At 46.3% G+C, this 144,179-nt stretch overlaps 1 protein-coding gene, 1 long non-coding RNA gene and 1 pseudogene across 2 annotated transcripts; 1 reads left to right on the top strand and 2 right to left on the bottom strand.

Annotated features, from left to right (window-relative positions):
• Positions 1-30,204: 30,204 nt before the first annotated feature.
• On the bottom strand, positions 30,205-57,543 carry LOC146195957 (uncharacterized). Its single transcript, XM_084596888.1, has 2 exons — positions 57,476-57,543; positions 30,205-31,312 (listed from the first exon to the last, which is right to left on the bottom strand). The coding sequence occupies exons 1-2, from the start codon at positions 57,541-57,543 to the stop codon at positions 30,205-30,207; spliced, it is 1,176 nt and encodes a 391-aa protein (XP_084453014.1).
• Positions 57,471-83,697, top strand: LOC146195955 (uncharacterized). The gene is made up of 3 exons (XR_014705609.1): positions 57,471-57,701; positions 82,379-82,514; positions 83,256-83,697. It is a non-coding gene; the product is annotated as an uncharacterized LOC146195955 (long non-coding RNA).
• Positions 58,839-61,318, bottom strand: LOC146195956 (uncharacterized; annotated as a pseudogene).
• Positions 83,698-144,179: the final 60,482 nt, after the last annotated feature.

The raw sequence follows: 144,179 nt of genomic DNA, 5'->3' as shown, positions 1-144,179 counted from the left end.
ATAAGTAGCAAAAATTTTATCCATGGACTGCACTTTGTTTGTTGCATAATGCAACACCTGCAATACAAAGATAAGCTTCGAAATCGGGAAGACATTGCAAACTTGTGCTCGTGCAAATAGCTCCCTACTCATCCATGCTTGGGTTTGTCGCCTAACTGATGAGATCTGAGAATCCCAGTCAGGCCAACTATTGCAATATTGATGCAGAGGAACCCCCAAAACTCTTTCTTCGAGGTCCCACCTGATGCCGGCAAAAATAATTAGGATTTGTAGGAACGCTCGTCATAATTCCGCTTGTCTATCGTGAGGATGATAGCGGGATTCCGCGAGTGACAGATATACTGTGATTGGAGTGCAATTTGAAAGCATCAAAGGCTAAAATAGTTAAGTCACTCAGTTAGGGTAACGTCAAGGATGTGTCGTTACCCATCTGCCGGGACCGAAGCATCGCAGGGTGGCGCTGCGGGCGCCAGTGAACAGCGCCCTCTCCGGCCAACGCCATGTAATCGGTCGGGCAGAGCGAATAGCTCGCCTGTAGACTTTCGTGTCTTTGCAGCCCCTGCACGCGGGAGCAACTCGCTTTGCGCGCACTCGCGTTCTTTGTCGCTCGCGTTGTTGAAAGCTGCTTGCGCGCGCGCGCACCCTGACCGCAGTCTACTCGCTTTGCGCGCGCTTGCATTTCCATGCTGAAAGCTGTCTTGCGCGCGCGCGCTTCTGCTTCTACTTTTCAAACTCGCGCTTGAACGAAGTGGTGTTTGAAGCGAGTGTGCAGCAATGTACACGCTTCGATGTGGTTTAAGAAAATAGGCGACAGCGGTGGCTCTTTTCAGAGCACAAATGTCAAAAAGGGAGAGCTGTTAGCCATGTGCATTCTGTTGAGCAGATTATAGAAAAGCTGTTATCGTGAAGGCTAAGTGTGCGTCGTAGGTCAGTGACCACATCGCGTACCACGTGGGATTTGAGGCAAGTATTTAATTTTTATTATACCCATTTCATTAATGCCCAGATTGTAAGGCGCATGCAACCATTCCATGCGCTGTTTGCTTTAATTTCTGAAGAGCTTGCAGATGTAATCTAGTTGGTGCCTATGAACTTAACAAAGATACGTGGGTTCGTTCGCATCTTAGGCGCGCTTTTCGTATGCCGATAAGTTAATTTTGATGCCGATTGTCGTGCAATTGCATACTCAGAACATTTTATACGTAGCTTCCACCTGAATAGAATGTGCATTCACATGTATACGAAGAAATATCGACCCTTTTGCTGCAAACGAAATATTTTCGCGCTTTAATTTTCGTGAATCGCATTCAGCTCCTAATAACTGGTCCCGCAATTGATCGAGTAATTTCAATTCCACAGAGTAAATGAGACAGTTCTGGACAATATCTAGAAAAAAAATTTTTTCGCTGCGTGGTTATTCATTTTTTCTATAGCTTTTATTGTTTTATTCAATCACTCGCCCCGCCGCGGTGGCTCACGCGTTTGGGACTCATGGCGACGCGGGTTTGATCCCGGCCGTCGCTCGCTGGAAGCGAACTGCAAGGAGGTCTTTAGTAATACACGTTCCCGTTCAATAACCACGGAAGGGAGGGGGGGGGGGGGTGAAATTTTCACAAGTCTCCAATACAGATCCCCTTGTAGCCTTGTCGCGCTGAGGTGTACGTTTAACACTACAGACTAAACGAACATGTTGACTCAGTTGTATCCATGCTTACAGGTCATTTTATATATCCTGCCTTGGAGCTTCAGTGTCTGCTTTCTAAAGAAGAAACAATTTGCGTCTGAGCATGAGTTGCGAGGCAGCATATCCTTGTTCTCTTTTGTTAGTTTTGCTCCTTATGTCGTGGGTTCGAAATGAACCAAACGGCCCGTCTCTGTTATGTGACATGTTTCTTTGCAGCTGGCATGGACATGCCCTGAAAAGTGCCGGCTTGCGATTTCCCGTGCTGAGCGTATCTGCAAGGCAGGAATTCAGGGGCGCTGCAAGCATGTTGCTGCTGTGTGCTGTTTCATAAACTCCCACGAAGATGAGTCCTGCACAAGCCAGGCGCAACAGGAGCAAACCCAGCGGCAAAAGTCCGAAGCCCTCTTTAGAGAGCATCTGGGCCTTAATGAAATGGGTATAATAAAAATGAAATACTTGCTTCAAATCCCACGTCGTACACATCATGTGGTCGCTGACCTGCGACACACACTTAGCCTTCACGATAACAGCGTTTTCTACAATCTGCTCAACAGAATGCACATGGCTGACTAACAGCTCTCCATTTTGGACGTAATTGCGCTGCGAAAATAGCCACCGCTGTAGGCTATTTTCTGAAAACCCTATAGAAGCGTGTACATTGCTGCACACTCGCTTCAAACACCACTTCGTCCAAGCGCGAGTTTAAAAAGTAGAAGCAGGAGCGCGCGCGCGAGCGCAATACAGCTTTCTTTCAGCACGGAATAAATGAATGAAAACTTTATTTCCACCGAAAAGGTGCCATTCATCTCCCGCCCCCGGCCAGGAGGGCCCCGCAGGCTGAGGTCAGGTGAGGTTACAAGCACTCTTCACGGCCTCAGCCTCCAGGCGGGTCGCGTGCCGCTGAACGGTGGGATCTCCGCTCCGCAGCCAAACCTCCCAGGCTTCTCTACTATCAATGTTAATGCCGACGCCTGGGGAATCGGCGCATTGCCATATTATATGATCTAGCGTGCCTTTTTGTCCGCAATTTTTACATTTAGAATCTTCTTCCTCCCCGGTCTGTGTTAAAAAAACCCAGACAGGGCAGATGTAGTTATCGGCTTGTAATGGCCTCCAGATGCGTGCTTCATTGTTAGTGAGAGACCGATCTGGGGGAGGGTATACTTCTCGATCTAATTTGTAAGATTCTGTGATCTCATTGTATGTGATAGCGCAATCTTTAATTCCCTTGCATTCGGGCTGTTCTACCGCTGCCCGGTGGTAGAGATCTCGGGCCAGCAGGTGCGCAGCTTCGTTGCCAGGGGCAGATTCGTGTGCTGGTATCCATATGATGGATATGGTTCTAGTAATGGGATTTGTGAGAAGAATCTTTTTGGCCTCCTCTGAGATCCGTCCTTTTGCAAAATTCCAGACAGCCGTTTTGCTGTCGCTGATTATAGTTTTGGCCTGTGTACCAGTGCATGCGAGCGCTATTGCGACCTCTTCAGCTGTGCTAATGTCACGGGTGCGTGTTGAGGCCGCAATTTTAGGTGCACCTTCTCCATTTACTACTGCCGAGACAGCTGCTCTATGTCGTTCGCATGATGCGTCTACATAAGCAATTTCATCGACTGCTTTGCGTTTCATTCTTTTAGCGATGGCTTTGGCTCTGTGTTCTCTGCGTTCTTTGTTGTAGTCTGGGTGCATGTTTCGAGGCAAGGGTGGTACCAGTATGTGTTCCCTTATGTTGGGTGGGATAGATGTTTTCGTCTGTGGGCCTCTGTCTGATTGGAGTCCGACCCAGTCTAGGATGGCTCTGTCTGTCTCCGTCTGAATTAGTCTTTCCAGTTGAGAGATTCTGACAGCTTCAGTGAGCTCTTGCCATGTATTATGAATTACCATTTTCTCCAGCTTCTCTGTTGATGTGGAGACAGGGAGGCCTAGTACGCGTTTGACGCATTTTCGAATTATGACGTCGATTTTTTCACGTTCTGTCTTTTTGAGATTGAGAAAAGGTGTGGCATAACATATGCGACTGATGATGTAGGCCTTTGTCATTTTGAGTAGACTACGTTCCTTGAGACCGTGTCCTCTAAGCACTACTCTTCTGAATATGCCCGTAACTTGGGCTGCGTAGTTCTCCAATTTTTTGATGGTGTTTGTGTTCTGCCCTCTTGCTTGGAGGATCATTCCTAGGATTCTAATTTCCTCTACTTGTGAAACCGGGTAGTTTTCAACATTTATCTTTATGTCTGCTTTATTCTTCTTATATTTGGGGTTGTAGATGAATAGTTCTGACTTTTGTGGCGAGCAGGATAGACCGCGTTCCGCAGCGTACTCAACCGCCTTATTTGCGGCAGCCCGGAGTTTGTTCTCTATTTCTGCGTCGCTACCTTTATTTATCCAGAGATTTATGTCATGTGCGTACATGATAAATTTTAAGTCCGGTATTTGCTTTAGTTATGCTGGTAGCCCCTCATAGCAATGTTAAATAGAAAGGGAGACAAGATAGCCTTGTGGCGTTCCCTTGCTACCCGATTTGGCGCTTTGAAAGCTCATGGTGACCTCTCTGTTAGTGAGAAAATCTTTGATATAGTTATAGGTTCTGATTCCAACCCCAACTTCTTGGAGACCTTCGAGCACTGCCTTATGCTTGACATTGTCGAAGGCTTTGGTTAGGTCAAGTCCGAGAATAGTCTTTGTATCTGAAGATTCATGTGTTATGGTATCGTATCCAAGTCTGAGCATCACGTCCTGTGTGCTTAGCCCCGGCCCGAAGCCCACCATTTCGTGTGGCCAGAGGTTCTCTTGCTCCACGTATTTGGTAAGTCTCGTCTGAATAACGCGTTCCATTAGCTTTCCCACGAACGAGGTCAGTGATATGGGTCTTAGGTTTTCTAGTTTTGGCGGCTTCCCCGGTTTGGGTGTGAGGACTATACTGGCATTTTTCCATGCCTGCGGTAGTTGTCCAGTCTCCCATACCTTATTCATATATCCTGTCAGGGCTGTGATTGAATCGTCGTCTAGATTTCTGATAATAGTGTTCGTGATACTGTCAGGTCCGGGGGTTGATCTTGTCTTTAATCCAATGATTTCAGCTCGGACTTCAGCCTTGGTGATGGGGGCGTCTAAGTCTAGGTTAGGTTTCCCCTCATATGCTGGTAACGTTTTGGTCTCCGTTTGTCCAATGTAGATTTCGATTAATTTACTCATCAATTGTTCGTCCGAGCCTTCGAAGGCATGCTTAACTTTAGTTTGATTTACGTTGGCTTGTGCTTTAGATTTTTCCGGATCGAGCATGTGTCGTAGAATGTTCCATGTTTTGGAGAGCCGGAATCCAAGCGCGCGCAAAGCGAGTAGACTGCGGTCAGGGGGCGCGCAAGCAGCTTTCAACAACGCGAGCGACAGAGAACGCGAGCTGCTTCCGCATGCAGAAACCGCTAAGACACGAAAGTCTACAGGCGAGCTGTTGCGACAGCCCGCAACACAATTGACAATACATTTCCCACATTTCGAGCATCGCGGAATCACTCCAGCCATGTTTTAAACTCAGCTGTGACACCTGTTTGCATGCCTGCGAAGCCACGGCGGCGGGCCGGCGCGAGTGACGCAATAACGCGAGCAGCACACGAAGCCGCCAGAACGCCAGAACACATTCGGTCAAGCGCCGCGCCCAACCAATGTTTCAGAATTTTGCCGCTTGCGGAGGAGCGCGCGCTGCAGTCGCGCAGCCAAACTTGCGAGGCACCCTAATGAGGACCAGCGGGAACAAGTGCACTCCAATGCCGCCGCGCGGCGCTTCTTGCCTTCCGCGAGTGACAGATGCTGCGCCTTTCCTGTAAGCGATCGAATTATATAACAAAGGTGAACTTAGACGCACTCGACATGGAAGCCAAGGAGAGTTTAGCTGATGCCGAACGGTGCAGAAGACTGGAGAAATTAGCTTCTGACCGCGAGGTAGTCACGTGCTTTTCGCTACATATATTCAGGCATAGCAGAGCTAAGCCATCTTTTTTTTCTCGAGGGCGGGGGGAGGGGGGGGGGTTGTGAAATTGTATATGTGCTGTGCTATCAACCCTTTGTGTGGAAAGCTCAAACTTTCAACTAAGTACCGCCTAGACAGGATGCAGCGAAATAGCTTGTTGGATATTTGGTTTAAATTTCCACGCCGCCGCCGACTAAAACCCTAAAATCCCTTAATAATACGAAAGTAGCGACTTCCTGTAAACTTTGCCGCCGCTCCGCGTACCCTCGCAGATCCTCTTCTCTCAACTCTCCCATCGGCGCTCTTCTGAAAGGAGATTGGCTCCGCGGGCCGTCGCCGGGAAAAGCGCGCGAAAAGTTTGCTCTTTTTGTGTTTTCATTTTTAGCGGGCGCCATTTTTTAGGCAGCCGCCGTTGCTGGGAGCGAGCTTCTTAGCATTTCGCGCTTGAACTTCGCGCTATTCGCGTTGTTTTAGTGCAGCGCTATGCCGAGTTGTTGCGTATTTAATTGCACAAGCTGTCGTGAAAAAAAGGCTTCATTCTTTTCGCTATTCCGAGCGGCAAGAAGGACACCATTCGAATAAAAAAGTGGTTCAACAACATCAGCCGCAAGAACGTCAACCCGACGAAGACTAGTCATCTCTGCTGCCTCTGCGATGTACTGTGCATTTGTTCCAAGCGACATGAAACTGCTTGCAAGCGCATCACAAAGCTGATAAACTCACTTAATTCACTGATCATTTTGCGCCTTTATGCGCGTTATTGTTTTGACTTCATCGTTCCGCTCAACGTGCTATATAATAGCGACTGCTGATGCATACAATGCGCATACATTAGCCGCTTTAATTTCTGAACTGAAGTTCTCGCTTTTCAACGGTAACGCGTGCAATGAGGGAGGTTGTTAATTAATAGGCTTATGTCGCAGGAGCGTGTAGAGGACTCTTCCGCAGAACTTGTCCACAGAGTGTATATATATCCGCACATCAAAATTTTGTCTCTTTAGACCTTCGAAATTAGACCTCGTCCTAATCTGGTGAAAGTTGGTGTCCAACCTAATTGGAATATGGCGAATTTACTGGTTACGTCCAAATTTCCGTGCCCCCCCCCCCCCTCAGAATGTAACCCCAGGAATCCCTTAAATTTGACCTCATCCAAAGGTGGCAAAATTGGTGACCAACCTCATTTCTGCATGGCGAATTCAGCGGTTACCTCCTAACCGAGGTGGCTCATTGCCAAAATTTAGTTCTCTGGACCCCCAAAGTTTGACCTCGTCCGAATTTGATCGAAATTGGTGTGCAAACCAATTTGCGTATGGCGAATTGAGTGCCGACCTCCAAACCTAGCTGCCCTATTTCCAAAATTTAGCTCTCTGGACCCCCGAAATTTGACATCGTCCGAATTTGACCAAAATTGGTGTCCGACCTATTTGAGTATGCAGAATTCAGTGGTAATCTCCAAATTTAGGAGGGTCACCCCTGAAATTAGGCTCTCTGAATCCCGAAAATTTGACCTGGTCCGAGTCTGACCAGAAATTGGTGTCTATAACCTAATTTGGGTATGGCCAACTCAGTCTTGACTTCCAAATTTAGGTGGGTTTCCTTAATTATTTGCCTAGTTAACAGGCGTCATGTCCATTTTCGTAGCGTGGAGACACCGTCGGCCGTGGACCCGAGAGGTCTAGTGTGTACAAAGAAAATAATGCTGTTTGGTTTTGAGTTGATATAGGAGTATTTTGTATGTGCGCACCCTGTCGCAGTTATCAATAAAAGGCCTGTACTTCTTCCACATTTTGCCACTAAGAGTTGAAAGCGTTTTGGGTCGCGTTTCTTTTAGTCTAGTCAAAACGAAAGAGAAAAATATTGATCATACTAAAATAGGGTTGACAGCAATGTGGATGAACTTCCGACAAGGTCAAGCATCGATGGTCGACAGGCCAAATTTTGGGTACGGACGACACTTCCCTCGGACGACAGGAAATCGGTGCCCTGATCTTGGCTCTCGATTTCAGCTCGACTTCACTTGAAGGCCACCGACAGCAGGAGCTAGATCCAGAAACAGAACAGAAAAAAAAGTTGATATTCGATCGTTTTCAAGTAGCCGCGAAAATTCTTAACTACGAAAACAATTAAGCAGCTGCATGGGCACTGCGTGGTATCAAACTCAGTCTAAACCTTATTGAGAAATTTTAGGATGACCATCGAAGCATTTGTTCCAGCCTGTTGCTAGCAACTATCGCATTAATGAAACTCCGCTCGTTAACAACTGCATAAACTTTACTTCCGCTGAAATTAGTTTTAGGTGAATCTACATTTAACTGAGCATAGGTATGCAGAGAATATTCAGGAATGTTCAAATATATAGTAAATATTATGCTTAATATATTGTTAAGGTTTATTTCAGAGTGGTTCTGCACCTTAGCCTGATGTGCTACCAACAAATGGTGAGCTTCCTCTTCTTCCACCTCCATTCCGGAGAGCCTCTTTTTGCACTTCCTTGTTTTCTTCTGTTCGCATGCCTGACATTTCCCCCTTCGCAAACGAAGCCCCTGGGCTGTCAGTCAGAGTCCCGAGCGAGAGTGGCAGCGCTTCATTCTTGCGACATGAACTACCTGTGTTTTCCGAGAGGGGCGACCTCGGGAACATTGGCGAGACACGATGTAGTTGAACTCATTGATGCGTTTGAGCACAATAAATGGGCCTGTGTAGTGCGACAACAGCTTCTGGGACAAACCACGCTTGCGGAGAGGTAGGAGACATCCCGATGCCCACTATCGTAGCGCTGCTTAGAGCAGTCCTGCGAAGCCAGAGTGCGTAATCGGGCGACCCGACGAGCCTCTTCAGTGCGGCAGAGGGTACTCGAAACAGAAGGCTCGGTGTCGAGAGAGAACGGCAAAATGGTGTCGAGAGAACGTCGAGGCGGACGGGCGTAGAGGAGGAAAAATGTACTAAAAGAAGTTGTCTCATGCTTCGAGGTGTCATATGCGTAAGTAATGAAAGAAAGTACGTCATCCCAGTTCTTGTGCCGCGAGTCAACATACATCGCAAGCATCGTCAGTGTCCGGTTTGTACGTTCAACGAGGCCATTTATCTGAAGATGGTACGGCGCGTAGAGTGACGCAATTGGCAAGTACAATAGCGCAGAAGCTGTTCCACATCTGCCGTAAACTGGCGGCCTCGGTCACTGATAATTACACGAGGAGGCCCATGACGGAGGACGACAGCGTGAAGAAGAAAGAACGAGACGTCAGCGGCGGTGGCGGAAGGGATGGCGGCAGTTTCACAGTAACGCGTGAGATGATCAACGCGCACGATGACCCAACGATTGCCTTTGGACGAGCGGGGAAACGGGCCTATGAGGTCAACACCCACTTGCTCATATGGTGTGGTCGGTGGTGTCACCAGATATAAGTGGCCCGGCGGAGAAGTCGTGGGGAGCTTGCACCGCTGGCACTGCACGCAGGAGTTCACGTAACGCTGAGTCGTTCGACGCATATTTGGAAAGTAGAAACGTTCCTTAATACGGGTAAGAGTCCTGCCAAACCCCAAGTGCCCAGCTGTAACGTCATCGTGCATAGTGTGTAGAAGAGAGGAGTAGAGACTAGCCGAACGACTAGCAGAAAGCGTGCACCGCCAGACGAGCGATTTTTTTCGATACCGCAAACCATCGCGAATGCAGAAATGGTTCGCAGATGCCGGATCACGAGCTTCTTCAAAAAGTGATACCAAGTCTTGATCTTTTCGTTGTTCTCGCTGGAAAGTGGCAAGATCCGGAAATTGTACGGAAACGGCGGCAAGATAGTCGTCAAAGTTGTCATCGCATAGGGTAGCTGTGAGAGGCAGCCGCGAGAGGCAGTCAACATCAGCGTGTTGGCGGCCACTTCTGTACGACACTGTAAAGTTGAACTCCTGAAAGCGTAATGCCCAGCGGGCCAACCGACCGCAGGGGTCGCTTAGATTCAGCAGCCAGCAAAGCGAATGATGATCGGTGATGACTGTAAAGGAACGTCCATAAAGGTACGAGCGAAACCGCTGTACGCCAAGAACGACGGCAAGGCACTCTTGCTCCGTCACGGTATAGTTGCGTTCAGACTTGCTAAGGGTGACTTGCGTAAGCGACAACGTGTTGGTTTCCGTCATGCCGTTGGATGAGCACAGCACCCACGCCGATGCCACTTGCGTCAGTGTGGAGTACAGTGGGAGCTGTCGGGCTGAAATGACTCAGTATGGGCCGCGAGGAAAGAAGAAACGTGAGCTGGCGAAACGCAGAATCAGACTCAGGAGTCCATTTGAAAGGAATATCTTTCTGCAAGAGGCATGTGAGGGGGTAGGCTACGTCAGAAAACTTAGGGATGAAGCGTCGAAAGTAAGAGCAAAGTCTCAGGAAGCTCCTGAGTTCTTTCACAGACTTGATTGGGCTCTGACGCAGCTGACAGCTTCAATCTTCTGTGGGTCAGGCCTAACACCATCTTTGTCAACCAAATGCCCAAGCACAACGATCTGGCGTTCACCGAAGCGGCACTTCTTAGAGTTTAGCTCGAGACCCGCGCTTTGTCCGTGCAGTTAAGAACCACAGCTAAACGGCTGTTATGCTCGGCGAAGGTCCTCCCAAAAATCACGTCATCTAGGTAACACATGAAAATTTGCCACTTCAGTCTACGCAAAAGAGTGTCCATAAATCTTTCAAAGGTAGCCGGAGCGTTGCATAGGCCGAAAGGCATCACGTTAAATTCATATAACCCATCGGGAGTCACGAATGCCGTCTTCTCCTTGTCTTTCGGATGCATCGGTATCTGCCAGTATCCGGACCGTGAATCAACAAATGAAAAGTAGGAAGCTGAATGGAGGCAGTCAATGGCATCATCAACACGCGGGAGCGGGTAAACATCCTTTATGGTGACAGTACTGAGGCGGCGATAGTCGACACAAAATCGCCAGGTGCCATCTTTCTTTTTCACGAGAATCACAGGGGCAGCCCATGGGCTAGATGGTTCCTGAATGATTCCTCTTTACATCATATCATGGACCTGTTTGTCAATTACCTTACGTTCTGAAAGTGAAACACAGTATGGTGTCTGTTTAATCGAGTGTGCAAATCCAGTGTCAATCATGTGATGGGTGCGGGAAGGCGGAATCGGTGGTGGCTGATTTCAAGCAAAGTCAAACACGTCCGCATGTTTCATAAGAACCTCCATCAATATTCGGCGGTCGTTGATGGGTAGCGATTCATTTATCATGGACTGAAACTGGGAATCAGCATGATCGGGACGTCTAGTTGAACGAGCAACGCCGTCATTGAACGCGGCGCGATGTGCATAGAAAGGCGTTCTTCAAAGTCTGCGAGTTTCAAACCACGCGGCAATACGGCAGGTTCATTGGTATGGTTGACAGTCCAAAGCGTGGCATGGCCCTCGTTCACTCGAACAACGCTACTGGGCACCAACACACTCTTTTTGTCACTGGAAAGGGAAGCGGGTTCCACAAGAGCGTCGAAGGCATTGAGGACCGCGCCCGAAGACACAACTGGGACGAAGATGGCGGACATCGCCGGAACGACGGTATCCTCGAAGACAGAAAACACTTGGACAGCCCGCGGCGATTCTTCTATGAGGGCTGATCGAAGGCTGGGGCTTATTGATATCTCACTAATGTTGAAGTCGAGAGTTGCGCCACACTGCTGTAAAAAGTGAACTCCTAGAATAACGTCGTGCGTAAATCGAGGGAGCACCGTAAATTCAGTTCTAAAACTCGTGTCCAGCCATAGCTACATTTACATAACAAATACCAAGCGGAACCAACGATTCTCCCCCTAGACCTCGAAATATGACAGTTATATCCCAACCAAACATAATTTTGAGGCCGAGACGGTTCCTAAAATCTAAGCTCATCACGGAAACTGTAGCACCCGTATCCACTAAGGCCATATCACAAGCACCATCCACTAACACTTCCAGGCGGCTCTTCAGCATAACGATCGGTAGAGGAATTGGCAATATCGATGACCTGGCGACCGCACCACCATCGGCCGCACACGCTAGTTTTTGAAATGTTCTTGACCCCTAAGGATGGCGCCTTTAATAGCGAAAACAGAATTGCGCCGGAAGTGCGTCATAGCACTGTGCAGCCAATAGCGCGATAGCGCGCTGTGCCGGGCATTTGGCGAAGGCGGTGGCGAAGAAGAACGGCGGGGCGAAGGCGAACGTCGGGAGCGGCGGGCAGGAGGAGTCAGGCTGCGATCAGAAACTGAGTCATTGCGTGGTGGTACGTAGCGGTAGGAGCCCGAAGGAGGGGGATAGGTCGGGTCACGGATTTCTGGACTCACGGTAGAACGACCATTTGACCATTGGCGCTGGTAGCGTGGCGCTGGTAGCGTGGTGCCGGGTTCCGGCGGCGGCAGAATCTGGATATGTGGCCATGCATACCACAGCGGTAACAGACGGGTGGTTCACGAGCACGGTCCAAATAATACTCCTCGGTAACAGGATCGAAGCGATCAGCAAAGTCCAGCCGCTGGGGTTGTTGCGGAGGAGGTGGCGCTCTGTAGTGGGAACGAGCTAGGGCAGCAGGGCCATATGAGTCGTTTCGGTGGTCACGGACGGGAGCAGGAGCGGTAGAACCCCAAGAAGAGCGCCGGATGGGAGCTGCCTGTAGGGAGGAGCTATTACAAGGGATTGCACTGCGGTTCACATCTTGATGGCGGGAGAGCTCATCACGGACAATTTGGCGAATCATGTCGGCCAAATGCGGTGGCTAATGTGAATGCTCTTGACGCTTGCAACAGTGGTCACGTTAGGCAGATGGCCGAATTTCGGGATTATGCGACGCAGCTTTAAAGTTTCGAACGTACGACAGTGCTTGATCACGGCCGTGGGAGAATCAAATTTTTTTTTTAATTAAAACGTTATATACGTCCACCGCGATGCCCTTTAAGCGGTGGCCAACTATGTATTCGTCAGACATGCTCGAATTCACCGCTTTGCAGAGTTTGAGGGCCTCTTCTATGTACATTGTGCATGTTTCACTAGGCCCTTGGGCTCGCTGGAATAAAGTCTGCTCAGCGCATTTCCGTTTTGCCGTGGTATCCCCGGAACAATTTCGAATCTCCTCTTCAAAACGATCCCAGCTCGTTAGGGTCGCTTCATTGTTCTCAAACCATGTGAGGGCTGTGGAGTCCAAGAAAAAAACATTTTCCAGCATTACAGTGGCATCCCAGCGATTGTACTTGTTCACCCGCTGGCAATTGGTGAGCCACTCGTCCACGTCTTCGCCAGCCTTGCTAGAAAAGATCTGCGGCTCTCACGGTAATTCTGCCATGCGGGTGCCACTGGACCTGGCTGCCGTGCGTCGCCGTCTTGGATCATTGTGGCGGTCAAAGGGGGAAGCCCAGCGAGTCGTCGGCTCAAACGAGGTAGAGAGGAATCCGTGGTGATCGTTGCAGCACCTTCCACCACACTCTTAAGGTTTATTTACAGAGTGGTTCATCTGCACCTTAGCCTCATGTTGTTCTCCTCTAATTTGATGGATGTGCTAACCAACAGATGGTGAGCTTCCTCTTCTTCCACCTCCATTCCGGAGAGCTTCTTTTTGCACTTCCTTCTCCTCCTCTGTGCGCATGCCTGACAATATTATGCCGTGCCGAGATACACGGTAATGAAAAGTCAGAAGGAATGTGAGGTGTATGCAGCAAGCGGGTTTTGTTTTATGCCACAAGAGCTCGCAATTTGCACTCTCATTGCGCGTACGAGATGCTAGTTTATGTGGCTCGCGGTATAGTCAAGCGAGTCGCATGTCTTACTCGTGTCTTTATTCGATAACAGAGCGTGGAAAAAGCGCAAACTTAAGAGCGCGCGCGCGTGCCAATTTCCCGGACGGCGAAGGAGCACTGCCCCAGATAGTGTGCCGTGTACAGCGCGCACAGCCGGCGGGCGAGGATATTCGAAGAGGAAAGTGCCGGAGTGGAGGAGAGTGTCGCTATTTTCAAATTATCGAGGGGCTTCGTGGCGCACACCTCTACCAAAGGCTCGTTCGAGCTTCGGGGTCTCAGAAGAGGCGCCTGGTTAAACTGGAGTTGCCATCGAGCGCTCGACCCCTCAATGACAGCTTTCTTTTTTTTTTTGCGAAAACACTACTACGCGCATTTTCAAGCCCTTCGCCTAACACGGCAGTGGACACATTTGACCTTAAGCGAAGTGACGTCATACCAGCTGCAGAGAAAAGAGGCCCCAGCTCGGCTCGTGGGAGAACATGGCAGGGGACAACGTGCCGCGCTTAGCGCGCCGCTCACCAGTGGCGCTGCTGTCGGTGTGACCACTAGCTTAGAACTGACCAATCTAAACTGGGAAAAGGCAGAAAAAAATATTCCTAAAAACACATCTACAGGAATAGAGGAATTCCGATCAAGCTGATTAATGAACTTGGTCCAAAAAGTAAGGAAACGTTGTTAAAAGCTCTGGAAACAGTCATAACGAATAAGCAAATTCTGGACAGCTGGCGGCAGAGTAAAATGAATTTGATTTATAAAGGGAAAGGAGAAAGGATGCGCATAAAATCCTACAGGCCGATTACCATAACATGTGTTATGTACAGGTTGGCCATGCAGGCAGTGAAATTAAAGGTGCAATCATGGGTAGAAAGTAATAAGATACTCGGAGAACTTCAGAACGGCTTTAGAAATGGTAGGCGCTTAGATGATAGCCTGTTCGTGCTTACCCAATGCATCGAAATATCTAGAGTGGAAAATAGACGTTTGTATTTGGCCTTCCTGGACATAAACGAGGCGTACGACAACATAAACAGGGAACTCCTGTGGAACACATTAAAAGAAGGTATCGGTTATGAGATAATAGAGTTCCTATTATCTCATACGGGGATAACACAGTGGAACTTACTTGGGAAGGGACAAGAAGTACGGAAGATGTCAAAGTATGCAAAGCATTAAGACAAGGCTGTCCTCTATCACCGCTGCTGTTCATGCTTTATATGATAAACCTGGAACGAAGGATACAAGACAGTAACCTAGGTTTTAACCTGTCATATAGATTAGGTGGAAAGGCGGTAGAGCAGCGCCTCCCCGGTTTGATGTATGCAGACAATATTGTGCTGCTAGCTGTGAGCCTGGAAGAATTGCAAACTCTAGTTGAGTATTGCGGAGACGAAGGGGACGCTCTAGGCTTCAGTTTTAGCGCAGTTAAGTCGGGTCTGATGATTTTTAACGGTTCAACTGTTCAGGGTCTTCAAATACAAGGCCATGAAATACCCAGAGTAGCAGAATACAAATATCTGGGGGTATGGGTAAACGAAGGATTGGCATACATTGGAAAGCATGAGCAATCACTTAAGGCCAAATGAATGCCGGGATAATGAAGCATAGGGCATTGTGGGGGTACAACATGTATGAGGTTTTGAGGGGTATTTGGAAAGGAATTATGGTGCCCGGACTTACTTTCGGAAATGCGGTTTTATGCCTAAAATCAGAGGTACAGTCGACATTAGAAATAAATCAGAGAGCCGTTGGACGATTAGCACTAGGTGCCCACGGCAAAACCATAAATGAGCCGGTACAGGGAGATATGGGCTGGGCATCTTTTGATATATGGGAAGTTCAGAGTAAAATATTATATGAAGAACGCCTGAGGAAATCGGACAGTAACAGATGGGCAGCTAAAGTATTTAAATACCTGTACTTAAAAAGCGTTGACTCACAATGGTGGAAAAGGGCTAGGAAACTAACTAGTAAGTATGCTAGTCACAAGGACGGAGAAATAAAGAGCATTAAGCAACATGTGAAAAACACAGAAGGTAAAAATTGGATAAATTCGATGGAGAAGAAACAGAGTGTGAAATTATACCGAAAGTGAAAAATGCAGATCAGGAAGGAAGTTTTCTTTGATAACTCAAGAGGCAGTGCCCTACTTTGTGAAGCTAGATCAGGGTGCCTTAGAACACGCAGCTACAAAAAGAAATTTGACAATGAAGATGATGCATGTGCTGCATGTGGTAACTCCAGTGAAACAATTGACCATATACTCGAATGTAATGGTATCCACCCGGAAGTTGATGCAGGCGCAGTAACTGTTCCTGAAGCTCTGGGGTTTAGAGATACCAGTGGCCGGGTGAATAAACCGGCGGTGGAAACTAGCAAAAAACGACTGGAAGATTGGTGGCTTAAAAGTAGAGAAGTGACATAATGTTAGTAATGTAGAAAAAAAATTTAAGAAATAGAATGATGGTTTAGTTAACCAATCTAAATCAATAAAGATATAGGGAGAAAAATGAGCATGATAGGTACTGCTACCACCCCGTTTCAAAGGGGACGCTCCTATATTCTATCCATCCATCCATCATACCAGGTGCAGAGAAGAGGGGCCCCAGCTCGGTCAACACTGGTGGTGTTGGCTCGGCTCGTCGGAGAACACGGCTAGGCTAGAACTTTTTGAGGTGTGCAAAGCAGCCACCGAAAGCTGCCCCCAAAATGCGCCAATGCCGCGTGGGGGCGCTGAAGACAGCGGCGCCGTCAGAGCGAGCGGCGTCTGCTCGAGTGTTTCTACGTGATATGGTTTGTCAATACGCGACCGGGCCGCAGAGACGACGACCACTTGGAGATTAGGCAGAGATTGGCCAAAGCTCAGAATTTGGGAAAGGTATCTGGAAACAGAATGTATAAATTTGAAAATACTGCTTTGACTTCAGTACACATAAGTACATTGTAGAGGAGTCAGATAACCTTGATGAACTCTGTGTGTTGATAAATTATCGTTGCGCAGCCGCTGAATTATTTCAAAGCATGAAAGAAAGGCGCCAATGTTCCCCTTTAATTGCCTTAAGTGCAACTGTCTCGCAAAGGTGACGGTGCGTGATCAATAGTAACTGGGCCACTCGATGTTGCAGGCCTGAAGAAGACGGACCTTAATCATAAATGTAAAGGACGACATCTTCATCTGGAGCCTGGCGCCACGATCTCATCGTGCGCACTGGCCAGGGGTGTAAATGCAGCAAGGAGGGCAGAGGTCCAGGCCGACAAAGTGATGTAGCGGCGGTCTTCGTACTGGTGCCAGGCGCGGACGACACCACTGAGATGGTCTTCCGCGACAGGGAGCGTCGTGGCTGGAGACCAGGCGGAACGCCGGGCATCAGTGTCGACAAGTTCGACCCAAGCTTCGGCGTCATCAGAGAAGTCATGGAACTCCGGAAGCGGTACCGATGGTACTGGGCATCCGGAGGACATCGAGACGGGGCCAAGTGCTGCAGCGAAAGTGTCCCCTAACAGTTTCTGAAATTCTTTACGGAAATATGTTACACTATTTGCAAGCATGTAATTACACGCTGTTGTATTTCATGGCAATGCCGCCATGCAGTTAAAAAATGCAATCAGAGAAAAAGCTATTGCAGCTCCAGCTGCTCGTCATGTGTGCACTAGCGCAAAGAGTGAACACATACTTTTTTTCTTTGATCAACAATGAGCAATTCAAAATTTTAGCAGTACTTGATTTCAGTCTTCAGTTTGTAGATTTCCAGAAAACCACTTTGATACTTTCATGCGTCATACAAGAAGCATGCAGTACATAGAAAAATGAAGATATAGTGTAGACTATGCTCAAAATTGAAGGAAATTTCTTTCGATGCCACATAAACGAGCTATCGCACCAAAAAAATATAGCATTGCTTCAATGGGACGTATTGCCAAGAAACACGGACTTGAGAAAATGAAGGTCATGTTGACTTTCATTATTCGGGTCCAGTTATTATGTAGACAAAATTTGCGAAGAATTAAAGTCTTGCTCGAGATCATTCATATCAGGATATCGATGAAATAATATTGAGAATACAGAGCATTCTATGTAGGTATACAAAAGTGCTATTTAGAGTAAGCACTATATGAAGAAAAAAGGAGGATGTGCAAAAAAAATTTATTGCAACATGCAGTAAGAGCTGTGCCGCTCAAGTACTGTGGGGCCCCACAGCCCCTTTTAGCGTTTCGAACCGCGCGCGCTTTTTTCTGTTTGTGTTGGTGTCCGCCCGGGCAGCGCGAGTACGCATGAGCGAGCTGCCCGGAACGGGGGCGGCATGTTATCGGCGCGAGACAGAGAGTAGATAAGCGCGTTGGAAGCAAGGCTTTTTTTTTTTCGCCGGGAGGCCGGCCACAGAAGGGCGGCGTGGCAGCGTCCCAAGCCGGCGGGATGTAGACGGACGACGGAGCGGAGTCCTGCGAGGCGAAGACGGAAGCGGCACCTTCAAGGAAGCCTTAGGAGTGTTAGCGTGAGTGCTGCCACGCGAGTAGCAATGTTTTTGTACCGTGATCAACGCTTTGGCCCTATTACTCGCCCATCGCGCCGCAGTGTGTTTTGTGTTGTCGCGGTGAAGCCCTGACCCTTGTTCCGTTTTATCCTCATAGTCCATTGTCGCGAACTTCGACGGCATGTTTCCAGCGCAGTTTTGACCAATGCTGTTTCTTTTCTATTTTATACTTTTCTGTTGATCCGGAATAAACCGGTGTTTTTAAGAAAGACTTGGTTTTCACTCGTCGGGCGAGACCATCGCTCGCGAAAGCGTATTCTAGAAGGCGGCCGGAGCCTCCATTTGGCGCCCAACGTGATTTCTACTCGAGCTTTGGCTTGCCCCGCGAGTGTACCAATTTGAGGTTCATGCAGTTTCGTGCGTAGCGATGTCGGACTTACCGGGTGCAAGCGCCCGGTTAACGGAGACAGTTCGGCCTCCCACACGGGCGGTTCCGAGCATGAGCACTCAGAAGACAGGAAAAGCAAACCGTCGGACATTTGTAGCGGAATTCTTGGCCTCCTGAACGAGCTACTGGAATCAAAGGCACATTTCAGAGAATTGGTAGGAAGCGAGGCAGTTTTGTTAACGCCCACTCCCTTGTATCGCGATAATCAGCTGCGGCTGAATTTGGCCGTGCCAAGGTTCTAAGGATACGCCGATAAGAAATCTGTGTGCGATTTTCTCGATGAAATCGACGATTATCAGATGGCAATGGCAATTTCGGACAGCGCTCTGGTCACGCGCGTGCTTCCCGTAGCTTTGGTAGGTTCCGCAGCAACCTGGAGGCGTAGACAGCGGCCGTTCGCAACAAAGCAGGATTTTATAGACCGTTTTCGAGAAGAGTTTTTGCCGCCTGACTATGACATCCGTATGAAAGACGAGCTTTGCACCAGGACGCAAGGCGAAAGCGAGGGTTTGCTAGAGTTTTTGCGCAGTTTTCAAGAGCTGCATGAGCGGGCAGATCCTGCAGTTCCGGAACCAGAGAAGGTGGCTCGTGCTATACATCGGTGCCATCCAAGGTACCAGCCATATCTCCGGCGTCGCCAGTTCGCGAACTTCGATGACATGGCTAGAGAAGCATCCCGCATCGAGGCATCTTTCCTGGCGGAGCTCCAGTACAAACCACCTCCCCCTGCAGAGACTTGCCTTGAGCCGTCCTGTGCGTGGCCTGGATCATCGGCAGCACGCAGCCTGGAGACGCCAGGCTGCCGTACGGAGGCTGGCGACTTGCACGGAGTCACAAGCCCTGATGCGTCTACTCAGGTGACGAGCCGATTTCATGGGGCGACAGGTCAGACGGGACCCCGTGTCTTCTTGCCATACGCAGGCGCTGGTACCCCTTGTGTGGCAGCAGTTGGGACACCCCACGTCAGAACGCGCAAATCCCGGAGATCTACAGCGGCTGCCGGCTACCAGTCACCATCGGGTGCAACGTGGACGTCACCATCGGGTGCAACGTGGACGTCACCATCGGGTGCAACGTGGACGTCACCATCGGGTGCAACGTGGACGTCACCATCGGGTGCAACGTGGACGTCACCATCGGGTGCAACGTGGACGTCACCATCGGGTGCAACGTGGACGTCACCATCGGGTGCAGCGTGGACGTCACCATCGGGTGCAGCGTGGACGTCACCATCGGGTGCAGCGTGGACGTCACCATCGGGTGCAGCGTGGACGTCACCACCGGGTGCAGCGTGGACGTCACCACCGGGTGCAGCGTGGGTGTCACCACCGGGTGCAGCGTGGGTGTCACCTACGGGTGCAGCGTGGACGTCACCACCGGGTGCAGCGTGGACGTCACCACCGGGTGCAGCGTGGACGTCACCTACGGGTGCAGCGTGGACGTCACCTACGGGTGCAGCGTGGACGTCACCTACGGGTGCAGCGTGGACGTCACCTACGGGTGCAGCGTGGACGTCACCTACGGGTGCAGCGTGGACGTCACCTACGGGTGCAGCGTGGACGTCACCTACGGGTGCAGCGTGGACGTCACCACCGGGTGCAGCGTGGACGTCACCACCGGGTGCAGCGTGGACGTCACCACCGGGTGCAGCGCGGACGTCACCACCGGGTGCAGCGCGGACGTCACCACCGGGTGCAGCGCGGACGTCACAACCGGGTGCAGCGCGGACGTCACCACCGGGTGCAACGCGGACGTCACCACCGGGTGCAACGCGGACGTCACCACCGGGTGCAACGCGGACGTCTCCTACCGGTGCAACGCGGACGTCTCCTACCGGTGCAACGCGGACGTCTCCTACCGGTGCAACGCGGACGTCTCCTACCGGTGCAACGCGGACGTCTCCTACCGGTGCAACGCGGACGTCTCCTACCGGTGCAACGCGGACGTCTCCTACCGGTGCAACGCGGACGTCTCCTACCGGTGCAACGCGGACGTCTCCTACCGGTGCAACGCGGACGTCTCCTACCGGTGTAACGCGGACGTCTCCTACCGGTGTAACGCGGACGTCTCCTACCGGTGCAACGCGGACGTCTCCTACCGGTGCAACGCGGACGTCTCCTACCGGTGCAACGCGGACGTCTCCTACCGGTGCAACGCGGACGTCTCCTACCGGTGCAACGCGGACGTCTCCTACCGGTGCAACGCGGACGTCTCCTACCGGTGCAACGCGGACGTCTCCTACCGGTGCAACGCGGACGTCTCCTACCGGTGCAACGCGGACGTCTCCTACCGGTGCAACGCGGACGTCTCCTACCGGTGCAACGCGGACGTCTCCTACCGGTGCAACGCGGACGTCTCCTACCGGTGCAACGCGGACGTCTCCTACCGGTGCAACGCGGACGTCTCCTACCGGTGCAACGCGGACGTCTCCTACCGGTGCAACGCGGACGTCTCCTACCGGTGCAACGCGGACGTCTCCTACCGGTGCAACGCGGACGTCTCCTACCGGTGCAACGCGGACGTCTCCTACCGGTGCAACGCGGACGTCTCCTACCGGTGCAACGCGGACGTCTCCTACCGGTGCAACGCGGACGTCTCCTACCGGTGCAACGCGGACGTCTCCTACCGGTGCAACGCGGACGTCTCCTACCGGTGCAACGCGGACGTCTCCTACCGGTGCAACGCGGACGTCTCCTACCGGTGCAACGCGGACGTCTCCTACCGGTGCAACGCGGACGTCTCCTACCGGTGCAACGCGGACGTCTCCTACCGGTGCAACGCGGACGTCTCCTACCGGTGCAACGCGGACGTCTCCTACCGGTGCAACGCGGACGTCTCCTACCGGTGCAACGCGGACGTCTCCTACCGGTGCAACGCGGACGTCTCCTACCGGTGCAACGCGGACGTCTCCTACCGGTGCAACGCGGACGTCTCCTACCGGTGCAACGCGGACGTCTCCTACCGGTGCAACGCGGACGTCTCCTACCGGTGCAACGCGGACGTCTCCTACCGGTGCAACGCGGACGTCTCCTACCGGTGCAACGCGGACGTCTCCTACCGGTGCAACGCGGACGTCTCCTACCGGTGCAACGCGGACGTCTCCTACCGGTGCAACGCGGACGTCTCCTACCGGTGCAACGCGGACGTCTCCTACCGGTGCAACGCGGACGTCTCCTACCGGTGCAACGCGGACGTCTCCTACCGGTGCAACGCGGACGTCTCCTACCGGTGCAACGCGGACGTCTCCTACCGGTGCAACGCGGACGTCTCCTACCGGTGCAACGCGGACGTCTCCTACCGGTGCAACGCGGACGTCTCCTACCGGTGCAACGCGGACGTCTCCTACCGGTGCAACGCGGACGTCTCCTACCGGTGCAACGCGGACGTCTCCTACCGGTGCAACGCGGACGTCTCCTACCGGTGCAACGCGGACGTCTCCTACCGGTGCAACGCGGACGTCTCCTACCGGTGCAACGCGGACGTCTCCTACCGGTGCAACGCGGACGTCTCCTACCGGTGCAACGCGGACGTCTCCTACCGGTGCAACGCGGACGTCTCCTACCGGTGCAACGCGGACGTCTCCTACCGGTGCAACGCGGACGTCTCCTACCGGTGCAACGCGGACGTCTCCTACCGGTGCAACGCGGACGTCTCCTACCGGTGCAACGCGGACGTCTCCTACCGGTGCAACGCGGACGTCTCCTACCGGTGCAACGCGGACGTCTCATACCGGTGCAACGCGGACGTCTCATACCGGTGCAACGCGAGCGTCTCATACCGGTGCAACGCGGACGTCTCATACCGGTGCAACGCGGACGTCTCCTACCGGTGCAACGCGGACGTCTCCTACCGGTGCAACGCGGACGTCTCTTACCGGTGCAACGCGGACGTCTCCTACCGGTGCAACGCGGACGTCTCCTACCGGTGCAACGCGGACGTCTCCTACCGGTGCAACGCGGACGTCTCCTACCGGTGCAACGCGGACGTCTCCTACCGGTGCAACGCGGACGTCTCCTACCGGTGCAACGCGGACGCCTCCTACCGGTGCAACGCGGACGTCTCCTACCGGTGCAACGCGGACGCCTCCTACCGGTGCAACGCGGACGTCTCCTACCGGTGCAACGCGGACGCCTCCTACCGGTGCAACGCGGACGCCTCCTACCGGTGCAACGCGGACGCCTCCTACCGGTGCAACGCGGACGCCTCCTACCGGTGCAACGCGGACGCCTCCTACCGGTGCAACGCGGACGCCTCCTACCGGTGCAACGCGGACGCCTCCTACCGGTGCAACGCGGACGCCTCCTACCGGTGCAACGCGGACGCCTCCTACCGGTGCAACGCGGACGCCTCCTACCGGTGCAACGCGGACGCCTCCTACCGGTGCAACGCGGACGCCTCCTACCGGTGCAACGCGGACGCCTCCTACCGGTGCAACGCGGACGCCTCCTACCGGTGCAACGCGGACGCCTCCTACCGGTGCAACGGTGTCGCCATCAGGTGAGAAGCGGGCGTCGCCCCCGGGCACAACTTGTCCTCCGATTCGCAGATCCAGGACAACACAGGGGAGGGTGTTTTGGTCATCGCACCATCCAGCGGCCAGGCCGCACAGACGTGGCCAACCACCGGGAGAGCTGATCCAGTCGCTACCTTTCCTGCCTGAATCGAACCAGGTGCCACAGACACAGGTGTCTTCGACACAGGTACCATTGTCACCACCTGCGCATGAGGCAGACCCCGAGAAGCCCTACAAACACTCGGTGAGTGCAGTCCCGTCAACTTCTTTTGAGGAAAGCCAACCAGACAAGACCCCGCTGGTCTTGGTCAAAATGGCCGGACTGGAGCTTACGGCCCTTTTAGACACAGGGTCTACAGTGTCAGTCTTCGGCGATCAGGTGAAAAATTCCTGCGAGACAAAATGTGTCCGGTTACGGAGTGTAAACACTAACCTTCGTATGGCGTCGACTCACATAGTACCCGCAACCTCAGCAGCCCGCCTAACAGTTGCTATAAATGGTCGAAAGATTAGACAGCGTTCCTTACACCTCCCCGGACTATCCTGGCCAGTCATACTAGGCCGTAACTTCATAGTGAAGGCAGGAATCGTGATAGATCTCAGTAAGGGAACCTACCGGTATGGCACCGGTACAGAAGCATTTCAGTTCAAGACTAAGATCGCTGAGCCACAGTCACAGTTGCTTGCCACGAACGGAAATTCGGCCAATATCACAGGCTGTGGTATTCTAACCGTTTTGATTTCCTTCACGGGGTCACCAGCGGAAAAAAGCAGAATCGAGACAATGCTCAGGCCCTTGGCAGCAATGTTCACGGAGGCTCCGGGGAAGGCCAACGTACTAACCCACAGGATTGACACCGGCGATGCTCGTCCTATCAGATTCAATACAAGGCCCTTGAGTGTCCACAAGCGAGCGCTGCTGGATGGGGCCATCGACGAAATGGTGGCTACCGGTGCGGTGACACCATCAAAAAGCCCCTGGGCGTTTCCTGTTGTTCTCGCGCCTAAGAAGGATGGAACAGCACGGTTGTGTGTCGATTATCGACGTCTGAATGCGGTGACAGTGCGAGACTCTTACCCTTTCCCGTCTGTTGACTCTGTCATGTACTACTTGGGTCAGCAAAATTTTTTACAACTCTTGACTGCAGTAGGGGATTTCTGCAAATCCCGATTGACCACTGCGACATTGAGAAAACGGCTTTCACTTGCCACCGGGGACTGTTCGAATTTGTGCGCTTGCCTTTCGGGTTGTGCAATTCACCTGCTACTTTTCAACAGGTGATGGATATTGTGCTCGGAGACGCTAAATTTAACTACGCTATGGCCTACATGGATGAGTAGTAGTGTTCTCAGAAAGCTTAGAAGAGCACCTCCGTCATCTAACGAATGTCCTTCAACGAATGCAGAAGGCGGGCATCACCATTAACCCCGGCAAGGTTCAGTTGGTGACAAGCACAATCAATCTTCTTGGGTTCATTGTGGAACAGAAGATGGTTTGATCCTGCGGTATATACCTGCTGCGGACACCGACAGTGGTGAGTCCGCATTTCGTGTGGTCGTTCCTAAGGGCCTACGTAAGCATTTTCTAGAGTATTTTTACGATACACGCCTCGCAGGTCACAGCGATGGCAAGAAAACATATGACAAATTCTGTCGCGTTGCAACATGGCCCCGCATGAGAAGGGATGTCCTGACATTCGTCCGCACTTGTCATACCTGCCAGACCGCGAAGCCAAGGGGAGGAAAACCACCGGGCCTCATGCAACCTGTAGAGAGCCGATACCCATGGGAAATTGTAGCTTGCGACATAATGGGTCCCTATCCCAGATCAGTGAAAGGGAATCGCTACTTGTTAGTAATTACTGATCATTTCTCGAAATGGGTAGAATTGTATCCCCTGAGTAGGCTAGACTCGAAAATAATTTGGGATAAGCTACTAGAAACATTCACTCGCTTTGGTTTCCCAGCTCAGCTTATCACTGATAATGCCACGTATTTCACCGGTAGGATATTCACTGCCACTTGCAAAGTTCTTGGCGTGCAGCACAAAAAGACTACGCCCTGCCATCCTCAAGCAAACATTACAGAGCGAGTGAATCGAAATCTCAAGACTATGATGGTGGCATTCACGGAGCGACACAAGGACTGGGACGCTCGAATCCAGGAGATGGCCTTCGCCACAAGAACCACGGTAAACCGGTCAACAGGTTTTACGCCAGCGGCCATTCTCCTTGGTCGTGAGCTCAGGTTCTCTATTGAGCATGCTCTGAATGGCTCTGATTTACCGGGTCTTAGCCATTCTAAATTCGCTCATGACCTTTCCAGCCGCTTGGCCGAGACTCTGAAGGAGGCAAGGGAAAACCTGGACCTTGCCCGCCTGGAACACTGTAACCAGTACAACAAGGGAAGGCGACTTTTGGAATTCACAGTCGGCGACAAAGTCCTTCGCCGCACGCACCCACTAAGTGATGCAGCAAAAGGGTTTGCTGCTTCTCTCGCTCCACGATGGACTGGCCCTTACACGAGAACAAAGCGCGCGTCTCGGCTTTCTTACTTTATTTGCCATGTGCAGGGTGATCGAGAAGCCGGACCAGTCAACGTGGCCGATCTCAGAGCTTACCACGGCCGTCCACTAGCCACATAGAACCACTTGACCTACCAGGCACTACGGCTACCCACGCTCGGCGGATACCTCCAAGCATGCGCCCCGCCAGCAGCAGTACCAGTTCCACCCTTATCCCGCGCTATTTTTGTTTTACACGTCGGGAGGTGTCCCGTCTTGAGAGGGGGGGAGTGTGGGGCCCCACAGCCCCTTTTAGCGTTTCGAACCGCGCGCGCTTTTTTCTGTTTGTGTTGGTGTCCGCCCGGGCAGCGCGAGTACGCATGAGCGAGCTGCCCGGAACGGGGGCGGCATGTTATCGGCGCGAGACAGAGGGTAGATAAGCGCGTTGGAAGCAAGGCCAAGGTCAATGTACAACTGGTCGCGCAACTTGGAAGAAAACGCGTGCAGCTGCCTACTGCCAGCGGCATCAACTCGATGATGAGGGCTCCTGCGAACTGTGAGGCAAATTACTAGCGCACAGAAAATAAGATCTGCCAGAACTCCAAAGAACTAGAAAGTAAACATAATATTCTCACTCAGGAATGAATGCAGTTTTTGTTTCTTGTGTAAGAAAAAACGTGTCACATTTTTAATAATATTTTAACTTGTTTCTAACGGCCTCTCTCGGCCACTTATTATCCGCTGCGTAGTCATAGAGAAAGAGATTGGTAAAGAGCGGTCACTCGGCGAAAACTGGCCCCAGGAAATGACGCGCGACTTTTTGCGCTGCCGCCGATTGATGGATGGCGGCACCAACGTGCGCATGCGCGGACGCGCGCGCGACGGCACTCGCTGCAGCGGTAACCCGCCGGAGCAGACAAGAAGTTGTCGAGGGGAGCGGTTGTGTGCTGGTGCCTCGCCGCGCTTGTGCGGCACAGACCTCTCGTGGGCTGCTGCGCGGAACGACAGCGGTTTGGAACGACGGCAAGGTGAGCAACGTTTTTCGCTTAACTACGCTGCATTTCAAGCAGTTTACGCTGACCATGCCGGCCGGTGCCAATAAGTTTCGCAGCTCGTGAACAGCCGCGCCAGCTGTTCAGGCGCAGTTCGTTACGCCGTAACTCTGGCGGTTCCCAACCACAGCGAGGTGTAATATGTTGTGTTCTCGGGAAACAGCTTCATTTCGAACAGTTTAGCTCGTAACGCTTGAGAAAGTGGCATGTGAAGGCATCAAGGCACGCCGTTGCGCCAAAATGGCGTGTTCGCCGGCCGGTGCGGCCATGGTGACGCAGTTTGCCGAACGGCTAGGTTTGCTAAGTGTCGCGTTTAGCAGAGCAACGGTAAAGTGAGAAACGTTTCATTCTTGACTTTCTTGTCAAACTACGCAGTATTTCAGGCAGTTTAGCTCAGTACGGTGGTCTGCGCTTCACAAAGTCGCACATGAAGGGCAGCCAGCAGGCATGACAAGGCGCTCGCCAATATGGCTCGCCGGCCGCGATGACATGTGACATGGCGCGAGGTTTTGCGAACGGCTAGTTTTGCGTGGTGTCGCGTTTAACAGGGCAACCGCAAGGTGAGAAATGTTGCATTTTGTAAAACTGCGAGGCATTTCGGGCAGTTTAGCTCTGCGCGGTGGTCTGCGCTTCACAAAGTCGCGTATGAAAGGCAAGCCAACATGGCGTGCTCGCCGGCCGCGGTTTTGCGAACGGCTAGTTTTGCGTGGTGTCGCGTTACATTTAACAGGACAACGTTAAAGTGAAAAATGTTTTATTATGCGGCAAGCTTCATTGCTTCAGCTGTTCAGTGCTCTTGAAGAATATTGTTAGTTTAGTGGCTGTTATTTCACGCTCTGTAGACATGCATTTTCAGATAGGTTCGGTTAGCCTGCATTTCCTGACCTCTACGTTGCAAGAGTAGCTTTTGTATCAATTTTACGAATGACAGCTTTTCTGTTCTGGATCATAACTGCTGCTCACCAAGTTTTCAGTACCCACCCACATGCACAGATGTGTGCGCGGTGCAGTGGCCTTACATTTCATTGCAACCTTTTGCATCATGTTCATTCCTTTTCCAACAGCACTGCATGGACTCACGGACTGCAGCCGAAGCACGGCAGATGCGACGAGTGAATGATGTGGCCTTTCCTCAAGCGTCAGTACTCCTCTCTGCCCTGGACAATACTAGTTACCCTTGCTAAGGTAGCCGCGACTGGGACTGTGTAGTTTATGTATAATGCCTGTTTTGTTATATATCATTTGCAATAATTCGGAAATCAGTTATGCTATTTTTTGTCTCTACCTAAGTGCTGTTTCTCACCTTGTGTATTTTTATTTTTCTGTATTATGCACATCGCCTAATGTGTGTCAAGTATTGTCAATGCATCCGTCTACATCTGTTGCATCTCGTGTTTTATATGCAGCAAAATAAATTCATTTCACGAAGCACTTGGCGTCTTTTCTGCACTACTGTTTTGCAAAGGCTGTGACGCAGCTGCGTTGGTGGGCAGTTTAGAGAACTGGGAATCTATTTTTCCTGTTGTTATGCCTGCTGAAAATAAATAGAAACACTAGCAGACCATTTAAAACCAAAATAATGCGCCAAAAGGGCAGGGAAGGGCGCAGCGCATGACTAGCATTCAAATCGCGCGCCCTTCAGCAAGACCGGATGTAGTTGCCGCCGGCCGCTTGGTGCACTACAGTCAAATGGGCCGTTGGGCCCTATGGGAGTGTCCGCTCTTTACCAATCTCTTTCTCTATGGCGTAGTTGCCCAAAGCTCAGACATGGCGGCTTTTTTCATCCGCGGAATGGGTGCGTCATCGGCCCCGGTTCAACGTTCATCGTTGCGCGCTGCGTACAGAGTGGGTTATCTGTAACAAACAGTCAGTATTTTATTATGCTGGTTGTGGTAGAGCTTTACAGCAAGGCGAAGACTCTGTGTGCTCGATGAGAGACTGATTGCCGCTGCATGTGCGCATTTCCGGACGATGGGACAATGCTGCGTCACAGCTCGGCGGTTCGGCTCGGCCTCCCAGGCATGTCGCAAAAGTGGTGGCTTAATTGTTTTACGGATACACGTCTGCATGAGCGGCGTATCGCTGCATGTTTTAATTGAACGGTGAAGGTGAGATTTTATTGCCCCCAAGATGCGTGTCGCATTGCTCAAAGCCTTCCGTTCTGCTCCCTTTGCTGCGTGTTTTGCTTACTGCGTCGTATTACCGCACCAACTTTCGCTGAACGTGCTTTAGCTGTTATTACAGTGATGTTCCTATTGTCAATGGGATCTTTCTCATGAACATGTTAAATGCTTAAGTTGTAAATTTGTAACCTCACATTGACTCCTCTCAGTGGCAAATGAAGCGCGAGTAAAATAATGGAATCATGAACAGGGCGAGATTTATTGGAGAAAAGCTATATCGTAGATATTTTGACTTCTCAGCCGCATTAACTTCTAAATACTAGTAATCCCAATTTGAATTGCTTACCTAAGCTCTTACAGGTTGGCGTTCTAGCGCTAGCGTTAGTTATTCCGTTCGTTTGTTTTTGTTGTTCTTTGACACTGATATGTACTTTGTTTGTTAGCAAGATTTTTTACCCTTTTAAAATCTCACCGCGTCTCGTTAGGAGACCTACGCTGAGGTCATTTTGTTATCACGAGGATTTCATGAAGACCGTGACGAATGAGCGGTGGTCGCTTTCCTACACTTAAAGATTTCATTGTCGTGAATCGTCCATGTAAGTAATCGTGAATTAATAAAGCCTGGCTTTCTATGCAGCACAGCTTCACTCATTTATGCCCTTAGTGAAATGCCTCAAGCCATGTGATTCTATCCATGTGCTTGCCGAAGCCCCAGAATGCGTTTACATGACGCGCGACGAAAGACTAGGCTAACGACGACGGAGGCAGAACGATGCTATGATAAGGTGGTTAAAGATGCCGTAACATTTCAGTTAACGTAAAACTTGACTGTAGAAATCCATGTCAAGTTGGCTCAACAGTTACGGTGTCCATTTTTCTGCCTTATCTGAGCATCGTTCTGCCTCCGTCGTCGTTGGCCTTGTTTTTCGTTTACAAGTAAAAAGACGATCAAATTCCCCGCCAAAATCACGTCCCTGTGACGTCACAAGCAACGTCACGTGTTTGTTGTGCCTCACAGTTCGCAGGGGGCGCTGGGAAACTAAAGCCTCGCTCAGAGTCGACACGCAGGCTTCTATGGGAGTTACGCTACCATTTGTTCTTCTACCATGGCAAGGCTTTTTTTTTTTTCGCCGGGAGGCCGGCCACAGAAGGGCGGCGTGGCAGCGTCCCAAGCCGGCGGGATGTACACGGACGACGGAGCGGAGTCCTGCGAGGCGAAGACGGAAGCGGCACCTTCAAGGAAGCCTTAGGAGTGTTAGCGTGAGTGCTGCCACGCGAGTAGCAATGTTTTTGTACCGTGATCAACGCTTTGGCCCTATTACTCGCCCATCGCGCCGCAGTGTGTTTTGTGTTGTCGCGGTGAAGCCCTGACTCTTGTTCCGTTTTATCCTCATAGTCCATTGTCGCGACCTTCGACGGCATGTTTCCAGCGCAGTTTTGACCAATGCTGTTTCTTTTCTATTTTATACTTTTCTGTTGATCCGGAATAAACCGGTGTTTTTAAGAAAGACTTGGTTTTCACTCGTCGGGCGAGACCATCGCTCGCGAACCCGTATTCTAGAAGGCGGCCGGAGCCTTCAGTACATAAATTTCTTTGGAACATTTTTATTGCAATGGCAGTTCTGAAACAGTCACAGTGCTCGCATTGCTTAGCATAAAAATGCTGCAGAGGTTTATGGCCCATCGCAATCATTTACACGTGACTTCTGGAAATATTTTGTGGCCAGCATTAACAAATAAAGAATGCAAAGGAAGTCGACTCCTACGGGACACTTGTTTCACGGCACAGGGTTTTACCCAATGGATTGAACAGCTTCTTGAATAGTATTGTACTCTATAGCGAACTACTCTTGTTCCTGGTAATAGATGTCTGTTATAGCCCTGCTCATACTCTTGAAGGCGCTCCTGATACCGCTCATCGTAAGGTGCCTGAAGTGTCACATCAGTCTCAGTGTCTTTTTCGGAACTACCGGCAGCAGCCGCTTTGACAGGGGATGTGCCGCCCTGCTGATGCTTGGCATGTTCACGCACAGCTAAAAGGAAGCCAACCACAAGGCCTATTGTGATGTTCAGTTCAGTGTTAACCTTTTCAATGCTCCATCCTCTTTGTTCGATTATGAAATCTCTGAGCACGGCCATGTTCCTCACTCGTTGAAAGTTTTTGCGAACATCGATAGTGATGGTCTTTATGGAGCCATCTTCCGAAGGGAATCTAGCCCGCTCCCTTTCCTCACTCACGTCCTGTACAACTTTCGCAGCGTAGCTAAACACCTTTTTGTTCTCTCTAAGCACAGCCTGGACATCGTGAATAAAGATTTCTTTGCGTTCCGTGTCATGGGTGAGGCAGAAGTCCAATAGCGAGGACATGTGGTGCACAGCACCAGGCAAGCAGGCTATGAACGCGGCACTGCTTTCGTCGCGGACATTTCTCACGTGAATATGCAGTTGCTCCAAAGACTTGTTTGTCTTGCACATATCTTCGAAGAAAAGAGGAGCGGGAGATTTCAGGCAGCAGCCGCTCATTTCAAGGGAGCGAATGGAAACGCTGTCGGCCAGACCTTTGAAGAGAAGAATGGATGTGATCTCGGAGCAAGAGTCGCCGAGTGACACGGAAAGATTTACAAGGGTTGTGCTCATGAATGTCAGCACGGCGAGACCTAGCACTCCCACATCCGGTATTTCATAATACCTCGATTCGATAGAGACTGACTTGAGCGGTTTCCGTGCAGCGTGGTACGGAAGTATCGCCAGCAGGTGGCCGAACTCCTTTAGCTGGTCCTGGCAATCCTCGTCAGCACTGAGAGGAATAACAAAGCTCACTTCTCTGAAAGTGATCTCGCGGCGAACCGCTGATAAAAGGCACAAAATTTCCTCAGGAAAGTGATGTTTGACAACTCTGAAAGGGGCCGTTGGGTTTTGCTCAAAGCGGGCTGCCTTATAAAGGAGCTTCGCACTGATGTTGTCTACTATGGCCTTTGTGACAGGTAAATGAAGCGTGGGCTCACATTCGGAGATCAAGCCGACGTTGAGCAGTTGGAGGTGTTTGTTTTGCTGAAGACCTTCCAATATGATAAGATCTCTGCAACCCAGGTTCTCACCCCTAAGGTGAAGCTTTCAGAAACGGTTGTTTGCGAGCACTTTTCGAGGTGGGGTCGGAGATAGCACAAGTGACACTTTTTCCGTTGCTTCTCAGTCCTCGAGTTAAGGTGCAGATTCCGTTCTTTGTGCACGTAGTGTTCACGAACTTTAGAACGTCCAGGGCTGCTTCTTCAACTAACAATAACACGCCCGTTTCAAACTCCGCAGCCTGCATGTCAAGAGAGATGACTAGGCGCCTCAGAACACCCTTCGTTCCGGTTATTTCCCTCAAAGCTAAAATTTCTATTTTGACTATCTTGTGAGTGACCCCAAGATCGGTGACGTGCTGGACTTCAGCAAGACGTTTGAAGAATGTCTCACATGGTGTCTCAACAGAGAAGCACAGTTTTTTTTAGTGAAGCGCGATTAAGCAGGTTCTCTATTTTTGCTTCTGTGTCTCCCGGTTGAGTAGGCGGTGGAGCAGAGATGACTTTCTCTTCCGCATGAGGCAGACAGGAGCCATTGTCCAGAATGTTGAAAAGGTATCTTGAAAAAAGAATGTATCAGTTTGAAAATACTGGTTAGACTTCAGTATACATAAGCACATGGTAAAGAAGTCAGCTAACCTTGATGAAATTATGTACTGATAAACGAGTTATCCTTGCGCAGCCGCGGAATTATTTCAGAAAGCATGAAAGAAAGGTGCCAATGCTTTTCACAATAAGTGCACTACTGCAACTATCTCGTGACGGTGGTAGTGTTAAAAACGTGATCCATAGTTTTGTATGCCGGCCACATCGTGATGCTCGAGGCGTCGGACTACAACAGTGCCCGGTGAACAATTTGGTGTTCATTTATGTGACTCTCTAGTGCTTGATCTGTGTTGTAAAGCATCTGTGTTATTGAATGCCTCTGTAGTTTATTTATTTATTTATTGAACCCTCAGGGCCGGAGGCATTAAAGAGGGGAGTGGTTACGAACTATAACATAGAAAAAATACAGAAACAAGAACAGTGAGTGTTACAAAATTTTTCTGCTATTCATGCAATGTTAGCTAAAGCGTTGCGGAAGTGTTGGTTATCAGTGATGTCAGTGATTTCAGCGGGAAGGTTGTTCCATTCGCGTGAAGTACGAGGCACGAAAGACTGAAATGCAGACACAGTGTTAAATGTTTCAATTCCAACCTTGTAGCGATGATCGGTGCGGTGTGATATGTAGTGGGGAGGAGAAATGAGCGCGTTTCGTAGAGCGGAATGATGGTACAGTTTATGAAAAAGACTGACGAATAATTTTTCGGCGGCATGCTAAAGGTTGTAAGGAGAGGAACGATTTCATGCTGGTTACGCTTGCACCACGGTTAAAGTTAGACAAAATAAAATGAGCGGCATTATTTTGGACCAATTCAAGTGAAGTAATTAATTTATCGTGATGGGGATCCCATATAGCAGCTGCATATTCCAGTTTAGAACGAATTAGTGTTCTGTAAAGCAATAATTTAAGAGATGACGGAGTTTTCATGAAGTTTCGGCGTACGTAGCCCAACATGCGGTTAGCGTTGTTAATAACGTACTCGATATGGTGTGACCAGGTGAGGTCTGCAGAAATGTGGACACCCAAGTATTTGTATGTAGTAACAGACTCTAGGAGTACGTTATTTAGGTAGTATCTGAAGGGGGTGTTAGTGTGTCGGGATACTCTCATAACTTTATATTTGCCAATGTTTAGGTCCATGCGCCAAGCGTTGCACCAAGAAGAAATGTTAGAAAGATCGCTCTGAAGAAGGTTAGCTTCGTCAGGGGATTTTATTTCACAAAAAACAACGCAATCGTCAGCGAACAGATGGATGTTAGATTGCACTTTGAAAGGAAGATCATTATGTAGATGAGAAACAAAAGCGGTCCAATAACTGAGCCTTGAGGCACTCCCGTATAAACATCACTGAAAGGTAAATTATAATTGTTAGCGCAAACAAACTGAGATCGGTTAAGAAGGAAGTATTCAATCCATTTAAGAATATTAGGATAAATGTTCAACTGATTTAGTTTAAAAAGTAATAAGCGGTGACATACCTTGTCGAATGCTTTAGAGAAATCAAGGAAAATGCAATCAGCCTGTGATGTTTTGTCTAAGATAACATGAAGTTTGTTAGTGAAGCAGGCAAGTTGCGTATCACATGAATATGATTTTCGGAAACCGTGTTGTGCGGGTGTGAAGAAGGAATTGGGCTCGAGAAAATTAACAAGGTGTGTGAATATTATGTGTTCCAGTAATTTGCAGCATGTGCTGGTAAGAGAGATGGGACGATAATTCGCAGGTGAGGTTCGACTGCCTGACTTGTGCAATGGAACAACCTTCCAGAGTTTCCATTGTATGGGCAATGTTGAGGTATCGAGTGATTGCTGAAAAATTCTGGTTAGTGTTTCAGAACAGCAGGGAAAGGTGTTTTTCAAAAACTTGGCATTAATACAGTCATAACCGGGAGATGAGTGAAATTTCAAATCGTTAATAAGTTTGGCAATACCTGATGTGTCGATGCGTATAGGAGGCATAGCTACATAACTGTATTGGTGAGTGGTAGGTAGATTCAAGTTTGAAGAATAAGAAAAAATTTCCGCAAAGGTTTCCTTAAGGATAGAAGCACATAAGTTGCTGGGAACGGAGTCCCCTGACTCATCTAACAAAGTCATAGAATCATCGGATGGTGGGTTAATAATGCGCCAGAATTTTTTAATGTTTGTTGATAGCATGGAAGGTAGAGTGGAAGAAATAAAATTTTGTTTTGCATCTTTTAGGGCTGTTACGTAGGCATTGGCCGCATCCTTATATGCCTCCAATGCACGTTGCTGATAGATAGTTTAGCAATGCGATAGCGGCGCTTTTTTCTATTAGATAAGCATTTGGTATGGACTGTGTACCAGGGGGCCTGCGAATTGGAAGTTATGGTTCGGGTAGGAATGTATTTGTCTGTTAGTTCGTGAATTCTTGTTGCGAACATATCCCAGTTGGCTTGAAGAGATCGATCACTGAAGTTAGTGAAGAAGACTTCCATAAATGCCGATAGTTCATTATTAATCGCATCGAAGTTAGCTCTGTTATAGTCATGTATGATCTTTTTCTTTTTGGTACCCTTGGGACTATTTGCTTTAATGACGAAGGTTAGCAAAGAGTGATCACTTAAACTGGGCAAGTAAGTAATGGCGGATGCAACGTCGGGGCATTTGGTTAAAATCAAATCCAAGGTATTAGCGGTATTAACAGATGTTCTTGTAGCTTGAGTAACTAATTGCGTAAGAGAAAAAAATTGAGCATAAATCTAGAAATTCACTGGCATCGGAAGAGAAGGGAAACAGAGAGGGTGGCTGGGAATTCCATTTTATGTTTGGAAAGTTGAAATCTCCAAGTAAAAGCAATGGAGCTGAAGGAAATCTGGAGCTTAGTATGTTAATTTCATCATGTAGGTCATTATTGAATGAGCGCTCAGCAGAAGGTGGACGATAACATACTCCGATTATAAATTTCTTATAGTCAAGAGTGACTGAAACCCAAACAGTTTACAAAACGCTATTAGTATGAACGCAAGATGATGGAATATTTTTCGATATTGCTAGGAGTACGCCCCCACCACGCCTGTTCGTTCGGTCACAACGATATATTGCAAACTGGTGAGCGTTAGGAAAGATTTCATTATCAGTGATCTGTGATGACAACCAAGTTTCAGTTAGTGCAATGATTTGTGCAGAACATGTGTCGATTGCCGAGGAAAGAGTTGTACGCTTACTTGAGATACTTCTGATGTTAGTGTACTGAACTGATACGCCAAATGATGATGTATGACCACTGCCCCTCACGCCCCCCTAGGATACAGTGTGCGGGGGTCAATCATAAGCGGATGTAACTCGATCGCCTCGTGGCGTGACTTCTTCGACCATGTCAGTAGCTCGGTTGTACAAGAATGATTTTTTGTTTAAAACTAATTTGTTGTAACGTAGACGAAACTTAGGTGACCCTGGTTGACTGTTGCCAAACTCGATAAGTTTTCTACGTGCCAACCGAGTGGAGGGCGAGAAATCTTCGCTTATTGTGACCTGGTGCTCCTGGAAGTCACTGCGATGCGACAGGATTAGTTCTCTGATTTTATAATTACTAAATTTTGCTATTATGGGTCTGTTTTTGTCAGGGGAAAGGGCACCTACACGGTGCGCACGCTGGATAGGGTTGTTGGGAAGTGGGTCAACGACTTTGCTTAGGAGGGTTGTGAGCGTGGTTTCTGTTTCTTCCCAGGTTTCTGCAGAATCAGGTAAGCCATGGAAAAGTAAATTATCCCATCGTGACCTGTCCTCAAACTCGTCCAGCCGCGACTGTAGCACTGAGTTACTGAGAAGTTAAGGTTTCAATCGGCTCCTGCATGCTTGCAAATTCGTGGCTATAATTGTCAAGGATCTTCGACTTTTCCTCTAACTCATTTAGGCGTTGCTGAACGTCAGTTATCTTTGTTTCGATAGTTTTTTGTCCAGCTTTAATAGATTTAACGTCAGACACCAGTTCGGCCTGCGTTTTCGAGCTCTGTAATGACCGCGTGTGTACGTCCTTCAGAAATCGAAAGAGAACAGACATTTGTTCAGCGGGGTTGTCGGGGAGGGATTCAATTTCTGAGAGGGATTCAGATTGGGTAGTAGGGCCAAGATTAGTTTCAATGTCGCCAGAGCGTAACAATAAAAGGGCACTAAAAAAGCATTCACACACTGTATCATATAGCACTTCGGGGCACGGGAAGAGCAATAAACATATGTCATCGTTTTTTCTGGCGTACAAAGAAAATGTACACACCTGCACCGGAGGAAAGCAGAACTTAGACGACATGATTCCTGCAGTGTTCCCGTGCCCACTCATGCCTAACGTTTGTTTTTCTGTGAACCTCTCGTCTGTGCAATTTTAGTGTTTGTGTACTCCTCTGTATCGGCTCTTGCTGTGTATAAAGTTTGTTTTGTTTGTTACTTCTGACTCCAACCCTTCCTCTGGCTTGAACCGGTGACAGCTGGGCACCAAACGGCCACCCCTTTCTGTCACTACAAGGTAGTTGCATTCCGGCTGAGCTTGCCACGCAGGTCGAGGACATCTCCTTTGCGACCATAACAGCTACCCCCACTCACTCTAAGGGTGTCTGGGAGTGTGCGCACCGTTAAGGGCGCATCGTTAATAATTCCTCTAATTATTAACGGCTGACAATTATTCTGGTGTCCGCGACGGGACGTTTGGTGCATCCAAGCTCAGAGGACGGAGAATGAGTTGGAAGAGTTTACGAAGAGGTCGTAAACTGTGTAGCAGCAGAGCGATAGCGAGAGGTTGTGCCGCGCGGAAGCGTTTAGGCGAGGTTCGCTAAGCAGACTTTAGGCTACACCCAAACGGTTCGCACTTCAGATATGAATCTGAAAGAGCTGATTGAGGCTGGCACCCAGTTGGGGTTTTCCGGTGCCGATCTGCGCAAATGGGTTAGCCAGAGAGAAAACGAGGAAAGAGAGAGAGCAGGAAAAGAACGAGATAGGGTTCGAAAGGAAGCCGAGGAAGAAAGAGAGCAGAAAAAGATCGAGAAAAGGCTCGAAAGGAAGCCGAGGAAGAAAGAGAGAGAGCAGAAAAAGAATGAGAGAGGGCCTGGTGAAAAGCCGAGGAAGAACGAGAGAGGGCTCGAAAGGAGCGAGAAGAGGAATTTCAGCGGGAAAAGGAATTACTTACTGTGAAACTTCAGCTCCAAAACTCAGGGAACAACAACGGTTTAGCTGAAGTGCATAGCCCCAGTGAAGGACATAGCAGCTAGCGGATCGACGCAAGTAAATTGATTCCGAAATACGACGACAGAAGAGACGATCTCGACGCGTTCCTCTTGCGCTTCGAAAGGATCGCCATAAATGCAAATTGGACAGCCAGTGAATGTGCTACCATCTTGAGCACTTGGCTTAGTGGCGAAGCATTAAGCGTATTGGAAGACTTCCTTCTGAGGATGCAGGCAGCTATAACAAGTTGAAGGCTGCATTACTTAAAATGTTTAGATTTACGACGGATGGGTTTTGTGAGAAGTTCAGGACTGGAAAACCTATGGACGGAGAAACTGCAACACAGTATGTTGCGCGATTGAGTCATTATTTTGACCGCTGGACTGAACTCTCAAAAAAATTAAATTAGAGTATGGCGCACTTCGAGAACTCCTAATTAAGGAACAATTCCTGGGCAGCTGTCACCCTGGTCTGTCGCTTTATTTAAAAGAAAGAAAAGCGCATACATTGGACGGAATGATGGATCTCGCAGCCCACTATTTTAGAGCCCAGGGAGGCGCAAATTTGAGCAAGATTGTACATTCTAAAACCCCTCGAAAGCCGGAATTCCGGCAGACACAACCTAGCATAAAGTCACCCCCGAGGTGCTGTCTCTGCGGACGACTAGGCCATTATGCACCTAACTGCCGCAAACTCGCAACCAACAATCCCTCCGCGTTTTGGAAATGTGAACAGAAGGGCCACAAAGCGATGTCGTGTCCCGACGCTGACAAGATAGCTCCGCAGGCGGCATGCGCGAGGGCTCTGTCAGAGTCGAAATGTCGCCTGGAGGAAGAAGATGCCGATGGCTTTCTTGAGTTGAAGAACGGCAATAAAGTCCGCGTGGTGCACGGCCCAGAGGAGGAGGAAGCAGATAAGGTTGTCAATCAAAAGAAGGGCAAGCAAATCCGGGTTGTGAACGCAGTTGTGCATGCGCAGTCTGGATCTGTGAGGGATCGGATGCCGGTTTCGAGAGGAAAGATAGGAAGAAAATCAGTTTCTGTGCTACGAGATATGCTAGCAAGGTGATGTTGAAAATCCTCCAAGGTAGGCTGCAGCAGTATGTGGATCGGGAGCTTCCGGACGTGCAAGCTGGGTTTCGCAAGGGCAGATGAACTAGAGACCAAATTGCCAACCTTCGCTGGATCATGGAAAAAGCAAGAGAGTTTCAGAAACCCATCTACTTCTGCTTTATTGATTATGCGAAAGCGTTTGACTGCGTAGATCACAGCAGATTGTGGCAAGCTCTCCAAGAGATGGGAGTTCCAATTCACCTCATCTGTCTCCTCAGGAACCTGTATGAAGGGCAAGAGGCCACAGTCAGAACTGGGCATGGTCTTACTGATTGGTTTCCGATCGAGAAAGGAGTGAGGCAAGGCTGCATACTGTCGCCCTGCCTATTTAACCTTATGCAGAGTGCATCATGAGGAAGGCCGGTCTGGACGAGTTTTCAGCTGGAGTGAAGATTGCTGGAAAACGTATCAACAACCTTATATATGCGGATGATACCACTTTAATGGCAGAAAATGAAGTGGAACTCAAGAGACTTCTGATGCGCGTACAAGAAGAGAGTGAGAAGTTTGGGCTTAAACTGAACATTAAAAAGACAAAGATCATGGCGTCTTGCCCTATCAAGTCCTGGAGCATCAATGGACAAGAAGTGGAAGCTGTGACAGATTTTCTGTTCTTGGGCTCTAAGATTACCTCGGAAGGAGACTGCAGCCATGAAATTAGGAGACGCCTGCTTCTGGGAAAGAAAGCAATGGTTAGCCTTGACCGCCTAGTAAAGAGCAGATACATTAGTCTGCCAACCAAGATCCGCATAACTCGTGCTATGGTCTTTCCAGTTTTGATATATGGATGCGAGAGTTGGACTGTGAAAAAGGCTGACCGCCGAAGAATTGACGCGTTTGAATTGTGGTGCTGGCGAAGACTCTTGAGAGTTCCTTGGACTGCCAGAAGGTCAAATCAGTCGATATTGTCGACCATAAACCATGACTGCTCATTGGAGGGTCAAATTCTTAAGTTAAAGCTCAGCTACTTTGGTCATTTGATGAGGAGAGAGGAGTCGCTGGAGAGATTTGATGTTGGGAAAGGTTGAGGGTCGCCGGAGAAGGGGTAGGCAGCGAACGCGATGGTTAGATGGCATCCTTGAGGCACTGCAGATGAAGTTATGTGATGTTAGGAAGATAGTGAGGGACCGGAAAGCGTGGCGTGATATGGTCCATAGGGTCACGAAGAGTCGGACACGACTGAACGACTGAACTGAACTGAACTGCTACGAGATACAGGTAGCAGTGCCGTAATCGTTAGACGAAGTTTGATTCAGGACAATGATCTGACTGGTGAGAAATGCCCTGTAAGGCTAATTGACGGCTCAATTCAGTTGCTACCTGAGGTAAAATTTGAAGAGCAAACGTAATATCATTCTGGAAAACTGATAGCATGGAACGCCCTATCTATGATATGGTGTTGGGCAATATCAAGGATGTAACATTTCCCGAGGATCCTGACAGAAGTTCCGCGCCTGTGCGCTGCAGTGAATCTAAAGAGAAAAAGGCAAGGCGAGGCAAGTAAGGCCCCGAGAAGCCGGAGGAAAAGCCCCGAGAAAAGAATAAAGAAAAGGAAACACCTCAGGAGGGAACTGAAAAGAAAGAGACGACACAGGAAATAAAGTCAGGAATGCCTAGGCCGTCGTTGATGCAGGTAGCCCATGTGGTTTTTCTGTTTATGGGGGCATTACTTAGAATATTTAACCTTCAGCGAAAGGAATATCGGTGCCTATGAAAGAGCACTACTACGGTGATTCTTTTTGTTGGTCTGTGCACGTTGACGCAGGTTCCCGTGTATCCGTCGGCGCTACTGGTTGTAGGGGCATTTATCGGCACACACTGGTTGTGTGATTTGCAAGGTGACTATCAGTCATGCCTTAAGAAATTCGCAGTAGCCCGATCTAGGAACATGGAAGCACTTCAAATGCGAGGGCCTAGAGTGAAGGCAGAATCCCTGGCGGACAGAGGCGTTTCACGCACTGATCGCAAGTTTGAATAACGCCCGGAAAAATGACTTAGGTTTGGACTGGAATCCACTTATGAGAAAACATGAAAACCTTGTATGTTATGTATATTGTACGCTGCCTCACGGTGCGTGTGGTATGAATCAAAGTGCAGTAACCTGTGCTTGAAACCTTTCATGATTGAAATTGTGTGACTCTGGTTGTAAGAGTGTGTCGCAGTGTTGGCGAGTAGCGGCCTATGTTGAATGTATCTGGAGTTAGTGTCATGTTTATAGTGGCATGTCACTTTGTTATGTGGTGGAAACTCAGTTGAGTTCTTGACGCTTACGTTGAACATCAATGTATGTGAGTGATGTGGACATTTGGCCGTGAAGTTTGTGAGCGCATGCATGTGCGCACGATGTTCGTGTGTATTGAGAATATTGTAGGACAATATTATTTAAGGGAGGAGCAGTGTCACGAAATCAGCGAACATTTTTACTAAGCCGGCGCGGCGCGAGGCCCGCTCGTCGCCGCATGGAAACTTCCACTATGTTCTAAAAAAACCTCCTTCTCCGCGCGAGAGAGCGCGTAGCTCTGTGCGCGTCGCCCTCTTTCTCATCACCCGACGATGACGGTGACTCACCAGTCTGGAATATGCAAGAGCTGTCCAGAAATTTCTACGGGTCCTAGCCAATGACGACGTGCGGCTCGACGGGAGAAAAAGGGAGCGCTCTAACCAGCGAAGCTAAGTGTGTGTACGCGCTAGCTTTGGCGCGTCTTAACAGACAGATGCTGCTCGCCCTATTTTTTGAGTCTGCGCCGCTTGTGTAGTCAGTCGGTGGTTGCGGCGTGTTCGCTAGTGCTTCGGCTGGACTCCCGGGGATCACCCGCTGCTGGCAACCCCACGGACCTGCGAGGGAGCGGCACTCGTTTTGTATGGCGGCCACATCGTGACTCTCGAGGCGTCGGACTGCAACAGTGCCCGGTGAACAATTTGGTGTTTGTTTATGTGACTCTCTCGTGTTTGATCTGTGTTGTAAAGCCTCTGTGTTATTGAATGCCTCTGTAGTTGCATGCTTAACGTTTGGTTTTCTGTGAACCTCTCGTCTGTGCAATTTTAGTGTTTGTGTATTCCTCTGTATCGTCTCTTGCTGTGTATAAAGTGTGTTTTGTTCGTTACTTCTGACTCCAACCCGTACTCTGGCTTGAACCAGCGAAAACTGGGCACCAAACGGCCACCCCCTTCTGTCACTACAAGGTCGTTGAATTCCGGCTGAGCTTGCCACGCAAGTCGAGGGCATCTTCTTTGCGACCGGAACAGCTTCTCCCACTCACTCTAAGGGTGTCTGGGAGTGTGCGCACCGTTAAGGGCGCATCGTTAATAATCCCTGTAAATAATTAACGGGTGAGAACTGGTAAGTAGCAATAGTCCTTGAATACCTTTTAAATAGCAGTGGTTTATTGTAGAATATAAATAAAAACAGAACAAAATTTAGTGGTGATTGTAGTAAATTGCCGTTTACCACCGAGCGGAAATGAGACCCAGAGATGGTAACGAATGGCGTTTTGATCGACATTCCGGCTATTGGTAGGGTTATAAAAATGGTACGAGTCGCACAACGTGGCATGTCTAGCTTGGGTGCTTGCTTTCTCGATGTTTGTAGGAAATTGCAGTGTATAAATAATCGAAGGTGCGTTTGTGTGTGTGTGTGTGAGAAAGAACTTTTATTGCCTAAAGAGTATGATCATTAAGGCATGTCTGCCTGGCGTGGCCCCCATGTGGGGGCGATGGTCTCGGCCCACGGGACAAGTGACAGCTGCGTCTCCTTGTCTGAATAAATTTTAACAAAAAATACTTGAATTTTTGTTAGAATTCATTCGTCTGTCGCGCTTTGTACCCTGAAGTAGGTGCAGTTGCGGCTTCTGCCGGGAAATTGCCACTCCACTTGATGATGTGTGCTGCCACGATATGACAGAAGTTGTCGCAGTTAAAGAACTGCATCAGGCAGCACGAGCATTTTGAGAACATATGTTGCCGCCCGGAAGTACTCAAGGGGATGTACTGGGAGACGGTGGTGGTAGAAACATTTCATTGTCATAAGGAACAAATAATGGGGCGAAGCCCCCTGCATGGCACTTGGGTGCTCCCTTACTGCATGGGAGACACCCTCATAAGGCAAAAGAAAGTCCTTGATGAGCAATCCTCCTCATAGCACTGGAAATGATCTTCCGTTGGTCTTGACTTGAGGTGCTCTTCATGAGAGACTCTGGACTCTGCTAAGTTCGGTGATGGGGGATGAGGAAAGGTGGGGCATGTAAAAAGGATATGTAGGAAGTGTCCTGGTTTGCCACAGAGTCTGCATGATGAGGAAAACTGGTCTGGGTATCTGGCATGCAGTAGTGTAGAGTATGGAGCAGTCCGAGTCTGCAAGCTTCGCCAGTGTACGTACGACCTGCGCTATGGTGAGAGAGGGGGCTGGGGGTGTATATTCCTTCGTTTGTCCCGGTAGTACGAGAGAATATCGCGGAAGGAGAGCAGGCGCTCCTCGGCCTGTAGAGGGGGCTCCATTACTCTAGCCCGGAAAGTAAGACCTCGGGCTAGGGAATTAACCTCCTCGTTGCCAGGGAGGCTAGCATCGTCCAGATGAGGGTTATGGGGTGCCGGGGATGCCAGAAGCGTAATATGTGAGCAGCGGTGCGTGATATATAGCCATTGGCATCATTTAGAATCGCAGATTTGGAGTCAGAGATAATTATTGTGGCAGATGTAGAGATGAGAGCAAGCGCAGTGGCTGCCTCCTCTGCCTCTGTGGTGAAATTGGTGATTATAGAGCTGGAAGTAAGCAGCTTTGCTTGATTGTCGGCTACAGCCAGGACCATACGGGAGCCTGACGTATATTCCGCTGCGTCCACGTAGACCACCTCTTGGTCGTCGCTATACTGCATGTGAAGGGCGTGAGCCCTGGCTATTCTGCGGCCCTGGTCTCGCTCAGGGTGCATGTTTTTAGGGATGGGAGGTATGATAAGGTTAGAGCGGAGGTCAGGAGAAAGGGGGGCACCGTCAATGGGGTGTGTAACTGGGCTAAGGTTTAAGTGGGTGAATAAAGTGCGGCCACCCGCCGAGTTGGACAGGCAGGATATTTGTGCCGTTAATATAGCCTCTCTAAGTTCCTCGAAAGTGTTGTGTGCACCACGTTTAAGGAGTCGGGCATTAGATGTGCTGGGGGAAGTCGTAGAGCCGTTTTCGTGCAACTTCGTAGGAGTGCAATCATCCGGTTTCTCTTCTTTTGTTTGAGGGGGGGGGTATGGGAGGGCATATGTGGCGCGGCTTATAACGTAAGCCTGGGTGAGGCGAATTGTGTTTCGCTCGTGTAAGCCTGCCCGGCGGTTGGCTATGCGGAGAATCAGTCGGGTGGTGTGCTGACATTGTGTATGGAGAGTCTTTATGACTTCTCCGTGTGCACCATGGGAGTGAAGAACTAGACCCAGTACACGGATTTTGGATACTAGTGGGATCGAATGGGTGTCTAGCTTGAGGGAAATAGGCGGACTGCCTGAATCGTATTGCTTGGGGCGGTAGAGAAAGAGTTCTGATTTTGAAGGGGAACAGGTTAGGCCACGTTTCCTTACATAGGTGTTGATGGTGTTTAGTGCCAATTGTAGGTGTTCCTCTATTTCGGCATCACTACCGCGGTTAGCCCAGACAGTGATGTCGTCGGCGTAGATGCTGAAATGAATGTCGGAGGTGTGTGCTAATTTTTAGGGTAGGGGAAGAAGTGCTGTGTTGAATAGTATAGGGGAGAGGACGGCGCCCTGGGGCCTACCTCGTGCACCTAGCATGATCTCCGGAAGGCAGTGGTCGCCAAAGGTAAGTGTGGCTGTGTGCTGGCTGAGGTAGTCTCAGACGTAATTATACAACCTGGCGCCGACTCCCAGGGTTGTAAGATTCTGAAGGATTACTGAATGTGCAACATTATCAAATGCTTTGGTCAGATCCACGCCTAGGATGGCGTTGGTGTCATAGGTTTGACAGTTGAGAATGTGATGTTTCAGCTGTAAGAAAACATCCTGTGTAGAAAGGCCAGGGCGAAATCCAAACATGCAGGTGGGCATGAGATTTTTGCCTTTTAGATATTGACAAATTCTGGTCTGGAGCACATGCTTCATTAGTTTCCCGACGGAAGAGGTGAGAGAAATTGGCCTAAGGTTTGAAATTAGCTGAGGTTTCCTAGGTTTCGGTATAAACACAACTTTGGCCTCTTTCCATTGCGGCGGGAGGGTTCCCCGTTGCCAGCACTCGTTAAAATATTCGCTAAGGGCGGCAATAGATTGGGAATCGATGTTCCGGAGTGCCTTATTATGTACTCCGCCTGGACCGGGGCTGAAGATGTGTTTAGCCTCTGAAGCTCAGCCTGCACCTCTGATACCGTGATGGGTTGGTCGAGGAAGTTGTTAGGGGGCCCTGAATAGTTGGGGTGTGTTATAGAAGGGTACTTGGGGAAGTAGTGATCTCGTAGTTCTTGGAGAAGTTCCAGTGGAGGTGTATCGCAAGTATGTATTAGTCTAGTGAGGTTGTCTCGTTGGGTAGCCCTAGACTTACTAGAGTCTATTAAGTGCCCAAAAAGGTTCCAAGTCTGAGATACACTCATATTTCCATCTAACTGGTTGCATAGCGATTCCCGATTCTGTCGTGAAAGAGTCGCTGCATGCGTCTCTATCTCTTTGTTAAGACAGGCTTGGCGGCGTCTAAGTGTCCGGTTCGAACGCTGCCGTTTACAGCGTCGTTCTAGGCCGCCTTTAGCCTTCCATAAATGTAGAAGGCGGGAGTCAACTGCGTCGCTTGGGCAGTCATCTGGCAGGCTTAGTGTTCCCGGAGACTGTGATGAGGTCCGATTGATTAGATTGGGTGAGACACTGATGAAGCGAGCCTGTTAGTTGAGCCGCCATGTATTATTACACAGGGGCAAACAGAGTGGTAACATTCGGCATGCCGATTACAAACACTACACTACCCTCCTTGGAGAAAGTTAAATGGATGTGCACACACTGTCACAGACCACTGTAGAAAGGTCTCTCACTGGCAAACAGTCACAAAGTCGGGTCTCAAAGTCAGACAGATGACGTGGAGGTTTTCTGTTTCTCTGTGGATAGCACCGTGTTGGAGAACTCTGGTGCAATGTAGGTGGTGTAGGTGGGTGCATTATAGGAGGTGCAGGCTGGTTCACTACAGGTGGTGGATATGTGATGTCATCGCGGTCGAGTGGTGTTGTGGCTGATGCTTGTTTGAGGCCAGATACATCCTTGAAAAAACTTGAGTTGCGCGTTATTACTCTTTTCCTCTCGATGCCTTGATTTGTGATTCATGAATTCCTACAATGATATAATGGTCTGGATCATAGTATGGAGTGAATTTGTCGCGTCTCTCTTGCTTGCACAGGACTCGTTGACCGATAGAAAAGCGATGTGGTTGAGTATGTCTTCGTGCGTCAGCACGATGTTTGTTGTATGCCCTTTTCTCGAGCGCGGTTGTTTTCAACCTTGTTAAGTCTTCATTGCGCGAAGGAGCTTCAGGGTAGCACGGCAGAAGATTCTTCATTGGTCTGCCAAACAGCAGTTCATATGGTGATCTTCCTGTTGTAAGGTGTTTGGAAGATCTGTATGACCTCAGAAAAGTGTCAAGCTCTACTTTAAAATCTGTGTTCTCAAGCTGACTTGTGAGAACATGCTTTTTCAATGTTCTCATGAACCGTTCAGCTTCATCATTAGCTTGAGACCACAAAGGTGTCGATGGTGTCGAAATCTTAACTGTTTCGAGAGTGCAGCAAACTCTCTGCTTTGAAATGGTGGTCCATTGCCAGTTTTTACCTGTGCAGGGATTCCGAACTGGCAAAACACTCGTCGCATCAAGGAAAGCACATTGTTCGCATTCGTGGAATGTGTGACTTGTACTACTGGGTATCGCGAGAAGTCATCTATTACCACCATAGCGTACCTTCCATCTGGGAACGGACAAGAAAAGTCAATCGAAACTTCCACGCAGGGACCATTGGGTGGTTCAGTGATGGCAAGTGGTTCTTGCTTTGCTTGGGGAACGACTGCTTGACATGGTAGGCAGCTTTTAATCAAAGTGTGTACTAGTTTGTCCATGCCTGGAAACTAAACTTTTTCTCTCAGCATTTGTTTTGTTTTGACAATCCCTTGATGATCGTTGTGGGCGAGCAGCACTGCTTGCGTGTGCAGGCTAGTGGGAAGAACTAGGCGCATTCCTCGAAGGACGATGTCCTCAGGTGTTGTTAGTTCAGTCTTTATGGAGGCAAATGGCTTCAGTTCAACTGAGACCCAGCTGCTAGGTGTGGGGTGCTGGATAGCACTGACAAGTAATTGTAGCTGCTGGTCTGCTTTAGTTTCTTCAGCAACGTCTTGAACTGAGAAGGCGTTTGGGATGGTGTGGCACTGGATGAAGTTAACGTACTCGTTGGGTACTTTGTCGATGCGTGCATTTATTTTCATCTCAGGAACCGGATGCCTGCAAAGGTAATCGGAAGGGTTGCTACTTCCTGCGGTGTGCTGTACATCAAACTTGTACTACTGAATGCGTAGAGCGAGGCGCTCAATGCGGGCAGATGGTGATGATCTTGGATTTCCCAGTATGCTCACTAAAGGCTTGTGATCAGTCAGCAAAATAAAGTGAATTCCACAAAGATAAAGGCGAAAGTGTTCCATTGCCCATACAGCTACGAGGATTTCACGTTCTATTTGGGAATAGCGACTTTCAACAGGTGTGAGCGTTCTACTTGCATAGGCTATCACTGCAATGTGTTCACTGACACGCTCTGTGAGGATAGCACTCAGTCCATGTGGACTTGCATCTGCTACCATTTATGTCGGCTTGGATGGGTCAAAGTAAGCAAGGGTGGTTGCATCAGACATGGCTTGCTTTAAGCTCTTAAAAGCATTCTGCTGTCGTTCTGTCCACTCCCATGCAAAGTTATTCAATGTCAGTTCACGTAATGGCTGTGTGAGGTCGGCTCGATTTCTCAGGAATCTGCCTGAATAGTTGATCATGCCTAGCAGGCTCTTTACTTCTTGCGGTGACTGGTGTGTTGATTTCTAGGAAGGCTGCTATCTTCTTGGGATCAGGACGAACGCTGTCAGCTGAGAAAATAAGTCCAAAGAAGTTCAATTCTCGTTAATGAAAGCGACACTTTTTTCCGTTGAGTGTCAGTCCAGCTTCTTGGAGTCGCTGCAGAACTGCTTTCAATGAAACGTCATGCCCCGTTTTTTTTTTGTACAAAAACAAGGATGTCGTCAATAACATTCAGGACATTGAGGATGCCATTGAGCACTTGACGGATGGTGTTTTGAAAGATTTCAGCCCCACTGCTGATGCCAAAGTTGAGACGTTTGTAGCGAAGCAAGCCAACGTGTGTCGAGAAAGTTGTGAGCTGCCTTGAAGAAGTGTCAAGTTTCAACTGGTGATATCCATTCTTCAGGTCAAGGTTGGAGAATACTGTTGCTCCATTTAAGGCAACAATGATGTCATCCACTGTCGGACACAAATGTCGTTCACGTTGAATGGCACTGTTCACAACACGCATGTCAATGCAGATGCGAATTTCATCAGGCTGATGTGGTTTGGGCACAGTAACCACAGGGGACACCCACGGTTCCTAGTTGGCGGTTGCTTTACTGGTTTCATCTTCTTTGGGTCTGGGCACGGAGAGATACTTTTGCAATGCGTCCATTGCTCAGTCAATTCCTTGATGTCCTTCGGAGTGCCACCTTCTGCTGGCGATATTGGCTTGGGGCTTTTCTTGAAGAGCGCGGAAACATTCTATAACGGTTACTTGGGGCAAAATATTGGCTGCTTTCGGCTCGTCGAACGTGGCTTAAAAGAATTTGGGGGGCTTTTCACCGGGGGCCTAACGGTAGGTGCGCGACTACAAGATAGCGTCGGCTCTTGCCGCACCTGGACTAGGAAAGCATGATGTCTCGGGAGGCGACTGACTGTCTACTTTGTCATGCCCCTTAGCTTTATTTGAGGGCATTTCTTGGCTCTCTTAAGAGAGCGGCCGAGGCATGTCGTCCTCTTCAGACATAGCTGTGGCTTCGCAATGAAGATAACCGTTGCTTCTCCGAGATGTGTGAACGGTTGACCCTTTCTCTCTGTGCTGTTGAAGGAATAACACGCAGGCACTGAGGAATAGCTGTGTAGTGGACCCTACCTGCCTCTGCATAAGATTACAGAATGCATGAATGCAGATATACTTGTCTACAGCGTACACGATAACGCTTCAATTATATATGCGATCGCAAAGTGCTTATCAATGCCTCATAAAATACTTCTCTTAGCAGGATTTTTCGCTACGTCAATTAGGTATATTGGAATATTGGAAGTTTGCGCAATGTGAAAATATACGATTTGTCCTACGGTCATAGTTGCCACTGTTTTTGAAACTGTTTTTTTTTTACTTCTTTAGGAAAGCAAATTCTCCGGCAGCAACATTAACGGCCCTGAAGATAAGCATCAACAGCGAGAGGTAGTGATATCAGTGGAGACAAAAATAAGTGTTCGAATAGTCACAAGACAATAAAAAGATAGAAAGTAGAACACCGCAAAACGAGAGATGTGGAGCGTAGCTTACAGGCAATGAGAGGTCATGGGGAAGGCAGGCCACGTGTTTCTTCGTACGTGCGATATAGTGCGGAAGCGTTTGTGCCTGCGATTTGTTCGATAGCCTGTTGCCGCTTACGTTGATGCTTATATTAGTGCGTGGGTCTTCGCCCCAGCCCCGGTTCAACTGCATTATGCTTTTTAACGAGCTACTGAGTTCTTGAGACAACTGTGCATTCATTATACGTGCCTTTACTTAGCTACAAAACTCGAAGTGTCGTTGAAGAGGACACACGGACGTGCCAAACATCCTTTTTCATTTGACACTAATTATTTCTCTACTAATAATTTTCCAACAGGCTCAGCCATTTGGACGGCTTAGGCTGAACTCTGAGAGAGTCTCTGAGAGTGTATCATCATATGTCACACTGTCAATGAAATGTTCATGCCTATAGTGAACGTTTCCATCGGCGTCATTGAACTGCATCTTTGTCCTCTAAAGACTGTGGCGACTTGAAACATTTATCAATTCACATGGCACATGACCCTAATGTCTTTCCGACTGCTAGATTCATTGTTGGCTATACCACTTTTTTGTTTGAGGAAATGGAAAATTATGTGTCGCAGAGGAGTGACAGCGTCCGGTCTCGCACGCCGGTGGCCGAGTTCGAGTCTCACATAGACCGCCATTTTTTGTTCTTATTTTCACTCTTTAATCAGTTTGTAAGGCACTTTCAGTAGGCAGCACGCATGGGTCAAGAAATGGTTTTGCCACAAAATATCTTGCATCGCTCATAATATGTTTATGGTGCAAATAAAGAATCGTAATCAGTTCCATTCCGATGACGTTGAGGAACGTCGAAAAGAGACACGCTGAAACTTTAAAGAATTGGTACCGGTATTGGTACCTGGGCGAAGAGAGGATAACCGATGGTCGCTTAGGGTAACAAACCGGATTCCAATGGAAGGAAAGCGTAGCAGGGGGAGGAAAAAAGTTCGGTGGGCGGATGAGGTTAAGAAGTTCGCAGGGGTCAAGTGGATGTAGCTAGCACAGAACCGGGCTAAGTGGAGAAATATGGGAGAGGCCTTCCTTCGCCCTTCAGTGGGTGTAGTCAGGCTTCTGCTGTTGATGAACTGTATTTATCCGTCCAATATAGGTGCTGGCTTGAAAACATCAGGCTTGGCACTAATCCAAGAAATACTTCAAATACGAGTGCTCTAAATGATTTTAGACATCACAACTATATTAATAATGAGCAAATGGAGCGGATTGCTGCCTCGAAACATATAACACGAGACGTGTGACGAATGCACACAGAAAAATTTTACGGTTTCAATTAGAGTAAAATATATTTTGATAGATAAAACGAGCCCAAAGTCACGCAGGACATGCCCGCATACTTAAATAACAATAAAACCAACAGAGCCGTAAGAGAAAAAGGAAACAAAAACCCTCAAACGGGAAGTGGAATGGGAAGTTTCTTTCAAAACTAAAAGGATGTAGGCATTGTCATAATCTCATAACCTGATGGAAACATTTTATTAAGCATGTGCGGTAAAATTGTTTCCATCCGAAAGGTTCAATCTATGGTCATCGTAATGGGCATGCTTATCGATATCCTAGGCTATGGCTAATTGCTCATAGGAAGGCTCTGAACTATATTAATTAGACTCATATTGTTTAGCGATATTGCACAGTACAGTGGAGCATTATGTTCTCCTGCATCGCAACGCGTTCAGTGTTGAATCTGTTTTTCCGATTTGGTATGCAAATGTCTAACCACTGATCCATCTCGGCACGGATGCAAAACAGTTCATTATCTTTGGCGAGATTACCTAGGGGCACAGTGCAAGCTTCATTTGCTCGCTCTAATGTTTCTTCTAGGAAGTATATTCTAATCAAGGTTTATTGATGAGGAGACAAAAGTAGTCTTTTGGCTGCAGAGTGGACACTTACCGACGAACAGGTCAAGTTTCAAAGCGTCATAGTGCGGCTCAACATAAAAATATCGGTACTGACATTGACTTCCCGCATCCTTCGGTAGTACGAAAGATGAAACAGTGGTTCTTTCTTGTACGGCTTGCACATTAATCCATATGCAATGCAATGCGCGGTATCGCCCGTGGGGCACTGTACTTGAATAAGCCGCGATACATTTCTTCGATCGTGGCCTCGGCATCCACGTTTAAATGAAGTATTAAAGCAAAATAATGATGCGCTAATTAACGTTGCAGAACCCCAGCTGCCCGAAGTTCCCGGTACCCTCCACTACGGCCCCAGTCGGAGGTTGATGCAAATTTGGAAGTGTGCACCTAAAAACCAAGCAAACCATGCAAAAAATACAACTTGTAGTATATTTGAGTGTCAGTTTTAGTCACGTCGGCGCGATACATTTTACCAGATAGCGTGCAGATCCCATTCAATCGAGAAGCCGTTGCCATAGCCATACCCTAGTTTGAGAAAGTGTCACAGCCGCGTCGGACAAAAACGATGCGGTGCCAGTACGCGGCGACCACATGATAATTCGTACCATGGCAGGTGGGGTCTCCGCTTTTGAAAGCGCAGTTTGAAAGACAAGAAAGAGGAGAAAGTTTTAAAGAAGCTTTCGCAGTACAGACAGCGCGATACAACAAGTAATGCAGAAAGTTGGGCGAGTTGGCTAACATTCATGATGGAAAATGGCGCGAAAGTATACGAAGGACGAAAGGAAGTAAGACACGGACACGGCAGTTGCCAGTTAGCGCTTGTCCGTGTCTTACTTCCTTCCGTCCTTCGTGTACTTTCGCGCTATTTTCCATCATGAATGCGATACATCAACTTCTTACTGCCCAATGGCTCCAGAGGGTGGCATATTATTATTAAGGCCGGGCTTAAGTGTCTCTTAATTTATTTCTCAGGCAAGCGACTTTGCTTTTCGCGAGGTGTATATTAGATAAAGTAGAACGCGTTTCTTCTCCTGCGTCTGAGCAACGAAATGATTCGTGTCATTGCACTAGATAACATCCATACCACCTAGCGCGCGCGCGCGCGCGCGCGCACGCACGCACACACGCACGCACGCACGCGCACCCACACACACACACACACACACACACACACACACACACACACACACACACACACACACACACACACACACACACACACACACACACACACACACACACACACACACACACACACACACACACACACACACACACACACACACACACACACACACACACACACACACACACACACACACACACACACACACACACACACACACACACACACACACACACACACACACACACACACACACACACACACACACACACACACACACACACACACACACACACACACACACACACACACACACACACACACACACACACACACACACACACACACACACACACACACGCACACACACACACACAATATATATATATATATATATATAAGTATGTCGAAGCGCCCTTTAGCCTAGGGTAGGGTTGAAAAATAAAAAAAGTGAGGTTGGCGAGGGAAACCAATTGCATATATCGCCAGACGTTTTGCGCACAACATCGTTTTGCATTCAGTCATTTAGTAATTAGGATCGTTTTTTCGATGAAGTCGTTAGTTATCTTGCTAATGTAGTGCTATTTTCCGCACCTGAAAAATCCGAATTGCTACTCATTCCAAAAACTAGCTATAAACGCCAACATAACCATTTTATAAACCTCACAATGGCAGGTGACCCCATCCCTCGCTTATCCTGCCGGATCCTTGGACTTCATATAGATGAATCAATTAATCAGGCCAATGTTTTAGAACCGTTCAAGTTTGCAATCAGCTTACGCGTCTAGTTCGCCGCAATATTAATAAGCACGCCGAACTACATGACAGTCAAGTCGGGCAGCTTGTCCACGCATTAGCATTCAGCAGAACTCTCTATATAATTCCATACCTTTAACTGACCTGTCACCAAAGATATCAATTTTCGGTTGCTCTTCATACATTGTTCCAAGGCTGCCTTAAAGTCCCTGTACATGCGTCCACTGAACGCCTCTTCTCTACGGGGCTGTTGCCCCTGGGAGACCTCATACAGCAACATCGAGACCGGCAAATGGCTCGTCTTTCTTGTACCAAACAAGGAGATTGGATACTTCAGCAAGTTCTATTCACACATACTGACCACTCTAACATTACCCCTCCTTCCACGCGCAAGATAACTTAAGAGTGCCCCCATTTCAATAAACCTTGCACCCGATACCAACCCGGGGGGGGGGGGGGGGGGGGGCAGTCGTTCAGCTCGTGTTTCCAGTCATGTCATCATACGGATTCCATGATCGCCTACACAGATGCATCACAAACAAACGTCAGAGCAGCTGCTTACTCATTTGATACAAGCAGAGAAGTAGGAACGCATATTCTCGCTCCTTACATAGATCCTGCTCCTACAGCGACTCTCGAGACTATACCAATGGTCACCAGTATTCACTACCCCTCACAAGTATCCTCTAACCCTTCAGCATATGCCGTATACACCGATTCAATACAAGCTATACGCGCCATTCATACGGGTAGCATTCCTGAAGAGCTACAGGATGAACTACACACAGCCCTTACCAAACTATGTCCCCACAGTGTCACACTGAAGTAGATTCCTGGCCACGCTTAAATACCAGGCAATGAGGTAGTGAATCGCCTCGCCCGCGAACTTCACCACCGGGCTCCTGGATTCCCTGGCCTTATCCACTCACTTGGGGCACTACTCTTCACCACAAAAAGAAAGCATCATTCTCTATGATAACATTAGGGAAACTTTTCGTTCACTTCCTCTTCCTGATAAATCCCTCACTACCACGCAAATACGCTTTCTTAGACAATTACAACTAAATACACTCCTTACTCCTGGCCGATCGTTTCTATATCGAATCAGACATTCCCCCCGTATTCCCACGGATTGTCCTGACCACTATGCAAACTTAGACGGCTGCATGTCTGTTGCAGTTTAGAACGTGGTTATCCTCTGACCAGATGAAGTGCCAGTGGTCGTGGTGACCCTGGACCAGGACAGTGTCGACGCTTAATAGAGCTTTAAATTAAAGTCGTTCCTATTTCCTCCTCCTCTTCTGAAATAACAATTATTCATTTTATCAAACAAATGCGATTTGTAGAGCCGCACAGAGCCTTCGGAAACCTTCTTTCCATTTATTTGCGATGAAGAAAGCCCCATGTGTATACTTTTTTGGACCTGCAAAACTGCAGCAATAGTACATAGAATTCTCATATCTAACGACCCGCTTCCACTAAACCTCTTCCTACTTCCCAGCAGAACCACAAGAGCAGCAACTCTTCGCAATTTTAACCTATACCATCATGCCACAATGCTTATAGGCGAAGACTAATCGAATAATGGTGCCCGAATTTGGAATGGAATTTCTAAAGATGTAAAGATTAAAAGTAATTTTATGTCCACACTCAAGACATTCCTCCTCGACCAGTAGAAATCCTATGCGCATGGTTGCAGTTTTCACTGGGTTATCTATAGTTGTTTATTAATCGGTGCTGTTTCGTCTGCTTATATTGTATTGTAGTTTGTATTGAACCCAACACTAGCCCTCTGGCTATGGGTCCAAACAAGTCTTGAGTATTTTTTGTATTATTACATGAATAATAAACTAAACAAAGCCCGCTAAATACAAAAGAACCACGTGACTTGCGCATTAGGCAGGATGATTGTGCTGCTGAAAATGGAGTTTGATTGAACGAAATTAGCTGCGGCGTGGCTTATGCTAGGCAACGTTGCAGCGGCAGACCGATATGTCTGTGAAGGTTTCTTCGCCCGCGTCAGCCAGTCGGCGCACGTGACGGCGCAAGTTGCGGCGAGCTCGCTGCAACCATCACCAACATATTAGCTTCCCGCTGGAACTGGTCCGTTATGACACGGCCGCAGCTAATTTCGTTCACCCAAACCAATATCGCGAGCACCAAAATCTTGGCGCGCGAATGTGCTAGTCACGTGATAATACTTTGCATTTGGCGGGCTTTCTATTGGAGAAAGGAAATATGGCATATGTGAGGCTTTATTTGTCGCGAAGAAATAGAATGGTGATTTAAGCAAGTGCTCTGCAATTAGCAAATAACACTTTTTGGTTCAAATGAATGTTTATGCAATCCGACAATTTATTATATTTAGAAATTAGTGTAATGTAAAAAAAATCTCAGGTGTATTGTTTGTAACATATCGCTAAATGTAGCTGTATATATATATATATATATATATATATATATATATATATATATATATATTGCGCGAAGGGTTCGAACCTTTATTTCTTGTTTTTTGCCAGGCGCCGGCATGCGACCTTATTACTGTGATTCTAGCGCATGGGTCGATTTTGTATTCTTCCTTTGACCATGCTTGTTGGCGTGAGATGCTGCTTTATCAATTACTTTGTCGCGCAAGATGCGGCGAGATGTGTTTCGAAGATTCCCGCCATTCGCATGAGTTTCTACAATGCTGCAGGTTATGCTAGTCACCGTTTGCGGGCTTATCTAGATGTGTCCTCGCCGCCTTCAGACTGGGCACATTTCGGTGTGACGGAGTGGTAATCTGACAACGAGCGAGCACGTTTGCCGCTGTCTGTCGCCACCGCCGAGTTTAGAAGATTTGATTACAGTGTTATTACGCCTGTCGTCTCTTTTGTGTCTGCGGTCTTGCGACTATCATGTGCAAATGTATATATATATATATATATATATATATATATATATATATATATATATATATATATATATATATATATATAGATATATAGATATATATATATATGGTTTGCTTCGCATAATCATGAGTGACGCCGTATTATAGGGCTGCAAAAAATGTCGAACACCTGAGGTTCTTTGCGGGGCACTAACATAACACAGGACACGGGCGCCTTGCTTTTCGCCTCCATTGAAAAGCGGCCACCGATTCCATCCTACGGTCAAGGGGCGGAGGATTACCGGGTGCAGAACTACAAGTTCTGGACAAAAATTATGCAAAAATAAACATTCTTCTACAATAAAAACAACGCAGCAGCATTCAATTTTGTGATTATAACTGCAAAAAGCAAGCAAAAGTGCATGTAAGCGTAAAATTTGTTCAAACATTGGCGGTGGCTGTTTTTTGTATTGTCTAAGTATTCAGCTGAACGGAAGCGAATTTTTCGCTCCTAAAAGGCATATTTAAAAGAGAACAAAATGTGTTGAAAAATTTATATTGTTGCGCAATTCCTTTAGGAAGATTTTTATTCTCATGTTGGAAAACCGAAAACTTTTATTGGCGACGTCTGCTTTTCCGCCATCGCTACTGTGGCTTCTGGGCTCTGCGTTCCCACCTCGACACTATGGTGACGATGAGAAGGAGACATATAAATTACTCACTGTGTTTCCTAAATATGCGACTAGCAGCACATCGACCAACGTTTCATAGCGCGGCCAGGATGGCTGACCCTTTAGGTTAGAGTCGCAAACACTATATATATATATATATATATATATATATATATATATATATATATATATATATATATATATATATATATATGCAGCCACTCTGACAAGGTGTGGTTAAAGAGGAGGGTTTTACTGTGCTATAGTCATACGATACGGGCTGTTGTACGGAATCGTAGTTCTTGGTTATTATTCTGTATAACTGCCAGATTTTCAACCGACGATGATTGCTATTTTTCAGTAAGTGCTACTGTTGTCGAGGCAATGTTGCTGTCAAGCCTCAAGCCTCAAGCCTCAAATCCTAAGAAGTGTAATCTATATCTACCTTGTTTCGTGCCTTCTATGACTACATGTACAAAGCAACATTGCAGCAAGATTTCACCCGTGCCTTATTAATGCGATAGCCGATACTCTCGGCGTTCGTTCGGTCGGTCACGCAATAGCTGTCAATCAAATGACTGCATCGCCCGAAACCGTAACTAGCGTCATCAGAAAAATAAAGATCCAGTCTCCCCCGGGAGTCGAAACTCTATCCACCGGATCTCCGGCCGAGTGCTTTAACCAACTGCACCATGCCCGGGATCGTGAAACGCACAGCCTAATTCTCCTTGTCTACCGTGAGGATGATAGTAGTGATGAAAATGACGCTGCAATTAGTGATTTATGGCAAGGAATGATAATGACAGTGCATATAGTTGATAATGACAATGAGAGCAAACGGGATGCGCAGTGTGCACCAGCAACGCTTAGGCTTTCGCATTTCTGGAGTGTAGATTCACAGTGCGGCCGAAATGTTTTTTTTTTTCGTGTGACGCCGCAATCTAGTGATCCCATTTCTAATGCAGTGCATGACCCGCGTATGATGGGTTACAATCAAAGATCGCAATCGTTTTATCGGCGTATTTTACTCCCTCCCTAGGAACCGCCCCCATCCGCCCCATTCGTGCGCATGCGCCATTCACCTTTCGTGCATTTTGAAAGCAGCTCACCAGGTCAGTACGAAGAACGGCTTCAGCCAGGCTTGGTGAGTGCCTTCGGCGTCCTGACTGCCCGGCATTCCTAATCGAGAAGGGCGGCCCCGACGACGGGACCGCGAGTCCGATGAAAAGGCCGCGGATGCACTCCCCGCCGCAAGTGCCTGCAACAGAACTGAAAGGAAGCGAACCAGTTGCTACAGTATCGACGTCGTCCACGACTCCGTCGCCCGTTATGATGGCAAGTGGGAGCTTTATTTCTCGACAAAAGTGCAGATTTTTTTTCTGGACATTCATCTCTATTGCTTAGTCGCTTAAAAAGCTAGAGTACTATTGGTTTTATGGCGTGCTATATTTATAGCTTCTTGGTCACATGTGATTTAAAATCTTAGCAATTAGGACGAATAATGCAGATGGCAGGTTTGCCGGCAGCATACTTCAAAGGGAAGTTAGAATTATTATCCGATATCAATTGATATACCTTGAAACTATGTTCGTAACGTTGTAGAGTGAAGATTGTAAGGCGTGAACACAGAAACGAGCGTAAGAGCGGAGAATCATGTTTGTAGCGATATCCGGTGCTCGAACTCAGAAATAAAGCATAGAGGGACATACCTCCTAACTTGTTTCAAATGCAGGAACGTTGGCGAAACCCCTTGCACTAATCTAGGCAAGGAAATGTTGGTAGTACTGTTATATTCCACGTGCCCCTGTGTTATCCTTCAATATAAGGAGTCTACTAAGCGTTGAAGTGAGCTGGGGCTGGTCGTTTAATGACACTCGAAGCAAGGGACTGCATTCATCCCTTGGTTAGATGACCGTAGGATTTTTAAGCATCTGTGTGCCCGCCCCACCCCTAGCCTCATAATTATTACTGAGAGGCAAGAACCTCTAGCACTGCCCATAGTAGTGAGCTTGCATGTCCCGTTCACGTCTTTGTCTTAAGTGCCCCGAGGCTAATTTAAATCATGAAGCGACATAATTCGTTACAAGCGCAACACTTATCTCAAAGCATTTTTAAAGCATTTTTTTAAAGTTCCTTTCTTGCCAAATGTAAGCAGTGTGCTGCCAAGGCTTCAGAGCACCCTCACTCTCACTTTGGATGATAAAAAATAGGCGTGCATTATGCGCGGGCTGCGTTTTCAAGTGTGTGGAGCCTGGTCGAGCCGAGCGAGGCCGCTTAGTAAAGCGACGGCGCTATTACTTCTCTGCGGCAACTGCGGAAATACAAAAACAGCTCTGAGTTAACACCGAAAGCTCTGATCATTCGTCTCTAAGGCGAATGTGTTGGGTATGTGAGAATGGTTTGCCTCGGGTAATCATTTATTGTGCCCGAAATAATTCGGTGGTACCTGCTTGCACCAGATGGGGTGGTTTGCTAGTTGCGGGACCCATATGTTCCCAGAAGCTCCTGGTCCCTGTCCGTCAGTGGCTGGGTGGATAGGGCGGGGCTGGATAACAAGGTCTCCCATCGCTCAAAGGGTTGGGGATTGGGGGTATTGGCGGGAAGGGGAGGAGGGGGGGGGGGTGAGATTTTTTGCATTCTGCCAAAACGTGCGGCAGGGTGCCTTTTTCTTTTTTTGCGAAAAGGACAGAGCATATAGTGTTCCGCAGTGTACATGTGGTTCATCAGTACGGGATGCGCAAGCGGCCCCACCTGCACTCTACGCAATATCGTCTGTTGTTGCTTGGTGAGTTTGGGGTACGCAGTGCCTGGTGTCATCGTCGGTACTGGAGCCATGGAAGAATGCAAACATTATCCTCATTCGCAAGAAAGGGGACTCTAAGGAGCTTAAAAATTACAGACCAATCAGCTTACTGTCTGTTACGTATAGGGTATTTACTAAGGTAATCGCTAATAGAATCGGGACAACCTTAGACTGCAATCAAGCAAAGGATCAAGAAGGGTTTCGGAAACGGTACTCTACTATCGATCATAACCATGCCATCAATCAGGTGATAGAAAAATTCTCGGAATATAACCAGCCCTTATACATAGCATTCATTGATTGCGAAAAATCATTTGACTCAGTTAAACCTCGGCGGTGATGCAGGCATTGCGAAATCAGGGGGTAGACGAGCCGTACGTTAAAGTGTTGGAAGATATATATAGTGGCTGCACAGCAACCATAGTTCTGCATAAAGAAAGTAACAAAATTCCCATAAATAAAGGTGTTAGGCAAGGAGACACAATCTCCCCAGTACTATTCACAGCTTGTTTAGAGGAAGTATTCAGAAGCTTGGAATAGGAGCAGTTAGGGAAAAGGGTAGATGGAGAATACCTCGGTAATCTGCGATTTGCTGATGACACTGCCTTGCTAAGCAACTCGGGGGATGAACTGCAAATAATGATTGATGACCTAGACAGGAAAAGTAGAAGGTAGGCTTGAAAATCAGTATGCAGAAGACTAAGGTAATGTTCAACAGCCTCGGGAAGGAACAGCAGTTCACATTAGGTAGCGAAATACTGGTAGTAGGCGAATTTGTCTACTTAGGACAGGTAGTAACCGCAGATTCGGACCACGAAAAGAAATAACAAGAAGAATACGATTGGGATGGAGCGCATTTGGCAAGCACTGGCAGATTATGACTAGCAGCTTACCGGTATCGCTCAAGAGGAAAGTATACAACAGTTGCATCTTGCTTGTACTCACCTATGGGGCTGAAACTTGGAGGCTAACCAAGAGAGTTCTACTTAAGTTGAGGACAACCCAGAGGGCTATGGAACGAAAAATGGTAGGGGTAACATTAAGAGATAGAAAGCGTGCAGAGTGGGTCAGAGAAATAACTCAAGTTACCGACATTCTAGTAGAAATTAAGAAGAAATGGACATGGGCAGGACATGTAGTGCGAAGAGAGGATAACCGATGGTCGCTGAGGGTAACAAACTGGATTCCAAGGGAAGGAAAGCGTAGCAGGGGGCGGCAGAAAGTTAGGTGGGCGGATGAGATTAAGAAGTTCGCAGGGGTCAAGTGGATGCAGCTAGCACAGAACCGGGTTAAGTGGAGAAATATGGGAGAGGCCTTCGCCCTGCAGTGGGTATAATCAGGCTGATGATGATGAGTTTGAGGTGCGGTTCTGGCAGTCTGAACCTTTCCTCTCGGTACATACTGGTTATCTCCTGAAAGCTGGTAACCGGATGCAGTAGCTCTTCCGGCTCGTGCTCGACCCACACTGACATTTCTCGGGCATGGCAGTCTGCGATGGTGTTGCCTGCTACCTGCGAATGAGCCGGGACCCACACGAGCTCTAGAGCTCTTCCCGGAAGCTTGCACTTGGATAGAATGGCTCGGGCCGCGGAGTGGATTACTCCTCTGCGGAAGCTTCTGTAGGCTGTTTTTGAGTCGGTGACCACGGTGTCCACGCTCGGTTGTGCGAGTGCGAGGGCCACGGCCGCTTTTTTGGTAACTGCGGGGTCTGTTGTCCTTATGGACGCGCTGAAGACCATCCTGCCTTTTGACGTAATCACCACCGCTGCACGGTCACTGTGTTTTCGGAGCGAGGCGTCCGCGTATAGGACCCTGGGGTTCTCTTCCAGCTTCCGAGCTATGGCTTTGGCGCGCGCGGTGCGCCTCTCGTCATCCTTGCCCGGAGTCATGTTCTGGGGAAGGGGTTTGGTCTGAATGGTCGTCTTCCACTCTTACCGGAAGGGCTTCCTTGAGGGGTACTGGCTCAATCTGCCATCCTATCTTGCGCATGACGGCTTGTCCATGTTTCGTGTGACGGAGCCGGACTCTGATTAGAGAGGTGGGCTTCAATGAGCGCCTCCACCATGTTGTGGGCGCCCATGTCTAGAAGTCTTTGCGTGGACCAGTATATGGGTATGCCCAGTGCTTGCTTTGTTGCCTTACGAAGCATCGTGTTTAGGGTATCCCTATTTGCCTTCGTCAGCTGGAGATAAGGGGCGGAGTAGGTAGCCCGGGACACGACGATCGCCCGTATCAGCTTAAAACAGTTTCATTAGTTCATATCCTTAACCAAATGCCCAAAATTGAGGCCAATAGTGTATTGTAAATAAAAAAAGAAACCTGGCCCACAAGCAAACGCAAGAAATTAGTCAAGTATAGCACTTATTTTGCGCTGTGTAACTAAAGAGCTAACACACGCTTTGCACTATATGGGAAATAAGTGGCCTTAAGAGGGTTGAGCTTCTCAAAACTATTTATTCGAGACACATAGAGAGTACGGAGACAACCCGGAAAACGTGGGCTTAAATGTAGTTGTCTGTTATCCTTTTAATAATAATAATAATAATGCACTTTTTATTTCACTCATGAAGTGAAGGAATGTGGAAAAAAGATTGCCATTCAGCTTGACTAGTTCTCCAGCTGTACGCGTACAGTATAAGAAAGTAAATATTGTCACATCAACATATCAGAAAAGCAATATTTTTTGCATTGCAAGATAAAGAAAAGCAAAGATATGCAGAAATAACACCTTTACCAGATAAGAGTAACTGATTCTACAAGTAGGCTCTTACACCGCATGAAAACACCGTTGATAAAGAGCGTTTACAGCGAAAACCACTTGCCTAAAAAAAACGTAAAAAAAAATCTTACTCCAATGTGAGGACAGGGTACGTAACCTGGTGAAAACAGAAGCATGTTATATTTGGTCATATAATAGGATTCTCTTCACATCTTCACAGGAAAACAATTTCGATTAATGTTTCTAGGCTGTTTCGAGAGTAAAACCATTGGCCAAGTTTAACAGGCGCGGTACCATTTGTAGGCCGTATGTGGTCCGGGGCGCTATATTACCAACGGCTTAGTTCTTCTACATTAATAAGGTATAATTCTTTTACAAGACGAAGCGAACCGTAATAGAGAAATGCTGTATTTAATTCAAATTCTTTGCGTGAGTACAAGCTCTACTAGTTCAGCTTGTCGGTTTTGGTTGAACTGTACTTTAAAAAGGTTTACTCTTGGGATATTTTCAACGCTTAGTAGTTTTTTCTGCTATATCACAATTTTCTGAAAATTGGGTTTCGTTGTGTTCCCCCATAAAGAAGGGTGTTAAGAAAGGGACTACAATCTTCCCAGTACTATTCACAGCTCTCTTAGAGGAAGCATTCAGAGATTTGGAATGGGAGCAGTTAGGGATAAGTGTCGATGCACAATACCTCAGCAATCCGCGATTCGCTGATGACATTGCCTTGCTAAGTAACTCAGGGGATGAACTGCAAATGATTGTCCTAGACAGGAATGGAAAAAAGGTAAGCTTCAAAATCAATATGTAGAAAACTAACGTAATGTTCAACAGCCTCTGGAAGGAACAGCAATTCATAATAGGTAGCACAACACTGAAGTGGCAGGCTAATATGTTTACTTCGGAGAGGTAGCAACCGTAGATCCAGACCATGAAAGGAAAATAACTAGAATAAGAATGGGATGGAGGGTATTTGGCATGTATTGGCGGATTGACTAGCAGCTTACCGGTATCGCTCACGAGGAAAGTATACAACAGTTGCATCTTACCTGTACTCACCTATGGTACTGAAGCGTGGAGGTCAACGAAAAGGATTCTACTTAATTTGAGGACAACTCAAAGGGATACGGAACGAAAAATGGTAGGTGTAACGTTAATATATAAGAAACGCGCAGAGTGGGTCAGAACAATTACTCGAGTTATTGATATTCTAGTGGAAATCAGGAGGAAGAAATAGATATGGGCAGATCACGTAGAGAGGACAAGATTGTCGCTTAGGGCAACAGATTGGATTCCAAGGGAAGGAAAGCGTAGTATAGGGCGGCAGAACGTTAGGTGGGAGGATAAGAATCGCAAGGGTCAAGTGAATGCAGCTAGCACAGGACCGGGTTTATTGAAAGAGTATGGGAGAGGCCTTCGCCCTGCGGTGAGTGTAGTTCGGCTGGTGATGCGTTCCCCTCAAACTAATTGGCAATAGTGTATGTATGAGTAGACCAGAGCATTGCCAAATAAGTTTAACCTTTGGTGAGAATGTGTTTGCTTACGTCAAACCAACCATGCGCGGCCGGTTTGACCGAGGAGTAAGGGACAGGAGCGCCAACACCGCTTTTCAGAAAGGCGAAACTTCGTTACATCGGAGAAAGCTTGGCGGACAGATGGCACTAGAACAAAGTAGAAACTAACTAGTAAGTATGCTAGTCACAAGGACGGAGAAATAACGAGCATTAAGCAACAGGTGAAAAACACAGAAGGTAAAAATTGGATAAATTCGATGGAAAAGAAACAGTGTCGAATTATACCGAAAGTGGAAAATGCAGATCAGGAAGGAGGATTTATTTAATACCTCAAGAGGCAGTGCCCTACTTTTTGAAGCTAGATCAGGGTGCCTTAGAACACGCAGCTACAAAAAGAAATTTAACAATGGAGATGATGCATGGGCAGTATATGGTAACCCCACTGAAACAATTGACCATATTGTACTCGAATGTAATGGTACCCATTCGGAAGTTGATGCAGGCGCAGTAACTGTTCCTGAAGCTCTGGGGCTTAGAGATACTAGTGGCCGGGTGAATGAACGTGCGGTGGAAGCTAGAAAAAAACGATTGGAAGATTGGTGGCTCAAAAGCAGAAAAGTGACGTGATGTATAGTAATGTAGGAAAAAATCGAATAAACAAAATGATGATATAGTTACCCATCTAAAACAATAGTTAAGATATAGGGAGAAAAATGAGCATGATAGCTACTGCTACCACCCCGTTTTAAAGGGGACGCTCCTATATTCCATCCACCAGCGGCTGTTGAAGCGTGTCACCGTCGTCGCGCCAGCGCTCCGGCGGCCCTGTGCTGCCGCCAAGGTATATGTATACTTCGTCTCACAAGATGTTTGCAGCACTGCGAAAGGCAGAGGCACCCTGGTCTAATCAGGATCAGGCGCACTACAATAGGAAATTGTGCTCCTACGCGCCTCTCACCCCCGAATGAATGAATGAAAAACTTTATTTACACAAAGGGAAGTCTCCCGAAATTGGCGGGGGTGACAGTAGGAGCGCAATTGTCTATTAGGCACAAGGGCGAGAGGCACTTAAGAGCACAATTACAAGGACTCCTCTGCCTTACGCAGTGCTGCAGACATCTTGTGAGACGAAGTACACATGGTGCCGCCGCGTTTGTTGTCTGCTTCCTGTCGCTGGACTTGCCTATCGCCTGCATTGACGCTGTAATATATTCCTTAAAATAGCGTTGTTTGCATCTTTGAACTGCGCTGAGATGTCGTCTGTTGCCTTCTTCATTGCTGGCATTTTATGTTTTATTTTATTGTAGGCAATCTTTCAGACACAGTTGGTCTTGAATGACAAGGCAAAAAACATGATACTTTCTGCCTGACATTGTCTACTTTTTCGAGCAATTCTTTTCGCTTAAGCAGCAATTTTGAGGCCAAACTCAATGCAGCGTGAGCCGTTGTTCAGAATATCGGGTTACGACGATAAAGAAATTGCATAAAACATTGTGGGCTAGTTGGTTGATCATCACAAGGTAAAACAGCTCAAAGACCACACACAGGACGCAGAAAGGTGAAACGAATCCAGGCGCTGACTGACAACTAACGGTTTATTATTTTGATACCTCAGTAGGTATACAGCCGGCATCAAAGACAAAAATAATACAGCCACTTCGCAAACAGAGATCAAGCAGGAGCGCTGTGATCGCCCAGGTCCCGATAGGAAAAGCAGCTCCTTATCTAAAAGGGCTATGAAAGGAGTGTTTACACTGCGATTTTGCAGGCTCGCAATATTCTGGGCCTCGATAATTTCTCGTGTGGTTTTGTCGCCACACCTGCGCAGGACACTTGTGTTACTCAAGCCGGGTGTGCATTTACAATCCCGGCAGTGAATGCCAAGTTGGCCTGATATCCGCTCTGTTACATTGTAATTATGCTCTAGTAATCTTTTATTAAGGCATCTACCAGTTAGACCTACAAAGACACGACCACACGACAATGGAACAGAGTAAACTACGCCATCAGAACAAGTTACGAACCGATCACGATGTTTTATGTTGCAACCAATCCTTGTTCGGCCCAATTCATTCACACGCTTGCACAGGCTGGTCAGGCGATCAGGAGCGAAAAAAAAACATCAATACCAGCTTTTCTTCCTATTTTTCTTAGGTTGTATGAAATTCCATGCGCGTAGCGGATGAAAGCGATCTTCCTATTCTTGTCTCCTATTTGTGCCTCTTTTTCTCTTTTTAGCAAGTTCTCTGGCACGGAGGATAAAAGCGTCTGCGGATATGCGGTCTGCATGAGTCGGCGCGTCTGGTTTTGAAAACTCGTGAACTGTTGTATGTGTTTCTTCCTGTGTCCTGTCTAAGTTATTGCGCATTTCTCTTATATACTATGGAGATGTGTCTTGTTCGCCAAGAATCTAAAAAGCCCCTATCTGCCTAATTAGGCTGTGAGCCCCGTACCCCCCTCCCCAAAACGGCCCTCCACAACTTAGACATTAGTCTTCTTCGCCACTTCTTTACTGTGTAGATGCATAGGAAGGGGACAACTGTGGCCAAATCAGCCCTATCCGCTACGCTGAAGAAAATTGCTCGCAAAACGAGCCTGCAGACGAGGGTGAAAAATTCTTTCTCAAGCGAGAAGTGCACCTTCAAGGCACCATAAGAATTCTCATCCTATTCGTAGGCACATAATTTATCACCCAAAATACCGAAAAAGCATACTATTTCTATACCAACGCACTTACGGAGCGTCTAAACGTAGTCGTGAACACCATGTTCAGGTATGTCGGCGCCAAACAATGAGACATGGCTTACCATCTATGGGGACGTAGTCCTTGCCTACAACACCGCTGTCCAAGAGACTACCTGCTAATTTCCGTTCCAGCATGTTGATGGCAGAAACCACAACGCTCCGCCCCGCAGGGGGCATCTGCTAAAGCAGATGTTTGCGTGTACTGTGCGACACCACGGACCCCGAGCACCCACGCTTAGCCGTGCGTATCATCGCAGGGACTGGAGAAAAGAGGATCCTGTTGGTTGAGCTGATGCCGAGTGTTTAGACCTTTAAGGCCCCTTGGCGAAGGCAACACACCAATTTGGCCCAAGGTGCTCTATAGACAGCACTTCCGGACTGACCCACCCGGGGGAAATAGGCAGTCGCATTTCCTACTCTCCTCTTAATGCATTGCTTTCCTATTTTCTTTTTTATAACTGTGCTGTCTTCTATCTTTGTTTCTATCCCCAGGCGCCGAGGGTTAACCTTGTGTGGCGAACCACCCTGAGTGGAGTCATATTTAGTTAGAGCTATGATGTACAGCTGGCGCGTGCAGGACCTTCTTGCAAGCTCCTTTCGCGTCCCCTTGTTGGTCTCCGCTGTGGGTGGTTTCCACCTTGCCAGAGTAGAACTATCTATTTATGGCTTCTAAAATCATTTCTCATCGTCTTCCTTGTACAAGGGGGTGCATCGTGTCCACCGTGTTCTTTTCAAAGAACTTAAAACAGCTTTCCTCATTTCCACATAGTCCACAGTGACCATGAGGAAATAACTGCACGACTTTTGTCTCCATTTGTCGCTTCACAAACTTTGACTGAGGCAATAGGTCAGGACTATAAGAGAAAGTTGGAAACGGTGACCCGCTGTCAGAATTAATATAAAATCATCAGCATCAGAAACTAAGAGCATGTTAAATTGTTTGGAGACATAGTAGTCAGAATTAGCCTGCACCGATGCTTTAACACTATCCGAGCAGTCATCTCTGATGATGACCTTATGTATGTGAGGGAGCAAGAGCTACTCGATGGACTAAACAAACGAAGATGTTTATTGGATAGAGATCAGGCGCGACAAGAGATACAAAACACATTGTACTTACCTTCGCTGCAAGCAGTCTCTCGGAATAATTCGAATTAGGCTATACAACGATAATGCTCAGGCCTTGCATCCCAAACCACGTAGGTGCTACAACTGCCAACTATACGGCCACAGCTCAGAGCTGCCGCGGCCAGGGCGCGGAGTCACAGCAGTAATCGGCGCCTGCCCAGGCAACACCCAGTGAGGCCTGGGCAGTGTCATCTGCGCCCTCCATGGAGACGGCTAGCGCTGATCCACCACCCACAAAACAGGCTACGCGGACCTCCAGATGAGCTGGCCCAAAGTCCTCGACACGTGAGGCGAGATCTGAAACGGATAAACATGTGCCTTCCGCACAGCTCCACAACATCTGAAGATGCGATGGACGCAACTACTTTACCCCCACTGCCAAGGCGGCAAAGTTTTCTTGAGCGAAAAAGGGAGAAAATTCCCATAACAGGTCCAAAGGACCCACAATCTTAAGTTTTAACCTAAATCATACTTAATTTTAACTATGACATTTCTGGTTCATTGGAACTGTCGTGGTCGTTTAAGCAACTGTATTTATATAACACGTATTTTAAGCGCATTCTACCCAGTAGCACTGTGTCTCCAGAAAACTAACTTAGGACCACAGGAAAAATCATTCTTAAAGTACCAGGTCTTTTGCTGCGACCGAAAAACCTCAAGCAGACTGTCTGGAGGGGCTACTATCGTGGTTCTAGGCGGAGCCTCAACAAAAAAAAAAAATTGACCTTAAAACCTCATACGAAGCAGTTGCGGTCGCAGTGCTCCGTTTTATAGCCAGAACAATATGTTCCACATAAATACCTAACCATCATACTTCACGCCTTTGAAACACTTTTAATTGCTTTTAGCCGGCAAACACACTGCAACAGCGCCCCATGAGGTGCAGTGAGATGTTAGCTCATTTATCTGCAGCCTCAGTAAAAGCTTTGTTAAACCTCTTTAATAAAGCCTGGATATCTGGGAAAATTCCTTAGACCTGGAAGAAAGCCATTGTAGTGCCTCTTGAATCCTGGGAAGTGGCCAAACTCCGCAGGCAGTTATAGACTAATAGCACTGACAAGTTGTCTTCGAAGGGTTTCGAAAGTGTTCTCAATATAAGAATATTTTTTGTTCTTGAATCCCGAAAACAAATTGAGATTTGCCAGTGCGCTTTCAAGAAAAGATGTTATAATACTGACAACCTTGTCCGCCTCGAAAATACAGTGAGAGAAGCCTTTGTACGTAGAAAGCACTGCCCTGCATTCTTTTCTGACTTCGAAAAGACGTATGGTACTACGTGGAGGTTCGGGACCCGCTTGGTTCGGGACGTTAAACCCCACAAACTAAACCAAAAACTTAGTTTTCGCGGCAGAATCATGAAATGTCTGGGGGCTTTCTGTCAGGGAGGTAGCGGTTTACGTATACAACTTGCAAATTGTGTGCACGTCATCAAACGTAGCAATATGTGAGGCAGATTCATCTAAAAATAAATAAGCTGACATTATGGGAAGATAGGAAAGGTTTATGGTTTTGCACACACAAATCTGTAGCTGTTCTCTTTTCTCTTTGACGAGAACTGCACACTGACCCCACCATCTACCTAAATGAAATCACACTGCCCGTAAAACATGAAGACAGATTTTCAAGTATAACGTTTGATGAAAAACTCCTTTCTTTCTCATATAAACACTTCAAAAAGAAAGCCTCCAGGTCTCTCAATATACTCGAAGTCCTCTCGCATAACACTGAGGCTCTGACCGGACTTGTATTTTGCAAATCTACCGCTCTGTTGTTCGCTCTTGCCTAGATTATGACTGCATAGTATATGGGTCGGCAAAATCTTGATATCTGAAACGATTAAACCCTGTACATAATTAAGGTCTGTGCCTTTCAACTGGTGATTATAGGACGTCAACCTATCACCAGTCTTTATGCAGACACAAACGAACTATCTCTAGATTATAGAAGATCCATGCTTACATTTTCATGTCATGAAAATACGCTCCAACTAAAACATACATGCCCCCGCAGGGGGCACCTGTTAAAGCAGGTGTTTATGTGTTTTGTGAAACACCACGGACCTCGAGCACCCACGCTTAGCCGTGCGTGGCATCGCCGTGTCTGGGGAAAAGGGGATCCTGGTGGTCGAGCCGATGCCGAGTGTTTGGACATTTAAGGCCCCTCGGTGGAGGCAACACACAACTTTGGCCCACGCTTCCCATAGACGGCACCTTCGGGCTGACCCACCCGGGGGAAATCAGCAGTCGCCTTTTCCTGTTCTCCCCTGCCACTTTCATTTTTCTATATTTCTCACAACTCTTTCGTCTTCTATTTCCTTCTCGTTTTTTTTCTTATTTTCCTTGCGGTTAGGGTTAACCTTGCGTGGCTAACGACCCTGCGTTATGCGATATTTGGTTATAGTCGGGGTGCACGGCTGGCGTGGGCAGGACTGCTTTGCAAGTTCCTGTCCCGTCTCCTCGTTGGGCTCCTTGGAGGGTGGCCGCCACCCCGGCCGAACAAAAGCTTAACGTATGGCTTCTTCTATGCTCTCCAATGATCATTCCCTAAAAATGGAGGAGGGACCGATGAAACTGCGAAGCTCTTTTTGAAGAATGGAAACAGTTTCCCACGCTTCCACGTGGTGCACAGGGAATACCCTCAAAGAACAGCTAGGCAAATCTCTACTTTCGTTGTTATCAAGACATTGACTGAAGCAATAGGCCAATAATACAATGTCAAAAAACTTTCGAACGGCGACTTTCTCTTAGAAATTATGTACCGTCCCCAACATGAAAAACTCCCAGCAGTGACCAGCTTTGGGGAATGCCCTGCTTATATCACCAAACACCGCTCTCTAAACATGTCAGATGACGACCTAAAGTACCTAAGTGAAGGACTCCTCTAAGGACTAAGAGAACAAAATGTAATTAGTGTGTTCAGAATTAAAATCAGACGGGACAACAGATACCGACCAGGCATATATAGTCTTTACCTTTGAATCGAGCACGCTGCCCGAAGCTGTGGGGGTAGGGTACACAAAGATAAAACAAATCATACATACCTAACGCGCGTCGCTGTTTCAAGTGCCAAAGGTATGGCCACGGCTCAGACTTTCCGAGGCAAACTTACATGTGCGAAGTGTGCCTTCCAGGAGCATCCCGCTGAAAGCTGTGGATCCGAAACGCATATTTGCATCAACTGTGAGGGCAGCCACGCTGCTTACTCACGCACCTGTCCAACATGGAAACAAGAGAAAGATATCATCAGACTAAAAGTAAAGAAAACCTAACTTACGTAAGAAGCACGTAAGAAACTTGCATCGACTCACACTTTAATTTATTCTCGGAGCCTACCCAGGCGACACATGGTGCACCTGAGGCAGGGACCTCTGCGTGTCCGGTGGAAATAGCTGAGCTTGCTCCACTACCCCCAAAGTAGGCTGCACGGACCTCTAGGTGAGCCAGCCTCAGTCTCTCCAATTGAGATCTAACGAAAATGCGTCTGTGCAGTCTGCACAATCGTCCAGCACGTCCGAGAACGCAATGGACACGACAAGCGATCATTCGGGGCCGTCAACTTCTGACAGGCGACGAGCTCCTTAGAGCGAACTAGAAAAAAAAGGCCCGAATCACCGGGCCAGAAAAAACTGTCCCTCTACCTTCCTTACATAAAGATGGCGTTCCTAGTCTAGGGAAACTGTAGAGGACTTTAAAGAAACTACAGCGATATCAGACATTCTTGTTTCATTCTTACCTGCAGCGCTGTGCGTTCAGGAAATCAATCTCGGTGCGCAGCGTACAAACATACTCAAAAAATAAAGTATTCCGCCGCGACCGAGAACTAGTCAGCAGGCTCTCGAGTGGTGTTGCTATCAGAGTAAGAAATGATATTGCAGCTAGTGAATACAAATTTGGCACTCTACTCGTATTTAAAACAATCAGTGTACTGCGTGTATGTTGAGCCATATAGAAAAAAAGCTCAGTGATTTAGAAGACCTTAAAAATCAACTAAAAGTAGAAAGGTAGGCTCGAAAATCAATATGCAGAAGACTAAGGTAATGTTCAACAGTCTCGGGAAGGAGCAGCAGTTTACATTAGGTAGCGAAATACTGGAAGTAGTAGGGGAATATGTCTACTTAGGACAGGTAGTAACCGCAGATCCGGACCACGAAAAGGAAATAACAAGAAGAATAAGATTGGGATGGAGCGCATTTGGCAAGCACTCGCAGATTGACTAGCAGCTTACCGGTATCGCTCAAGAGGAAAGTATACAACAGTTGCATCTTGCCTGTACTCACCTATGGGGCTGAAACGTGGAGGCTAACCAAGAGAGTTCTACTTAAGTTGAGGACAACCCAGAGGGCTATGGAACGAAAAATGGTAGGGGTAACATTAAAAGATAGAAAGCGTGCAGAGTGGGTCAGAGAAATAACTCAAGTTACCGACATTCTAGTAGAAATTAAGAAGAAATGGACATGGGCAGGACATGTAGTGCGAAGAGAGGATAACCGATGGTCGCTGAGGGTAACAAATTGGATTCCAAGGGAAGGAAAGCGTAGCAGGAGGCGGCAGAAAGTTAGGTGGACGGATGAGATTAAGAAGTTCGCAGGGGTCAAGTGGATGCAGCTAGCACAGAACCGGGTTAAGTGGAGAAATATGGGAGAGGCCTTTGCCCTGCAGTGGGTATAATCAGGCTGATGATGATGATGATGATGATGACCAGAACCTTTTGTGGTAGTTGATTTTAATGCACATTCTCCTTTCTGGGGAAGCGAGAAAATCGATGCGCGTGGCCTGATTATTGAAGATTTTATTCTAACATTTGCTTCCTAAACGCGGGTAAACCGACTTACTGCTCTCTGAGCACGGGGAAGATGAGTGTTCTAGACCTATTGTTTTGTTCATGTTCACCTTCTATTTTAATGATTTTAAATGAGAAGTTTTAGAGAATCCATATCGGAGTGATCACCTACCAATACTAATCCGTATGTCATCACCAAAAATCATCCCAAGCGAACCGCGACGATGAACGAGTGACGACTGGCCACTTTTCCAGTCCAAAGCCAGTCTGAAAGAAGTGTTTTCAGAGGAGCTCATTGTAAATGAATTAAATGAAAGATTTACAAATTGTATAATAGATGCAGCAAACTTAGCTATTCCACTATCTTCGGTAGTTGTGCATCGCAATAACAAAGCCTGGTACATGCGAGAATGCCGGGATGCAAAAAAGAAAATATTTGGAGGACGCTTCAGCTTCGCCTCTAAGAACGGAACGTGATAGCGTTATCGCGCCCCGTTCGTACCGTCCACTCATTAATTTGTCACGCTTTTGAGTGACACAGACTTAGTTCACATGATACAACACCCATTAACTTGTCCAAAGTTACTCATTTTTATTTATCAATCCTTCCGGGACGTAGAAGCGCTGCCAGCCACTTTGCCGAAATGCGCGGGCCTCAAGTTGCAGTCGTGGTTCGTCGGCAACATCGTTGCCGATCCGAGCCGGCGCGATGATCTCGGAGGCCATGCCCTGTCTATCTTATTCCGGAGGCCACACGCATGATGGCGCTACGTGCACGCCAAGAGAAGAGGAAATACAGCGGAAAAGTAATTTGCCCCTCGCTTAGCTGCGTGTTCTGTAATTCTGTAATTTACATGCTCATAATTATTATACGCCACGATACACTTCTCTAAGGGACATTTCTGAGACAACACCGCAATCAATAGACGCGCCTTTGTCCATTACAAACCATCTAGCTGGCGTGGCGGAGTGGTTAGCATGCTCGACTCGCACCCCGGAAGACCACGTTCGATTGCTCAGGTCGGCGATTTTTCCTACTCGTTTTTATTTATTAATGCTTCTGGGATTTTTCGCTCACGGCCAACGCCGGACGACGTGGGATGGCGGCCGCCGACGACGACACCTACTTTTCTGCGACACGAGGCCCTTAACGCTGTCGCGTTAAAAATAAAGCCTGGGGAACTTTCCACAGGTACCCAACCCAAGGAAACCTTATAACATTTAAAAAGGGAACAGCGAAGCACGATTTATGCGTCGAAAAGCTGAAAAATAATCTTAGCAGAGGTATGTGACGTCAGTAGCTCAGTGAAGTCCAAAAAAAAAATGTGGGAGCAAGTTCACAAATTAGATGGAAGCTACTCGACATTTGCTATTCCTATATTGACGGCCCCCGATACTCAATCAACTCTAGAAAAACAGGCAGACATATTACGAAGACATTCTACTGCCGTATCTAGTTCCTCACACTACACTGACACTTTCGTAAGGCACAAAATTGTGGGTGAAATAGACTTCCCACAAGTGGCAAGGGAAATGAAGAATATAATAGTTTAATTACGCTCCAAGAAATACATACAATACTCTCTGCCGGAAAACAGACTGCACCAGGGGCTAATGAATTCTATTACGAAATGCTAGCCCACCTCTCTGAAAATGCTATTAAAGCACTCCTTGAACTTTTAATAAGATATGGGTGTTAGGAACGCTGTCGGAAGCATGCAAAAAAGCCATTATTGTCCCAGTGCTTAAACGAGGTAAACCGCCAACCTCGGCCTGCAGTTATTGGCCCATACCTTTGACAAGTTCACTTGCAAATGCCTTTGAAAGTATTTTAAATATTAGCTTAATTTTTGTATTAGAATCACGCGAACGGCTTGACATTCATCAATGTGGGTTCAAAAAATCTTGCTCGGCAATTGACCATTTAGTTCGCCTCAAAAACACCATCCGGGAGGCACTTGTATACAGACAACATTGTCTTGCTGTCTTTTTTTGATCTTGACAAGGCATACGATTCCACTTGGAGGTATGGGATTCTTCGTGACCTAGCAGAGCTAGGCGTACATGGTAGAATATTGAACTGCCTTAAAGATTTCATGTCTAACCGCTCTTTTCAGGTACGCCTAGGTGCAACTCTGTCGAGCAGCTTTGTTAAAAAAATGGGGTACCTTAGGACTGTATTTTAAGCACAACCCTTTTTGTTGTGAAGATGAATTCGAATAGTAAAATAATTCCAAAATCTCTTATGTAATCAGTTAATTTTGATGATCTCCAGATAGCTTCTACATCCTCCAACATTTAAACATGTCACTGACAAATGTAGTTAACTATAAACAAGCTAACAACAGGGGCAGATAAAAATGTATTCCAGTTTTTCCCTCAGAAAATTGTGGCAGTGATGTTCTCCCGAAAACGAGGTATACAGATCGACATCACTTGGTACCTGAAAGAAAAGTACCCTACGGTACTTCTCGGTTCTCTGAGTGACATAGTGTATCTTGCAAATTTACTATTGCTTTCCGGTGATGTAGAGACCAATCCCGGGCCCGACTTGTCAGATCTTGCCGAACAACTTACTCAAATTGACGCAGATATAAAGACAATAAAAGAACGACTGACATCTATCGATAATAAACTAGAACGCTTAGCATGCCTTGAAAAGAATGTTTCAGCCTGCACTGAACAAGTCGCTAGCTTGAAAAAAATTGTAACTTCCTTAGAGCTAAGATTAGACGATCTAGAGAATCAGTCTAGAAGATCGAACCTTATTGTGTACGGCATACCGGAAGACGAGGAAGAAAATTACGAAACACTGGAACGCGCAGTAAATGAAAAGGTCATTAAGCATACCTCACAACTAGAGGAAGTGGCTATTGAACGTATACATAGGCTAGGAAAACCAATGGCAAACAAAACTAGGCCAGTAATCTTTAAATTGTTAGACTTCCGAGAAAATTTTGCGCAACTGTCGCAAACTCAAAGACAGTGCCTACACCATTAGCGAGGACTTTTCACCGCGTGTTCGAAACATTAGGAAGACGTTGTGGGAATATGGAAAACCAAGGAAGGATTCCGGTGGTAAGGTGTAATTGGTGTACGACGAACTAAAGATTAATAGCTGTCTTTATTTTTGGGACGAGGAAAAGAATGGCGTGTCACCCGTAACGTCAAATTCAAACGACACAAAAAACCAGGACATCGGTGCACGGACCCTCCGTCCGCGCCGCACACAACGTCCAAAATAAGTCGCTAATATTAATGCTCGAAGTGTCATTGGTAAACTCGGTCCTCTCGAATCAATATTAATAGCTTACGAACCGGCATTTACAGGCATAACAGAAACCTGGCTAAACACAGACATCAAATATTTAGAAATTACTCCCCCAAACTACGTCATTGTTCGCAAAGATCGATCAACTCGAGGCGGAGGCGTTGCTTTACTGGTAAAAAAAGAAATCGCTTTCATTACACTGCCTGAGGTCGAAGGAGTTGAAGCCGTTTTTTGCAAACTTTGCCTTACTAATAGCACCTTAATTGTGGGATGCATTTACCGTAGTCCTTCTTCTGATTTGAATGTTCTACAATTATTGTACGTGTATATGCAGCAGTATGTGAAGGGAAACAAGGTAATACTATTAGGCGATTTCAATCTACCCGATATCAACTGGCACACACTACACCACCGCTCACCTTGCGCAGATATTTTATTGACATCATGCTCTCTTTTAATCTAACCCGGATAGTAACTGAACCTACTCGCGTACAAGGATCCAGCTGTAACATTTTAGATCTAGTATTTCTAAGTGGTCATTTTCCCAGTCATAAAGCTAATGTCGAAGTGTCACCTGGTCTGTCGGACCACAAACTAGTATTATGTGCGGTACCATATCACGATTCGCTACCTTCGCAATCAACAAAAACATACAAAGACTACAGCAGAGCTGACGATACAAGCATCATTTGATACTGTCTCATGAACTTTCGTCATTCAATGAACTCTCACATGATGCAAACACAGACAGAAATGTTATGGCAACGGTTCAAATCAGTTGTGTCACATAGCATCGCTAACTACGTCCCATTGAAGACTAAGAAAACGCATAAACACAACCCCTGGATAACTCTAACCGTTATCCACGCAAAAAGAAAAGTTCGCCGGCTCAGAAGAAACCAAAAAAGCCATCCGTCGCAACTCACAGTACAAAAATTCACTTCCGCTATTGACGACTTGAAATCAAAGATAGAGAGTCAAATCATACTACTTTACAAAAACACTTCCCAATTTCCTGAAGAATGCTCCCCGAAAATTCTGGCGTTATTTAAACCCTAGATGAAACGAGATGAAAGACCGACATCTACCGAAGATAACAAACATACTGCGATTACTCTGAACAACTACTTTTGCTCCATTTTTACAAGTGATAATGGAAAACTGCCCACAATGAACTCTAGCACAGGTATGAAGATGGAACCTATAATTATAACAGAAACTGGAGTATTAAATCTATTACTAAATTTAGACAATAAGAAAGGACCAGGGCCAGATAACATTCCTAACATATTTCTGCATCGATATGCTGAGTGGGTGGCCAAATTCCTTGTTCTACTCTTTAACAAATCATTATGCACTTGCTCCCTTCTCAGGGAATCGAAATCGGCAAAAATAACCCCAGTACACAAATCGGGAAATAAATCTTACCCCTCGAATTTCAGAGCAATATCATTAACCAGCACGGTATGCAAGCTACTATAGCATATCTTGAAACACATAAATGCCTTCCTAGAAGTAAATGATATTTTAACCCCCTACTAACATGGTTTTCGTAAGGACCTTTCCACCATTACTCAGTTAATTAAATTAACAGATAATATATCATTGAGCATTGATAACCAAAAACAAGTAGACCTCATATTTCTAGACTTTTCTAAAGCATTTGACCGCGTATCACACACAAAACTTCTGGTAAAACTTGAGCTAACTTTGGAAACTGGTCCTGTTCTAGATTGGATTAAAAATTATCTTGGTAATCGCACACAATTTGTTGAAACTAACAACGAGAAATCCGCTTTAACTACTGTTTCGTCAGGTGTACCCCAAGGAAGTGTCCTAGCTCCAGTATTATTCTTAATTTTTATAAATGACTTACCAGCTTACGCTTCACATATTAAACTTTTTGCTGATGATTGCGTTCTCTATCAGGAAATTAACTCCACTGATGCTCATCTAACTTTAAACAACCCCATAACACCAGTATATCAGTGATGCCAGGACTGGCAAATGAATATCAATTTAAAAAAGTCTGTTCTTTTATATATAACAAGAAAAAAGCATTCATCAGCATTTCAGTACACCCTTAACAACATTCCCCTTGGATCTGTTCATGAGCACAAGTATCTTGGTGTGACACTAACGTCTGACTTCCGGTGGAACTCTCACGTTAACATCACGTCAACCGCCCTAAAACAGCTATTCTTTATTAACAGGCGTCTTAAACTAGCACCACCTGAAACAAAGCTACTTTCATATAAAACACTTGTCAGACCGGTACTAGAGTACGCTAATACCGTTTGGTTCTCGTTTACTAAACAGCTCATTAAAAAATTGGAGGTAGTACAAAGGAAGGCACTAAGATTTATATACAATAAACGCTCCATTACAGACTCACCAACAGAATTACTTAAACGTGCAGAATTACTAACTTTAGAAAACAGAGCCTATCTTGCTAGACTTAAAATCATATACCAGATAATACAAAATCAACTGAAACTGCCTATTACAAAGTACATGCCGACGTCCTCGAACAGATTAACCCGTTATAACCTTACGCATACATTAGGCGAATTCTCACTTCATACTGATATTTTCAAATACTCACTTTTTCCAAGGGCAACACGAGAATGGAACAATGTACACACGCGCATTACTAACACAACGTCCTTAGCTGAGTTTTGTTCCCTTGTTGCAGATGAATTATACCCATTGCGGTAACAATTGTATTCCTTATTTTTATGCTTCCTTGTTCTCTTGGTATTTTTACTTGCCTGTTGTGCCTGATTCAAGTTGTGAATTCATTACAGTCGATTTTCTCTTTTTTAGTATTTTAAACCTTGATTGTGCCTTGACTGTCAATTACAACTAATACTGATCCCCTCGCTGTATCATCCGTATTCATTTAATTAATATAAGTGATATCTGCGTTATTCGATTGTTGTAAGCTGCTTGTAACACTCTACACCATGTATTATTGTGTATACTTTTATGCTGTAGTATAATATGCTCACAGCCCTTCCTGTTACCATCCCTGATGGGATTCAAAGTATAAAATAATAAAAAAATAGTTTGCTTTAAAAAATGAACCTAAATTTTTAGGTATAACTTTTGATAAAAAACTGAAATTTCTGCCTCGCATAAATAACCTTAAAAAGAAAGCTTCTAGGTCCCTCACCATACTCAAGTTTTTTCAAGGAAACACTGGGGATCTGATCGAACATGCCTTTTACACATCTACCGCTCTGTTGTACGCTCCAGTTTAGATTATGGTTGTATTGTGTATGGCTCTGCGAGGTTATCATATCTAAAGCGATTAGACCCAATACATAACTTCGGCTTACTCTCACCGGGGTGGCGCAGTGGCTACGGTGCTCGACTACAGTTCCTAAGGATGCGGGATCGAATCCCGGCCTCGGTGGCAGCTTTTCGGTGGAGGCGGAAAGCAAGGTGCCCGTGTGCTGTGCGATGTCGGTGCACGTTAAAGAACCCCAGGTGGTCGAAATTTCCGGAGTCCTCCACTACGGCATCTCTCATAGGCTCAGTTGCTTTGGGACGTTAAACCCCACGGAACAAACTAGCCTCGGCTTACTTCTTTCTAGTGGTGCATACAGAACGTCCCCAGTTAAAAACATCTATGTAGAAACAAACGAACCACCCCTTACAGACAGGAGCATGCTTACATGTGCATATATACTCAAAATAAGATCTTTACCAAAACATCTCTGTTTTCCCTTAGTTACAAAGTGCTCTTCCAGAACATGGTTCATAAACAAACCCCAGTCAGTGAGGCCTTTACTACTCAGCTTTGAAGAAATATGCCAAGATTTAGGAATACTGGATGCACTTCCAAATGTAGCCCAGAGACAGTATCCATTTCCGCCTTGGTACAGCCTTCCCTCTACATGTGACCTCACACTGACAGTCTTCCGAAAAAATCAAACAGCATACGAAGAATACCTAGCACTACGAGAGAAGTATATGAATTTCAGCAAATTTTTTACAGATGGATCAAAACAGCAAATTATGTTGGATGTGCTGTTAGGCAAGACAACAGGGAAAAAGTAGTAAGGCTACCTTACAGTGCCTCAATATTTATTGCAGAATGTTACGCTATGTAGCTGTAAATAAAATTATGCAACAGAACTGTGAAAATAGCATAATCTATAGCGATTTTTAAGTGGCCTTACGGCATTACATTCTAAAAATGCAGTTGGGCCTATAGTAGGAAACATCATTGTCGACATAGAAAAAAATCACAACGCAACGTCAAACCATATTTTGCTGGGTTCCTAGCCATGTTGGGAAAGATGGTAATAAAATAGCCGACTCATGTGCTGCACAAGCTCGAAATAGGGAAATAAAGACAATACAAATCCCCTGCAAGGATTGCATCAGGTTAGTACAAAGAAGCCTGAGAGATATATGACAGAAAAAATGAAATAATGAAGAGCAAAATAAGCTGCACACAGTAAAACTCATATTAGGAGAAAGGAAATCATGTGCACAGAAGGAACGTTTCAGTGAAGTGATTTTGTGACGTTTTCGAATTTGACATACACACTTGAGACACAATTTCGTACTGCGAAAAGCGCAAAAACCACTATGTGAAAAATGTGGAGGTGAGCTCACCGTGAACTATATTTTGAACTCGTGCACAGAACTCGAACAGTTAAGAAAAAAATGTTTTACATCGTTCTATAATGAACGCATCCCATTCCACTCCTGTTTACTATGAAATTTCACCTGTTTTTAGTTTTCTTATTGTTGGGGATTCTAAATAAGGTGTAGTTTTCTAAACTTTTCATTTTTGCTCATAAAGCTCAGCAACCTCTTGTTTGGCGCATGATGGCCTCAGTTCCTTATGTGCCAAAAAACCCAACACAACACAAAAGATACATGCTGCCCTATTGTCCCTAAGTGTGGCTGCAGAGTATTGCTCCACAATAGGAGCCAGTCAATCAAACATTTGTTACTTCGTTTTGAAGATAAATGTCAAGAACTAAGAATATTACATGCCCTCCCTGATATTTATTGAGACACGATCCACTGCTACCATGGTACAGCCTTCCTGTTTCTGACTTCACACTATCTCTCATTTGTATGAAGAAAACACCCCATGAACAGATCCTGGAAGAATTTCTAGCCAATAACTAATAATTTGACAATTGTACACCATTTTATATGAATGGCGTTGGTAGCGCGGTAGTACACGGTAGCACACAGTATTATTTACAAAGACTCGTTAAGAGTTCTCACAACCCTTGATCACAAAAATGTAGTCGCACCACTACTTGGGGACATCCTACACAATATATAAACAGCCTCTTCTCAAGGACATAACATTTTGTTGGATGCCGAGTCATGTTGGCAATGGAGGAAACGAGAGCAGACTTTTGCACTGCCCAAGCGCATGAAAAACAAAGAAAATACATATGCCGTACAGAGTCTGCATGATACTAGTGCACAAACTAGAGAATGGCAGTCATCATGGAGTAGGGAGGTAAATAATAGTGAAGCCAATTTTAGGGCAATGCAAATCATGCCATCAGCAACACTTCATGGAAGCGATATTATGCAGTCTTTCCATTGGCCGCACACACGTGATGCACAACTTTTTTTTTAGAAACAAAATCAAACCCCTGTATGAAGACTGCGGAGAGGAACTTTCCATAAACCACAATATTTTCACGCACAAGAGTTTAGATGCAAAGAAAAAGTATTTTACCCGATTCTCCGATGAACATTCCTTTTCATCCAGCTTTGATTTTAAGTGAAGGGGGAGCTGCTGATCTGTCATGAGTTCTGAACTTTCTAAAGGAAGCAAATTTTTTAAAGAAACCATAGAATAGAGCACACCACTTAAAAGCTTGTGCTTAGCGCGATAGCCCTAGCTGCTTATGCGCCATTAAACCGAACACAACACACAACGCTCGACGCACTGTTGGCACACCTGTCTGACGAAAACAAAGCTTTGGGAGAGCACGTTGTCGCTATTTTTGTGTTTATCGCTACTAACGCTTTTGTCGCCACAGATTTTTACTGCAACAATGGAAGCGCGACGACTTTTGTCTGCTAAATAACGACAAAAAACAGACCAGTGTCAGGCGCTACAACTTATGACGACGCTATAAAGACTGAATCGTTAGTCAAAAGCTGTGACTACTATATTCTGGCCTATATATAATAGTCGCGTTTTCCGACGCGCAGTAGGACTAAATCTATTGTCTGTCACTCCTTGATTAATGTCCTTCACTTCGAGATTACAGTGCGCTTCTCGGTCGGGATGCTTGTGTGCGAATGTATGAGCTTAGGTAGCAGAAAGTGTCCGCGAATTATGTTACATGACCATCAGTTAACTACGCCACTAAAATATGCTCGCTCACTCAGTGCTACAACTTATAAAATCTGTACTTGAATGTGAATGGTGCCATGTCGAATGACAATCATGGTGATTTCCAAAATTGGTGGAAATTCCAAAATCGGTGGTGATTTTCAAAGCGGTGAATGCGTAACTGGCGGAACTGACTCAGTTCCGTTTTATCAAGTGAATGCAACTCGGGACTGTCCGCCGAGTGTAATGTATCTGGCACCCGTTATTTGTGAAGTTTAAACTTGTGCTTCTGATAGACGATGTCTATACAGCCCTGGAGTGAATGTAAACTTGAGTTCTCGCTGGGAAAATAATAGGTCATTGAAAAACAATGACAGGAGGTTTTGACTGATTGAAATGTTGATGTTTAGATGCCCTTTAGTGTCTCTTCCTCTCAATTCTCTGTTAATCTTTCTGTTTTCTTTCAGCTTCTTTCTAAATTTAACCTTAGTTTAGAAAAAATTGCTTAAACCTACAAGAGGAACTCATTTGTGCATACACGTGCGTTTCAGTATAAAACTGCTCGTGCTATCCCTTCTCTCGTGAATAGCTTTTATATCTGAGCAGTCTAGTAAACATGCGTAGTTGGCATAGTTTGGTTAGTTCTTAGGGAACAAAACACAATGATGGGTAAACGATACTGTTACCAAACTGTAGTGACTACATAATTTTCTTTCATACAGGAGAATGAAGGACAACAGGAAATGGCTAAGGCTCTTCTCAAAGGACAAGAGCCTGTCGTCTCTGAGCCAGTCTCTGCCGGAGAAAAGGAACTTGGGGGACGTTTTCATGACCCCAGTCAGGAGACTACCGACGCAGGTGTTTATGTCGAGCTGAATTTACGCATATTGCTTATATTGAAGTTACAAAATATACATTACAAGACAATTGCAACCTGAAATGTTCAGTGCATGTTGAAGAAGTGATAAAAATTTTACTAAGGAAATCAAAGGAGGAATTGAGAAGTCTTGTGACAGGGAAGTAAACAATAAATTACACTTAAGCCAGTGATTCAGAAATAGAAAACATGCACTCATAAAGAGCGTTTCATCGAACTCTTTTTTCAGGTCGCCTTTGTATCGGTCACCGATTCAACACACAACTTCGTACTTGCAAAACAAGATGTACCTACAAGCGAACTCTTCGTAGAAGTAGTCACTGCTAACGATTTGTAATTACATATAAAAATTGAAGTAAGACAAGCATTTCACACACATTTATAAGGAATACACCTTTCCTACACCCAAGCTTCAAAATGCGAAGTCTCGCATTGATGTAATACCCCTTAAATGTAATACCACTTAAGTGGGGCCTTTGAGGATTCAATAAATAAATAAAAATAAATAGATATTTCCAATCTTAATTCTTTGAGAAGCATAATTTTTAATCAATCAATGATCGAATCTCTAACCTGTTAATGCTTAATTTCATACCATATTTTGGCATTTGATGGTCTGAGTTGCTGAAATGCTATAGAATGTAGCACTACACGCATGTATTTGGCTATCACTACCAAATTAAGGATCTTCGAGTATCCCATATTGCTCTTATTTCTTGCAGGTGCCTCCCTTCTCGTGATGTCCTACTAGAGAAGAAAACCGCCTCGCATATTTATCACGGCGCGCCTGCAAGCGCCGAGGCTGGTGCGCCTACAGGTACCACGGCAGGTGCGCCGTCAGGCAGCGGAGCCGGCGCGCCGTCAGGCAGCGGAGCCGGCGCGCCGTCAGGCAGCGGAGCCGGCGCGCCGTCAGGCAGCGGAGCCGGCGCGCCGTCAGGCAGCGGAGCCGGCGCGCCGTCAGGCAGCGGAGCCGGCGCGCCGTCAGGCAGCGGAGCCGGCGCGCCGTCAGGCAGCGGAGCCGGCGCGCCGTCAGGCAGCGGAGCCGGCGCGCCGTCAGGCAGCGGAGCCGGCGCGCCGTCAGGCAGCGGAGCCGGCTTTAATATTTTTATTTTTATTTTAATGTTGTTTAATTTTTATTTTAATGTAGTTTAATTTTTATTTTAATGTAGTTTAATTTTTATTTTAATGTAGTTTAATTTTTATTTTAATGTAGTTTAATTTTTATTTTAATGTAGTTTAAAACTTTTATTTTAATGTAGTTTAAAACTTTTATTTTAATGTAGTTTAAAACTTTTATTTTAATGTAGTTTAAAACTTTTATTTTAATGTAGTTTAAAACTTTTATTTTAATGTAGTTTAAAACTTTTATTTTAACGTTGTTTAAAACTTTTATTTTAACGTTGTTTAAAACTTTTATTTTAACGTTGTTTAAAACTTTTATTTTAACGTTGTTTAAAACTTTTATTTTTATTCAATATATACGTAAATGATATTGTTGACACAGACGACCAAGCCATATTTCTCATTTATGCAGACACGACATTACTTTTTTCGGTGACTTTGCCTAATCATTTAATTGACCAGGCAAACAGGGCACCTGTAAGCCTTGAGGAATGGTCTGAACGAAACAAGTTAACAGTAAATGCCAATAAAACTAAAGCTTTTCTCTTTCGTCCGAAAAATAGAAACGTGTTTACCAATGAAGATATCTGATATAATAATTCAACAGTAGATATCGTTAGCTCATTTAAAATACTTGGTGTCGTTTTCACAGAACAGATGTCATGGGACGCCCAGGTAGATTACATTGTACACAAGTTTTCACGTGCTGTTGGCTTGACTAATATCAACACACCTTCCCTACGCAAGTTAAAGTTCTTATATACAATGCACTGTTTCACTTGTACATAAAATATTGTCATTTAGTGTGGGGAACGACAGCCCTAAGATACATGCATAAAATACATCGACTGCAGAAAAAAAATGTTAAGAATTATATCTAACATTCCTTATGACCATCCATCTCTTCCACTTTTTCAGAAACATAACATAATGGCGATACATGATATGTACGCTTATCACTTAGCTTTAGCCTATAAAAAGGAAATACGTAACAATGTCAGCTTTTTGAGAACTAGCTTGGCACAGAGAAAGGAAGTGCATTACCCTTCTCGTAACTCAGACATATGAAACGAATTTCAATGCCGCACAAATTATGGTGAGCAGATGATTCAATGTCGCCTTCCAAAATTGTTAAACTTACTGCATAAGCATGATTGTCAACTCGAACAGTCATCGAAAGATGACGTCAGAGTAGTTTTATCAGCGACTGAACCTGTTTGTCTTTGATATGCTATTTGAAGCCTTCAAAGTTATCTTGATGTACTACCTTTGTGACGGGAATTGATTGCGATTGTTTTTCTTTTGTGTAGAAACTCAATTTTTAAATGTTTTGCTGTATTTTCTTCTTTTCTGTGTGCGACAGTTTGACACTGCTATAATTATTACTGTCACTGCTGCATTGCTGACACTGCTATTATTACTACTGCTATATGAAAAGAAATTGGTCCTTTTCTGTTGTTTTACTTTGCCTGATCATACTGCGATCTCTCTTTTCTTTTCTTTGTTACCGACTCTCTGTTCATGTGAAATAAGGTGCCAGTTGTCATTTTTTTATGCGCTATCATTGAACGCGATGTCTCGTCGAATGCACTTCTATTTATTTTATTTTACTCCTTTTTGTGGACGCTACACTGCTCTGCCTATGTATTTTTACTTTGTATTTTCTTCGGGGGGGGGGGGGGGGGGGGAGCTCGTCAAGCCGACTGCTCGGCTTTTTCTCCCTGCCTCCCCCATCACCTTGATGGAAAATAAAGGTATTATTATTAGTTTCTGTGATTTCAGTTCAAGCCCGCCGCTCATAGGTGCGTGGAGGTTCAAAATTCGCTCACCGATATTTCTTGTCAGTTCACCGAGGGATGCAAACCTTCTAAATCTGCTGTAGTGTTTTATAGTAGTTGCTTTAATGTCTCCCATAAGGTAAACATATTAATCTGCGTTTGGCGCGTCATAGCCTTCGCTGCTAATTCGCCTTGAAACACAGCGCAATGAAATTACTTATTTCACACTCGAAGATAAAAATCCGAACTATCAACGTAGAGGAGATGGCCTTAAGGTCAATTATACTTTTTGACTTATCTTGTGAATTCAGCTTGGATCCTGAGAGCGAAATATCAGGAGCTTGTTTGAAATGTTTAAGGTAAGGAATTAGCATTTCCAACTCGTAGTTTAAACATTTTCCTCCTTATATTGCTTTAGAGGTCCTGCTTCTGAAAGTTGTTTAGTAGACATTTTGAAGCACACTTCGGTAAATGCCATTTGTGCTGATAATCGAATTGCCTTTATTTCCATAAACATACAATTTATGGGGGATTTAAGGAAAACTTTGCGCACGGCAACTTGACGGGCCTTAAACCCAGTCTGAGGGCAGCGGCAGCGGACACAGTCACTCATTCAGGAAAAAAAAAAAAACAGTACATCATGATACCTACAGTATTATGAACCCAACGAAATAAAATAAGTGCATTAAAATTGTAGAAGCTGTTGTTTTACTGGGGCTTTGCAGTGAGGTGCCTAGCGCCTGCAGGATAGCGCGCAAGTTAGCATGCTTTTTCTGACCAAGCCCAAAACTTCCGTCGCTTGCACCATTCCTTTAGTGTTCTTGCCGCGGAAGAGACATGGCAGTCGCGCACCCCCCCGCCAAACTAGATACAAATGCTAAACGGTGATTTCTCTTTCTGCCCTTTGTTGCTGCTGCGACTATAATCGCGTCCTTTCGCATAGTGAAAGAAGAGTTGCACATGTATTTTATTTTTATTTGCGATAGTGCGCTGTTGAGGGGCGTGCAGTAACTTCATAGCATATCTTTATTGCAGAATTTACAAGAAGCTGAATTTCCCGAACCATGAAGGCATAGAGAAAATTTGACGCTTCTTGTCGCGCTCATGGGAAGGTGACGAATTTTTGAACGAAGTGGACAGGCGGCTGCACACCGGGATCACTGGCACAGTGGTGGCAGTCTTTACACCGGACGCCGTGACATCTCCTGAAGCGGCGGCCAACATTCATTCAGTACCATCGCTACTTGCGCCACTGCAGTTGGCCTCTGCAAAGGATGCTTCGGCGGAAATGCAATCTCCTGAGTTAGTAGGAAATCTTTATCATTATTTTTCAGCATTAACGCCTCACTGGCATTCGGCCCATGTGTAAACGTCGTATGTTGGTTTCGAGATTTCTCGAAAGATTCAGACATACCTATTTGGAATATTCGTGTATGAGGATCCAGATAGAACGAGAGAAAGATAGTTTACAAGGTATGAAGGAACACTGAACAAGGGTAACAGTTTGCAGGTCGCAAGGAACAGTTTGCAGGTTGAGCCAACGTTTCGACATGTGGACTTGTCTTCGTCTGGGAAAAGTGATCATCCCTAGCAGGGATTTAAATACGCTTTTGCTTCCGAAGAAGAAAAGCTGGGGAGGAGAAAATGGGTGAGAAGGAAGTAGGTGAAGGAGTGTGGAGGGGAGGATGGGTGAGAAGAAAGTAGGTCATGAAGTGAAAAAACGTTTCTTCAGTATGTGTTTCTCAGCCTGGAACAAGGGATCCTGTGGCCTGGAAAAGAAGTAAAAGCGGCAGTACCAGGAAAAACAATACTGGGTAGATGATTAGTCACCACTTAAGCAGTTTTGGTGCAGATACACCTTACAAAAAGACAGGCTTTGCAAAGGGCCCTGATAAGGAATATATCTAAGGAGGACAATTCCTAAAACTTTCTGCAAGGGTGGGGGGAGGGAGAAGTACAAAGACACAGAATAATAACCGCGCAGTTAACCACAACTGACAAACTCAACGAACAAGTTATAAGGAGGAAATGTGTTTGGAGAAACATGTGCGGCTTATGCTATTGCGGAGGGGAATAGTGTGCATGTGCTGTGAATAAACTGTACAATTAAAGCTGTGTGGAATTGTTTTCCCGAATGCAGAAGGAATACACTTAAGGGATTCTAACGTTCCATTAGAGATATTTATTCCTGCTGGTTCCAATGTTCTAAATTCATGGATTAGATATGCCTTTCTGTATTTTCTGTACCTTGCAGATTTAAAGCCTGACTGGAGAATATGTATTCTAATTTCTTCGAACTTAATGTCTTTCTGATTGAAATGTTGGGAAAATGCTTTCAGCAGGTTTTTGCCTTTGTCGGCCCAATGTCATTAAAGGCCCACTGTCCACCCTCCGGTAGAAAATATTTTCTTCCGCGGTGACTGTGAGACTTCGCCCCTAGAACGCAAGGCCGCAAAATGTTTTTGAAAAGAGTAACTAATAACGCAGTTACAGCCACCGCAATCACCCGATTCTGTCATGCTTCTCTCCTTCCGTTCCCTCGCAAAAGTTTTTCACTCTCCTGCCCGAGGTCGTCTAGCCTCCGCAAGACAAATTTTCCTTCCTCCTCCGCGTTTGGCGGTAGGTGGGGCGTGGCACTCCGCGAGCGCGGGCAAAAAAAACGGCCGAGGCAGCGCGCGCCGCTGGATTCAGTCTGGCCGCGGCGAGGGAAAAGCGCGCAGCGAGCTGTAGGCACCCATCCTTCTCCCGTCAGTCAGCGAGACGGACCAATGGACGTCGTTCGCGGTACGTACGTCATTATCGTGGCCCGTCGGGCCAGCGCAGGAAACGGGGAACCTGGCTTCCCAACGGAGAGCATGAGATAGCTTTGAATTGTATTTTCGACGCTTTGCGGCGCGCGTGTCACTGTAGCATTTTGCACAGACTATCTCCGGTACCTGATCGAAACACTGGGCGCCTTTGCTTAAAAGGGCCTTCCCTGGACAGTGGCCCTTTAAGCATTATGTTCATTGGTTGCCCTGTCACTCCGATGTACTGTTTATGACAGAAGGAGCGTTCTAGAAGGTAGACAACGTTTGAAGATGTGCAGTTAATGCCTGATTTTATGTGAAAAGTGAATTCGCTTGCATTACGTTTAACCGTGGTGTCTTTTTGTATATGACGTCACGTCTTGCATCTAGGGCGAGAGCAAGGGTGTGGTTGTGCTGGATGCTTGTTGTCAAGTTTACAATGTACTAGAATATCTGAGGTTTGCGTTACGTTTGTATGTTACCCTTGGTGCCTCCGGAAATAGTTTCTTCAGACGTTCATTATACGTTAGCACTGAAATGTATTTGCGCAGAATATTGTTCGTTTGGAAAGGCATTGGAGTATTTAGTTAAAAAAAAGGCTGGCGTTCAGTGTTGCCCTTTGGCCATTTCGTGTGCACATCGTTGCGGTTTAAAGTGCTTGCTTTTTCGAGGGGAAGAGAGATAAAGAACAAGTTTTGTGCCACACCTTTTCTGCTTTTCGAAAGGTCTGCAGGTTTTAGGTGAGCAAATTTATTACTTTTGTGGCCGAGTACTTTGTGCACTCTTTTCGCTGTTAGTGCCTTTCACCATGCCGGCAAGGCACTCCGCAACTGTATTGTGTGGGCCGAGCAGCCGCGATGCAGCTTTAACAATGCGGATGATATGTCTGAATACCTTATGCGTCCCGCTTCTACCGCAGTCATATCGAGAGCAGGGGCAAGTCGCAAAATAAACGTGAGAAACGGAAGCCTACCAGGAATCACGAAACGAGTAAGCAAATTCCTTTTAAAGGGAGTGGGGGGGGGGGGGGGGGACTTGGTGGACAAATGATCAACGTCGGCTGACAACTCAGGCACTATAGCGTTAGGTGGATGGAGGGAAACACATAATTTTGTTTATTCGAGACTACTAGCGTAACATGGCGGTATTCATGCTTTCGAAAATCTCGCACATACTCGGGATAGGTGTGCCCAGCTCGGCCCCTCCAAATATACCCTGAACCGGGCATCGCCAAGCCCCAGTAAAGTGCTTCAGAGCGACACAAGCCTGGCCCGCAGGCGAAAGGTGTGCCTGAGTACACATCCAGCTCTGCTTGTGCGTTAGTATCTTTACGAATTAGCAATCTCCTTCTGGGAATGGCAGTGAATATATTGATATATTTAGATTTTTTGAAGCACCACCATCGCCGTTCCTAACCGTTGGTTCATAATGCAAAAAGACTAAATGATCCGCGCAGGTGTAACTTTGCATTTCGTTTTACGAGTAGCCTGCAACTGTCTTGGCTACTGGCTTCAATCACCTGGCGTTTTAACGGCCCTGCACGAGATAAGCAGCTCGAATGGCGCTGCTGAGAAAGTTAGATTAAAACTACCATACCACTTAATAGCATTGGTTCAAGCCGCGTTTTGGCAGTTACACTGGCGAACCGCAACCTGTGCACATAAAAATGAGGATAAATAAGCAGCCTAAACGTTTTACAGCGAAGCTGTATACCTCAACCGTCCGTGGAAATGCTCGTGTCGTTGTCGTACGAAAAACACGCCAGGCCTTTGGGGGGCGGGAGGGGAATTCACCTGCTTTAAAACTGCAGTCTAACCGCTATTCACCCGGGGTTCAGATGGTGTTAAACTTGTTTTATTGGATTATTGCACGCAGCATTGCTCGCATGGTCGAGCTTTATCATGTGTCAGGGAGCGCTACCGACGAGCTCTGGTCGTTCAAACATTTGCGGGTGGTTAACATCCGGGAGCCGGGACGAAAGAGCGTGCATCTGTCTCACTTCTTGGTGGACACCTGACCTGCGCATTTAGGAAGGGAGGTGCAAAAACAAAGATGTAATTTGGGCTGTGCACCTATACTAAAAAAAATACTCCAGGCCTTCGAAAGGGGTTGACGCCATTTGAAGCCCTCGTGGGAAGTGTAAACTGCATAATACATGACTACGGCACCTGCAGACAATAGACATAGTGACTTCACCACGCTTTCGTATAAAATAGGGAGACAGGTCTAGCAACTCCTTCAGTTCCTTTCAGACTGCCATAGGTAGACCAAGGAAAGGAAAGGCGTCAGATTTTCTAGAGCCACGTTTGTGAATTTTTAGGTGACGCCGCGTTACGTAATTGGGCGTCGTTTTACAGTTTCGATCTACAACCAACTTCACGGTGTGGATTGGAGCCACATTTTTCACGCTCTCTAATCCTCATGTGTGCAGGGCCACAGCACAAAGACTGAGTAAGATCAGACTTCGCCTAGCCAGGAGACAAACGTCGGCTTGTGTAATGACCTCCATGACGTTCTTACCCTAATTGAAGCAAGGTTTCCTGATCACCCTATTTTTCGTTTCGATGACTTCAATTTTCTACAATAAACTGATCAGAAACTCGTTTAGGCGTGTTTTTGGCACTTTGCTCCACCGTTTCATCAACGCAAGTAGTCACGCAGCCGACAAGGGTGACAGATACAAGTTCCAACATATTTTTGCTAACTAGTACTCCAGACCTTGTTTCCGAAGTAAGCTATTTGCCAGGTTTAAGCGATCATTGCCTAATCCTTATCGCGTTAAGCTTGCCTTCAAACAAATCGCCAAATAAAACTAAAACCATTTACGACTATGCTAAAACAAAATTCACTGCAATGAACGATGACTTTAAGCTATTTCTAGATGACTTCTTCCATCACGTTTTAACAAAGATATAATAATTAAAACTAGTTGTTATTTAAGAACAAAATGAAAGAGCTAACTGGATTGCATGTTCCTCGAAGAATCATCACAACCAGTTGCCGGTCACCATGGTTCATCCGGTCATTAAAACGCCTTGATAACAAAGGCGGTTATAGACCAGGGCACATTCGTCGGGAAAACCTCAACATTGAACAGCACTAAGAGTTGCGGTTGAAACCTACAAAATGCGTTAAAAGAAGCTAAGGAGCGATATTTTAACGTTACATCGCCATCGCTTTTATTAACTTATCCAGAAAAGTTCTGAAAAGTTGTCAACAGATCAGATCAACCATCAGTCTCTCTTCTCGATGCGCAATCCGATCCTACCCCTATTAGCAACACTGCTCATGTACTTAATGAACGTTTTGCCGATACATTTTTCACCCTTCTACCACATCTCTGCCAGTTAGCGAGGATGATCCTATCATGTTTCCAATAGGTCCCATTCATTTCGATTTTGAAGGCATCATACGTATCTAGATCACATAAACCTTTCCTCTTATTGCGGTCCAGATATGTGTAGTAAAATTTTGAAAAACACTAAAGTACATTATGCCGTATCATCAAATTTATTTCATCAATCCTTAAGACAGAGAACTCCGAGACGACTGGAAACTGGGTAAGGCGGTCACTCCACAAATCAGGCAAGCAAAATTCACTCAACTTTTGACCAATATCATTACTCAATATTCTTTCAAAGATAATGGAGTACGTCATCCTGTCTCACTTTGCGAATTTTTTGAGTAATCTTTTTCAGTTGTGCACAACATCGCTCTAGACAATACTTCTCTTGCGAAACACAATAATAGACCTTATTACCAATATTAATATCACACTTGGCCGTGGCAATGAGGCTGATTGTATTTATTTGCTATACTTTCGCAAAGCATTTGACACGGTATCGCAGAGCTTCTTTACAAATGAAGTAAACTTAATATCCACGATAATGTACTAAAATGAATCGATAGCTTTTTCTAATCGATTGCAATATGTACATGCTAACGCCTTTAACTCGTTATCGATTTCTTTGACCTCCGGCGTATCGCAATGTTCTGTCATCGGTCCTTTGTTATTCCTTGTATATATTAACGACCAGCCTAACAACGTAACATCTTTAGTAGGACTCTTTTAGGACGCTTGTGTTTACCGAAAAATAAAAATATTAATGACGTTGGATTACTTCAGGCTCGGTGGAAGAAAGGTGATCCGACAGTTCCGCGAGAAATGGTCGCTTAGTGCGACATTTACGTATGACGCGGCCGCTAGAGGCAGCACCGGTACTGGGAGCCTGTCTCTCCGCTCGTTTCGCTGGCGCTTCTATGGGCGCGCTTGAGACGGGCGCTTGATTTTGACACAGGGGCATTCGCCTGCTCGAGTTTTTTTTTGTTCGAGCTATGTACCATTATATTTGCGCCCAATTTCTGGGTTATAATTTGACTCGGCGTAGCATGAATGATTTCTTAACTGATATGCAACTTTGAGGTGTATGCGATAGATGGGTTATTTAATATTTGCTGAAAGCACTCGAGTGAGCGCCGCGTAAAGGCGTTAAAGGCAGTGCAAGAAAACTATAGGAGCGCTAAGAGTTTCGCTATTCGAATTTCTGATCGTGCTTCTATCCGTGTGGAAGAAGTGCGATGAGAAGAAATTCGAACAGCAAAGCACTCTGTTCGAATAACTCGCTAACCAAGTCAGTTATAACACGAACGACTTTGTGCTTTTTTTCTACCACCCAAACATAAAAATAACTGTATATTCAAGTAGCAGAGCCCGTTCAGTTTCATGCTAGGATGCTACAATCGATTGTTTAACTTATATTTTGAATGTGTAACCAGGGAAAGGCTTGTAGTCCGTAGTTCTTTTTTTATTTAAGGAAATGACGCAGGTGCGAGACATATAAGTTGGTAGCTGGTATATTTTAAGGCATCCGGCACCATTCTACTTGAATGCTTAAACAAAGTAAAGTGCACAAAAGCTAGTATCCAAACAAAGAGCCTTCCCTTTCTTTTACCGTGCTCCAGGAAGACCTAACCACTCTCTCTAACTGGTACTCAGAATGGGAAATGACGCTTAACACAGGAAAGTGGAAGGCAATGCACTTTCCCCGTCGCGAAGATTCACATCCCGTTTCTTACACTATTTATACTTCGTTGCTAACACCCGTGCAATCCTATACATATCTCGTCATCATTCTAACATCAGACCTGACTTGGAAACCATACTTCAGCTCTATCATAGCTTCCGCTAACCGCATGCTTCCTTACCTTAAAGGTAACGTTTACTTAGCACCAGCCCCTGTCAAGTATCGGCATAAGTCACTTGTCCGCTTAAAACTAGAATACGTGAAGTATGTATGGGATCCTTTCACTAACTCTTATTGACGCCTTAGGTGTGCAAAATAGAGCAGCGCGTTTTATGGTTCGTAACTATGATCGTTTTTCCTGCGTCACAGAAATAAAAAAAAAAATAGGTTGTGATTAACCCCTCTTGCTCTGCGCAGAAAAATGTCACGTCTGGGTCTAATATGTTTTAAATTTACATAAAATCCTTTTTTAAAGACGCATTGATCACTACGTCAACATATGTATCATCTCGCATCGATCACTGACTGAAATTTGGCGTTGCTCGTTGCAGTACAACATTCTGCACAAGTTTTTGCTTACCAAAAACATCGTCGGAGTGGAACCACCTACCACCAGTTATTGTAGCAGCAAATGACGCTGATGAGTTTAAGATGAAATTATAATTATATGATTGTCTGCCATACTCTCATTTGCTTCAATTCTTTCAGAATAATTTGTTTATAGTAGTTTCTTTCTGTGTGTATTTGTTTTATTTAGCCTTCTGCCATTGTACCAAATTTTTTGCTAATGTTTCTAAAAATGATTCATTGTTTGTATTTTCTTGCTAATTTCTTGGGCTGCTTTTTTGTGAATTTATTTGCTGTGTCGTTGTTATTCTTCCTAATTACTACAATGTATCCCTGCTTCAAAACCTGTATTTTTTTAGAGCCAGCTTTTTTTCGCAATCATTATCAATTTTTGTGCACCTGTGTGTGTATGCGCTACCTTTCATTAGTTTGATTTTATATATCTATACCACTACCCTCAACAATTCCCTGGGGCAATGAAGGTATCGGAAGTAAATGTAAATAATTGCTTTTTACCTTTACAGAAATTCATTCGGTAAAGGTGCGGACATCTAAATAAGATTGTCTTGCGTTATATAGAAGTGTCTACTATGACCACCTCGTTTCAATTACGATAATGCAGATGCATTTGGCCGCGTGCCGGATGAGCACTTGATTCTCCCAGGGTATGTACTAGCCGTAATAAAAAAGTTTGGAAGAGTACGGTAGAAAATCTCGATACCATTGCGAGTAAAGCCCTATCGTTTTACACTGCTGCAATCTATTAAGGGCATGGAACCTTTACGGAACTGTAATGTAAAACTGAAATGGCCCATACCCGACAGGCCCGCGGGATATCTAGCCACGTCCTTAGCCAAGAGCAATATTCATTTTCTTCAAAAATTACTGTTTTATACGCATCTCCATTATAAATAAGATCTTTATTGATTTTATCCGTTAATGCAAACAGATTTAGTGAATGTTGCTATCTTAGCCTTGAACAAATATTTTGTAGCCGTGCTTTTTAAGACAAAATTTAACGGCTACACGCATCACCACGTACGGGCTTTCAGCTTTGCTTTCCTGATTAGTACCTTTTAGTTGGGCATGTAATCGTAGTAACTGAGTATTCTATGCAGTGTGCTAAATTGAGAAGCACTAACGCAAAAGGGGGAAACGATTCTAAAACAATGAGGTTCCTACGTCTGTTTGCCCTTATACTTCAGCAAAATAAATTGCTAAATCTCGTGTAATCTAGAGCAGGTGTAAGCGTGCGCAAAATGGTTACGGCCATAGTGTGTACTTGGCCGTATAATCGCTTTCATTCAAGGTTCTTTCTACCTCAGCTTTCATCAGGTTCAATAGCACGACTTTATTGGCTGTGATATCTCAGCATGGAAGCCAGAAAGGTAGAGGGATACGCAACCATGTCCGAAAACGCTTGTTGCCGCCGCCTCGACTTCCGGCGTCTGGCGGCGTTCTATGTGCGTGTGTGGCACAGCAGTGACATCGTTGAGGACGCGGAAGCTTTAGAGAACGGCGAATTCGTTTCTTTTTTAAATTTTGTTCGGTCTCGGGTGTTACCCTTTTGGCTCCCAGTATACGGCAAATCGGTGCCCGGATGTTGGCTCTCCGGTTTTAGCTCGACGTCAGCCGAAGGGCGCCGACATAGCAACGCACACAAATCTGCTAAACCACTGCAACAGAACCGTCGGCTCTCGGCCACATCTCAGATTTTCTTATAAAAAAACTGTTTAGAACATCAACTCGTGGCATGCGGATGAGATAGTCCACGTTACATTTTGATTTTCGTGAGCTTTCTTTCGTGTTCCATAAAATATACCAATCATTGCGTGCGGTACGCAACACGGCTAGCCGCTGTATGCGACTAACTTCTCTGGATACGGTAAATCCGTATCCCTGGATACGATAAGCGCCTTGCTCAGGCTTGATTTCATGGCATATTTGTTTTTGAATTAGCAAAGTAAATGTCACTTTGTCATTTTAGTCTGCTTAATAGAAATAGACAAATGCAATTATTCCTCATGCTCCAAAACAGAAATCCTTTTTAGGTTTTAGGCAACCAAAACAAAGGTAAACATATTCAAAGGTGAGGGTCCACGCAACATAACGAAACCGTTGCATGGCCTACAGAATGAAACTATTAGTTATGCCTGCGGCTTACAACTGGCGCATACAGAACATCCCCCGTAAAAAGCCTCTATGTAGAAACAAATGAACCACCCCTCGCAGACAGAATAATGCTTACGTGGGCTTACGTGCTAAAAATAAGGTCCATCCCAAAACACCTCTGCCACTCTGTAGTCACAAGGTGCCCATCTAAAACACTTACAATAAACCGCTAGCAATAAGGCATTTAATTCTCAGTTTTGAACAGACATGCCAGGAACTAAACATACTTGACACACTTCCAAACGTTGTCAATAGTCCCGAACAAATTCCTCCTTGGTACAGCTTTCCTTCTGTATGCGACCTCTAACTAACATAGTTTGGTAAAAAGCAGACACCACCTGATTATATAATACAAGAGTTCCTAGCCTTTGAGGAAAAGCACAAAAGCCACAGCATTTCATGCAGACGGTTCTAAAACAACTCTTTATGTTGGTAGTGGTGTAGGAGAAGAAAAACTTGAAAAAAAAAAAACAGTTCGGCTTCCACTGTGTGCAAGTGTTTACTGCTGAATGTTATGTCATCTCCTTAGCTGCGGAAAAGGTAGTAAAGTGCAACATTGAAAAAAGTATAATCTACTCAGGCTCACTTAGTGTGATCACAGCACTACACACCAGAAATGCAACATAACCCTTATTAGGAAATATAATACATTGTATAAAAACAGCTGAAACACGGGGACACGAAATTAAATTCTGCTGGGTGCAAAGTCACGTAGGTATACATGAAAATGAAAGAGCTGATGCATGTGCTGCAGCTGCCCAGAATGCAAAAATAGAACGAGTAAATGGCAGGATTCATGGCAAAGAAATCAACCGTAAGTTACACGTACTGAAACCCGTGGTAGAGGAATGGAAAACATGTAGCCACCAAGAGCGTTTCATTGAAGTGGTTCTATGTCGTCTTCGTATCGGTCACACACCTTATACATAACTTTTTACTAACGAAACACTATCAGCCTACATGTGAAGAATGTGGAGAAGTGCTGACAATCAACCATATCCTAATCAGTTGTACAAGACTTGAAGGCCTACGACAGCACTTCCCGCTTTACAATGAGCATATACCATTCCACCAAATCTTACTTTTAGGAGAAAGGTTACTTATTGACATTTCCTGCATATTCTCGTTTCTAAAAGAAGGAAAATATCTAAGTAAGTTATAGAACCTTTAAATTTAATACTTTGAAAAGCCCTTTAATATAGTTGAGATTTTTAACCTTGCTTTTGACGCGTGATGGCATTAGTTGCCTATGTGCCATAAAACACAACACAAAATATTAGTTGGAATAATATTTAATATTGTGAGCCTTCTGTGGACCTTCTTTAATTTGTACATGCCATGATCTTCTTCTTTCATTTGTACATACCATCATCATCGTCCCGCGGCGCCGGCTCTGGCGCGCCTGGGTTCGTGATCGGATTAAAACGCTAGACAAGGCTTGGCTGTCCTTGCCGTCACGACCTCGCCGTCTCGACCTAGCCTTCTTTTACAAGTGGTGGAGGCGAAATTTGATCCCCTTGCTGCCGTGGGCCCTGCCTCTCGCTGGAGCTACGTTCCGGTCGCCGTTTGGCAACTGCCACCATCGCTATGTCTACCGACAGTACCCACGAACAAGCCGGACCCTCTACCTCGGCTGCACCACCCCCTCCGACTGTGCCCACACGACAGCGCGACCCGCCGCTGTTCGCTGGTCGTCGCGATGAAGACGTCCATGACTGGCTTGACACCTACGAACGCTGCAGTGCCTACAACCGGTGGGACGATGCTCTGAAATTTCTCAACATCTCGTTCTACCTTATTGAGGTCGCCAGGACTTGGTTCATCAACCGCGAGCCCCACACAACTAACTGGACCACCTTCAAACAGCAGTTCCGACAGTACTTCGCCGACCCGGCAGTTCGGACTGAGATCGCGAAGACCAAGCTCGCTTCACGCCGTCAAGGTCCTGATGAGTCATATGTGTCTTACATAGAGGCCATACTTGCACTCTGCCGGCGTATTAGTCCCACCATTGCGGAACATGAACGAGTACACCACGTCTTGAAAGGAATCAATTCTACGGCGTATAACATCCTAGTTGCTCAGAATCCTTCAACTATTGATTCCATTATTACGACCTGCCAACGCATCGACCAGCTGCAGTCCTCCCGATTGCAGCCCGCCAACGCTACTGGCCTGACCTATGCTGATCTCAACCTGCGGGCACTTATTCGAGCCATCATCCGCGAAGAGCTCCAGGCGCTCAAGCCTGTCTGTCGACACGGGTGCGAACACTCTTCCGCAACATCTAATGACGCAGGTCTTCGCAGCATCATCAAAGAAGAGCTGGCAACAATCACCGAACCTATAACATCTGGCCCTCCGGCACCCCGCTCAGTACCGACTTACGCGCACATCGCAGCATCCCCCCCTCCTTTAGTTCCCCCGCCTCGACCGGCACCAAACTACAATCACGTCAATGCAATAACGACGGCTCAACCTGCACCACCCTATTACGCACCTTGGCGCCCCTCCCGACCAATTTGCTATTACTGTGGCATTAGAGGACATATATCTCGCGTCTGTCGTCGCCGCCTCTAGAACGAGCGCCGTGGTTACGATACCTTTGAAAGTGACATCCCTCCAACGTCATATTATCAACGCCGGTTTACTCCAAGCCCACCTCGAAGGTCATCCCCACATCCAGAATCCTCGTCTGAGCCTCGTGGAACCCATGCATCCCGACGTCGGTCCCTATCCCCATACCGCCGCTCAGTTTCCCCTGTCCGACCCGCAACAACTATCCCTGTCCGCCATCCGGAAAATTAAGCGTTGCAGTTTCCGGAGGTCAAACTGCACTCTGCGAACTTACGAAAATTCCTCCAGATCGACCATATAATGTGATTTCTGTTTTCGCTGAAGGATTACCGGTCGAAGCATTGATTGATACAGGAGCTGCAATTTGTCATTCACGCTGATTTGTGCTACCGTTTGCGAAAAGTGACGACACCATATGATGGGCCTGAACTCCGTGGAGCCAATGACTCCCTTTGCGCCCTTTAGCAAAGTGCACCGTACGAACTGTTATTGACGGCGTCCGCCATCATGTGCAGTTTGCTGTGCTCTCACCGTGTGCGCATCTGATGATTTTAGGATGGGATTTTTTGTCAACCGCTTCGGCGTTAATTTCTTGTGGCGACCGTGTTATTCATATGACAGACAGCGATTTTTCATCTGAAGTTTCTGAACGACATCATCCCCTAGTTGCCGCCGCTGATACTGTTTTGCCTCCTCAGTGCGAAAAACTGCTTACCGTTGTTTCTGACCACATCACTGACGGGGACGTACTCATCGCACCATCTCATCGTCATCTTGCACGCGGTATCGCTTTCCCGTCTAGTCTTGTGAGGTTCTGCAACGGCTCAGCGACAGTAGCGGCCACTAACACTTCACGTGAATTCCTCGTGCTCCCAAAAGGAACTTCTCTCCCCTGCATGGTGGATGTTCAACCTTTGTCCTTGATGGTGCTCACCGCCCCTCTGCCTCAGCGCCGTGTTTCGCCAGACGTCTCTCTTTCTGTTCTCATAAAGACTATTAATCCTAACCTCACGCCGAACCAACGCCAAGAACTGCTGACATTGCTTCGACACCACCAAGCCATTTTTGATGCCAGTTCTCCACCACTGGGACGGACTAGTGTTGCGCACCATCGCACCATCGCATCATTACTGAAGGTAACTCTATCGTTCGCCGACGGCCTTATCGGGTTTCCCTCTCTGAACGAAAAGTAATTGAAGAAAATGTAAATGACATGCTCCATCGCAATATTATTCGTCCCTCGACAAGCCCATGGTCCTCCCCAGTAGTGTTAGTTGAAAAAAGGACGGCTCGGTACGCTTTTGTGTTGATTACCGGGCACTAACAAAATTACCCGCAAAGATGTATACCCAATGCCAAGAATTGATGACGCCCTTGACTCTCTCCAAGGCGCCGAATATTTCTCGACTTTGGACCTCCGCTCAGGTTATTGGCAAATACCTATGCACGAGGACGATAAAGAAAAAACCGCTTTCTCAACTCCCGATGGCCTTTACGAATTTAATGTTATGCCTTTCGGACTTTGTAACGCACCAGCGACCTTTGAAAGAATGATCGATACTGTGCTTCGTGGCCTAAAATGGAGAACCTGTTTATGTTACTTGGATGACATTGTCATCTTTTCGTCAACTTTTAACGACCATCTCACGCGCCTGAATGAGGTCCTCACGTGTCTCGCTTCAGCGGGCCTTCAGCTCAACACCAAAAAGTGCCACTTTGCACAGAAGGAAATTAAAATATTGGGACATCTAGTCAGCCATGACGGCATTCGTCCAGGCCCTGAAAAAATCATCGCGGTCTTGAACTTTGCTCGTCCACAACGGATTACAGAATTGCGCAGTTTTCTCGGCCTGGCGTCTTATTTCCTCCGTTTTATAAGGCATTTTGCAAGTATTGCTGCTCCACTTCATGAACTACTTAAAGCACGCAGCACTTTCGTGTGGACTGAACAGTGCGAAGCCGCTTTAATAATCTGAAGCACGCCCTCACATCAGACCCTGTTCTTGGCCACTTCAGTGACAGCGCTCCAACCATCCTGCACACTGATGCTAGTGGTCTCGGTCTTGGAGCTGTACTCCTGCAGCGCGATGCAACGTCGTGTGAGAAAGTGATTGCCTTCGCCAGTCGGACTATGACTCCAGCTGAGAAAAACTACACCATTACCGAGCAGGAGTGCCTTGCCGTCGTCTGGGCTGTCCAAAAATTTCGCCCTTACCTATATGGTCGGCATTTCACAGTTGTGACTGATCACCATGCTGTTTGCTGGTTGTCTTCACTCAAAAATTTGACAGGCCGACTTGGCCGTTGGATTCTACGCCTGCAAGAATACAATTTCGACGTCACTTATAAATCGGGTCGCCAACACCAAGACGCCGATGCTCTTTCTCGCTGTCCACTTTCGGAATCGGCTTGCTGTTTTTCTTCCCAATGCATTTCCACCTATGACCACAGCCGACCATCTCTTTCTCCGACGTATATCACAACAGTTTCATTTGATGACTCTGAAAACAAACACGCTCTCCGCTCACAGCAATTAGCCGATGCCTACTGCCGACCCATCATCGACCGCCTTATTGGCGCTTCGGACCCACCCAATGCTCGGCTTCGCCGACAACTTCGCAATTTTAAGCTCGAAGATGGCATCCTACTCCGCTTCGTGTATTGCCCTGATGGAACTCGCTGGATCTCAGTCGTGCCTCGTGTGCTTCGTCCACGTATACTGGCGGCTCTCCACGATGACGCTACTGCAGGTCACCTTGGTGTTGACAAAACCTACGACCGAGTGAAAAAACGATTCTTTTGGCCTGGCCTATCTTCCTGCGTTGCCAAATACGTCGCATCCTGCCCTCTGTGCCTACGTCCAAACGGCCGACGTCTTCGCCTGCTGGCCTTCTACAACCTGTTCCCTGTCCCGCCGCGCCATTCGACGTAGTCGGCATTGACTTATATGGTCCCCTACCTCTCTCCGATGGGGGTAACCATTGGATTATAACAGCTGTCGACCACCTTACACGCTACGCTGAGACAGCACCTGTACCGACCGGTTCCGCTCAAGAAGTAGCAAATTTCTTTTTGCGATCAATTGTACTGCGTCATGGCGCTCCTTGGGTGCTCCTAAGTGACCGCGGGACGGCCTTCTTATCGGCAGTCGTTGCCGAAGTTCTTCACGCGTCATCCACCCTTCATAGGACAACCTCAAGCTACCATCCCCAGACTAACGGGCTTACTGAGCGATTTCACCGCACCTTATCGGATATGATCTCCATGTACATAACACCGGATCATCGAAATTCGGACACTATTCTACCATTCGTCACTTTCGCCTATAACACAGCAGTACAGCGGACTACCGGTTATTCTCCATTTTTCCTCGTTTATGGCCGTCCTCCCACTACAATTCTCGACGCTTCCTTCTTCTCGACGCCCGACTACTCCACATCAGTACCTACCCAGTTCTTATCTCGTGTGGCCAGATGCCGTCACCTTGCCCGCCTCAACACGGCAGCGTGCCAGGAAGACCGCAAGAGTCGCTACGATTCTACGCATCCCGTGGTCTCTTATCGTCCCGGTGACGAAGTACTGCTGTATACACCACTGCGCACCCCTGGCCTTAGTGACAAATTCCACCACCGCTACCTTGGTCCCTACGAGATTATCAGCCAAACTTCTCCAGTTAACTACAAAGTCACGCCTGTTGATCCCCCAGCCGATCGACGCCACCGTGGAACTGAAATTGTTCATGTTTCTCGCTTGAAACCGTTTGTGCGCCGCGGTACATCGGTTAATTAGGAGCGACCAGGCTGGCCGCTTCCGACCCCCCAGGCAGATTGTGTGAGCCTTCTGTGGACCTTCTTTCATTTGTACATGCCATGATCTTCTTTCATTTGTACATACCATCATCATCGTCCCGCGGCGCCGGCTCCGGCGCGCGCCTGGGTTCGTGATCGGATTAAAACGCTAGACAATTAAGGCTTGGCTGTCCTTGCCGTCACGACCTCGCCGTCTCGACCTAGCCTTCTTTTACAATATTAACAATAATATTAGTAAATAAAATAACGCTTTGCTTCAACCCCGAGCACTGGAGTAAGAAAATGTTCCGTTCTCGTGCTTCATCCAGGCTGCCAGGACAACCTAAGGCCCATGACGAGAAGGAACCTCAGACCATTACTTTAACCCAAGACCAGGAGTCCTCGGGAGAGCAAGAACAAAGCGGTTCAAAAATTCCTGAACGGCCCAGCGACGATGCAGTGTTCAAGCGCCCATTACCTGTTCCTTCCATACCTTCTTTTCCGCTCGACCAAGGCCCTTCAACCTCCTCTGCGTCGAGGGTGCAACGCTCCCCTCGCAAGAGAAGACGGTCAGAAGACGAGGAGATAGGGCTTGTTCCGGTGAGCGAAAACACACTTTTTTAGCTGTCATAGCAATGATTTGTGCCATCTATTTTTGCAGCTTGTTTAAAAAAAATAATTATCCTGATCGCGCACAGGACACTTTGCTTGCCACAAAAGCCGTACCAGCCTTAGAAACGGTATGCTGTAATGTACATTTGCCGCACCCATTGCCCAGTCGCCTGGCTTTGCCATTCCAAGGAACACAACTAAATTTGTTGTGACAGTATGGGTGTCCATTTTTTGATAATTTTGTTCCATACAGCCTCAACTTCTATTTTCGCTAAAATGTGTTCGCAATATATATGCGAGGCCACTCCTGACCAAAACATTTCCAACGGGTACCATGCAGCTTGTAGATTTTCGTTAAAACTATCGTGTACTAAGCATGTACTTAATAGGACATTGCTTATATTGGTTCCTAAGTCCTTTGTAAACATCAGGTACTAAAATGTATTGCATTATATAAACTAAAATTATAAAACTGAACGCAATTTCTTATTCTATAGAAGCTATTAGGGCTTCCCCTTAAGGAGTAGGCGTCCTAATTTGCCCTTAGTGTTTGCTGAATTTAGTTACATTTCATTTGTGCAATATCCAAAGCTATCTCAATGCTTGTTGATATGGTTGATGATAGTTTAACTTGAAAAAATTTGCTATTTATGGCGATTTCATGGTATAACGCAAGTGACAGTGGAACTTTTACTATATCCTGTGTAATATTTTTTTATTGCGAGATGGCAAAGGCACTCAATCGGGTTCTTAAATATATTTCATTCCTCGGTTATTAAAAAATAACAATACACTTATTTTGAAGACTATTTTTGGAATCTACACAACAGTGTAATCATAAACAAAGCGCTTTACAGCATCATAGTTTGGTGGAGGTCTACATTTTTTTGGGGAGCAGCATGAATGACTTGAGATCACGAGTACTCTTGTCAATAGAGCTATATAACTCATAGAAAACGTGAACCCGACCTCCACCTAAACTGCAGCTTACGCTTTGCACGTTAGGTGGACAGTGGGTTCGCTTCGTGCTGGCTCGCCTGTTTTTCTGGTATAGATAGCTCCGTCGTCAAGAATACTCATCTCTACTCATTTGGGCTGCTTCCATAAATCAATATTTATTTCTAGCAAAACCGGGATGCTGCCAAGCTTGTTGTTTATTATTGCACTGAGCTGAACTTTACAAAACGGCGCTAAAAATGCAGTAATGTTAATTGTTCTCATAACCGAGAAATGGAACATTATTAAGAACTGGATTAAATAGGCACTTCACCCCGCAATAAGAGATTACGGGATAAAGTAAAAACGTCTCAAGTGGATTCATAAAATCAGGCAATCAACCCTGCCAACAGGCAGAAAGCGACTTAGAGGATTGAGTTGTATTTGAATCTTGCACAAGATAAAACGTGACTAAATTCAGTAAATAGGAAGTCAAATGTTTGACGCGTATTTCTTAAGGGGAAGCCCTGATCATTTCTCTAAAATAAAAATTGCGTTCAGTGCTATATCTATTTTTATATTTGTTGCGATGTACTGGCCAAAGAATGGCAGCTACGCGATGAAAACTAGGCAGATTCGCAGAGAAAAGAGACGACGCTTTATTCCGGGGTCGGAAATATATGGAGAAGAAAAGAAAGGAGGGGAAGAAAGAGACCATCGAATCATGCGCGGGTTATTTGCTGCATTATCTGCAGCATTTCCTTCCCCTATAGCCGTAGCGATCCACTGGCCTTCTGGTTCTTGTGGACCGGCGTAGCTCAGGAACAGGCCCTTCGGGAAGGTCGTGAGCCTCGTCTGTCGGGGACCCTAAGGTCGTAGAGGCGATTCTGCAGGACTTGATACTTCTCTGCTTCGGTCGGCGTCTGATGAGCGTTTTTGGATCTCGTCGACATCACGTCGTACGACTCCGTCATCAGTAGCCGCAGTGACTAGAGGGGCCGCACTCGTCGATTTCACTTTGCCTGGTGTCCACCTTTCTCCTACGCCGTAGTTGCGCACATAGACGGCGTCTCCCGGGGCGAAGTACCAACTAGCGGAATCAGTCTCTGGATGCTTGGGCATTTCGTAGCTTCTTGGAGGAAAACATATCTAATTTAGTACGCAAACGGTATCCCAGAAGAAGTTCGGATGGATTATAGCCTGAAGCTTGTGGCGAATTTCTGTAGTTACAAAAAATTCTCGCCAGAACAGTTGTCTATTCCACGCCCGGCATTTTCTTCAAGCCCTTTTTGCTTGTTCTTACGGCCCGTTATGCTAGACCATTGTTCTGTGGGTGATAGGGCGGAGTACGAATATGCTCGATTCCATTTTTTCCGTAGGAATACCACAAACTCCGACCCAGTAAAGGGTGTACGGTAACTATGGTGAGGGCAATGAGTTGGGGGGGGGGGGGGGTATGAGGGAGCGTGTGGTGGTCAAGGACCAGATTTTTGACGCGCTGCTATCGCTCTTTTCGGTTTCTGTCGTCTGTACTGTTAGTGATAGCGTCTGGCTTGTCTCATTTGCCGCACACATTCGCTCTGAATGCCCTGGCCGTACACATTTAAAACATTTGCGCTTGATCAGTCGACAAGCTTTTGTATTATGACCATGCTTACCGCAACATTTGCATTGTTGCACGCCCTGCGACTTCGTATGCGATTCGATTTGGCCAGAGAGCTTTAGCAATCTCGCATGTTCTTGGTCAGTAACAATCCCTTGCGAATCGCGTTCAGCGCTGTCTGCGGCAGGGGCAAGAGCCTCGGCTTCTTCGAGATTCAAATTTTTCTTGGCTAGCACCTGCTCCGTCAGATTCTTGGATCTGACGCCAACACACAATACGGTCTCTTATCATTCTGTCTAGCATCGTTCTAAAATTGCAATTGTGTGCCATCAGTTGTATTGCCACAATGAATGCATGTACAGATTCCCCTTTTTGCTGGCAGCGATGGAAGAACTTGAAACTTTCAGATTTTATTCGGTACCGGGTCGTAGTAGCTGTTTAACGTCTCCACAACTCCTTTGTAGGTAAGGTCGTTAGGTTTTCGCGGTACTACCTTCCCGTTCAAAATTTCTATTGTGCTTGTTCCAAGCGCCGCTGCTAGCAGGGCTCTGTTCTTAGCATCGTCTATCAGATCATTCGCTTCGAAATAAGGTTGAACCTTGAGAAGGTACACTGCCACTTATCTTTTTTGTCTTCAAATCCCGGTAGCCTGTGTGCTATGGCTGGTCCTTGGCGGTGGGCTCCGTCTGCTTGGCTGTCGTGCTTGGGCGTACTGCTGGCTTCCTTGATGCAGCAGAATCCTCGTCGCCACTGTTGCGTTCTGCCGGCCAAAGGTCTGCAGCTACGCGATGAAAACCAGGCAGATTCGCAGAGCAAAAAGACGCTTTATTCCCGGCTCGGAAGTATATATAGAAAAAAAGAAAGGAGGGGAAGAAGGAAAGAGGGACCATCGACAAATTCGCGGGTTATCTGCTGCATTGTTATCTGCACCAATATTTTATTTTACGTAATGCAATACCTTTAGTACCTGATATTTATAAAGTACATAAGATTGTTTTTAGTTAATTTCGAGAACTATCTAAGTCGAGGGAGATTTTTAAATTCGAATCAAAGTTGTCCATCTTTCGTTATTCTTGAATTTTGGCCGATTTAAAGATAATATGGAAGACTGTTTCAGTGGTAACACTTCGAGTCGCACCAGAATGCAGAGCTGCATATTGACAATATTCAAGAAAAACGCTAGGTTTTAGATTTATATTTATAACGTTAAACAGTATAGTTGCACACCTTTTTAGTCCGTGATATTTCTGAGGTGTTGAGAATTCTTAAGAGGGGTTATAATAAAATCGAAGATGTTCTTTCTAAACTGGAATCAAAGTAGCTTTTTTTTTGCTTTTTTCAAATTTTGGACGCATTTGATGACTTCCGGCGAACATACCTAGCAATATAGAGCTTTAAATCTTGTTTGAAATAAAGAACGTAACCCGAATAATAAATAGAAAAATCAACTAACTAAATCAACTGCAACATCAAAACGGGCCCATGACGTAGGACGACATCGTGAAGAAGAAACAAGGGGACGTCAGTGGAGGTGGCGGAAGGGATGGTGGTATTTTTGTATTTTATTTACAATACCCTTAATGACTCGCAGAGGGGTATTACATAAACGGGGGGGGGGGGGTGGGGGGAGACAATAATGTACGCTCACATATAACACAGGATGCGAAAACAAAAACGGTAGGCCTATACGCAAGAAACAGCGACAAAAAAATGCATCGTAATTGTTAGTACGCACGTCACTCGGCAGCTCGTTCCAAAGTTTAATAGCCGAAAGCAAAGGTGAGAATTTAAACAAGTTAGTCCTGCAATGTGGTAAGTATACCTTGAAGCATAGTTTCTTACTCTTACCTAGAGGGAAAGCTGTGCTGCCGTCTATGGGAGTTTACATGGAGTTTCCAGACGACCAGTTCAGCCACCATGGGCGCTCAAAGCATCATGGGCCGGAGAGCTACCGAGTGCAGAACTACAACTTTTGGCCAAAACTAATGCAAAGATAAACGTTGTTATACCGTAAATAACATCCTAAGAGAAAATATTGTGACTATAAATTGCAAAAAGAGAGAGAAACAGAATGTCAGTGTGAGATTTATCCAATATAAGCGATGGCTCTTTCTCCTACTGGCTTAGTTTTGAGCAGCACAAAAACCAATATTTCGCACCTAATAGGCAAACTTTGAAATAAATAACGTTATGAAAATATTTATGGTCGTGGAATCACTTAAGAAAGATTTTAGTGGCATTTCGGGAAACAGAAACCATTTATTGGCGACGTCTGCTTTTGCGCCTTCGCTACTATGGCTTTCGCGGTCTATGTACGCACCTTCAGATGATGATGATGACGAAAAAGAAACCTCGCAGTAACTCCACTCCACGTACCCGTCAAAAACCGACTGTCCCGCAACAAGTAGCACAAGGCCCATGATTCTTAGCGCGCCCATGGTGGCTGAAGTGCAGCGCCCTCAGCTTTCCCTCTAGTTAGTGTAAGGAACTCTATGCCTTGAAGGGATGGTCGGTGCGATGTATGATGCAGGACGAATATGTTGAAGTCGAAAAGTGGAAGCGCTGTGATAGAGTTTGAAGAAATATAGAAGGAAAGAAGTGCGTATGCGCTGCTGAAGTTTTTGTATATTTAAGAAGGTGCGGAGCATTCTAATACTGTCGTGTGTAGTTTCTTGTTATAAAACGAATCGCGCGGTTCTGCAACGATTACAGAGACTGTGTCAAGTAAACATGATGCGGATTACAAATGATAGTCGTATTTGAGCTGAAGTCTGGCTAGAGTGTTATATACCAGACGTTTTGTCAGGTGTAGTTATGTATTTTTGTTCGAATAAATCCTAGTGTTATACTCGCTTTGCTAGTGATGTATTGAACGTGCTGATTCCAAGTTAGGTGAGTTGACAAGATGACACTGAGGTATTGGAACTGATTGACCCGCTCAACCGAAGCATTATCTATATTGTAAGATAATATGATAGTGACATGTAGGGAATGGCATTAATTTAGTTTTGTTAACGTTAATCGGCATTAGCCACGCGTCGCACCATGATAATACAGCCAAATCCTCCTGCAAAAGTGTGTCGTTAGGTGTGCTAATCTGGCGATAAATGACACAATCAGCATAAAGGCGAAATTGTGACTCAATATTATTGAGTATATTGTTTATGTATAAAAGGAATAAACGTGGGCCTAAGACGGATCCCTGGGCAACTCCAGATTTAACAGCTGTAGGCTTTGAAATATTACCTAGTACAATAGCCTTTGATCTATCCTGTAAGAAATTTTGAATCCAGTTTAAAAGGCTCATTAAGATTAAAATTCTCAAGTTTTACGAATAAGCGGTGATGAGGAATCCTATCAAAAGCTTTCGAAAAATCTATGAACACTGCCTCAATCTGATCTAATGAATGACAGAGTGAATATCAGTGACAAGTTCGGAAAGCTGCATTTCACAGGATTTCCCTCGCTGAAAGCCATGTTGATTTGGAAAAAGCAGGTTATTGTTACTAAGTGCTGCATAATATTGCTGTACAAAATGTGCTCTACAATGTTACATGGGACTGACGTTAGTGATATCGGTCTGTAGTTATTGCAAGCATTGTGATTGCCGGATTTGTAGATAAAGATGACGTGTCAAATTTCCAATCATGGGGTAGGGTGCTGTTATCTATGGATTGCTGAAATAACTTTCAAAGAAATGATAAATATGGAGCGGTAAATTTGACTAACTTAGTGCATATGCCATCAGGACTAGGACTTCATTTGTTAGGAGAACAATGAATAGCTTGAAGGACCCCGTCTGGACCCACAACCAGTTCCGGCATATCACACTGAGAATGACGTGAGACGTGTCAGTAGTAAATACGATGATAAATGATCTATTGAGTTTATTATCAGTTTCACGCTGTGACAGTTGTTGGTTTGCATCCTGTAGACAAGGCTGAGTGTTAGACTTGCCGACTTGCCGGGAGGTACTATTTTCCAGAAGCGTTTGGGATCATTTTTTACAATTCCTGGTAGTGTGGTAATAAAGAACGAATGTTTAGACGTTTTTATTGCTGCTTTACAAAGACTTGCAATACTTATATACCTAGTCCAGGCCTCCGTTCGGTAAGCTCGTTTTTATTTCCTATAAAGCATTTAAAATGAGTGGTAAACCATTAACTTTTCATGCTGGGACAAATACAGAGTTTATGGATGAACATGGTACGCAAAATTGTTTTTAAATAGTGACCAGTTTTTTTGCAACAGAACGGGTTCTAAAGTTATCTTCTAAGGCTGACAAAACATCATTGCGAAAACTGCTGATTGCGGGTATGTTTGCTTTCGTGTAGTCGTAAATAATTTAAGGTGTACTTTCTTGTGAAAATTAGCGCTAGACTGATAAATAAAATGGATTAATATGTGATCACTGATCTCTTCGAGAAGATTTGCAGAGATAGCATCAGGATGCGGGGTGCATACTAGGTCAAGATTGGCAGTCTCACGTGTTTCACTGTCTTGTGCAGTGAAAACAAGTGCAGAGTCTCAAGGAACTTATCGCCTTTCTGTCTGGACGAGGTAGATGTGGAAATGGAATTGTTGCTCCAATCATTTCCTGGATAGTTAGTCACCAGCTAAAATCATTGGTACGCGGGGAAACCTGTTTTGAATATCGTCGGATTCGGATGTCAAGAATCTAATGAAATTAGGATCGGAGGCTGGAGAACGATAGCAAACACAAACAAGACCATTCATTTCAAAACGTAACATTGACACGTATTATGAACCTAAGGGTGGCGCGGGATTAGATAGCTTGCTTATCACGGCAACAACAGTGCCAGAGGAAGAATCAAAGATTTAAGTTTGGCCATTTGCTGAAAGTTTATCATATTTGAGTTTTACGTTTTGTCCCTGATTTCGGAATGTTTTACCGAAATTGCACAAACGCTCTCTGATCCCACGCATTTTATACGAAAAGTCGTCCTCAAACCGCACCTTATCTTCGAGGTCTTTTAGTTGTGAAGAGTACGAACACTTCCTGTTTGCTTTTGAAGTTAAGAAACCGAACGATGATTGACCTGTTGAAACCGCTTTCCGGACGCCCCAGACTGCGCGCGTTCAATACTCCCTACTTGGAATTCCAAATTGTCTGAAAGAAAATTTCGTACATTTTTAAGTTTCCGTTTTAAGTTTTCGTAAGTTTCAGTTTTCGCTTATAGAATACCCTTCAAAATTAGGCTGTTGCGTCTTGATCTGTTCTCTAAATCGTTTAAGGTGTCAGAGAGTTGGTTCATTGTTGTTGCCAGTAAGTGTACGCACGAAGAGATTTCACTAACAGTGATGTTTAACCTATCCACGTCCTTGACGGCAGTTTCAAGAGTGAACGCACGCTTAGCAAGGTCAATATTTTCCGGAATGCCATTCAGTTGTGGCCTGGTATATTTTGGAATTCTATAGTTCTTGCACCTGAAGCGTCTAGTTTAGCAAGAATAGCTTCAAGTAGTGTGCTATAATCAGGACCAGGGTTGGGCTCTATGTCGCCACAGCACAACAGGAAACTATAGGTAAGGCAAGCCACTAAAATTACATGCGCTCTAGGAACAGTGCACCGCAAACGATAACCGGCACGAACAGTGGAACTGTGCAAATCCTTTCTACAGTGCAAACATGTGAACGTGCCTATGAGAGCGTGGTAGGCAGCTAGGTCATCGCCCGTGGTTAGCCAACCTAGTTTATAGAGTTTATCAAAAAGGCAGGGGGGATCTTTGACCTAAAAGTGCAAAATTGACCTCTTGTCTGTAGAAAACACTCACCTAGAAGTGAGAGCAGCAGAGTTAGCAGTGCATTGATTTGATCGCAAATCCCGGTGCAGTCAGCGAAGCAACATCTTTTATCTCTGGCAGGTTGAGAGGAGGATAACCGAATGAAGCGCCACCACGATGACGAGAACAATACCAGGGTGATTTTCCCCATGCCAGACCGGTACACGCGCACTCGAGTGAAACACAAGCACACGCAGCACAAGCTACCCGCAAACTCGTGTCCGCACAAGCAAGCGCAGTCGAGGAACCTTGGCCTTTTGTTGAAACAGCAGTCGGAAGCATCCACGCTGCGATACTTCCTATAGTAATCGTTGGGTTAGCCGCCGGAAAACAGCAGTGTCCAGGTAGGGCTCAGGGCAGCCAAAAACCTAGAAGCGAGAGCGGCTGAGTTCGTGATGCAATGGTATGGTCGCAAATCACATTAGCGTGGGAGATGGTCAACGCATATGATGACCCAGCGATTACCCTTGCACGAGCAGGGAAACTGGCCTATGAGGGCAATACCCACTTGCTCATATGGTGTGGTCGGTGGTGTCACCGGATGTAAGCGGCCCGGCGGAGAAGTCGTCGGAAGCTTGAACCGCTGGCACTACACACAGGAGTTCACATAGCGTGGAGTCGTTCGACGCATATTTGGCCAGTAGAAAGGTTCCTTAATTGCGGGTAAGGGTCCTGGCAAACCCCAAGTGCCCATCTGTAAGGTCATTGTGCATAGGGTGTAGAACAGAGGAGTAGAGGCTAGCCGGAGCGACGAGCAGAAAGCACGCATTGCCAGAAGAGTAATTTTTCCTGTAGAGCAAACCATCGCGAATTCTGAAAGAGTTCGAAGATGCGAGATTATGAGCTTTTTCGAAAAGTGGTCCAAGTCTTGATCTTTTCGTTGCTCTCGCTAGAATGGGGCAAAATCCGGGAATTGTACGGAAACGGCTACAATATAGTCGTCAAGTGTCATAGCAAAGAGCAGTTGCGAGAGGCAGTCAGCGTGTTGGCAGCCATTTTTGGTTGACACTGTAAAGTTGAACTCGTAATGACCAGCGGGCCAACCTACTACAGGGGCACGTAGATTCATCAGCCAGCAAACGAGTGACGACCGGTAATGACTGTAAAAGTACACCCATAAAGGCATGATCGAAACCACTGTAGGCCTAAAACGACGGCAACTCCGTCACGGTATAGTTGCATTAAGACTTGCCAAGGGTGCGACTTGCGTAAGCGACAACGTGTTGTTTTCTGTCATGCCGTTGCATGAGCACAGCAACCACGCCGATGCCACTTGTGTCAATGTGGAGTTCAGTGGGAGCTCTCGGGCTGAAATGACGCAGTATGGGCCGCGAGGTAAGAAAACATGAGCTGGCGAAACGCAGAATCACATTCAGGAGTCTATGTGAAAGGAATATCTTTCTGCAAGAGGCATGTGAGGGGGTAGGCTACGTCAGCAAACTTGGGGATGAAGCGTCGAAAGTAAGAGCCCAGGAAGCTTCCGAGGTATTCCCCAGACTTGGGCTCTTTGACACAGCTGACAGATTCAATCTGTGGGTCAGGGCTAACACAGTCTTAGTCAAACAAATGCTCAAGCACGACGATCTGGCGCTCACCGTAGCGGCGCTTCTTAGAATTCAGCACGAGACCGGCTTTTTCCATGCATTTAAGGACCACAGCTAAACGGCTGTTATGCTCGGCGAAGGTTCTCCCGAAAATCAGATCATCTTGGTAACACATGCAAATTTGCCACTTCAGTCCACTCGGTGTCCATAAATGTTTCAAAGGTTGCCGCAGAGTTGCATAGGTCTAAAGGCATCACATTAACTTCATTAAGCCGGAGACACGAATTCCGGCTTCTTTGTCTTTCGGATGCATCGGAATCTGCCAGTATCCCGACCGTAAATCAAGAGAAAAAGTAGGAAGCTGAATGGAGGCAGTCAATGGCATCATCAATGCGCGGAAGCAGGTAAACATCCTTCTTTGTGACAGCATTGAGGCGGCGATACTCGACACAAAATTGCTATGTGCCATCTTTCTTTTTCACGAGAATCACAGGGGCGGACCACGGGCGGTTATTTCCTGAATAATTCCTCTTTGCGTCATATCACGGACCTATTCGTCAATTATCTTACGTTCTGAAGGTGAGACACGGTATGGTCTGTCTAATCGGGTGTGCAGACCCAGTGTCGATCATGTGATGGATGCGGGAAGGTGGAATCTGTGGTGGCTGATCTCGAGTAAAGTCAAACAGGTCCGCATGTTTCATTAGAACTTCCATCAATATTTGGGGGTCGTTGGTGGCTAGCGATTCGTTTATCATGGACTGAAAATAGAAATCGGCATGATCAGGACGTCTAGTTGAAAGAGCAACGCTGTCACTGAACGCGGCGATATGCATGGAATGGCGTTCTTCTTCAAAGTCGGCAAGTTTCAAACAACGCGGCAATATGGCAGTATCGATGGAATGGTTCACAGTGCGAAGCGTGGCACGGCCCTCGTTCACTCGAACAACGCTGCGGGGACCAACACGGTCTTTTTTGCGATGAAAGGGAAACTGGTTCCACCAACCGCGCCCGAGGACACAACTGGGATGTAGCTGGCGGACATCGCCGGAACGACGGTATCCTCGAAGACCGAAAACTCTTGGGCAGCCCACGGCGATTCTTCTATGTGGGCCGATCGAAGACTGGGGCCTATGGATATATCGTCATTGTTGAAGTTGAGATTTGCGCCACAATGCTGTAAAAAGTCAACGGACACTGTAGCACCAGTATCTACTAAGGCCATAACACAGATCGTCCACTAACACTTCCAGGCGGTTCTTCTGCATATTGACAGGTAGAGGAATTGACAACATCGATCACCAACGGGCTCGAAGAGTCCGTTGGTGATCGTTACAGCACCTGCCACTACACTGCTAAGGTTATTTTACAGAGGTGCCTCCAGCTAAACTTGGTGCGTTCACTGAACTTTGCCGAGCTTCCTCTTCCTCGCCCTTCCAGCCTTTTTCGCGCTCCCTTGTTCTTGTCTCTGCCCTGCCTGACAAGGTTTTGTAAAAGTAAATATTACATATATTTAGTGAGTAAAAAGTAATAGATAACAAGCTCTTAGCACAGAAGCAGCAAGTCTCCAAACATGAAACTTTTTGCAATGGCAAAAAAGTTGTTTTCGATCTCTAGTGGTTTGCGATATTTTTTTCGAGACAGATGCGCCATAGTTTACAAATATAAGGTTCGTTCCTTGTGTCGAGACATAAGAAGTGCTCTTTGTCCGGTCGTCAATCCGAACCTCGGTAATCTAGAACCGCAACCCATGCTCTCATCTAAATACCTCTGACGCGTAGCCCCAGCAGGACAGCGCGGTGACCTTGCACGGTGAAGCGGTGACCTTGCGAACATGCACCCTCCACTGTCAGTAGGGTGCCCCGTACGTTAAACACACAGCGGCACATTAGGCTGCACTTGCGGCATGCACCCACAAGGTCTCTGAGGCAGCTTTCAAATATGATAAATTTCTTTTCGGCATAAACAGGCGCCTCGGAATTCAGTTCTTGGTCACTGCAAATAAAAGACAGTAATTTACAATTCGTACAATTCGTGCATATTGTTTTCAATCCTATAGGCTCTCTTATGTACAAGCAACACTAAAGTGCGCATTTTCCACTTTCCTGCAAATTTGAGTTTAGGCCACTGTGTTCAACAATAAATGGCATCAAGTTGTCAGATAAGCCTTCATTGATTTCAGGATTCTGATCGTGAAGATACATCAAGAATAAAAAAATGACAATCCTTGCATTTCGTGAGAACTATATGGAGGACGAAAGTCAGGAAGGCATTGAATTTTGGGCTGAAAGCATTGTACAATCTATTAGTGGCCTATTTATGATAGCAAACAATATAGAACTGAAGTCCAACTTTCATATGGAGAAGTACATGGCCTGAAAGACCCCTCGATTTTGCAACGAGTTTTTAGCGTAAGTGGCAAAAGTACTTTGGCATACCTGCAGAAGCTGTCATTGAATGACGGCATGTATGTGGTGTCCAGTGGTTCTGTCTGTTCTGCATTTTCGTAATCCTGGCTGTCGTTCAATGATGCCTCGGGATCTGGAGACCCATATGGCAATGCAATTGGAGACACGGGTGTCAATTCGAGGTTAGGTAGAGGTGTTGAAGCAATGGTGGGCAGTGGTGTTGAGGCTCCTTGGGACCTAAAGTGTGTAGGCGACAGTAAGAGTTCCTCGGTGTGCTCTTCGGGGGCCTCCTGGAGAGCCCATGGCTGAGTCTTAGTCATGGCTGCAACCCACACCTTCAGGCCCAGGTACACCTGCGTTGTTCCCACAATGCAGAATAATTGTTAGTACATCTAGTAGTGCAGGTATTTATACATTGTACAGAGCGCCTCCTTTTTTACTGTTTACTAGCTTGTGTGCATTACAAAACATATGATGGATATGCCTATGTGATCTGTGCAGGTGGGTTTTACAGCTAGGCTGGCATTAGGGTGATAGATTTTGATAATTAAACAATTGACTGAACAAATGAAATGCGATTTTTATTACTGGACAATATTGTAAAATCCACGACCATCAACATCAAAGGTGAGCCCTGTTTGTAATTTTTTAAATCGGAATTGTGGTTGAAATACTTAATGTCAAAATGTTCATTTGAAAGCTCATGGCTGGTTGCCTGAAATTACAGTATTATGTAATAATGTCCTTACACAAAATAAGGTCCCCGAAATCCCCTTAGAATGTTACATCATCAAACACACAATCTGTGTTTGCATTTGGTGCATAAGAAATACAACAGATGGCATATTCTAAATGTGCAAAGTCGAAAAGACAACTCTGCAAGCTTTCATATGTGTATTTTCGAAGTAAAATACTTTAACCTTACTGCTGATTAAGAAGTTTTAAAAATGAGTTTGACATTTGATGTCCATGAGCTTCAGATATCACGGTATTGCCCGTCGGTATAAAATTTATGTTGAGTACATTATTTTAGTTGTCTAATCATCAAGCTCTGTCACATGATTTACAGCTTGATGCAAAGCCCACCTGCAGAGACTGTGCAGACTTGCATAGTTCTTTAAATGAGTTTGTAAATAGTTACAATATCACAAGATAACTTTGAAGTAACAGAATAGTTTACCATGGCAACTACTAATTTTGCTTGTGTTTTTCTTCCACTTACCAACAGAGTGGCACTCCTTCATGCTTTGGCTCGCGTGGAGAAGTGCCTGTGTGGTTGGGTTGCCACTGTGCATTTTGCAGCAGAGCATGCACACCTGTACACTGGTTTAAAGGAAGGCACATGGAATATACAGAATATTTGCAATTTCATTTAGTAAACATGGACACTGTGAAGCCAACGTTAATCACCTTCAAGTGGTTCAAAACCGTTCTTATTTTTAATGCGTTTAGTAGTGAATATCTGCTTATAATAAACGAATCTGTATGCTTGAAAGTAAATGACGATAAAATGAAATTGCAGCTCATAAATGTTAATTTGGGTAATGGCAAAAGGAACATGTTGGTGACAAGTGCGCACATCCTGCAAAAGGAGTTCTCACCTGGCTAGTGTGAGAGGCAGCAGTAATAGTTGACTCGTTTGTTGCAGAGAGCTGCTGGATGCTCCCAGACTGGAAAGAAATATGAAAACATAGGATCACTCAAAGCACCCAACATGCACATCACGCTAACAGCATGCAAAATAGTGAGATTCCTTAGTTGTGCTACAAGGTTTACAGCAAGCACACATAAAAGATAACTACTAGTCTGTTGTAGAATGTGCAGAACATGTTGGTGACAAATTCACATGTCATGTAAAAGGGGTTCTCACCAGGCTTGTGTGAGGTTCAGCAAGAGTAGTTAATCGATCTCTTGCAGAGTGCTACTGGATGCTGCCCTAAATATGAAATCAAATGATCATTTAAAGCACCCAACATACACATCATACTAGCAGCAACAAGTAATGTCATTCCTTATTAACAGTAGAAGCTATACAACAGCTGCGCACATCACACAGACGCTGGACGTTTCATATTGCAGGTATGCAAGCAGGAAGCAATGGCAGGTCTGAGCTGACTGATGCCTGGATTGCACTTTTAATTGAAACACATTGCCCATGTGTAGCTCCTGATCTTGCAGCCAGCATAGGACAATTTATTTCTCTGGAGCATCTTGATCATCAGTGGAGAGATGTTACTATCAGACTAAGCAAAGTATAACGTATGTAAATACATCTCGAAGCTAAGGCTACTAATGGAAATGGACAGCTGCTAACGTATGAGATCTAAAATGATAAAATTTGACATATAATAGTACTGAGAGAAAAAAATAACATAATCACGGAAACTCGATCACAGGTACAGCTAGTTGTTCAGCTTACGCGCATTGTGACGCTGCATGTTCACGAACTCGATCACTGGTACGCGCAGCCAGTTGTTCTGCGCATTGTGACGCTGGCTTTTTATTAGCGACAACGTTTCCTTTTAACATACATATGCTGACGCAATGCTCTAACTGCAATGCTTTAATCATATAACGAATGAACAAGGTCGTACTATATATGCACTAAACCATGCAGTGCTAGAAAGAGCTGCATTGGATTCACTTGCGGGATTCTTGGACGAGTCGAATTTCAGACGCTTCATGAAAACAGACGGGTTAGTATTCAAATTTGAGTGCACTATCTGCTCTCGCATTGAATGTGAGTTATTTTAAACGCCTAATTGAAAGCCCGATTTCGGCCTGCACACAGCCGAAAATTAATCTGATGACTGTTGCAACGCCGCAAAATGCTTCTCTGTTATGGCCGCTTTGTTGAAATTTGGTGTACAGTCGGCATACGCGGGTGTCTGTATATATAAGTGCTAGGTTTGGATGACGTATTTGTCTGATTAGTTGAGAATCAATCATGCAGAAATTCGCGTTGTGTGCGCGCGGCATCGGTGAATCAAATCAACACCGAGGCTGCAGATGACGCGATTTTCTGATTACGTTTCCTCGAATCAGACGTACGCAACACTCAAACGTGTCGTTTAAAAAGAGAAAGCGAACGGGTCAACTGAAAGAAGCATTTTGCGACTCCCATTAGAGTTTCAACAGTTCAGTATAAGGTGGAGCAGAAGGCTCGCTATTAACTATCATGCACACCTGCTCTTACGTGCGGCAGAATCATTGCAAAAAAAAAGCCTTTTTGGCGTCCACCTCGATATGTTTACAAGCAATTTAAGGGGATTGAACTAGTGCATATCGACCGCCATACGTGATAATCAGATCACCCCACGGCCCTCTGCGGCTAGCGATACCCAGTTTGACATGTGCATAACGTAAATGCATCCTATAGATATTTCCACTCGCGCTCGGGAATATAATTATCATTCAACAATTATTGGTCTCTCGATCACTAGCCGGGAAACTACCTTCCTGATGGGAAGAAATAACGTCGGCATGGACTTTGGCCGAAGCTTCAGGTTCTTGATATTAATGCCTGACTGTCGCACAAGCGCTGGATTGTAATAATAGGCGTCAGCTGCGAAGTGCCGCCCACAAACTCGGAGTCATCAGCTAGCCTCCGACGCTTGCAATCCGATTCATCCAGGCAGCTCGCTGATGCTCGTCTTTAGGCAAAATGTACCAGAGTTCAACGCCTCGCCGGTCACTGGCGTTACAGCTGAGAACACAGCAACGCGTAGTCATCTTGAGCTGACGCTCAAGACACGGCAAATGGCCTCGGAGCCACCGACAAAAAGATGCGGCAGCGGTAAATTGGAACCATATGCGCGATCGCATTGACCTCGCTCGCGCATGCCTGAGGCATTGTACTTGATGGGTTCGCGAGTTCCCGGACCGCACGAGCAGATGACCTTCGCGGCTACCGGAAGTGTGTCCATGACGTAGTCACCGTCGCGGCTGCAGCAAATGGCAGCCTGTCAGGGCCTGTCACTCTCGGCACTGTGACGCAGGAAATCACGGCAGAATAGTTCCAAACCTCGTCGCCACACGGCAACGGCGCAACCCGCGAATTTCAAAAAACGCCGTTTTTAAAAATTAATAATAAATCGCTGGATTTTTTTCGAGGAGTTTTACATTGGTCGAATGCTGAGAAGCACTAGTTCTACACATTGAAAATGTTTATCAGTTACCTTTCTAGCCGTTTCCTGTCCACTTTAAACCACATAGGCCTAAACTGAATTCTTCATTCAGATGATGGCCACGTGGAGCACACCTCGACAGAGTGCCATGACCACAGTATTGAAGGTAAGCTGTCAGAGCTTAAACTGAGCTGTGCAAAATGCTGGTGGAAGTTCAGAGTGCTGCGATGTTGGCTGCAAGCTACAATAAGCACTTGTAGCAAACAACAGTGTCGCACTTATTATTTGCTTCTTGACACATATCAGAGATAAAATGAGAGCTGCTGAAGCATGCGTTCAGATGACTGTCTGACTACTCCTTTCATTGCAGACGAGCCGTCGGTGCCAACCACAACTGCGTATCACGAGATTGACTCTATAGGTACTTTTCAAGTTTTGAATTAAGTGTTGAGTGTGGTCTACGTTTGTGCATCTTAAATCTTTTTAGTGCTTATATTTGTTGGGATTAAGATGTTTCTTAAATTTTGTCTTGCACCTTGAGCATTGAAAAGAAAGTGTGAAATTTTGGTCGCGTTTTTGGTAGGAAAGGCAAGTTCAGTTACATGCATGCAGGAATATTTTTGCACTGAATTCATTAAAACAAATTTTGTTGCAGGAAGATTATAATAAACGTGAACATAAAGAGTGCCTTCTACAACTCTTATAGACAGTACACACTTCATATTTATGAATTATTTATTTGCAGCTACCATGACAGATGCTGCTGCCTGCACCTGCAGCTCTGGATTTGGTTACATGACAGCTAGACATCACAGGTATAACACCAGATATAACACCAGAACATCAGTGCAGCGGTGGCGTAGCGGTAGAACATCCGCCTCGCATGCAAGAGGACCGGGGTTCAAATCCCTGTGCCGCGCAATTCTCCACCGGATGAAAAAAAAAATCCGCGTGTCGAGGGAATTACATAAACAGGTTTGGGGTGCGACCTGAACACCTCCGGCAACGCACTCTCTCACAAGAACAGGAGTTGGCCACCCTGGTGCAGTAATTGGCCGCAGCCTCCTATAATAAGCTGCATAAATCCACGGCCCTCAGTCACCAGCGGCTGCGGAACAACTGACCACGGCGGTGGTCAGAACTGTGACGCAGCAGGGGGCGCTAAGTATGCCTGGCTCCGCTGGACAGGCCGCCATTGGAAACTGACCCTGGTAACGTTTAATGCTAGAACCCTAGCTAGTGAAGCTAGTTTAGCAGTGCTGTTAGAGGAACTAGAGGGCATGAAATGGGATGTCATAGGGCTTAGTGAGGCAAGGAGGCCGAATGAGGCATATACTGTATTGAAGGATGGGCATGTACTGTGTTATCGAGGTTTACCAGAGAGGCGACAACTAGGAGTAGGTTTCCTTGTCAATAAGTGTATAGCGGCTTATATAGATGAATTCTATAGTATTAATGAGAGGGTTGCGGGCATCGTAATTAGGCCTAATAAGCGGTATAAACTGAAGGTTGTACAGGCCTATGCCCCTACATGTAGTTATGATGACCAGGCAGTTGAAAGCTTCTATGAAGATGTAGAATTCGCAATGCGAAAAGTAAATACGCAGTATACTGTACTAATGGGCGACTTCAATGCCAAGGTAGGGAAAAAGCAGGCAGGAGACAAGGCAGTAGGTGACTATGGCATTGGTTCTGGGAATAGCAGGGGGGAGTTACTAGTTGAGTTTGCAGAGCGCAATAACTTACGAATCATGAAAACCTTCTTCAGCAAACGGAAGAATCGGAAACGGACATGGAAAAGTCCTAACGGAGAGACTAAAAATGAAATCGACTTCATAATGTGTTCAGCGCCCACCATTATGCAAGATGTATAGGTAATCGGGAAAGTGCGATGCAGTGACCACAGGATGGTGAGGTCCCGAATTAGCCTAAATCTGAAGAAGGAACGCAACAGATTAGTAATAAAGAAACCCATCAACGAATTAGCGGTGAGGGGGAGGGCAGAAGAGTTCAGGATATCGCTACAGAATAGGCATTCAGCTCTAACTGAGGATGGCGACATTACCCTAGAGGCAAGGAACAATAATTTCAGAGATATCATTACTGAGTGCGCGGTAGAAGTAGGCGGTAGGATAGTTAGAGAGGATACCGGTAAGCTGTCTAAGGAGACGAAAGATTTAATTAAGAAACGCGCACACTATGAAAGCATCCAATCCAACAGACCAGATCGAATTGGCCGAGATATCAAAGCTAATCAATAAGCGCAAGGTGGCCGATATAAGGAAGTATAACAGGGAGAAAATTCAGCATGCTGTAAAGAACGGGGGAAGCTTTAAAGCGGTAAAGAAATTGGGCATAGGTGAAAACCAGATGTATGTGATAAGGGACAAGGTGGGCAACGTCATCACTAATACGGACAAGATAGTCAAAGTAGCCGAGGAGTTCTATACAGATCTCTACAGTAGCCAAAGTAGTCAGCACCGTAATAAGATTGGCGGTAGGGAAAAACAGTCAGACGTTCCAGCAGTGACGAAGGACGAGGTCCAGAAAGCACTAGAAACTATGAAACGTGGGAATCAGCTGGAGAGGATCAGATAACTACAGATTTGCTGAAGGACGGGGGGATATTGTGCTAGAAAAACTGGCCACCCTGTATACGCAGTGCCTGGTGTCATCAACGGTACCGGAACCATGGAAGAATGCAAACATTATCCTCATTCACAAGAAAGGGGACTCTAAGGGCCTTAAAAATTACAGACCAATCAGCTTACTGTCTGTTACGTATAAGGTATTTACTAAGGTAATCGCTAATAGAAGCAGGACAACCTTAGACTGCAATCAAGCAAAGGATCAAGCAGGGTTTCGGAAACGGTACTTTACTATCGATCATATCCATACCATCAATCAGGTGATAGAAAAATGCTTTGAATATAACCAGCCTTTATACATAGCATTCATTGATTACGAAAAAGCATTTGACTCAGTTGAAACCTCGGCGGTGATGCAGGCATTGCGAAATCAGCGTGTAGACGAGCCGTACGTGAAAGTGCTGGAAGATAGATATAGTGGCTGCACAGCAAGCATAGTTCTGCATAAAGAAAGTAACAAAATTCCCATAAAAAAAGGAGTTAGGCAAGGAGACACAATCTCCCCAGTACTATTCAGCTTGTTTAGAGGAAGTATTCAGAGACTTGGAATGGGAGCAGTTAGGGATAAGGGTAGATGGAGAATACCTCAGTAATCTGCAATTTGCTGTTGACATTGCCTTGCTAAGCAACTCGGTGGATGAACTGCAAATAATGATTGATGACCTAGACAGGAAAAGTAGAGAGGTAGGCTTGAAAATCAATATGCAGAAGACTAAGGTAATGTTCAACAGTCTCGGGAAGGAACAGCATTCACATCAGGTAGCGAAATACTGGAAGTAGTAGGCGAATATGTCTACTCAGGACAGGTAGTAACCGCAGATCCGGACCATGAAAAGGAAATTACAAGAAGAATAAGATTGGGATGGAGCGCATTTGGCAAGCACTCGCAGATTATGACTAGCAGCTTACCGGTATCGCTCAAGAGGAAAGTATACAACAGTTGCATCTTGCCTGTACTCACCTATGGCGCTAAAACGTGGAGGCTAACCAAAAGAGTTCTACTTATGTTGTGGACAACCCAGAGGGCTATGAAACGAAAAATGGTAGGGGTAACATTAAGAGATAGAAAGCGTGCAGAGTGGGTCAGAGTAATAACTCATGTTACCGACATTCTAGTGGAAATTAAGAAGAAATGGACATGGGCAGGACATATAGTGCGAAGAGAGGATAACCGATGGTCGCTGAGGGTAACAAACTGGATTCCAAGGGAGGGAAAGCGTAGCAGGGGGCGGCTGAAAGTTAGGTAGGCGGATGAGATAAAGAAGTTCGCAGGGGTCAAGTGGATGCAGCTAGCACAGAACCGTGTTAAGTGGAGAAATTTGGGAGAGGCCTTCCCCTTGCAGTGGGTATAATCAGGCTGATGATGATGATGATGATGATTTGTTTAGCAAGACAGCAGAGGATTAATGTAATGAAAATGTGGAATTGAAGGTAATATTACATTCACAAGAACAGAAAACACACCATAGATATCTTGCTTTTTAGATATGCAGCTAAAACCCTAACACAACACCATTTGCTGTATGTATAACAATCAAGCATATCCAAAACAGTATTTGAAACATTAGTACAGGCACACTATTTAATACTTTCAGCGTAATTATGATATTTGTGTAGTACAGGAGTAAGATAAACCTATCAGTCTGCCCTTTATTATTAGCAATACAAGATCCAAATTTATATGTGTTCTTATCTGAACAGCTAAGTCATGGTCATGGTTGGGAATGCGATATTGTGTCCAAGGTATTCAGTCGGCATGCCTTAAGCAACATGGTAATGCCACTATAATATGGTAAGCTATGGCGGCATATAACTGAAATAAATGTATTTCCGTCAAAGCCCCCTCTCCCGCCAATAACGTCGATAGGTTTTTATGGTGTCTCAGCTATTCTTTGGGCATCTAGCATGACATTGCAGGAGGTGGGAGATGACAAGGGAATAACCATGGTTATATCACATAGACTAGATTGTAATGAAAATTGCTTGATGATATTAGATGCAAGAGGGTCTTTCGAGGGGCATTAGCCACTTCATATATGAGTGGCATCCGCCTATGGTGAGGTATAGCTGTAAAAACCACCTTTGCTGTCAGGTTTTCTACTCCATTTTTCACACAATGTTCTTTGTCTAAGTTTGTCACATTATATAATACTGAATAAGTAAAGCGGAAAATTGGACTTGTTGATATGCCATTGAGTGTGGAGGAGCGTACCAGAAAAACGCGAAGACCGAAAAAAAGGGTCTGTTTTTCCTGGTGCACATCTTCAAAACCAAGTAAAACAAGCATGTTTACTAAGTGTAAACAAAGTAAGGCAAGCCAGTGGCTAGTTTGAAACTGCTATCTCTCTAAATAAAAAAATAGCGCCGCGACTTAAGACAGCGGAAGAGAATAACGGATTTCGCAATGCACCAGCTAGCTCAGATTTTCGTTCTTCTGCTAGCCTTTTTTTTTCAAAAGTTACAGCTGGGCCCTCAAGTTAAAACCTGTATGGACCAGAGCACAGCCTAATCATGAACCTGCATGCAGTACCTTAACTACAGCCCACCTAGCGTTGCCAGGTGGCGCATGACTGAGGAGTGAAGGAAGGCGAAGTTGAAAGGACGACAAAGGGTCGCTTGCGCGTTTGCGTCTCTGCTGCTTGCTGCTGTTGTGTCTGCGCTAGCGCCCTGCTATAAAAGCTATCGTTGATATCCCGAATTATTGTGTACATGAAATTCTGGTGGAGGTGCTATGTAAAAACGATCACCTATGCAAGAGTCTCCATCTGAAAGACGTCGCGCCAGCTCTGTGCCGTTGGACACCCCGGTGCATCGCGCCAGTTGACGGCTCTAGGGACCGCCTCCGGAGCTTCAGCCATTAGCCGCCTCCATGACATCTAGTGTTTCTGCTCAGCAAGTAGCGGGTGTCACACCGGCCTGTAACTACACCTTGCCAGCCTTTCGGGTACCGAAGTCTTTCCATGGAGACCTCTTTGTGAATGTGGAAGACTGGTGTCTTCAGTTTGAACGTGTCACTGCTTTTAACCAGTGGGACAATGCTGCCAAACTAAGGTACGTCTACTTCACTCTTGAGGGTGGCGCCCGCACCTGGTTTGAGAACCGAGAGCAGCTTTTAAAATCGTGGAGGCAATTCCGTCGTCAACTGCTAGAGGCTTACACCAGCGCGGATCGACGCGAACATGCAGAACTTGCCCCCTCACTCTCGCTTCTAGATGCTGAATGGGAGTGTCCAAGCCTGCGTCGAGAACAGGACGCGCCTCTTCAGGGGAGGTGATCCCGCCATGCCTGAGGACAAAAAGGTCAGGCACGTGATGAGGGGTGTGAAAGAGCAGCTGTTCGCAGGCCTTGTGCGCAACCCACCGTCGACTGTCAACGGATTCTTTGCTGAGGCTACCACAATGGAAAGGGTGCTATAACAACGAGCCATGACTTATGACCGACCTTTTCATTATGGCACAATCGCGGAATCATTTTCCTCTTCCGAGCGGCATCCTGATGCTTTGCGCGAACTGATTCGCAGCGTCGTGCGCGAAGAAATGAGCAAGTTCTGCAACCCTCTGCAGTCATCTCTAGTTTCCGTTTCTGCTATAGTGCTGGAGGAGGAGCGACGGGCGCTCAAGAGCCCTTTTTCGCTTGTAGTAACGAGCCCGCCATTGCTATCGGGCACCGACAACAGTCCCACATACGCGGAAGTTCTGTAGAGTCAGGCTCCCCCTTCACCGCCGCCCATTCTCGCTGCGCTACAGCTCCGCTGCCCTCTGTGCAACCTGCAGTGCAGTATTTCGACGATCGTCCCCTGGCCCGACGCAAAGCCGACATTTGGCGCACGTCTGACCACCGTCGGCTCTGCTCCCACTGCGGTGAACCAGGCCATCTTTACCGTGATTGTCCGTATCGACGCCTCGGTCTTCACGGCTTCCGAATCGACTCGTCTCTTCCCCAGTTTGGTCAACGACCCCGAGCTATTGAAGAGTACTGGGCGGAGCAGCGTTTTCCATCTCGTTCGCAGCGTCAGTCCCGCTCTCCTTCACCAAGGCGCTTTTCGATGTCCACCCATGGTTCCTCGCGAGAGAAGCAAGGTCACTCGTGTAGCCCTCGCCGGGAAAACTGAAAACAGCGACCTTTGGGGGTGAGGCCGCTTGTAGCCCCTGCGTTGAAGACTGTGATGATGGTGATTGTGGCGAGTGTGCGGGTGGCTCGAAAGGAAGTGAAGTGTGGCCGCGTGCGGGGCGTGCCAGTGCGCGTGAGTTTGTTCCGACAAGCGAACGGGTCGGACGTTCCTGGGCGTCGCTGGCGGCGGAGTTCATCGTCCTGGGCCTGGCGTACAAGGCCGGCTCGCCAGCACCTGCCGGGCACCTGGTCCGGGTCTGGTACTGCCCAGCTCCATCGTGCCTGGCCGCCACACTTGTGCTGCCACACTGGTGCCGCACTTTGCAGTACCCGGGCGTGACGCGGTACCCCGCGGTACACCGCAGTACCCCGGACTGTGAAGCAGACGCCGGACACAGACGCCGGAGCGTGGCCTGCCGCGCTACCGAGTCCTCGGGCGACTGGCTGGTCTTGCCTCAACCGGACTCGCCTGCACCGGCATCTAGTCCACGAGCGGAAAACCAGAAGTAGGACGGTTTTGTGTTGGGACATATCCTATTAGGATAAGCTAGGCTGTATGCATGTCTGTTGCCAGTTACGTTAATTGGTCAAGAAAAGAAAAGCGTCCGTGTGTCTGTGAACCTGCTCTGCTACCTGTCCAGAGCTCCTGAACGGACCTGGGCCCATATATAACATCACAAAGACCTCCCGTCGTTGCCGCTTCGATCTGACCGCGAGCTGCTGGTTCCATCACCTAGATAAACCAAACGCGTTTCTCTGGATGTTCCTGTTATTTTAGACGGCTCTACTACAGTCAATGCATTAGTGGACACCGGAGAGTACGGAGCAGTTATCGACCTCAAAATAGACTCATCACATTTTTGATGGGACAATCTGCCGAACAAGATAGTAGCAGTACTCGCAATGCCGCACTTCGCGTTTCCGTCGAGAGAGTCTCGCTGCCGCCGCGAAGCAGTGTTCTTGTGAAAGTTAACTGTGACGATTTCCATGCCGGCGATGCTGTAGCAGAGGCGAACCATTCACTCCTGTTTGATCAAGGCGCCTGCGCTGCTGGAAGTTTATTGTCGCTTCACATTGGCCGGGCTGCACGTCTTGTCACAAATGTTTCTAATGAGCACCGGCACTTGTTTCCGGGGACTGCTATCGCTTTCGCTGACCCTGTTGCACACGATCCGGCCTGTTTTGCAACCATGGCAGTTGAAATAATAATAATAACAATAATAATAATACTTTATTCACTTCAAAGAAACAATACAGGACGCGGACGCGCCAAAGCCGCAATTGGGCTTGCAGGGCGCCGTCCGGCAGCAGCAACAACCTCTGTTACCAAATCACAGAATTATTTTTTTTTGTGGACGAAAACAGCATGAACTAGAGATGCTCAAGCTCGGCAATAGCACCCCGTAACTGCCTGCGAGTGTTCAAGTTGAAAACGTCATCAGGCAGCTCATTGAATATACATGGGATATAAAATGACCTCACAGACATACCAAAATGAGTTCGTACTGTAGGCACGAAATATCTAGGAATGTTCCGTAGTGGAATAGGTTTAACATTAGGCAACCTAGATTCGGTGTTCCAGAAATATCTAAGTACAGTGATTTGTTTGAAAACAGTGTCAAATGATGGCAGACCTGAAGAAAGGAATACACTTTGCAGTTTATAGGGTGTTGAATAGATTACACTCTTAGCCATATTCTTGAGAATACGGTTTATCCTATTTTTCCATGTTTCAGAACAGTTAAAGAAACAGCACATGCCATATCTCAGCAAAGAATATCCCAAGGACTGTGCAATTAAACGTCGTATGGCAAACGGCAGGTAGGCCCTTAGAGCATAGAGCAAGCATGCGACGCCTCTAAGCTTCCTACTGAGGTGCGCCATATGTGTGTTCCAGGATAAATCGCTGTCCATGTAAATGCCAAGATATTTCACGGTCGGAACACATGTAATGGGGCAGCAAGAACATGCAGTGCACCTGGAGCTGTGCAAATCAACCGCTGCGTTTTTAGGGATTGGTTTGTGTGCATTGCGAAAGCACACTAGTTGAGTTTTTTGGGGATTTATTTCAATCAAGTTACATTGAAACCAATCATATAGCTTGGTGGCATCCTCTTGAAGTTGTCGGAGTGCGCACGAAAAATCTGCATTAGCTGAGATGAGGAGGGTGTCATCAGCATATTGATAAATCTGTGATGAAGTTATAACACTGGGAAGGTCATTAACATAAAGATTAAATAAGAGAGGTGATAAGATGGATCCCTGAGGAACACCACTATGTAAGTCTATAATACTGCTTTGCACAGGTCCAAGTTCCACCATTTGGGATCGCTGAGACAAATAATTTCTTAGTAATATTTGAAAAGGACCACGAAACCCATAGCAATACAACTTTTCACATAGAATGTCGTGGTGTACAGAATTAAACGCCTTCTTAACATCAAGAAGAAGACTAACTAACCATGTCTTGACAACATCGGCATTAACTTCCACTTCTCGAAGGAGAAACGGCGGGCCTTAGAGCAACTGTTGCTGGACTTTAAGCACTGCTTTGCTTCTTCCTCGAAGGTTCGTCAAACGCCCATCACACAACATCGCATCATTACATATGACGACGCTCGCCCTATACGACAACAGCCTTTTAGTGTGTCTGCCAAAGAACGCGAAGTGATCCAGACGCAAGTTCAAGAGATGCTGGATGATGGTGTTGGGCAACCTTCACGAATTCCGTGGTCTTCGCCAGTCGTCCTGATAAAGAAGGACGGCACTCTCCAATTTTGCGTCGACTATTGGAAATTGAATAATGTGACAAGGAAAGATATATACCCGTTGTCACGCATTGATGATTGACTGGACAGATTACGACGTGCTAAATATTTTTCATCTATTGATTTGAAAAGCGGCTATTGGCAATTCGAAGCAGATGAATGAGACCGAGAAAAAACCGAATATTTCACTCCAAATGGCCAATACGAATTCAAAGTACTCCCATCTGGATTGTGCTCTGCCACAGCTACGTTTCAAAGGATGATGGGCACCGTCCTCGCTGGCCTCAAGGGGCAGATGTTTTGTGTACTTGGAGGACGTAGTTGGTTTTTCCGAAACATTTGCCCAACCCCTCGAACTCCTTCGAGCTGTCCTGGAAGCCCTCCGTGCTGCTGATCTCACGCTGAAGACCCAGAAATGCCACTTCGGGTATACAGAACTCACGTTCCTTGGCCATATTATGAGCGCTGATGGGGTGAGCCCGGATTCCTATAAGACTGCTGCCATTGCATGGTTTCCTGTTCCAGCTAACAAGAGGGCTGTATAGCGCTTTCTTGGGCTGTGCGCATATTATCGGCGGTTAACTGCGAACTGTTCGCAGCTTGCGAAACCTCTGACGCGCCTCACAAGGAAGGAAACCTCCTTTGTGTGGAACTCTGAGCAGCACACGGCCTTCTCTGCCTCGCGAGCGCCTTCCAACACCCCCTGTTCTGGCGCACTTCGATGAAGCGGCTGACACACAGGTGCACACTGACGCCAGTTATATCGAGTTTGGCGCGGTCCTCGTTCAGCATCGGTACTCTCTCTCTCTCTCGTGCCGAAACGAACTACTCCACCTCGGAAAAGGAATGCCTGGCGGTCGTCTGGGCCACTATGCAGTTTTTGCCCCCATCTTTATGGTCGAACATTTAAAGTCGTCACGGACCATATTTGTTTGTGCTGGTTGAAAATCTGCGAGACCCATCTGGATGACTTGCACGCTGAAGTTTACGGCTTCAGTAGTTGGCCGCAAACACGAAGACGCCGACATGCTGTCACGAGCACACGTTGACACTGGCGATACTACAGCCGATGACGATAGCGGTTTTCTAGGAGCCCTCAGCGCATCTGAGCTTAGGGATCGACAAAAAGCTGATCTAAACATCTTTCCACTCATCGATTATCTGGCAGGGCGCGATACGATCCTCTGTCGACACCTATCTCGGCACCTTGGTTCCTTCTGTATGCGGCAAGGCGTCTTCTATAAAAGGAACTCCCAGGGCCAAGAAAGTGCTTACCTTCTCGTAGTGCCATGAGAGGTCCGTGGGGATATTCTCTGTGCTTGCAACGACCAACCGACGTCAGGTCATTAGGATTTCTCACGGACGCTTGCTCGAGTGCGCAACATGTTTTATTGACCAGGACTCCTCTACGCAGCTGTGAAACGCTATGTAAGAAGTTGTGGCGAATGCCAGCACCGTAAAACACCTCCCCTGCAGCCTGCCGGATTTCTCAAGCCCATTAGAGCACTAGTTTTCCGTTCGACTAAACCGGTATGGATCTCCTTGGCCCTTTTCCTTTGTCGCAGGCGGGAAACAAATGGATAGTAGTAGCTACTGACTACTTGACTCGATGTGCTGAGACAAAGGAAATATTTCTCATGCCATAGCTTCTGAAGTAGCCGAGGTTTTCATGCACAACCCAGTCCTGCGACATGGCGCCCCTTCGTACATCATTACCGACAGAGGGACAGCTTTCACTCCGCACCTCATCAACCATATATTTGAGCTGAGTTGCACGACCCATCGCAAAACCACAGCGTACCATCCAAAGAGAAATGGTCTTACTGAAAGATTGAATAAGACGATTGCGGACATGTTGTCAATGTACATCGATGTGAAGCACAGTACCTGGGACTAGGTGCTGCCGTGCGTCACATTTGCGTGCAATACTGCCTTACAAGAAATAACGCGCTTCACACCATTTCGACTTGTGCACAAACGTGAAAGTCAGAGCATGCTTTATTCTATGCTCCCGTGCCCAGACGAGGACCAGCTTTCCCCTGATTCCCAGCAATATGCCATATGCGCCGAGGAAGCCCGCCAGCTCGCCCATGTGCACATCAAGCGGCAGCAGACTTCTGACGCACACCGCTACAACGTCCGGCACCGCCAGGTTGAATACAAAGCTAGGGAACAAGTCTGGGTGTGGACACCAGTTCGCCGTCTAGACTTGTCAGAGAAACTTCTTTCCCGCTACTTCGAATATACAAAAGTGTTGCGTCGTGTGAGTGACCTCAGTTATGAAGTTATTCCAGACAGCGCCGCACAACCAAAATGTCGAAAGCTCAGCTTGGACATTGTGCATATTGTGCGGCTGAAGCCATATTACCAATGATAGTACGGCCACCCGTTGTGACGACTCTCTTGTTTTCCACACCGTTATTACCCGCCCTCTTCATTTTTTTTCATCGGAAGGGGGGGGGGGGTAATGCTACATAGCGTTGCCAGGTGGCGCATGAATGAGTGAAGGAAGACGAAGTTGAAAGGACGACGAAGTGTCGCTTGCGCGTTTGCGTCTGTGCTGCTTGCTGCCGTTGTGTCTGTGCTAACCCCCTCCATAAAAGCTATCCTTAATATCTCGAATCACTGTGTACGTGACAATACCAGGAATATGGGAACTAAAGAGGCGAATAAATATAATGGCCGAAGCAGTGGCATCACTTACGTGAGCAAAATATCAAGCTAAAGCCAGGGCTACTGCCTGCCCTATGAGACTACCATGTTATTTCTGGGTGTTCAGAGAAGGTTAAATATTACACAGGGCTGTCCATTGAGGGAGCATTAGTAGGCATCTCCAAGAATGCAGCCTAGGGGCTATGAAAAGAACCTGTTACCCTAGAAGACCACGTGCTGCTTGTTCCCATGAAACAGCGTCATGATTTTCTCTCTGCTTTCTCTCAGATCTGTTTAGAATTTGAAAACATGCTATTTACAAACTCTTTGAGGCTGGAATAACAGTATTGGTGACCCTGCTCAGGGGCCTCATTGTGTGGCCGGACGAAAAGTCCTTCCACACGTGGAAGCTAATGCTGTTCAGAGAGAAAGCCTTTAAACATGTCCGAGTAATTGTAGTTAGCATGGAGGTTCGCCTTAAAAAGGCAATGGCCACAACAGCTCAAAGTGCCACATTGGCGTCATACAAAAACACAAACACTGAAGTTTCTTGTTGGAATCACTAGAAATGGATTGATCTCCTAGTGTCTGACTGCTGGGGTGGGAAGATAAGCGATAAAAAGCTCACTCTATGGCACGATTTCACAACAGAGACTATGAGAATGATGTGATGGCAGACCGCGGCTTTAACGTTGGGGATTATCTAGCAGCTCTTGTAGGACTAGTTGTGTAAGCCTACACCAAAAGAAAGCGGCAGCTGTCGGAAAGAGCAGTGAAAAATCCACGCGAGATATCTCTCCGCACATGAGAGTCGAATAGGTTATCTGCCGAATGAAAAGGTTTTGAATAATAAAAAATTATATACCTTATTTTATGAAAGACTACCTTGATGACATCATTATCATCACTGCTACACTAACAAATTTAATGCCAACATTCATCTAGCAATAGGTGGTGAGTTACTACATGGAAACATAGCACCATGTTCCCACTTTCCAACAGAGCTGCTGTTCATATTTCCTCGCCCATTTCAGCTACTAGAAAAGTCTAATCTAAATATCTGTAAAAATTATCTAATGAATTTACAAGTGTGCATGTAGGGGTAAAAATAATACACACTTCACTTCCGCTGCACATGCTATATTGACTTGTGAGCATTCATTATAAGTGTGCCTCGAACAGCATAACTGCAGGCATGAAGATATGCAAACATTTCTAATTTAATTTCAGCAACCACACATATCAAGGCATTAGAGCTAGACTCAAATTACAGAAAACAGTTTGCATAAGAAGACATGCAAAAACAAATACCGCACTGTATAAGAAGCTTGCATCACTGTTTCAGCATGAAAAACATTGCATGATGTTACACGTGCATGTAGAAACTAAATTCTGATTTACAAATTATTTTGAAGTGGCAGTAGTCCTTTTATGCAAGTGACAAGAGAATTAGAGTGTAATTTGGGTATGTTCATATTGCATATAAAATATATGTCAAAGTGCAAATATCAGTGCAACATACTATGATATTGAACAATTCAAAACCAACAAAGCAAACTTCGTTACACAACTTCAGCAATGTTTATTTTGACTCCATTGGTAAACGAGGAAGAGGGAGTCTTTCTCCAACACCCGCTGCGATGCAACGACACACCCCCTTTCCCTACTAGGCAAAACCCTGCCCACCCCAAGCATGATTCCTGTCATGTATACTCCTCGCCTAAGACTGGTAGAAAATTTATTTCTTCTTAAAGTTTCAGCTTCATCACCTAAATGACGGCTGTTGTGTATAGGTCAGGCCAGGCATAAAAAGTGCAATATAACTATATATATAGTGCCCATATATTGTTGTCTTGCCTATCTGTCAGAGATTATAATGCAGTTGTTTTTTCGTCCCTCACACGACTGAACATTAACTAGAAGTAACAGGCACTGTGAAGCTGATGACAGCAAAACCGTAATGAATTAGGTGTGTGTGTTTTTCTTTAAACCTGTGAAGCACATGTCGTTTATAATGTTATCTTCTTAACCACCTGCTTGCTTTCTTGTAAATAGCTGTGGAAGTAGCATGCTCTTGAAAAGCACTCCAAAGCTGGCATGTGCCGATCAAGAATATCCTCATCTCCTTGGATGCGCATAACAGCAAAACCCTGCTTAGTCCAACAAGGTCAGGTAATGAAACATTGGCACATGGCATATCTGTTTGGACTTGAAACACGCTATCATGACTTTCTTTAAGCTGCAGTTTTCCATTAAGGTAAAAGTTCTTGTCATGACTTCTTTAGAAAGAGAGTTACTGTATTTGATTGTGCATTTTATCTCGAGAACTCCTACTCCACAGGAACTGCAGCTGACTAAGCCATCAGGGCTGGCTGCAAGGTACTGGCATTTGGTTTTGCTATGTGCAAGCCAGTGACAGAGCACTGAAACTCAGTGGGGTGCTGTTGTTTATAAGCTACGAATGATAGACTCGCTTCTCCGTGGCTTCAAGTGAACAACATGCTTATGCTACTTAGATGACGCTGTCGTCTTCTCTCCTACGTTCACAAGTCACCTTCAACGGCTTTCTACGATACTTGCCGTCTTCTGCCGCGCCAGTCGTAAACTAAATGCCAAAATATGCAGCTTCGGCCGCCGCTAGATCATAATCTTGGGACATTTGGTTGACGCAAAATGGTGTACAGCCCGACCCTAATAAAGTTCGTGCAGTCCACGAGTTCCATACACCAGGCCATATAAGTGATGTGCGAAGTTTTTTCGGGCTTTGCTCCTGCTTCCGTCGTTTCACTCGGAACGTCACTGAGCTAGCACGTCCCCTTACCTCTTTTCTGCAGAAAAACATGAATTTCTCGTGGAGCCGTGAGAAAGCTCAGGCCTTCTAACGCTCATTTCCACTCTCACCGCTCCTCCTGTTCTGGCGCACTTCGACCCGCCTGCACCTACGGAACTGCGCACCGACGCTAGCGGACGTGGTATCCTTGCCCAGCACCAGCATGGCCACTCTCGTGTTATTGTCTGTGCCAGCCGCCTCCTATCTCAGTCCGAGCGCAAATATTTCATTACGGAGCGCGAATGCCTTGCAATTGTTTGGGGCGTTGATCAAATTCCGCCCTTATTTGCTTGGGCGGCCCTTCAGCTTAGTGACAGACCATCATGACTTGTCTCGGCTCTCCTCGCTTAAGGACCCTACCGGCCGCTTAGGTCGCTGGGCCTTGCGATTACAAGATTACATGTTTACTATTGTGTACAAGTCAGGCCGCCTACATCAAGAGGACGACAGCTTGTCCCGCGACCCCGTTGACCTTCCTGAACTTACTGACAACACTGCTGAAGACTGCGTTTTGTTCATCTCGAACCTTCTCCACATCGGCGTCGAGCAGAGTCGTGATCCTTCCCTACGCCCCATTATTGATCACCTGCGGAACGACAGCACCGATCCGTCCATCAGCATGTTTGTGCTGCCTAATGACACATTATACCGACGCAATATGCGCCCAGATGGTGTAGACCGTTTGCTTGTTGTCCCGACACATCTATGCTTTGCTGTTCTTGCGCACCTTCATGATGCTCCCACAGCAGCAGGGCACCTGGGAGTGTCACGCACATACGACAATGCTCGACGGCGATCCTACTGGCCTGGCCTTTACCGCTTTGTTGGTCGCTACGTCGCCGCCTGTGAGTTGTGCCAGCGCAGGAAGACACCGTCCCTTCACCATAGTGGGCCCCTGCAACCACTCGCATTCCGACTGAACCCTTTTCACGAGTTAGTTTCGACCTGCTTGGGCCATTACCCACATCGACTTCAGGGAACAAATGGATTGCCGTAGCGGCCGATTACGCCGCCCAGTGTGCCGTAACCAGAGCTATTCTCACCAGCTGTCCCTCCGACGTTGCAGAATTTTTTGCATGACGTCATCTTGCTTCATGGCGCTCCTCGTCAACTGCTCACCAATCGCGGTCGCTGCTTCCTTTCTAAAGTTGTTAATGACCTTCTCCGCTCATGCGCTAAGCGCCACAACTTCACAACAGCCGACCATCCACAAACGAAAGGTCTTACTTAGCGCCCTAATCGTACACTGACCGACATGATGCCAATGTATGCTTCTGACCATCACCGTGACTGGGACATCTCTTGACCGACATGATGCCAATGTATGTTTCTGACCATCACCGTGACGGGGACATCTCTTTATCCTTCATAATATTCGCATTTAACTTCTCACGGGCCTCTTCCTTACATTTACTCGTCGGCCGTGATCCTCTACTTCCCTTCGACACCTTACTGCCTCGACGTTTCATCCTGCAGTTACGCTTCTGATGCCATCGCCCGCGCTGATGCCGCCCGTCATATTGCTCGAGACCGGCTTTGTGCGTCTCAACGTTCTAAAAAGCACCGTACGATCTCCACCACCGTAACGCCTACTACCTTCCTGGCTCCCTCGTACTCCTCCGGCTCCCACCCCGACATGTAGGCATAAGCGAGAAACTTCTGCCTCGCTACGTGGGCCCTTACCGCGTCTTACGGCAACTTACCGACAATATGTACGAGATTATGCCTATGAACCGCAAGTCTCCTACTAACCGTCATCCTGAAGTCGCGCATGTTGCCCGTCTCAAACCTTATATTTCGCACTCACCTACCTGTGTAGTCTTCGCACGGGGACTGTGCTTCTTGCGCGGGGGGTATTGTTACAGTAAGCAGTCACGGAGACGATGACGAAGTGCTGGGCTAGTGGAGAAAGACGACGCTGCAGCTAGGATCTGGTTGTCCTGTGAGTGTGTCCCTGACGTTGAACTGTTGCGGCTACGACGTAACATTCTCTGGTAACATCTCGACGTGCCTCGTAACAATATATCAGTGAATCTCGCAGACCTCCAGCGTCGCAAGCAAGACCAAGCGCGAAAAAATGCTTGTTTGGTACTGGAAGACGCTGGAAGACGTTGTTTATTTAACAGGCAACCCATACAGATTTCCCCTTCATGGATCACTGCCTTGTCGTGGCGGAGGGGCTTGCGAAACTCGATGAAGTCGTGAGCTCTGCTGTGTAGGGCCACCCAAGATAGACAGGTCACGGCAGAGAGTTCTGACAAAATGTGATTCACTGGAGAAGGTAATGGCAACCCACTCCAGTATTTCCTGCCAAGAAAACCCTATGGCCAGTCACAATACCATTATCGATATGGCGCCGGAAGATGAGCCCCCCAGGTTGGAAGGCGTCCCACATGTTACTGGGGATGAACAAAGGGCGATTCCTAGTAGCTCCAGGACGAATGAAGCGGCTGGGCTAAAGCCAAAAGGACGCTCAGTTGTGGATGTGTCGGGAAGCGACCGGAAAGTCCGATGTTGCAAGGAGATATATCACATAGCAACATGGAATGTAAGATCTATGACGCAAGGTAAACTGGATATCGTCAAGCGAGAAATGGACAGATTGAACATTGATATCTTGGGTATCAGCGAGCTCAAGTGGACCGGAATGGGAGAATTTAACTCCGGCGACCATTATGTCTTTTATTGTGGGCACGAATCCAAGAGAAGGAATGGGGTCGCTCTCATAGTAAACAGAAGAATGGGCAAAGCAGTGCTAGGGTACAACCCCAAAAACGACCGAATGATTTCACTTCGGATCCAAGGTCACCCTTTCAACATAACAGTTATCCAAGTCTATGCACCGACCACTGCTGCTGAAGAAGCTGACGTTGAGAGATTTTATGCGGACCTACAATGCCTTTTAGACCGCACCCCATCATCAGACGTCGTTTTTCTCATAGGAGACTGGAATGCTAAGGTCGGGAGTGAAGAAATATCCGGAATTACAGGCAAGTTCGGTCTTGGTGAGCCAAATGAAGCTGGGCAGAGGCTAGTAGAGTTCTGTCAAGAAAACAACCTGGCCATAGCGAATACTCATTTTCAACAGCACAAGAGGCGCCTGTACACATGGATTTCACCGGACGGTCTGTACAGGAATCAGATCGATTATATTATTTGCCGGCAGAGATGGAGAAGCGCTATACAAGCAGTAAAAACAAGGCCTGGGGCCGATTGTGGCACCGATCATCAGCTTCTTGTTGCCAAAATTAAGCTTCGATTGAGGAAAACGCAGAAAACTAGAAGGCCTTTCAGGTATGATCTGGATCAGATTCCATTAGAATATGCTGTGGAAGTGAGGAATCGATTTCAAGAATTAGATCTAGAAGACAAAGAGCCCGAAGAGATGTGGACTGATGTTCGTGATATAATACAAGAAGTTGCTACTAAGGTAGTTCCAAAGCAAAAGAAATGCAAAAAAGCAAACTGGTTATCTGAAGAGGCTTTGCAAATAGCTGAGGAAAGGAGGATGGCAAAAGGTATGGGGGAAAGAGAAAGATACAAGGTTCTCAATGCGGATTTTCAGAAAATAGCAAGGAGAGATAAGAATGCCTTCCTGAACATACAGTGTCAAGCAGTTGAGGACAACAGCCAATTAAGAAACACAAGAGCTCTGTATAAGACAATCAAAGATATCAAAGGAAGCTTCTGTGCTAAGCTGGGCGTGATAAAGGACAAACGAGGCAAGGACCTCACTGAAGCCTCAGAGATAAAGAAGAGGTGGCAGGAATACACAGAAGAACTGTACAAGAAGGACCCGGATGTGCAATCCCAACATAGGACGGTTGTGATTACTGATCTCGAGCCGGGCATCCTGAAGAGTGAAGTTGAATGGGCCTTAGCCAGCCTTGCTAAGAACAAAGCAAGCGGAATTGATGGTATTCCAGCTGAGTTGCTTCAAAACCTCAACCACGACGGTGTTAACACACTGCATACATTATGTCAAAAGATTTGGACAACCCTGCAGTGGCCACAGGATTGGAGGAGGTCAGTTTACATCCCCATTCCAAAGAAAGGCAGTGCCAAAGATTGTTCCAACTACCGCACGATCGCGCTTATTTCGCATGCTAGCAAGGTGATGTTAAAAATCCTGCAAGGTAGGCTGCAGCAGTATGTGGATCGGGAGCTTCCGGACGTGCAAGCTGGGTTTCGCAAGGGCAGAGGAACTAGAGACCAAATTGCCAACCTTCGCTGGATCATGGAAAAAGCAAGAGAGTTCCAGAAACCCATTTACTTCTGCTTTATTGATTATGCGAAAGCGTTTGACTGCGTAGATCACAGCAGATTGTGGCAAGCTCTCCGAGAGATGGGAGTTCCAATTCACCTCATCTGTCTCCTCAGGAACCTGTATGAAGGGCAAGAGGCCACAGTCAGAACTGGGCATGGTCTTACTGATTGGTTTCCGATTGAGAAAGGGGTGAGGCAAGGCTGCATACTGTCGCCCTGCCTATTTAACCTATATGCAGAGTGCATCATGAGGAAGGCCGGTCTGGACGAGTCTTCAGCTGGAGTGAAGATTGCTGGAAAACGTATCAACAACCTTAGATATGCGGATGATACCACTTTAATGGCAGAAAGTGAAGTGGAACTCAAGAGACTTCTGATGCGCGTACAAGAAGAGAGTGAGAAGTTTGGGCTTAAACTGAACATTAAAAAGACGAAGATCATGGCGTCTTGCCCTATCAAGTCCTGGAGCATCAATGGACAAGAAGTGGAAGCTGTGACAGATTTTCTGTTCTTGGGCGCCAAGATTACCTCGGAAGGAGACTGCAGCCATGAAATTAGGAGACGCCTGCTTCTGGGAAAGAGAGCAATGGTTAGCCTTGACCGCCTAGTAAAGAGCAGAGACATTAGTCTGCCAACCAAGATCCGTATAACCCGTGCTATGGTCTTTCCAGTTGTGATGTATGGATGCGAGAGTTGGACTGTGAAAAAGGCTGACCGCCGAAGAATTGACGCGTTTGAATTGTGGTGCTGGCGAAGACTCTTAAGAGTTCCTTGGACTGCCAGAAGATCAAATCAGTCGATATTGTCGACCATAAACCCTGACTGCTCATTGGAGGGTCAAATTCTAAAGTTAAAGCTCAGCTACTTTGGTCATCTGATGAGAAGAGAGGAGTCGCTGGAGAAAGATTTGATGTTGGGAAAGGTTGAGGGTCGCCGGAGAAGGGGTAGGCAGCGAACGCGATGGTTAGATGGCATTCTCGAGGCATTGCAGATGAAGCTATGTGATGTTAAGAAGATAGTGAGAGACCGGAAAGCGTGGCGTGACATGGTCCACAGGGTCACGAAGAGTCGGACACGACTGAACGCCTGAACTGAACTGAACCATACAGATTTAGGCAGTTGGGAGCATTTAGGGTCAAGATGAAAAAGTGCTTAACGCTGAAAAGTGCGTTTCCGGGTCTGGAGACCGCGCTACATGGTCAGTGTCCTTAGTCCGAGACACCTGAGCCTGAGTCCTTTACCTGAGCCTTTAGGGCCATTAGTGTGAAGCAGTTGAGGTCAGTGCAGTCTACCGTGCATATCGGGTAGGGTTAGGGGAAGGGGGGAGATTGGGATTGTGAGCGCATGCCCACACCATGGCATTGATATGGCAGATCTCGTTATAGTTTGGGAAACGCCCATCGATGTAGGGAGCGAATTATTTCAGAACGGGGTAGAGGCGGTGGTTGTAGCAATAATAGTTTACCATTTATTGGAACCGAAGAAGCTCTAGATTAAAGAACATTTGAGCCAGGAGAGCCAATATGAAGGGCAGGGTGTTTAAGCGTTAGTTCGGCCGCTTCAGCAGCCTCATATCCTCGCAGACCTTTGTGCCGAGAAGCCCAGATAATGCTTATCTTGGATCGGTGGTAGCCGGCCCGCCTAAGAATTTGAGAGGCAAGATGTGATATTTCCCCTGCCAGATAATGTTCACAGGCCCGGCGTGACTCTATGACAATTGTCCTAGATTCTAGATGAGCGGCACCGGAAGCTATTTTAACTTCCTCCCCTAGTGTTGAATTTCGGGCTCCATTTCTGGCGAACCAGGCAAGTCAGCAACTGGAGGCTAAAAACAAGATGTGAGTTTAACTTAGTCCGCCTGACAGCAAAGCTTTGTGTACAAACCGCCTTGCAAATGATTCACCTTTACAGAGGCCCTTCGCAGCCTTTGGTAGTATTCTTTACTCTACAGAGGATATTTGTTTTAATATTTGGGAGGTGTACGAGACGACGACAAAGACAGCGTTGCGAAATGAACTAAAGAACTGTGACCTTGAAAATGTAGTTGCTTCTCGATAATTTTAGGCAGCGGTATGCGGTTTTCTTTTGCAATTTGTTTCTTCAATCTCAGTGCAGGCAGATTCAACAAAAATATGGCAAGTGCAAATCGAAATTCGAGAAAGGGGATACAGCCCATGTCCAGTTAACCCGCAAAAAGTTAAAATACATAGCCAAGTTTTTAAAGTAAAGGACAAGTTTAGGTTATAAGTACAAATATGTTTTTTATATACAGGAGTGAGGCATAGCGGTGAAATGGAAACGCCAAAAAATAATCGCAAAGAGGAACGGGTACAAAAATTGCCTTTGCATCCGTGGCACAATTACTTTAACCTACAGCAGAAATCCAGCACTGTAGTTGTCGGGATCTTCCCTACATGTTTGTGAAAGGAACACAAAAAACTTGCTTGAAGGAATTGGTACAATTGTTTTATTTAAATAAATGTAAGCAGCTACATGGCCGTTGCGATAAAGGAGCTTCTATAAATAGAAGGCTCGCCTGTTAGTAACGCCTAGGCAGAGACGTTGGTTTCCTTTAATTTACTCTATAATTGTGTCACATGTTCCAGGAGTGGTGGGTCAAGTAAATGAACGCAATGAGAACGCTAAACCCTTATTAAATTAATTGCAAATATTTTATGGTGGAGGCGAGCCAGTTAGATCTACAATATTAATAACGCACGAAGTAGCGGAAAGCAAATACTGCTAACATATAAAGGCGCTCACAAGAAAACGTAAGATGGAAGCCCAAGAAGAGCGCTTTGTCGGGCTGGTTGGTTCATGTTGAACGGAAGGATCAGCTCATGTGTCTGTCTCGCCTTTCTACACGTCCTGTCCGTTTGAGCTACAAGCACGAATTCGAACAGATACCCGAATGATAAATGAAGAGCACCTGTGCTTTCCCAGATAATAAAGCCAACGTTTTCTGCTAGTGGTTTTCCGTTATCACTCGGATATATTTTATACTTTAAATTAAAATTCTGTGATAAGTTGTTCTGTTCAGTGTGTGCTTAGGGTTTAAATGCATTTGTTTTCACCCCTCGTCCCCCCCCCCCCCCCCCTCACCCGCTCCGATCACTGTTCAAGAGATTCCACTTTATGCAAACTTCACTGACGAGTTTTGCTGCCCTTCACTAGTGTGCCAGTCTCGCTATCTGATGAAGGTCCGGGTTTGAATCTTACCCTATTTGACTACCTGAATTTCGTTTTCTGGTAAGATTTTTCTCTTCACTACAGAAGTCTCCGAGAAACGAGACACCAAATCGAATGATCTTTGCGACGGCTCTCTGCTTGCAGTAGTCCTTCCACAGCATCTGCTCCGACCCTTGCTACCAGATTTTTCTTGTTGACCCCAGCTTATTGTAGACCCCACTTGTAGACCCCAGCGAGTCTGCGACCATCTACGCAGCGGACAGCAATGCCAGCCACCGTCAAAAGGGACATAACTGCTTTCCTACCAAGAATACACTACTGTGCCAGTACGAAGCGCCCAGCTGGGCTTTTTCATATCTACACCGTAGCGGCAGTGCTTGTCGCTCTCGTGCAGTGAACGCATCAACCTTATCGAATTACCCCCTCATCCATTTCCCAAATCAGCGAGAAAACTTAGCATAAGCTGCTGACGCCTAGATGAAAGTTACGGGGAATTCATGGTGTACTCGTCGATCGCTAATTGGCGGAGCAATCACGTTTTACAGCGTTGTCGTACTGGACACCTACGGCTGACCAGTAGAGGTGAACCTTAGTCTTCACCCGCCTCCTTAGGTCGCATTCCAGCCAACACACGCTGCCCAAAATGATCCACTGCACCATGCAGCTGTTCTATCATGGTCTCAGGAAGTTAAACGCGGTTCAAAATAACGACGGAAGTAGAGCCTCATGTACAATACCAGAGTATAACCGGCAGATTACGCCACTTGTTTACAGCTGGAATTGATAGCAACCAATGACAGATTTGGAAAGGTTTAGAAGTAGATAAAGAGAAATATTTTGAATTTTGCCTTTATTCCACGGGAAAGGGTTCACTTCGGAACCTTGTACAACTTTCACTTGATTCCTTGTGTATGGGCCTTGACGTGTCGGAAAGAGGGAAGGGGAACAAGATCACCGTCTACTCGGCATGCCTCAGTGAAATTGCTGCGCTGCTTGCCCATTACCACCAAGTAAAGGCGTGATGTGGCATGTAGGTTCTGAAAGTTGGTCAGAGCGATGATACCTCCGTAGTTCAGAGAGCAACGTCTACATTGAGAGTGTTTGCGCATTTGTATCGGTTTACGTGAATATTTAAGTCAATATTTCTGCTGACCGACCTCGTGCTCGGTGGCAATGCTCCTCGTATTTCCCACGGCATGTGCCTTAATATGCAGGACATATTTTGAAATGACATATTGTGTTCCATACTGCCAACGGGCGGTCATAACACTAGCAATTATCCAATGTGCCTATGCACAATCCGTATTCCGAGTCTGCGTTGTGTCCACAGGTATTGTCATCTCCCCTACCTTTAGTCTTGTGGAATCTCCGAAACCGGAAGTGGGAATTTCATATAAATTTGTTGTTTCCACCAATCTGATGACATGAAGACGATGCAGACTCTGAACATGAACCGGTTTGCTTAAAGTAATGTACAAAAGCTTGCATGGCCGCAGGTGAATTGAAAACATCTGGAGTAATGTGAGTGAGCTAAACAAAATGGTAGCACGAGATCATGTGTGTCGACACTTCCTGCGAAAACAATTGGCTGGTGATGCAGCACTTGTTCTGTCCGTCTTCGCCTGAATCTTCGTCTTTGTGGAGTCGCAACAGCGTCGAGTAATACATCCTAGTTGAGTTTGCCAATTTCAATATTTATTATTCCCCGACACGCTCACGCAGGCATGTCGTCTGGCTACTGTACCGAATTACCCAGGTTCTAACCCTGCCGCCGGTGGCTGCGGTTCGGTGAAGACGGAACGGATGTGTTACGGTGGTCCGTGTGGATTGCGGTGTCAGTACACATTTAAAGAACCCCAGGTGGTCAAAGTTTCAGAGTCCGCTACGGCATCTCTAAAAGCCAAAGTTTCTTTGGGACTTCTAAGCTGACAAGCCAATTTAAGCCTTTACGATTATTAGTGTCACATATTTCTTAGCTTGAGGAAAGCAAAAGCATGGGCTTTTGTCGAGGATGTTCTGTGACGGCGGAATCAGTGGGCTTTCTCTAGATAACCGAATAGGATTGCTAGGGTGACATGTTTTCCTTGTCTAACGGCATAGCAATCGGCAACATGTTCCGTGCTTTTATTCAAAATGTGCTATAGACTCCGAGGGACAAACAGACCGTAATGCTGCTGAAAGAACGATAAGGATTCCCGATCAGAACGGGACATGCAAGCATGTAGGGAAGTCCATCGATAGAATAAATGCTCATATCTTGATTCGAATTTTACAAATAACACCGCAGCCACGTGTACGTGAAGGCGACAGTACTCACCTGGATCCCATTTTC

Source organism: Amblyomma maculatum, chromosome 3 (assembly GCF_055883805.1).
Source record: "Amblyomma maculatum isolate TAMU_Amacu chromosome 3, ASM5588380v1, whole genome shotgun sequence".
NCBI lineage: Eukaryota > Metazoa > Arthropoda > Arachnida > Ixodida > Ixodidae > Amblyomma > Amblyomma maculatum.
The sequence above is the reverse complement of the archived record's forward strand: the minus strand, read 5'-3'. Positions and strand labels throughout refer to the sequence as shown.

Excerpts from the sequence above, each read along its gene's own strand:
- LOC146195957 (XM_084596888.1), bottom strand. The coding sequence starts at position 57,543 with ATGCCGGGCAGTCAGGACGCCGAAGGCACTCACCAAGCCTGGCTGAAG. Across the intron at positions 31,313-57,475 it reads CCGTTCTTCGTACTGACCTG|TGCTGACGAGGATTGCCAGG; the intron begins GTGAGCTGCTTT and ends TATTCCTCTCAG.